General features: G+C 30.0%; 1 protein-coding gene across 1 annotated transcript; it reads right to left on the bottom strand.

Moving 5' to 3' along the window:
* Nucleotides 1–521: 521 nt before the first annotated feature.
* On the bottom strand, nucleotides 522–2,225 carry LOC121127906 (serine/threonine-protein kinase pim-1). Its single transcript, XM_040723482.2, has 4 exons — nucleotides 2,004–2,225; nucleotides 1,744–1,922; nucleotides 1,316–1,679; nucleotides 522–1,246 (listed from the first exon to the last, which is right to left on the bottom strand). Exons 1-4 carry the CDS (start codon nucleotides 2,050–2,052, stop codon nucleotides 771–773), a joined length of 1,068 nt encoding a protein of 355 aa, XP_040579416.1. The 5' UTR covers nucleotides 2,053–2,225; the 3' UTR covers nucleotides 522–770.
* Between the last annotated feature and the right edge of the window lie 141,954 nt (nucleotides 2,226–144,179).

The raw sequence follows: 144,179 nt of genomic DNA, 5'->3' as shown, positions 1-144,179 counted from the left end.
ACAGTATTTCTTTTTTCATTCCAAATAAATACATACAAATATTTGTTTAATTATATATATATAGAAAAATCTTTGTTTGAATTTAAAAAAATATTCTGACATAACAAAAATTTGACGAAACCAATTGCAATTATTTTAGAGACTTTAATATTTTTGTCATTACTATATATAGATATATATATTATTAATATTTTAATTCGTAAAAAGAAAAAAATGTTTCATTTGCTATGTCGTAAGTAATGGGGCTTGTTTAGAGTGTATCAGCAGTTCTATTCCTTATACACTACAATGGAGAGAGGGGGAAGGGAGAGAGTACATAAACTTGATATAATTTCTTAATATAAAAATAATCATTGTAAATTTATATATATATATATATATATATTATTCAAAAAAAAATTAGTATATATAAATATATACATCAAAAGAATAAAGAAAATAAAACAATCGTACACATAAAATGAAATAAAATAATATATATATATATATATCGTATATAATAAAGTTATATCTTTGGTCAATTTTTGAATAATTTAAATAGCCGGTTATTGACGCGAATAATGCGTGGGCAGATCATCGCATATGCAGGAGACAAACGAGAGAGACTATACAAGTACTTCTTGCTACTACATAAAATTGTTATACAATAATAGGAAGGTTTGTTCTGAAGGAATCTTTAAGACTGAAGTGAATTAAGAAGGTACATCCATATAGTAATTAGTATATAGGTATTAGTTCCTCTACAGTCAATGTTGTTATAATGGTTGAAGTTACACACTCCGCTGACAAAGATGTAGACTCATTGTCGAACTCCCTGATGATAAACTCAAAGAAGAGAGCGAAGAGGATCCAACATCAACAACACCACCACCTACAACATCAACACCACTGCCAACAAGTTGTTGTGGCCGTTCCACAACAACGGGCTCTGGGCGTGGTGGAGGAGGGTTGGGTAGAACGATGGAAGAGGATTCCTTGGCTTCCAACCAGGGATGACGTAGGATTTCAAGAAGTTGAATGCGATCATAGGGTCTTCGCCGAAGACAACGAAGTATCAAATCTTGGCAGGCTGAGGAGAGGGGTCGTCGGAACTTGATTTCAGCTGAACAGATCTGTTCATCGTTCTCAAAGGGAATGTCTCCACATACCATATCGTAAAGAAGGATCCCAAGGGACCAAACTGTAGCTGTGTTTCCGTGATAGCAAGAACTACGAATCCACTCGGGTGGAGCGTACATGCGGGTTCCTGAAAGAACATGGAGATAAATTGTTAGGAAAACTTCACACACGAGTACAACAAAAAAAAGTGGCTTACCATCAAAATCCGTATAGGCTCCAGATTTGATATGCGCTCCGGATCCGAAGTCGATCAATTTAAGTTCAAGCGTTTTTAAATCCACCAATAGATTCTCATCCTTGATGTCTCTGTGAATGACGCCCTTTCGATGACAGGCCACAATAGTGCGAACTACTTGGCGGAAAAAGTTTCGAGCAAGAGACTCTTCCAGAACTCCTTTATCCGTGATGAATTCAAACAAGTCCTTGCATGGAGTTGGTTTTTCCATGATATATACAAATGAATCGATACGCTCGTAAAAGTCTAAAAGGCGAATGACTCCACTGACAGATTGGACGGTCTTGAGAAGACGAAGTTCTAATGGAATGCGGCGCCCATTGATCTTTAAAAAAGAAAGTACATTAAAACCCTGTGATTAAGTGAATTTAAGAGATGCTTTCACTTACAATATCCCAGTCTGTCACTTTAGCTCTGGACACATGTTTTATAGCAACTTGTTTTCCGTCGCGTACTCGGATCCCTGCATAGACTACGCCAAATCCTCCTTTGCCAAGGACTTCACCCACTTTGTAGGCTTTCTCAAAGGGATCTCGAATGACACCACGACTCCTTCCACAAACCATATCTATAAAAGGACAATAGATATTAAAACCATAATAACAGTTTCTTAGAGTCAAAAATAGCCGCGTAGAGTCATGTCACTCACCTGAACAATTATCTGCACAATAACACAGTGAGGAAGAATTCGGAGACATTCTTTTCTTACGTCTTCCAAACACACACACACTTGCTTCCACTAGAAGACTTTAATCTTAATGTATAAAATTAATTTTTTTTCTCTACGTATTAGACACTTTTAAACACTTTAGTAGTACAGAGCTACACGCGTCCGACTCTAAAGAGGGATCAAACTAGACTAAAAAAAACTGTCTACATCCGATGGTGCGTTGAACTTAGGGGAAAAAAATAGGGAAGAAAAAGAAAAAAAAGGAGGCCGGCTCAGGCAGACCTCTCTTTTTTTTACGCATCCCGTCCCGTAGTATGTACGTGTACCTAGTAGTAAATAGTAATTCATGAAGGGAGCACACGGACTATGGCGGGAACCGGCGTGCCATGACGCGTTTCAACACACCGTAACGGTGAAACTGCAACGCTCTTGCATTCAATGAGAATGTCTCCCGCGTTTTTCTTACTACTACTCACTACTAAATAGTCAGAACATACATACATATTTTTATTGTTATTATATGAGGCTATAACGCGCCATTTTAAAACCGTTGCTCTAGTAAAAATGTTATTATTATAGGAAGAGAAGAAGAAGAATAAAAAGAAAACAAAAAAATATCTTCGTTCTTCTTTGAAGTAAAATGCACTCCATTGAAAATAAAATAAATCTTTTTTTCGCGAATCCGTAAAAACCGTTGTAAGACAATCCCTGGAAGAGAGAGAGAGTGCGTAGGATGATTGACTCAAAGAGTGTTCTAATGATATTTCGACTACAGCTTCTAAAAAAGTGCCCTTTTTCTTTCCCGCCAAGAATGCACTGACCATAAAACTACTGAACTTTATATTTTGTTACTTAGTCAAGAAATGGAAGGACAAAAATATAGGAAGAGATAACCGATAGAAAAATATATACATCAACTATCGATAATAATTTATATGTAAAGTACTATAATTTCATAATAAATTACTATTACATATTATGGTCATCTCAAAGAATTGTACTTAGAAATACATAGATATGGAAGAGAAAAGTGTTTGACTTTGGGCACATTTTTTTTTTGTTAGTTAAAAGAAATAAATCAAATTTTATCGTTTAAAATGATCAGAGTACATAGTTATTATTATTTAAGAGTTAAACTATGTATGTACGAGTATGTATTAATGTTCTTGCTCGTTTTAAAAAGACATACGATAGCCTACATAAATTATTTATTTTTTTTAAACGTGGTGGACATCAGAGAAATTGTAATATTGTTTATGTATTATACACACATTATTCCACAAATCGAAACCCATGCTTCTGTAAGAGCGCTGTTGCCTATTCCCCATGTACATTTATAGAAGTCGTGTTACTAGAATCTTTGACATGTTTGTTATGAAAAATACATAGATAGGTATATGAGCTCAAATGATACAAATCATAAATAAATTTTTCAAAAATTATTCATGATAATATAACCACGAAACCTGAGTAAATCCTTTATACTCACAAAAACTTGATAATAATTGGTTTAAATATTAATTAAGATTCGAGAGCCTTGATTTTTAGAGCCCTAAAACCTAAATTTTTTAATAATTTATATTGAAAAATTAAATATTTTTTTATCAGGGATCTCTATGGTACAGCTATTTGATGGAAACAATCAATGGTTTATTTGTTTGTGTTCTTTTTACGAAATATATTATGAAGCTGCTATAATGGTAGGTGAGGGATCCCATTGATGAAGAGAAAGATTTCTTTACTAAACCTCAAACAGAGTTGAATTCAGTCATAAAGATCAAGAAAGAATCTACAGTGCAATACATAGTCAGAATGAGCTAATATTTATAGGGGAATTATGAAGAAAAAAAATATGTAAAATAAAGTTGAGAGAAAGGCATTAAACCTCAATTTTTTAGGAGGATTTTAAAATGCATTTTTTGTAGGTTATACGCAAAACCTACGATAGGGAGTATGCATAGAATAAAGGAAAGAATAAGATTGGGGAACCAAGAGAGAAAAAGAAGGAAAGTCTTGAGGGATGAAGAGAAACTGGCTTTCAAAAAACTACATATTACTTTTAAGTCTTTCTTTCTCTCTTTCAAGGTCGAATAAATGTTTTATAAAATATATCTCTTACATAATGGATCAATATCTCACATGCAGATTCAAGTTGATGTTTTACTCATTCCTCATTGATGCAAACTCAATAAAATTAAATTAAAAATTATTTTAATCTATTCCAAAGATCAGAAATAAAATGTTCCATGATGATGTATCAAAAGATTTATTTAAATAAAGCTTACCATTGACCTTGAAGAGTCAAATTCCCTTTCACAGTAGTCCTTTTAAATAGGAAAGTGGACGGAGCTACACTTGAAATGATCAAACTGATCAAAGATATCTGATAAAAATCATCTCCTTCCCTGAATAACTCTTAAAGACAAACATGAATATCACCTCATGTAGATAATTTACCAATTTACCACTACTACAGATAATTAATAATTTTGGCACAAGAGTGATGACCCCCAGTGCCAAGAAAGACTCCCTCAGTGTATGTATGTGTACCTTATAGTGTTATTTTTGAAATAACTGTAAAGTTATACATATATAATATGTAACAAATCAATATGCAATAATAGAATGTTAATAATTATGAAAGAAATAGAAAATGAAATGAAAAAATATGGTACTATAACGTAGCAGTGTGTTCCAATGTTTTTTGTACCAAATCATACATAAAATAAGAACCACGTTTCCGCAGAAATTTAAATAATGAACGTCATATATCTACTGGTCACAAAAATATACAGGTCTGACAACATAATAAATTAAATAAACATTCACCAAGCTAATTTATTCAATTTGACGGACACTCTTCTTGCCCAAAATAATTTTATACTATAAATTAAGGAGAGTTATGTTTCATGAAAGTTGAAGACTGAGTATTGTAGACCACCTTACAGCCCTATATGGAAGGAGGGACATTCCAAATTCTAGGAGGAGTAAGGACTATACTATGATTTTTATTTGTCAATTGACTAGCTTAAGATGGCATTTAAAATGTAATTTATTATTGAATTTTTTATGCCTATTGTTAATATGAACCTACAAAATTTGAAATTAAAAGACACTTTATTTAATGTTTATATTGTTTTACTCTCTTCAGTTGTCTTGGGGTTACATTTAAAATAATTTGTGTTGAATTTAAGAAGTTATGGAAATTAACTCGACTTTACTATAACCGACCATTTTCTAAAAATTATTCGAACTTTTCCGAAATATTTGTTGGAAAAACTCATCTTTACTTAAACTCAAATAATAATAACATATCGAAACATTCGAGTAATGAATAGTCAAATTTTGAGTATTACTCAGAGGAGGGCAAAAAAAAAACTTATTAAAAGAAGGGTTGATATATCAAAAAGGAGAAACTAAATTACATATCATGTAGAAATTCTCAATAAATCGAACTCAAAAATGTTGACACATATCCAACACTAAAAATGAACGATTGCTAAGCTCATAAATTGAGAATGCAGCCACAAGTTTACACTTATACTGGAATAAAATTATATAAAAATATGTTTATATTTATATTTCAGTAGAAAGGTACACAAACATTTTTGGGGAGGGGCACAATCACCTAGTGCATTCGTACTTATGGCCCTGCCCAGGTCCAAGAATTTTAGAAATACCTATTGAGACAAGACAAAAATATACCTATCACGATAGCAACATTACTACTTCAGGTATGAATTCCTTCAATAAAATTGCGAAAGGGAAACAAAATAGTTATTAAGTTAAGGACATTGATATACTTTAAATAATAGTCACAACTCATGACTCAGAACGATGTCTTTTTTTAGTCACAAAAGTGGTAGGAGTTGGATTTTGCAGGCTATGAAACATTTATTTCATGAATCGAAATAAAATAAACTCTCAATGTAGCTGTTATCATTTATACATATATATTTATATACTTACAACTTTATTGGCAAAGAGTGGATCGTTTAGTATGAGTACTATGTATATAATAGAGCTACAGGGTTTCTTTTACCTTACGTGACGTCATAACTTATGTATCCTACAGTACACGTGCGAAAAAGAAAGAAAAACTGCAAATGAATACACGTCGTGTTTTTTTTTTTAAAACTTCTTTCATTCTTCTTCTCTCTTGGTCTAGACTTGAGGTTTCAGTCTTTGGTGTGCTTCTTGACACGCGGAGGAATTGCAATTTAAAAAAAAAAAAAAAAAAAAAAAAAAAAGGAAAGTCGCTCGCCTTGGTGTATATATTATAATAATAAGTATTATTTACATCGTAGGTCTATTCAGGGTTGCAAAATGTAATATTTTTGCCTCTGTATGTTCATGATATTTTATTTTTTTTGCAAATTATGAACGTATATTTCTTAGTGGCGCCCGTATACGTTCAATACAAATGATTTGATATTACATTGCTACATATAATAATGGTAAGTATCGGTGTTTGAAGAGCTGGAAATTAAAGGGCTACAAATACATAAATTGATCAAAGGTGAGACTCTATGTAGATAGTTTTTTGAGTGGATTTCCTCCTTCCCTATCAAACAATGAATGATTTTGAATCCCAAATCAATTTCACATTCATTCTGCTAATCAAATCTTTAATAAATAAGAATTCACGCTCTGCTGCTTGTATTAATCGATATTTTTTTTAATACATAATTAAGTTTCAAAGTATTTACCTTATAGTTACCATTCATTGTGTCTGTATTTATTATTATAGGTTTAAGTTATGTTATGCTTTTGTAAAATAAACATTGCTAGGGGTGTCCCCAGGATTGTATATGTATATGTTTTTTTTTTTTTTAAGGGGCTTGGTTTTTGGATTTTTTAAAAAAAAAATCCAAAGCTTAATATTTTTTTCCAAAAAAATTTGAAAAGTTAAACTTGGAATAATAAATTTTTTGGAAAAAATTTGAAAAATTAAATTTCAAATATTAAATTTCAGATATTATATTTGTTGGAAGAAATTTCAAAAATTAAATTTTTTTTTCAAAAATCTACAGCTGTTTACAAAAAATTTCAAAAATTAAATATATATTTCAAATATAAAATTTTGTAGTAGAAAGCTAAAATTCCATAATTTTTTTGGGGGTGGGGTCTATAACCACTCCAGCCCATCCCCTGCAGACGCCCTTGATTGCCACCAATGAATGTTACGTTTCATTTCGAATGAGAAACGTAGAGCCCTTCTTTTAAATCCGAGTCTTAATTGTTGTAAACTTGCATGTACTTATGTGGTATTTAAATAACATTTGAAGGGCCTTATGATTTTTAATACATGTGTATATACATTCAACATATGTATTTTCAGAAATTTGATTGGATGTGCTATATTGACAACTCCTTCTTATTGACACTTATGACTCAATTATTTATTTAAGCATATAATAAAAATTGTAGATACAATATATTTTCAACTAATGTTTTTACCCTTTCCACGATTCTTTAAAAAAAAAAGTCAAATTTTTAAAGCAGCAAGCCATCAAATGAGAAAAAGAATACGTAATTTGACCAGTGGGAGTTTTTATTTGTTAATACATAGTACTAAACAAGTAATACAAATTGTGTACTATGAGGGCTCAGTTTAGTATAACATACAACAAATTCAAATCTATTATTTACGAAGGGATTTTGTATCTGGGAGATAAGAGGAATCCACATAACCGTTGAAGAAAAGCAGAGAGTTTGATATACTTACAGATTATACCTTAGATTATAAGACAGCAGATGTCGTTTTTAATTTGAACAACAAATAGGATCTTGAATTTGTAAACAAGTTTTATTATTTTATTGCATTCAAAAAGGCCCACCACTATCACTAACACTGAGAACATTTGACTATTGGTAACTAAAAACATTGCTAATTAGAAGTGGTACGGGTTAGGGGGCAAAACTTTCGCTTAAAATCTAATTAAGTTATGTATCTCAATTTTTTCCAAACTTATAACCGATTAAGTATTTTTTAGGTTTTGTGGAACTGTGATCTTTGACCTTGACCACACAAAATTTAATATCCTCTTACTCGGATTAAATATACTCTTCGTACCAAGTTTTACCAAAATCCATTTGTAACTTTTCCCATAATCCTGGGGACTAACAAACAAATACGGACAGAAATACAACCTCCGTTTAACTTTGTTGCTGGAAGTAATAATTGTCGTCTAATTTGCTTTAAATTATTTATTTTTATTTTTTAATTATTGGTCATGAACCAATTTTTGATTTAGGAGCATTGTGTAGTACATTTGTCACAGGAATGGTGCTCTTAATCCTAGATATTTCTGTAAAAACCGAGGTTGTCTAACAAAAGAAGCGAAAATTGTATTGAAGGATAAATATCTTAAGCAGTTTGAAATAAAAGAAAAGCTGTTGACATAGGATTACAGTACAAATATAAAATATGGATTATTTTTGGAGGGTTTCAAGACGTATTTTTGAGTCTATACTTTTATTGAACCCATAGTATGGAAACAGAATAGCTGGAAGTTGTTAGTGCGACGAAATATACAAATAAATTCTTTCAATGTATTTGTTAATAAATACATTTTTACAGTTTATCCAAATAAAAAGAGAAATTCTTAAGAAATCAAAATATTAATTCCAGTCTCTAACTGATCCCTTAATGTTCACATTTTTCCTCTTAAATCCTACAAGTGTTCAATAAATCTACTAAATAATCAAAACTATAGTCTCATGACAACAACAAGTGTTGTTTCTAAACCTTTTCAGTTCGATTTTCCTTTTTCGATAGCAAATTACATTTTTGAAACATTCCAAGGAAATCTCATAATCCTCTTGTTATTTGAATATTTCCCATCATTTCAAGTTTCCATTCCTTATAAAAAGATTGAAATATAAAAGAATGGAAACTTAGAAACCGTTAAAGGATATTCCCGGGGTTTTCTCTCTTTCTCGTTCGAACGACTATTGAGTTATATCAAAAATTAAAGTCTTATCTTAAACTTTTGACATTAATAACAATGATGTGTATCACTATCAATAGGCATGAGAAACAATATGCAACTTCAAAGCAACTACATGTGTCGAATAAAAGGATACATCTATTTTTAATTACCTCCGCCAATGAAGTTGAACGTTTTAAGTTATTGCATGAGTTTGTTTGTTGGTTGGTCACCAGGATTACAAGAAAAGTTACAAAAGGATTTTGCTTAGTACGAAAAGAAAATATATGGTCACAGTATAAGGCTTTAAATTTTGAGATGTCTAGATCAACAGTCAATGGCAATGTAGAACAAAACGTTCAAAATACATAAACGGGTCATATTGGTATATGTAGGTTTAATAAAGATGCTTCATATAGCAAAGAATTCAGTTTAAAAAAAAAATAGTATATAGGTAGTTTTACGCTCAACAATGTCTCATTCGAGTTGAAAATTATAATACTTTAATTCCAAAATAAAACAGAGTATGAAGAAGAAAAATTGCTCATGATTGATGGTATATTTTTATAGCAGTAACAAGAAAATATAATTATGATAGTATAAAAATAGGGAATGAGAATGTGTTATTATTTTTTTTTTTTCAATGTCAAAATTTGCCTAAAAGTATTGAAATATTTATGTTTTTCCTTAAAACAAGTGATATAAAAATAAATTTTAAATTAATAATTATTAATTTTCGCAGTGGATACTTCTTGATTATTTATCCCTAGGACATTTCCCCCACTCCAAGGTTTGTTGATATCTAGAGTTTTTTTCGCACTTTAAGTGTGGGGGATGGATCAAAAAGTGAGGGGAAAATAAGGGCACTGGTATGCCAGTTATGTACGTAACAACATGTAACAACAACTGCAATAGATCATGGGAGGTCCCCTCTCTGTTTTTTGGGGGACAGGAGGGAACGAACACCTGTACAAAGTAGAATCTAATATTACTACTACTACTACTACTACTACTATTAGGTAGATACAATAACAATTAATAACAAAGAAAAATTCTGTAGATAGTCATCAGTGAGAAGAGGAGATACGGAGAGGAATTGTGTAAAAATAAGATGTGTCCTCAAGGAAACATTATATATATATATATATATGTCTGTAAATATAACTATACCTATATTAATACATTTCTCTCAAAGTTAGACTTCCATTAAAACAGATAAATGTGTTGTTGATTACGGCTGTTTCAAATAATGTTTATATGTTGAATTTATATCAGTGGCTTTCAAGCTATACCGAGTGGTCCAATAAAATTTGAATACTTTGAATTTTAAAATTCAACAACATATAATTTATTATTAACAATAGCATTTCAACAAAACTAATACAATAAATAGATGTGTTTCGGAGCTCTCTTAATCAGTAATGTTGACGTTCTTAGCATTAATAATAGCTTCCAGGCGACCCGAATTTGACTTTTTTTGACAGAGTCTTTCTTTTCCTTCTAACGTTTCGTACTTGCTGACGGCGTCAACGGGGGCTCTGGAGACACTCAACTGCTTTGAAACTTCCGTCGAGGTTTTTCCAACCTCAAAGAGTATTCGAATGGAATTTTTTTCGGTCACGTTCAAGTATCATTTCTCAACTTGTACGTAAACGAGAGAGCTTAGGTATGTTTTGTTTTGTATCTTAATGTTCATGCTTTATTGTATCCAAATTTGAATTAATTTAAATCATTCAACCTTCATTAATTATTGAATTAGTAAGTGTTTAGATTTCAAAGGACCATCCGTCATATCAATAGTAAATCTAAAGATTTTTTCGAAATACTTATGTTAGAGAAGAGTTTGAAAGTGCTGGGCGATGGATTTTATCGAATTTGTTGATATTTTTTAAGTCGCCAATAATTATTAAATATTCGATATCCTGAATGACTTTGCAAGGAATTTACTTCCTTATAATGTACATCTGAAAACTCCACTTTGATTATATTTATGTATTAGTCAGAAGCAGCTAAATATTTCGGTGTCTTTTAAGATGGGATGGTGAGTCATTTAAAAAAAATATAAGTTAAGAAAGAAAATTATCAATCAATTATTGGCATCACAAATATGAAAAATATAATCAAGCACTTTAATCCTAAAAGACCTACCAATCAAGTCCCTCCAGTTCCGTAACATTAATATACGTTTCAATTTTTAGCATCCCAAAAATTTTTACACCTATAACTCATTAAGAAATTAAATAAATTTAAAAAACACTTCAATGTGGGCTTATATATGACCAAAAAATTAATAGTAATAAAAGATGCATTTTTCCAAATAGTTGAACGACTTATAATAATAATCAGTGGTTCATTTCATCTTTAAATATAGTGGAAGAATAAGAAGAAAAGTGATTGTTTCGTGAGAAATGTTTAAACCACTTTTCACAAACTTTAATCTTCTTTAACCATCAAACATAAAAAAATTCTTAATTTTTTTTCAATCATCTCACTCTGATACAATAAAAGAGGGGAGAGCGACAACTTACTAGTGATTCATTGAATGAATCACATTTAAATGTTATAGGTTTTTTCTAACAATTTTATGTCGTACAATATATTCAAACGATATGTGGATCGAAGAGAAAGAGAGACATTGATTAGGCCTTTGATGTATTTGACGACGGGATCACCAAAAAAAGTATAAAACAAATCTTCAAAGGAAGTTATTAAGGAACGTTGTCTGAAGATATTTTTCGATTATTTCCGTTTCGAGTAGACGTAGATCATTACACAACTTTACTTCAATTCAATATATAGATATAATATTTTATGAGATTGTTGACAATGATTATTGATTTTGAAACATAACATGCGTATAGTTCACCAAAACTTAAAATATATACAAATGTATCCTCACACAAATATGAGGATTGCAAATATATTCTTTTGGCAATAAGGTCAAACATACTCCCAATTGGGTATTATAAGTTATACAAAGAAAATTAAACAAGTAAGCAAGTGAATTGATATAGGTAGATACTAGAAATATACATATAATCAAAAAAGGCCACCCGGAATCATCAAAGTATCTTTGGAGATGTGCCGCTACCTCTAGGGAAAAGTATATTGCTTTAATGATGAAAAATAGCCACTGAGAGAAGTTTGTTTCAAAAGAAAGATGGGAGTAGATAGAAAAGTGTATTTTGTGTATAGAAGAGAATTATAATTAACTGTAAATCATCATTTTGTATAAATGTTTTTGTCCCTAAATGATTTTGAAAAAAAAAAAATATATATCTTGCTACAATACTTGGCAAAATTAAATTATTTGATAAATGAAAGTCAATAATATTTTATTGAAAATGTATATAAAAAAATACAAAAAAAATTGTGTGAAAAAAATGAGTAAATGAATAATTAATGATAATGATAACAAACCATTTTATTATCTTCATACCTCCACCACATCCGTTCAATTTTCTCATTGAAAAAAATGTAAATATGAAAAAATAAAGTTAAAGAATAAAAGTAAGATAGAAAATGATTTGTACACAAAAAAGAAAAAAAACCCACAATACAAATCAATAAATAAAGTCTTTAATTTGGTCATTTAGTATTTGTTCATACGCCTCATACATACATCAGCCATAAATGACATAAATAGTTTTAATTGGCTACTGGCAAAGACTTCAAGACTTTTACGAAATCTTTTTTCCCCTGAGAGAGAATGTCTTTAAAAAAAGACCCCCAAAATATCGGAATAAGTGCACTCAAAAACCGTTGCACTCATTTTTTTTTTTTTTTTGCCTCCTTAATTGGGAACATTCATCACATCCTTGATGGTCAGAAACGCATAAGTCAAGTCTTCTCTTGTTTCGAATATTCAAGAAAAAAAATAAGTATTTTTGTGTGTAGGGGGAAGGAAAAAACAGATTTTATGACCTGTTATAAAGATCTCATATGGTCTATATACTTTGTAGTAACATAAATATAATGTATGTACATCTAATTTGGTTTTTTATCCAATAATATTTCATTTGAGGATATAAAACAGCAATAGATTGTTATATCTTTTATGTACAATAAAGTTTATGTGCGTATTTTTATTATATAAATAATTTATCCCTTAAGTCCAGTAGGAAATTGTCTTTGAAATACGTACGTACAAAATTTAAATAGATTTATTAGTTAAAATCTATGAAATGATGATAAAGGTTTATCAATGTTAAGCAGTAAGGGAGACTAGGTATAGTTGACACACTTTTCGATTTGGTCTAAATGGATGAGGTTGGTTTGAACCATGAGACAAAGTTGTTCAACTGCATTAGTCAGATCTGGCGGAAAGAGAATAAATAAGTGGAATGCTTTGAGTAATCAAAAGGCTATCCTTATCGGACACCCAACACACTCAAAAGGTGATATATAGTGTTCCTTCTCTTATATTTGTAAGATTTACAGAGTGTGGATCCAAAACTTGTAAGTACATGACTTAATGATGTAAAACGTGACTTTTATGGAATCAGGAACAGACAACTCACAATCAATTTATGATATGTTTAAATACTATATTTAGCTATATTTGTTATTCAATATGTCTAACTTCAAAAGCAATAACAGCCTAGACAAGCTGGCGAACAGATTGGGAGCACTTGAATATGAAAGTAGTGTCCATGGTGTATCACGCTGTATGATAACAGCTCAGAGCGAATCAAAATTTGGATGATAGGTGCACCAGACATTTATCTCCAAGTCGCCTCAAATTGCAAAGTCCAGGGGGGTTGGAGAAAGTTGCAGGTCTATATTGTTGCAACACGAGTTTTTGTTCTTCTTGGCTGTGCTTTTTGATGTTGTATGCAGTCAAGAAGGATATATCAAGGGCCTTACTAGTACTGAGACTGGTACATAGGAGATTGGACACATCTTTTTGATTTTACTCCGGTATTTTATCACTTAGAAGCATGGGATGAAAAAAAAAACTTGCTCATTTTTTTTTCAGCTGCCATTTGATTGCATAATGAAACCTCGCAAATAAAAATAACAGGTATAAAATTGTAATAAAATAGTATAACAAGTTTTAGGTCCCCACTTAATATACTTATTACGTAACAAATTTGGTGGTAACTTTTATTTTTTAAATAGTGCCTCCGATATACCTTGGCTTTAAGTATTTTGGTTTGACCTAAATACACCAAATAGCACAAAATACTAACAAGTGTTGGCTATTGGTCTAGAAATTCTAGATCGGGATGTTAAAAGTTATAATTTTAACTAATTGAGTCTGGTCCGTTCTCTTTATAAAATTCGGTCCTAATTCATTTTTTTATTATTCAGAAATTAAAAAAAAATAGTTTGCGTTCTATTTTTTTAGATAAGGAAACTTTCATTTGAACTTTGCTCTTACAAAAAAAAAAAAAAAACACCCCTAAGACTGAATCGTAACAAAATTCGGTCTCGTACCGAGTCTCAACATTTATATATACCTATGTCTGATATTTTTTTAATATATAGAAATATTATCATTAAATAGTGTTACCACATTTGAATGTTAAACATGAAATACTGCAACTGTCTCTGTAGTTGCCATAGATAGATACTAAAGTTAAAATATCGAGTTTTTTTTTTTTACAAATTAAATAAAGTAAACTGGATTGTATTTTTTGAAGAATAAATACCTAGACCACGTAATTATGAGCTTTCATTCTATTACATAAATATATAGGAATACTTATATTATTTATAGATAATTGATCAATATTATAAATAGATTTGAAATATTTACTTTAATTCATTGTGATGAAACTCTAACTCAAACACAACACTTTTTAGGTCATTATAATCTGTATTCTAATGAAATGTCAATAAAAAATAATAGAAAATTTATTGATAGTGTTAACCATTTATTACCACGACAATTAATAACTTTGTATTGAGCGTTTACAATACCTCAAACTTAGTTCAATGTGTGAGTTATGGGTTGTGATTAAATCATATAATCTGAGGGTATTATAATCAATAATTCAAATGATGTAAATTATTGCAAAATTAATTATCCTTCCAAAAAATACTTTTACTCCTAAAAATAAATTTTTATCTAATATCTCGATGAAAAGTTCGCAAAATAATTAATTTTTCCAACAGAATTATCGACATTATATTATTATGCATTTATAATGAACATTTTGTGGTCATAGCTTTTGATACTCGAAAGAATGTTTTGTTGCAACCGTCTCAAATTGTAGCTCTCCTTGGCGTGCTCTAATGTTTGCATTCCCATTTTAGTGTCATAAAAATTTCATGACCCAAGATACAAAAATCTGCACTTCTGCCCCTTAATCTTATCATTTGATCACAAATTATATGTCCTTTATTCTAGTCCCAGACCATTTTCTACAATTTATAGTACGTCTCTATGAGCTATCACTACAGGTTGGACGATTCTATGCAAGGATATCTAGTATTTTTTGTTCTTTTACAAACATATCCAATTAGGCCTTAAATATAACTCCAACCAATCATGAGATACCCTCTTTCACGATGATATAATTTCATTGGATGTGATGTGTCAGTAAGAGGGGGAAGGATGCACGCAATTTTCGCAGACCTATCTCCTCTTTTCGCAAAAAGCGGAAGAAGAAGAAGCTTTGTAACTAAAGGGTCGTTCCTGTAAGCTTTTGTGACGTCTCTATGGTAAAAAAAAACAATGTATTTGTAAGGTATTCAAGTAAAAGAAGTTGTGTGTTTATATTTAAAAAATTCAAGGGAATGTAGTTTAATGAATTCTTCTTTGACTTTAGTAATATCCACTAGCCATATTTAGTTCTATATTAAATATAATAGGATCGTATTTAAAGTAGTTTGAAGGGATATAACAAAACATGCTAGAATTAATACAATACTTCTGAAGCATCGATTGTGGTATACGAAATAAAAAAAATATAACCAAAAATTCCTCACTAAAAAAATGTAGAAATAAAAACATGGTGACAATATAATTCTTAGTTATTTGATACTTACTCTGATATATAAATTATATTACATGTCAACCTAATTACAAGAGAGCCCCCCAACCCCTTTTCAAAAATAAAAATGGATGTATTTTCCAGTAAAAAGTTGCTAGCTTTTAAAAAAAATATATATATGTAGGGACGATTCCGTATATGCACAATATGGCCAACCACCCAGGACCGTATGATTCCCTATAAAAATAGTATTTGTTAGTATTCCTCTCCTTGGGTTTTTGTATTGCTCATTTGCACGTCAATACAACGTCATTTTCAAACTGAAAAAGTGTAAGTAGTTTTAGTTTGCTTTATACTAAGAAGGAAAAAAATAAGAATACTCTTTCGAAATTAATTCAACAACCTACCACTTAAAATATAGAGACATAAATAACGAAGTTTAAATTTAAATCGTTTCAACAAGATGACATTTTCACAAATAAATGTTGCAACATTTTAATTACATTTTTTTATAGATTAATTTTAAGATAAAAAATTTAACTTTCTTGACATCTACATTCAAAATTCCCTGCATTTAATGCTATTTTTGTCAAAGATTCCTTTGAATTTATAAGTTAACAGTGAATGTATCCGGTATTTATGTGTCTGCTAAAATACAAATTTGCTTTAATAATACAGAATCCTTAGTGTTACTATCTTTTTTTTTCTATACACTCTCACCCGTAACTACTAAATACAATAATACTTATATCAATTCATATGACGAGTTCTTTCCTAAAGAATGAAAGAATAATCAATGTTGTAGAAAAAAAAACCCACTGGGATCAACAATAGAGTAATAGAGTTTAATAATAACAATCTAAGTTGATTTTAACATATGAGCGTTTATATTTAATTCAATTGCGAGCATACTAGGAATAAATACATAAAAAATGCACATGCATTATGATTTACATAAGAGACCAATAATAACAAAAACAAACAAAAAAGTCCTCTTGTTGTACAATGCACGCGCTTCCAATAATTCATAAATACAACTACATTATTATTGTTTATATCAAAAATATTTATTTGATTTACATCAAGGAGCACTATATACAGTACACCCTTAATACACGTTCGAAACGATATGCAGACGCTTTCATTAATACGACTATAATGTCATTTCTTAGATCAAAATATGTTTATGATATACAATGCACCCGGTAAATTCCTACAGTGAGAAAGACAAACTTTGCCTTATTAATAGAGATTTTGATTTTTTTCTGTCCGTTTTCATTGGCAGGGGGAGGGCACCAAAGCAAGGTTCACCAAGGGCGTCAAAACAGTTAGGACCGTCTCTGTAAGTAAGTACATTCAATGTACATATCATAAACCAAGAGAAATAATTTGTACGTATGATTTTTTGTTATTTCAAAATAATTTTGGAGCACCTGGAATGTACGTAATTGATTTTCGAGAAAGATGCGTATCATCATCCATGTATAGAAATAGGACTATATATACTTGTACATATATATGCATGTATGTCTGTGTATTGATTTCATAGTAGAAACAATGTTGCATAAAATGTGATATGTTGAACTTATTATTTTCGTATTGTATTCTTACTGTGAAAATATAGGGATAAGTGTGAGACGGTTTGGGGATGAAAGGGGGGGGGGTAGGAATGGGTATAGGAAATGGGTGGGAATTGCAGTCGGGAGTTCATTTACCTATGTATGTACAAAAAAAAAGATTAAGAATATATATATATATCTAGGTATCATATTGTGTGTATCCATGTACATACAAGTTGCAACCTAGTATTTAAACGAAAGAATTCACTATAAATACTTCCATACAAATATTCCAATACACAAAACTAGCATATAAAGAGTGGGATCCGATACTAGAAGTAACATTTAGTGAAAACTTTATCCCCGTTATTTTGAATTACAAGGTTTTATTATGGAACCAAACGACAACTGAAACATTGATATCCAAGTTTTGTTTGTATTTTATGTCTCTAAGTGTAAAAATATCGGAGCTACAACTAGAAAAGCAATGAGTATCCCATCTCCTCCACGCCAGTATCAATGTCAAATAAGGCTTCAGAGACCGTTGGTATCTCCATCCAAACAACCTAGAATATCAAAAAGTCCATGAAAGATGGGAATTGTGTTGAAAACTTATGCAGCAACAATATGGCTGACTTCTGGCCTAGCTCCAAGTGCCCTTTCTTTAGCCATGTCCACAAGTCTCTGGACTTTTCTATTTGGAATGTCTTGAAGAAGAATGTCTACTGTACCTCTCGTCCAAATTGGAATTTGCTCCAAGCTCCCACCATGACAGCTTGGTGGTACGCTTAGCAAAACTTTTTAAATTATACTAGCTTGCAAATGCTGAGAATTGAATGTCGAGCATTAAAATATGTTGACACAAAGTGAGCTTGCTTCCAGCTAAATTATGCTAGTATATAGCTGTAAAAACTGGGTAAACATGATAGGCTAACTTGTGCTGCTCTTTACTTCCATGCAGCTTGTTATTTGAAAAGAACTATTTATTTTCTTTTGATAAGTTTAATATAATAATTGAAATTCCATTAGATGGTTGATTTATAAATAGTTTAACTTTTGACAGCTTTCAAGAAATTTACTAATTTATACTTTTATTATTTGATGCATTAGATAACCAAAGAATACACAGTTTCCCCACACCTGAATACATAATAAATAAGTCATATTTATATATTAAAAAAAATGATAACATTAATCAATAGGATGTAGTTAAGTCAACTGCTGTTATCTGACATAGAAATTGCATCTTTACAAAACCAATAGCTAGCAATATTGTCAAAAAAGTAAATAACTGCCTTGTTTTTGTTTTGTTTAAAATTTTTAACTTATATCAAAGAAATATAAGATATATTAACTATTTATAGACAAGTATATATGTAGTTTTTTATGTAATGGAGTAATTTATCTAAATAGTAATGATGATCAAATGTTTCCTGCTCACACGGATCCGTTTTTAAGTCTCTCCCACTTTGTTACATACATGCTCGATACACATAAGATATTATTAAAAATCTATTTCCTCCAAGTCTATGATGTCTGTTGAATTATACGAACATAAATATGTAACAAGTCTAGAAGCCTTCCTCTTGCCATTTGTTGATGATTGTCTAACCATCAATAATTCCTTCTTCCTTATATTTTCATAATATGCATGGCTTGCATACCCATATGGTTCATTTGGCTGTACAATGTACACCCATTAATATAGTTATATGCATGTATCTTCATAATTGCACTTGGTAACAGTCTCTGTCCATATATTTCTCTCCATATATATATATAAGCGATTAAGCTCCCTCAAAAAAAGAAAAAAAAAAGAATTGGGTCCTTAGAACTAGAAGCTTCATGGCTTAAAATTTTGGAACACAATAGGCTATTGCTGTTGCTATTGTAGATGTAGGTAGAATCTGCAGTTTTTGTTGTAAAGAAAAATGAGTAATACTGTGTATTCAGTTAGGTTGAACCTTCATTTTGAAAGTGCCTATAAAAGTATAAGTCTTTTGGAAATGGGATTCCGTGTTCAACCACTTGCTAGTTATGTCAATATATACGTATTCCTTTTCTCCAAAAACTGCATTGACATGGCAGGCAATATTTATTATATAAATAATGGGTTAGAGAATAATGAGCATATATATATTGTCCAATGCACATATGTATTTTACACCTCAATGTTCTATGCATGTATGTCTCCTTTTTTCCAAAGACACAAATCAAAAATTATCCCTCCCCTACGTACAATTTGGATCTCTTCTGAATGAACTTTTGTGTTAGAAGTAGAAAAAAAACGTATACCCCAAATAGCTATACCGAACTAATCGAAAAGTACTAAATTCAGTAAATATTTCCCTGCATTAAGTCATGATTTTTAATGATGTATTACTCTTCACAACAAATATTTTATGTAAATATATAAGTAAACCAAATAAAGGAGACTAGTTTTCCGCATTTATTTACTAAAAACTAATACAAACCCACTACGTACACGGTTTCTTTGGATTTTTTTATTGTGAAGAGAGAGAGAAAGACGTTCCGAACCGTAAATTCCATGCTATAAATTCGATAATTATATGTATATAGAGAGAGAAAGAATTGTCCTTGTTTTCAATTCTGTTTTCCTGTATAAGTACAAGGATGGACTGAATGACCGTTGAACTCTGCGTAGTAACATGTCATTTTTGTTGTTGTTATTTTGCGTACAGGGGGGGGGATGTTGTTTACAAAAAAATAAAAAAATAGTGAAAGAATAATAATATAATATATATATATAGATATATTCAAATATAATAATTATTTATTTATAGAAAAATAATTCCCTCCAAAAATTCAACCCGCGTCCTTGAATTTCCCAGACATTTTTTTATCTATATATAAAGACACCATATATTTTTCTCTTTCACACTCAAAAGAAATCATCATTGATGATGAACTCTTCGTACCTACCAACTGATAGAATGACGCTCCAAAAACGTGTACCTATAAATATATACATATTCATAAAGAAAAATTAAAAATTAAAAAAAATATTCTTTTTGACGGAAAAGTTCGCTTTATAACCAAATGTAAATAAAATGATCCTAGGTAAAATTACATGTGTACAAGCTATACTCAGTATTATTTACATTTTTTTTACATAATAATTAATTTTTTTAAAACGTTTTTATAAAATTTTGTTATGTTATTTGATTTTTTTTACAATTTTTGTAGACATTTAGAAATCTTCGTTGAATATGAATGGATTATTATTTAGCTCAAGAAGAGATAATGAGTTACATATAATATGTATGTACTAATATATTATAGACCAATTATTAGTCATGACCTTTCAGTACAATAATAAATGAACTCTTACTTATTAGTATGTCAATCCATGAGTAGACTTAAAAATTAGTCCTTGTCACTTTATCTGTACGTTTGTAATTTTAAAATATATTATAATTTTATTAAACTACGTGGGAATTCGAGAGGAGTTTTCATCTCTTACCCACTTCGGTATAAGAGCTATAATTTTATTATCAGATGGTAACTCTGTTTTTTTCTCTCTCACTCATCAAAACTCATACAGTAACAAGATCTTGTTTGCTCCGATGATACTTGTGTACACATAAAATTTGAAGTACATCCTTAGAATGGGTTTACCTAAGCATATTAAAACATCCACTAACATAAGTCAACAAAGTTATAAGGCCTCTAATTAGGAATTTATAAGTTTTACAAGCCTAAGTAATAGTTCTTAACCTTTTCCGTCATAACGTTGCTCAGGAGCAACACTTTAGTAAATAGTATATTATTAAAAAAAATGGATAACGTACAAGAATTATCGGGTTAATATGTGTTTTGGGATAAATATTCATATATTTTAGCACCGAAGTTTACCTGTTTCACGATTGTTGCTTTTAGTTTCAATAACCGTTATATAATTCTGTATAGGAAATTGAAAGTAAATTATCTATTACTGGAATAATAATACAAATTGTGTTTTATGAAATAAAATTCTTATTAGCATTCTTAATTAGTAATAATGCATTTCCAATAAAAACTTTATATATCATTAGTAATTTTTATAAATGCTACTAATATTGTATTAATTTGTAACATTTTTTAATTTTATTAATTTCTATTTCTTGGGGTTTGTTTCTTATACTCAAAACATTGAAAAAAAAATAAATAGAATATTTTACATTTCCCTATTTTTAGTTCATTATAAAGAGGGTTAAGTTAAGGTTATATCTAAATACTGTATGTAATGTCTGATAAATCTTTCAAAACATTACAAAAAGTATTAATAAGAAGAATATGCATATGTTGTATCAAAAAAGTTATAATTTTTTGGGTGCACAATCTGTGAGTCCTTCCAAAAAAGGGGTTGAAATTTAAAGAATTAGAACGAGTTGAAAAATGCATGAACGTATTTGGTATTTTTTAATAGACTTAAGTTGACTTGCCATGTGGGGCGTGCTTATATTGACCCAATTAGCTGGTATTAATGTAAGGCTAATTTGTTTCATTTTGTAAAAGAGTAGGTATAAATGAATAATTAAACCTTTAACAGATTTTATATGATGTATCACGTTTATAATTTTCTACTTTTTTGGTGGCAGACGCAATATCTCGCCTTATGATTAAAAATAAGGTAATATAAAAAATGATCATTTCACAAAGCTGATACTGGAATTACAGTATGCAGAAACATAACAAGTAGGGTTTGAATTGAAAAGAATGAGTCCTTAACAAAACAAGTTAATAATTGAGATTAGGCCGGGACTACCAAACGGAAAGGAGCTCATAAATTTAGCGACTCTGTAATCGATGTTAATCAATGATAATTAAGATATCGAGGAGAATCAATGAAAGGGATTCATAGATTATTTTACATATTTAGCCTTTCAAAAGGATCAATTCATTCACAGTTCCCAAGATCCATGGGTCTTCAACTTCGTCGGATTTCTTCTCTTGCAGCGGATTGATGACTCCATCCCCTCTGCAAAGGCTCAAATATCGACTGTTAATATGGTATCTCTCAGCTAAGGAGTCAGGGCTACCATATATCTTTTATAATATCTCTGGTTTGTTTATTTAACAAAAAAAAATGTTATTTTTAGAACTTATTTCCCCAAAAATTGAGATGAATTGAAAAAATCCATTAATCTGTTGATGGGTTAAACCAGTGTTTGGAGGGAACAGCTCACTTTCTGAATCCAGTATTCAATGGGTGTGACAACGGGTTTGTAGGACATTTTTTTAATAGAAGAAAAAGGTTGAAAAACACCCCACTAGATGCAAATGAGTATATTTTTAATATTTCTCACATTTTATAAAATAAAATGTAATTATTCCAGAATGTAAAAATTATGACAAGGTACGACGGGGTCTTTCACAACCTGATCTTAGAGTTGTATCAGTCCTTCATATGGGACTTAAAATCGGTTCAATGTTCAGTTCATCCTTGTTATTGGTTCTGCAGAAGTGTCATAATTTTTCCAGCACACACCATCATCATCACAAATGTTATACTAGTAAAATACCTCAGTGTATAAATTAAATCAGTTTCGTAAAAATTTAAATATCTGTTATGGACGATAATAATTGATCATAACTCTTAATTTAGGCCTAATTAATGTATATCATTCTTATTAATATAGTCAAATATTGGTTGACAATAACGTAACTGTTTAATATTTATGATGACGTCATTATTAAAACTATGGAATAACTTTAACCTTCGATTCCGATACATCCTTAATGTTGGAGTGAACTGTAGTTAATTATATTATTTTACTTTAAAGCAACGAGGTTTCCCTATTTTTTGCCTTTTTAAAAATATAAATTTTTTTAAAACAATATCCTTTTAAAAAAAAATTCTTGTGTCTTTAGTAGATAGGAGAAGTACATGGTGTGGTGTCAATGAACCTTGTATTTCGATGTCAGTGATGCGTCATCATCCCTTTCTTATTTCTTTTCTGCAACCATTATTAAATTGCAAAAGAAGTAATTTAATATAAATTTATATATATAAAGGAAGACAAAATCTAAAAAAAATAAATAATAATCTACAACCTTTTAAAGGTAAAAGATAAAGAAAATATGTCCAATATAATCAGTGCAACTATTTACATTGTATGTATACATATCCATAGTTTTCCCTTCAAATCAATAAGAAAAGCACTTCATTTGACAAGTTTATTATTTTATTTTTCACTAAAAAACTTAAAATGTTTTTACTTATTTAAAAGCTCTCATTGTCAAATAAGCAACACAACGCTTGTTCGTTTAATGATGCTTCTTATTTTTTGTTTTGTCTTGGTTAAGAAGAGGAATGATGGTAAATTAGGAAGCCTGAGTGCATTATTCAGTCTTTTTCCCTTTATAAACATCTAATGATGTGGTCTAGTTTAAATTATAAAGATATTTAATGTTATTTTTCTTCTCATGGGTTAGACATGATACTTCCGTTATTTTACATTAAGCATAATGAAGGAATTTTTACAAGTCATGACAAAAAATAAGTATTTAATAAGTATTTTGTGTTAACAATGTACAAAGTTAATAATTAATCCAGTGCAATTATTATTTGTATGAAGTGAATGATGATAATTTGACTTTCATTCTAAGAATGCTACGTATTTCCGTTTCATTCATTGGTTATTACAATATTAAACCGCGATTTACTTACTGAGCAAAACGGTTATTTTTTATAATCCACATTCCATAAAAAATATACCAAATCCGACCACTTTTCATAAAAAAAGCTGTTTATTTCTTTTGGAGTAAGCTATTTGGCCTTTTAGATAATTACAATTTTAGAAGAAACAACAAATTTACTATATTTTAATGGTGGATTTATACGTCAAATATGCAGCCTGGATGTTTGACTCAGTTTTTTTTTTTTGGGGGGGGAGGGGGATAATGCCGTTGATTTAAAAATAACATTCTTGAGCAAAACTTTCTAATGAGCTAAATTCTAAATACTAGACACATTTTTTTACTGTCTGATACCTTTGTGATATGAAAAACAAGGTAAAAATTTGTTTTTAGGAGGTAGGACTTTATTAAAAATGAATTGCTTCAATTCATGGTACGTTTGGATAGAGAAATACACTAATTCATTGTAAAGTATTCTAGTAAATGACTATTTCTAATTTTGATAAGTGAGATATTCCAGTTTTTTGATGTTCGTCATTTATTTTTTAGCGTTCAACTGTTTATGACGTTTAGTTCAACGTTCAATTCATAAAGTAGGAAAAATATATTGGGGTAACAAGTTATATGTAGGCCTGAATTGTTAGGTTGAGGTATATATATATATATCATAAAAGCTTAGTGTAATAAAATTATACAGTATATATAAAGTTTTAGTTTAGGAATAGTCATAGTTTTGAGCACATTTAGATATATCAAAACAAATCCTAGTTTATAGAATTTTATCAAGTGAAAAAATATATTAGCTTTGTTTCTAATTGATTGTTATGAATTAGAAATCATGCTTTTAGTTGTAAAAGCATACTGATAATAAAAACTTTGATATCAAAAAATTCAAATGTTACAATTTATACTCATTTTGTCCTAGCCAGACACTAGCAAATAAAACTTTTAACCCCACTTCAACGCATTTCTTCCAATATTGCGCTCAATGCTTACTCCCTATCTCTTAAATTATATCAGATAATCAAGTATCTGTGTAGTAATTCGTCCAGACATATGCATAACGTATATTAGTGATGCAGAGGTTTGTATTTTTGACAATCAGCCTTACCCTGTTACAAAAGTTAAATTACGACCTAACTTGCTAAAATAAATATTTTTTTTTAGGTTTTGACAATTATTTCTTTGCCATACGTCAATCCAAATCCGGTGTTTTCTATAATTCTAGATTAAACATCTTGAAAAAGGGTATAATTGTTAAAAAATGAGTCTAGAATAGATGTTAGATATTTGCGACCGTTAATTTTATAGTAAATTTTTCCGCACAAGCCTGGATACACTGTTTAGGGATGTATTGGTACAAAATTGTTGATTTTCCGTCCTAAAAATTTAGGATGCATCCAAATTGGACATAAAATCTGTCCCATAAAATAATATTTGTTAAATGATTGCATCATAGATATAAGACAATGACTTCATTATCAATCAATCTTCACACCAATTTTATCATAAAAATAAATAATTTAATTAAATCTAAATTAAGAATAAAGTCAAACAATTTTCATTATTCAAAGATAGTCAAAGTTTGCAAAACTAATTCAATTGGTAAACTGAGGTAATTTTTTATATTATAAGTGAAAGTATTGCTGTCTAGAGGGCGTTCTAACATTTGTTACTTTTCAATGACCGATACTACCATATTACAAATAATTTAGACTATACAATAAAATTTTAGATTTAAAGCTTTTAGGATTAAACAATAAAGGGTAAATTTATATAGAAGTGTCGTATGATATATGGTGTTTTTTTTGTCTAGAATTTATAATAACCTTTGAGCAAAAATATAATTTTTTCATGGAGATCTTTTCTTTATTTGCAGAGACTCAAAGTGCACGAAATTAATAATTAATATTAATGACCGAACAGAGCGAAAGGGTACCAAATTATCATAAGTATTAATAATATATATTTTACAATCATCAGAAACAAGTTGAAATGCCATAAAAATTGTTAGAAGACAGTTGTTTGCATAATCATTACAAATAAGTTTTCTGTCTATATTCTGCTACGAAAAAGGGAATATTTTTTCCCTTTTAATATACTTTTGTAAAGTACTATCCATTTGCGAAAAAATAAAGAAAAATATATTGCTTCTGCAGCATTGGAGAAGAATAACGAGAATATGACTCCAGTTAGTATGTATGTATGGATTCACTCAAATAGGGCGTGGTCCAGTGAAACTCAAATGAACAATCACAATATGTATATATCTACATAGAAACAGAAGTGGGCACTTTATTACAAGAAATCCTATATATAATACATAGTGAAAGAGAAACTCATTCGATTCGAGTAGGATCAACCCTTTGAATTAAAGTCATGGTGATGCAATGTTTTTGTAAATGATGATGAAATTCTGTTACTAAGGAATTTAAAATGTAGTTTGACATATTTTTCACTGGAATAACTTTGTCTTTTTGCATAATATTTACAATCTACTACATTTTATGTATGATTGCAAAGTTCAGTCAACTTTACGCCCATATAATATGAATAACATACATATACAATATACATGCTACTTACAAAAAATATTATTCATAAACACAATAATTTGTATTATGACTCATTTCGTGATGCCAAATATATGAATATTAATTGCCAAAAAATGCATATATATAGAAAAATCATTTTAATTATTAAAATAAAGAGGAAACAAACAAATATACATTTGTAGAGTTCGACAGATATCTTGGAGAGGGAATTGAATGGGCCGATTAATGATAGTTTGATTACAATTGTAATCTTATTGAACCAATTTTGCCATTGGATTCAAATGGTGAGTTCATTATTGCTTTTAACTCCAGGAACATTTATGATCTTGAGGCCTACATAGAGCATCACTTCATACACTATCAATTAATCTTGGTAGCTTAATTTCCACTCCAGATTTTCAATCTTAAAAAAAGTTAAATTTCAGCCTTAAGGTTTTTTATTCGGAACATTTACTTCAAAAAGTCTAAAATATAGCAGATTTCTTGATTAATCAGTTACAGTGTTTATTACTAGCATTTTTCTCTTCAGTATAAGATAAGCATGGAAAAAGACAACAGATAGAAGATTTCAGTACTCCTGTATGGGGAAATGAATCAGGCAGAGACAAGAACAGAAAAAGGCGGCATGGCAGGATCGTTGCATTTACGAGGACATGAGGGGGATTCTTTTAACCACGAAGAAATCAGACAGTAGAATGTTGTTGGGATTTGTAACATTTTACAGCGCCATGGCTCCCCTCATTTTTCTTTCAATCGGGTACCACCTCACTATGGGAAGCTGTAATGTGTAAAACTAGAAAATTCACAGCCGGAAAGTATAAGAAAAATTATTATTCAAGCAACGAATCATAAATTATATTTTAATTATTAACTTTTTTAATGTGATCTTTATACTATCATGTATTTATAAACTTTTCCCATACAATAAGATTTTTGTAATTGTAATCGAAAAATGAAGAATTTATTGGACTCTCAATGAAATGTTCCCCTTTTCTTTTTTTGTGATACAAAGTATTTGTTCCAATTTTAAAAATAAAAATAAAATTAGTAACAGTATTTTTAGAATTTAAATTTGTTTAGCTACATTTTGGTTTAATTTAGCTCTTTCAATACAAAAAATCAGACAAATTTTGTAGATGTTATTAAAGTAATATGTTTAAAAAAACACTGCGTATCCCACAAAGCAGAAATTTTATGTTAAAAGTTTTTTATATTTATTGAGGTAAAAGAAATCAGGGACGAACCATTTCACGTCGAAATAAAAGTGTAAATTTCTTGACTTGCCTAATTGACCAAATTTATTAAATATTAGTGATACTTTAAACAAATGTTATTTAAAATTCAAAATCCTTTTTAAAATACAAAAACGAGATCAAAAGTATTTTATGAACTCAAGTCTTGGAAACCTAGAAGTGGGAAGAGAGATGAGCTATTTTTGGAAGCTCCATTTTCTCTCGAACCCTAAATTAATTTCTCCCGGATAACCCCTAACATTTTGAAATACTTTTTACTCTTCTAAGTGTAATAATTTTTAACATTTTTTAATCATTTTTTACGCAGAAATTGAAACCTAGACCCACTCATTAATAAAATACAACACCAATATTTATCTTCCATATTGCAAATATTCCACAGTTCCAAAATTATCTAAAGAAATAAAAAGTTTATGATAATCTTGGCAGATGAATATCTTTATTGTTGTAAAAATGAGGAAAAAAATAGAATGACCAAAGGAGCTATGCTCAAACTTTTGATTTACAATTATTATTAAACTGTTGAGAGTTAATTTTGGGGGAAATTGAATGAGTTACCAATTTTTTTCTCCGAAAAGATCAATTGCAGCATCGGCCCTAAAAAATTATAACGGCTAAGTTCCCTAATACAAAAAATAAATTCCATTATACACGAGTGGATTAGTTGATTTGACTAACCGTGTATGCTGTATTGTATACACCCAAGGTTGGTTCGTTCCTCCTACTTTCTCCCCTCCCTTAAGAATTGTAGAAATATATGGATGAAAGACTTAATGCATAGGTAGAATAATACACCTATCCATATGACCAAGCTTTTTGTCGTATATATGTAAATCGATCTTCTTTACTAGTGTTGTTATATATTTATATGTTGTGTAGGTAAAGGTCTATATATCGTTTTTTAAGTAATCCTTTCTTTGTGTTCATATCGTATCTACCTATATGTATATGTACATATGTGATTTTGCCTTTATCCTATTTTTATAAACAGTAGAGGAGGTAGCTTAACAAAAGATTAATTTCCTAGCTTCCCCTTTAATGTAGGAGCTACGTGCGTTCATCTTTATTTTTAAATAATGTGTATTTAATTCTTAGTTTTTATTCTTTAAATCTAAATCGTTGTGTATTTTATTATTATTATTATTAAATGAACAGCTTTAGAGGAGTTTATACATATTATGTAACTCGATTATGGATACATTAGCAAATACAATAAGTCTACATAGTTTTAAAACATATGTACATAAATATAGAACAATCTCTAGTTATACTTTTTGTTTCTGTCTCTTTCTCTGTCGACGTCGTTTATGTAAATTAGCATATGGTTATTTTCTTATTATAAACATGCGGTTGCGAAATAATTGAATTCTTTTATTATGATGGTTATGATATTTTAAAGTTAACATTGACAAAAGAATTCGTGTATGTGTATAAGCAAGGGAATTTTGAAGGAATTATATCTCTGAATAACTCGTGTTTATAAAAATATGAACATGCATATGCTCATATATCAACCATTAGAGCTCTAAAATCGAAAGAAGTTTTAAGATGTTTTGTGTAAATTTTTGATAGTTTTTTAGAACATTAAGTATAGATCATTGATAGAGCCTCCAAGTTTGAGTAATAAGCTCAATATATTACGTATGAGGTATCCAAAGAAAGTTGGCCCACATGTCTACCTATGTAAGAAATTAGCTTTGATGTCTTTTTATTGAACAATTTTACAATTGTATTGAATTGGATTTGGAAATTCAATCTAAAGGCAAATATATTTCAAAACTGACCTATAATATAAATTATAAGTTATGGGATTGTTTTTATCAGCTTTGAATAATTGTTTCGGAGTTGCTGCATGTGGAAATAACTCTAGAAACATTGGTTGTTTGGATTTCTAGAAAGCCTCAGCCTAAAGAAGAAATGAAAAATGTTGAGAGACAAGACTAAGAATATTTTAAATCCTTGAAGATATTTAAACATGTTCGTTAGATAACTATAGCTGTTATACAGAAAAGTTTCACTATTCCAAAAATATACTCACCTCTAAAAATATGAGCAAATTAGTTTTATTAACGAGTAAGGACCCAAAACTTGCAATAGTACTTAATTACAATTTAATCCTTTTAATTTTTAATTTTGAGGGTTCATTAAACAACCAAATGACATTTGAAACAAAAAAAAACAAGTTTTGTTTTTATATAAATATGTCGGAGCAACTATAGACCAGGCAACGTGTCTTTAATCTCCTCTGTGCCGGTGTCAGTGCCGAGAAGGCTTCAGAGAACGTTAGCATCCAGACTGCCTACAACATCAAGATGTCCATTTCGGATGGCATCCTCTCTCATAGACCCAAGAAGAACCAAAACCTTGGCAGCAACAATTTGGCTAACTTCTGGCCTGCCTATATGTGGTCCAACTCCAGTCCTGAGATCAAGCTTCAGGACTTTGTATTTTGGTGTGTTCTATTGAAATATGTATTGCCAGAAGTCTCAAATTTGGATTAGCTCCTAGCTGTCATTATGATATTGTTGTCCACCATGGACACGTCCTTCATCGTCAAGAGCTGCCAATCGGTTCACTTTGCTATTATTGCCTGTGGAAAAGGACATATTGAATAAAGAATAAAACTAAGAAAAGTATTTAAACAAACCACAAATTGTTTGGAGTCGTCTTTACTTGATTCCATACAAATCATATTGTTCGAAATTTAATCATGCTACTGCAAATTTTGGGTCCCACCTCTGTAAAAAAAATTAGGGATATTATCAAAAAATATAACCAAATATACAAATTTTCATGCTAAAATGAAACTATAAAATAAAACTTTCCTCCTTTTGTTTTAATGCAAAATGTACATGTTTACAAGAATATATACATTTTTTATAATAGAAAAAAGGGGGAGGTTTCGACAAGAATGTGTTACTACACATATTATAAAAATGATTATTCCTTTTCGTAATATGTAATTTTTCTTCCTTACTCATCGTAATTTGTATACATATTGCATTTGCAAAAAAAAATTGCAAGTAATGATTATATCATTTTCTAGTGAAAAATTCATTCATGAAAAAAATTAACTATTTTAGGGAGACACAAAAAATGATTTTTTTATTTTGCAAGGAATTTACACAAGTCACACATGGGTAAGCTTATTTTTGTTCGATTTTGATGGAGAAAATATTATCGAGATATTATTATTGCATTGTCATTTACTATCTAATATATATGATGAAAATCAATCATAGCCAAATTCTGATACAGTCTGCTATAATTTTACACTGAATTAGTCACGTTTGATTGAACTAGGTATTTATTCCAAGAGAACATAGATATTTAAAAACTAGAAATAAACCAAAAATATGCTACCATTAATACATACCTTTGTCTGGAATGGACTAGCACCCAAATGCATTAAAAATAAATTCTCGTATTCAACCATTTAAAAAAAAAAAAAATACGATAAACATCTGTTTAGCACTGAAAATAGGTAGTAAATACATTATTTGTAATTTTTGTTCTTTATATTGATTTATCAGAGTCAAAACATTAAATTGCTTATTTTTTAATAAAAAAAATAGACATAGAAATGTTTTAGACAGAAGGAGCAAAAAAACTTTAAATAGAAACAGGATACATTCAACTTATACAACCTTTTGATTTCCATATATTTATCTATGTCTACTACTCTATACCACATGCAGTATTCCAACCACGATTACACAGCAAAAAAAATCTTCATTCTGCACTCTTTTTCTAGTTTATACTAGGCGCGATGTTGAAATCTGAACAATCAACACTTCTAACTTTAACAAGATGTAATTCAGTAACTACTGAACACGATGGCCTAAAGACGCTTTCTGAAGGCTTGAAACGTTTATTCTTTTTTTTTTTATAAAAAATACAAAACCAAATTATAAAATTGGCTTGATGTTTTTGTACACCTAAGGGTATAGGACTTGGGGATGGCTGAATACAGACGGCATACTTCTTTTGGTCAGAAATGGATGTTCTTGTTCATCCATCTTTGAGCAACTTTAGTAGTGTGGGAAGGAGGGCCATCTTGTTGCAGGACCACAAATCAATTGAAACCTTAGCGTAACCAAGGGGAGGAAGTATGCCTCCAGATCTTATTTCCTACATGAAGAAAGGTGCATTTTTTTCAGCTAATGATTTTATTTATGACTTTAAAAAAATTAACAAATAAAATTCCTAAGCAGTGTTATGAAATGTTCGACGTCCCTGACTTTGTTTATTATCCCTGAAAAGCTCACTAGAATTTCTCAATTTGTCAATAAACTAGTGTTTATATTTCTGCTTTGCACCCGGCACCTATGCACGAGTATGTATGTATGTAAATGGAACAAAAGACAATTCAACCTTTGTTCTATCATTATTTTATGAGTACAGATAAAATTTTTGATTGAGCAGATGTTATACCGTTGTGGAATTGATCTGGAGTAAAGAAAAAGAAAATATTTGCGAATAGTAGCTTTGAAAATTTTTTTGATCACTACTTTTATTCATTTGGCTAGACTGATTTTAATGCAAAAAAAATATTTGCATCCCTGATGTATATGATCTTGTCAAGACCAGTGCTTTTGCTACGGTTGCATAACCAGGTCTGGTGCGAAGAAGAGGTAAAATAAATCTTTACTGAGATTGCAATAATTAAAATATTAATTATGGGAAAGAAATTGGCAAAAAAAATCAACAAAATATTTGCATTAAGCAAAGCTTAATACTTTGTAAATAGAACCGATAGCTCATCAATATTGCAATATTTGTAAATAACAAAGCCTGACATTTGAGAATAAGAAGAATAGAAAAAGGGAAAGAAAGATTGCAATAAATATTGCAATTCAACATGTAATCATTTTATCTTTGAATGTCAAATATATTTCTATTTCTTTAAAAAAAAAAAATATTAAAGTGTGTGAAATAACGGTTTTTTTCTGCGAAAATAGTGTTAATAGATTCGGGTTCTGATGAATATCTTTAACATAAAGTGCATTTGATCAGTTTGAAAAGTTGAAAAGGGAAATCATTGATCTATTGGGAGGGAATATATGTAGAAAATATAAATAAAGGACAGAGTTTGTAGAATTAAACAACAACAAAAGTAGCAATAAATAAATCAGAGTTCAACCCATTCTCATTAAAATAAACTCATTGGTGAAAACTATATTTCTAAAAATTATTTTTCTACTTATTTATATTAAGAAATAAAAATAATTTTTCCCAACATTTCGAAGACAATTTATCATATCAGCAATGAGAGTGCACTTATTAAACTTTTAAATATTTTTGCCATTTTCTAAATGCACTTAGATTGCACTTATCAAGGTTTTATTTAAATTAAAAAAATATAGCCGATGATTTATTATGTAACTCTCTAAAATAGTAGTATATACACAATTACTGTTTATCATTTCGATATGGACAAAAAATATGAAAAATGGAAGAAAATATATTAAAAGAAATATTCATTGGGTTATCATGAAAAATATTTCCATTTTGACTTTTTTTTAAATGTATGTATTTTGTAAATAAACATTGACAATATTTAAAAATTTATATTACTAATTTGCTGTAAAAAGTTAGTAATATAAGCAAACATTAAAATTTGCTTTCAATTGTTCTCCCACCAGGTCACTTGGTTTCCGAATACATAGAACTGAAACCAATACAAGTAAAATTTCTCACAAAAAAAAACTGTTCTAAAATGTGGTTCAAATTGATATTATGAAAAAAAAAATCATCCTAATTTTCTTGTCAAAAGAGTAAATGATTTGTTTTCGTTGATTTACCCTCCTTTATACAAAAAATAAAAAAACACTGGAAATTGATTCTTTGACGCACATAATATGATAAAATTAAATTGACGCAGGATGTTCCAAATCTTTTATTGAATAAATAATAGTTTTGTTTGTTTATAATGTTATTTTGTTTTGTTTCCTTCATTTCAACATGTGTTGATATAATAGCATATACGAAAGGGAATCATGGTTCAAGAGTTTGATTTAGTGATCACTTAGACCCAGGTTTTGAGAGAAAAGTGCGTTTTTTTAAAAATTTAATAGTGTATATTTGCCTTTTCTGAATTTTCTTATTGTATGAAATTTTCATTTGCTTCGTATAAGTATTACGCAATTATACTATATCTAATTGATTAACGACAGAATGAAACTTTCAATTTTAGGGGGAATACTCTATAAAAAATGTCAAAGTTCTATTGGTGGCCTTATTTAAATTTGACAGTGAGGCCACATTTAAATATTACCGCCTTTAGACTATTTACAAAATTTATTGACCTCATACAAGAAATAGACCAATACTTCCGTTCATTTTTGTTATTTTGGTACCTTTACATTTACAAATGTAGTTTTTAAGGTTTTACCTTTATTTATTCAAAATATCTAGCACATCTTTATTTGACTGGGCCCACATATTCTACAATCTGCATTGCTCCATGAACAAACCTCACGGCTTTTTCATCAAAAACAGATGTATGTATATTTATCTTTTTTGTGTAAAATATGAACTCAATATTATATTATGAAATATTATACTTGATTAAATATCACTATGTAATTATAAGTCCTATGACTCATTCATGTGAAGTTTTTTTTTTTTTTTTTTAAGCCAACCTATTTAATCTCTGTTAATTTTATGACTGACTTAACTAAGGTATATGTATATAGGTATGTATGTAAATGATGGTATGCATTTGTGAACCATTTGTTTGCAATAACTTAGGAAATTGCATGATAATTTTTATATTTTACATATCCGCATGCCTTAAATATTTGTGAAATGGTCATCAATGGAGATCTTTGAATTTTTGTGCAACATCGTCTCTTTTTTCTTCTTTAAGTAATGAATTTGATGGTTGAAGCAAAATGAGGCACATCGTTATCTTTATCACGCAACCTTTCCTCTGAAAAGAAACAGAAAAAGGCCCAAACTCATCTGGTAGTATGTCAAATAAGTCAATCATACCAACTGCTATATATTTTTTATTTACTTCAAACTATTGCCGTCTTATTATTTCATTGCCATTTTAAAAATGAATTACATATATATATTTGGTAATGTTAAAATCTACATACCTAGTATTTTATTTAATACTGTATTATAATATTGCTTAGTAATATTCAATTAAAGGTATAGTTTTAAATTTGTATTTCTATATGATTACTTTAAATAAACTCATAAGTAAATATGTAGATATCATCTATTAACCTAAGAAATATATTGTCGTGTTGTAAATTAACAGCTGCTTTTAAGTGACCTATTTTATATGTATTGCTATTATTAAATAGCTATCACTTGTATTGGAAAATGAGTAGAAAAGATGAAACCCCAATAATAATCATCACAGTCCTGTGTATGCCTAATTATGTAAATAAATGCATATATCCTATGTAAACATATGAGTCAAAATAAAGTTCATAGACTTAAATGTATGTAAAATTAACTTACACATTTACATAATTTGGAACATACTTCCTCTATAAAAAATGTCTGATCTGATGAGGATATATGCAAATAATTTTTATTTTTCAAAAGCAGTAGAAGTCAAGCTAAGAAGAAAAATGTTTGCTTCTGCAATATACCATTCTATTCTCTATAGTAGTGATTCCCAAACTGTATGCCTCAACCCCGAATGGGGTGACAACACCAATAACATGGGGCTGTTGATTGATTTTGAGCCCAATGTGTGGAATGATCAGGTTATTATGCAAGTGTATGAGTAGTACCTCCTTATAATATATAATATAGTAGTTTACAATATAAATTCTTACTATGAAACTAAATGTTAAAGTTACCTAAGTCACTCAAGACAACGCCTGAGCCAGTATTGAACATGTTTTGGATTCTGTTTTGGTTTAAGTGGGTCACGACTGTAAACTTTTCTACCAATTATACCAAATTAACTTATTTTTGACTAGATTATGCCAAATATGCTACATTTTTTTTTCTTGATGTGGTTATATTTTTTGTAAGAAAAGTAAAAATAGTATTGCTGGGTGGAAGTCAAAATAGGTTTAAAGAGAGGTCATTCTTGACTCAAAATCATCAACAGTTCCGTATAGAGCGTTGATGGAGTCCTCTGAATGATCACAAACCTCATTGCGACTGTGTGATTTTCTTCTTCGATGAGGAATTTACAAAATGTATTGTTACTTCACGAATGAATAATGTAATTTAAAACATAAGCGCAATATATGGCAGCTTCTAGTAGAAAAAATGATTCTAGGTACAGGGCTGACAGCAACACGTGTACTCTCAAGCCCTTGTGTACGAGTAAAGTCCCAAGTTGTCCTTCAAGTCCCTCTTGATGGTCCTAGAAGCCACGAGGAATTCTTTTTGTGAAGCGATTCATCGCTTTGGTGCAGTCCTCTTTGATTTTCTTCTCCAAGGTAGACACGAAATCCAGATCCCTCCTTAAATTATGCCCTTCACTTCCTACTTCCTTGGAGAGGTCTTCTCTGTCATTCTCTATCTTGACCACCTTGAACCCCAAGCTCTTGCAGCTCTTCACAATATCCATAATCCTCTCCACCTCAACTGCAGCGTATAGGAGATCTGAAATGTACTATTTTTTTTCTTCTTGCTCACATATTTTGATAAGATGACCAAATGTTCATTTCAGTTTGTTTTTTCAAAAAGGATGGCTTAGCTAGAAAGTCCAAAAATAATTACAAAAACTTTCAATATTAATGAGGATCTTAACATTAGTTAACAGTCAACTTTAATTCTGTCACACCTATAAAAGATATTATAAGAATTAGGTTAGCTTCCTGATTACTTGTTCTAAAATGGGTCGCTACATATATACTAAAGTTTGGGAACCACTTTTCTATACATATAATGTACATATCTTATGTTATTCTATTATTAAAACTGACAAAAACGAATTAGACTTGTTTTATATATTTTTAGAATCCACGAAACCGCAAATTCATGTTACACCCACTTGAACCATAATATGTATATATATATAATATTTAAAAATAAACCTTTGAATAATTATATTGTACCTAGTGGTATTGTCTTTATTGCATCCCTAAAAATAAAACTTGATGTGCCCACTCTGGGATAATATATAGCCAAAGTATATGCAAAGGGAAAAAATGACTCATAGGAATATAATGTACCATCATTGCAACCAATTCACTACCAATCAACTTTGTAGAATTCCCACCACATAGGGCCAGAGCAAGTATAATTACGTATTACTTGTCATTATCATAAAGTGGTTCAAATGAGGAAAGTTTTTGATAAGAAGGAGAAGGCATTATTAAATCAGTTTTTGACATAAAAATATATTCTTTTATGAAAATAAAATTTTAGATGAAATTTGGTCGTGATATTATTAATAGTTATTTATTTAAGACGTGGTTGTTTCCATGGAAATAAAGCTTGTATTTTCTCTTCTTTATATGTACCTAAGTATGAGGTGAAGAATCTCTTACTCATCACATGGTGCTGTCTTATCTGTGGCTCCTATTTTTTCTCAATACGTAGAGTATTCGCAATACAGTGGCATAAAATTTTATGTTTTTTTTGAGATTTTTATATGACGTAGATCAAACTTAATGCAACTAGTGTAATATTGGGAATACAAAACAACATTAAACTCGTTCATATTGGGTGTAGAAAAAGTACTGAGACCTTCCTCTAAGTATTTATTAAAATACTCATAATTGATCAGGCTGATCTTGTACATAGATAATTTTATTTTATAATATTTTTCACCATAACAATGCACATTAATTAGGAATCTGCCCAACATCAGCCTCAATGAAGGCCTCCATTCGCCTGAAGAACCCCTTACTCCCATTGGCAACGTAATTATTTTTCATAATCCTACACTGCTGGTTAACGGAGGTCTTCAGAGCAGCAATATTCAGGTGGCAGATGTTCCAGGCCTTTTTTTCAGTTTGCCACCAAATTCTATTAGGAGTATGGGCTGGAGCCCATTCCTGTTTAAATACGTACGTGGTCTTCTTAATAGCCTTGTTAATCTATGGAACCACATTTTCCTTTAAAACCATCAAGTAATCGGTTGGAGGTAACCGGTATCCAACAGGAAACCAAATTGGAACCATTGATGTCCTGACAGCAACAGAGAAGACCGTCAACTGAAAAGAATGTACTTAAATCAAAATTCCGCTTTTGCTAATAGCTAACAATAAGTTCTGGTTTTTCTTTAGACAGGCACATTATCTTTAAAAAGATAATTCAACTGTTCTTGAGTGAGGAGTTTAGACTCTAAAGCTCTACAAATGGTCCTAAACGAATGTTGCACGTTCAGATCATTCCAGTTCCTCTACCATAGAATCTACCCAGTAGTCAGGGCGGATTGGAATGGACAAAGAATCATCATGTTTTAATAGTGTATCTGCTGACTTTATGTTTGGAAATTCAATCAGATGCATGTTCTTGGCAGAAAGCCCCATTAAGTTCACACTACATAAATAAAAGCCATTGTAATGATTTTTTTTGTCCGGTCCATATTATGGGTACAACAAAATACATTGAATATTTATTTTTTGTAAGGCAATCCAGTTGTCTATTTGAACAATCCGAACATACATAATGTGGCGCCCATTGGTTACCATTTAGGCGAAAATATAAGCCAAGGAATAGCTTGTATATTTTATTTATATCGAATGTAATACTATATCGATGGGGTTTAGTTGTGAATTGCATACGTCGAGGCATGTTGACTAACCTGAGCACAATGATACAAATTTTTTGACTCGTAGATTCATGTTTTTTTTTCTAATATAAGAATCCTTTATCAAATTTATTGACTTATAAAAAGTTCTATGTGCTAAAAGAAATATATCCACAAATTTGGAAACAGCGTTAGAAGTGTTGTAAAATATACTCAATATTACTTCTGCTAATAATTCTATATTGATTGGTGCAATTTGTATTGGCCTTTTGGGTCATATGTGCGTGAATGAATAATGATAGTTTTACGTATGTATATATGTGTTATTGGTCATATACATACCCAAAGATCATGACACTACGTGACCCGTGATCAAATAAACATATGTGCCGTAACTAAAGTTATAGAAATGATTAATTATTGTTATTATTATTATTTTTTTGCAAAGACAAATGTTATCTTCAAAATAGATGAAGGAATAAATATGTCTTGTATTTTTATGAGCCTTTTTCGCAGTTAAAGTACATTAGCTGTAATAGTAATAAAATTATATTTTTTATCCCAATTAGTTTTTTTAGGGGGGGGAAGGGGGAGATTTATTGTTCAAGCCTGTTGAAGTCATGAAGTTTACCATGCACTTTTTAAAAGCCCTGCACCACATAATAATAATAATTATGAAATAGGTTATTCATGAAGAAATCTACAGCAAGGTTATCAGAACACCATTTGATTACCTATATTCCTTCATTTTCCATGTTTCTCTACATATATTTGATGTTAATTTATGTAAGTATAATTTTGAAAGTGTCTCTCACTTCTTTTTCACTTTTCTCAATGAGCTAAATTATGATAGCTATAATATTGTATGTATACATACAGTTGATATATCAAATTCTATCCCTATGTGTATGTTTATGTGAGGTACCTAAATACTTACATAGGTAAATATATGTTTAATGCAATTTCGAGGGAAGTCGTTAAAGTCATACCTTCGTGACGTAAACTTTTTTCTATAATTAAAACTGCATTTTTTATTTATGTGTTATTTTTGCAAAAGAACTCCGTTACTAAGTGAAGTAGTTTGTAAAAGGTTTGATGGGTTCATTTCCCTTTGTAAGAAGAAGAAGGAAAGGGGGGGGGAGAGGAGTGAGGAATACGATCATAGGGAGCATTGCTCTCTTAAACCCTTCTGTACTTACTCTAAGCCAAACTATTTTTACTCGTTCTGCATTGAAATAAAAGTTTGCAATGTGCAAAATTCGATTAATCAACATATATTCTTTAAAATAAAAAAATAGGATGAATCTGCTACATTATACCTATTAATTGACAATCCATATTTAGAGCTTAAATTTTATATCTCTCTTTTCCTAAAATAGAGATTATACATCACTCATATCTTGGCTCACAGATACAATGTGTCAATCAAAACACTTAATCTTTTACGGATCTATATATTATTTATCTATGACGTCAAAATATCTACATTGGAATGACTTTATTTACTATATATACATATATAATATTAAACAGTTAGAATTTCCAAGTCGGTACCATAATTGTGCAATAAAGTATTTTTCTCCCTAAGACTGTTGCACTTTCTTTTTGAATAACCCTTATAAAAAAGATATTCATTTAATGAAAAATCCAAACCTGCATTTCAATAAAAAAATAACTTTTTTTCTAAATTCAACAATTAGCAAGTAATCAAATTATTTTTATATGATAACAATTACTTCGATGAAGAAAAATGAACTTGCAAAAAACAAAATAAATTTAAAGCACATGAATGAAAATCTCTCCCATTTTCTTTTTTTATTATCTAGATCTTATTAAAGAACACACCAAATATTGATTGTAATATTAAAAGATATAATGTATAAAGCCCACTAGGACTTGTCAAGGAGGCAAAGTAGATCAGATTTTTTGCTCTATTTCATTATTTGGCAGTAAAATATTTCCTTTACGTGGTCATTGGATGATATAATATTGATGGAATTCTGACGTAATCTTTTATATGAGGCTTATTTTTCTTCTTCAAATTTGGTATGATTATCATTTTTGAAAAGTTAATACACTATCGAGAGATATTAATGCCTCACATCTGTGACAGCAAATTAGTTTTGAAACGGGTCTCCAATACAATTACTTGAGCAATGTTCATGTTATAATTTGTCACGTAACTACATTTAAATATTTTGAGCATTCAGGCAGTAGACTTCATAGACTGTATAATAAATCGAGAGAAGTATTAGTTGTTGACGTATTTTAGTTATTTATATCTCTATGATGAACGATGGTGACGTCACATGAAAACACTCTCTAGTCATATTTTGATTTCCAAAAAAAGGTCAACAAGGGTAAGTGTGTTTTTATGGAAAAAGTCTTCATATTTCGAAAATTGAAGAGTAAAAATAATGTTTGTTAATGTTTTTACAAAACATATTTTTTAGTTTGGTTTTTCTTTAATTTGAGTATTTAAAAAAAATGTTTCTTACATAAAATCTTATAAAAACTAGCTGATTATGTGAATCCTCTGTCCATGAATTCCAAGGCTTTCGGCAGGAGTGGGGGGGGGGGGGGTTATAATGATTTTTTTTAATAGAAAAATTCATAAATAAAAATAAAAATTAGTATTTCGAAAAAAAAAATTCAAGTTAAATTTCAAATGTTATGTTTTTAAAAAAAAATAATACAAAAAATCAACAGTTTTACAGATAAAACTAAATTTTTTTGAGTTAAAAAAAAGAGTCAATAGCTATTTGGAAAAATTTCAAAAATTAAATACGAAAATATCAATTTTATTTCTAAAAAGTTCCAAAAATACACACCGCTACACAAGAAATTTATTATTTTTTTGTGAATTACAAAAATCTACAGATATTTAAAAAAATTTAAATATGTTGGAAAAAAATTTCAAAAATTTAATTTTTATTTTCTGAGAAAATTTTTAAAAATCGTTAGATATACACAAAAAAAATTCAAAAATTCACAGATATTAACAAAAAATTCCTAAAATCCACAGATATTGACAAAAAATTCCTAAAATCCACAGTTATACACAATACATTAAATTTTTTCGAAAAAAATTTCAAAAATCGACATGTATTCTCAAAAATTTCAAAATTCTACATGTATTCTCAATAAATTTCAAAATTCTACATGTATTACTAAAAATTTACTAGTATTCAAAAAATTAAATGTTTTTGGATAAAAAATTACAAAAATTAAATATTTGAATATTATATTTTAAGAAAAAAAATTAGAAATTGACAGCTAATCCCAAAAAATTAAATTTTCGAAAAAAAATAATCAAATATTAAATTTTTAGTAAAAAGCAAAAATTGCTTTTAATTTTGAAAGGGCTCCAGCCCCTCCATCCCACCCCTGCGGAAGCCCCTACATAAATACCTATCAATAGATATGTATGTAAAACTACTGTTGCTTTAACATGCCTTCTTAAGTATGTTTTTGTATGCAGAAATAGAGGTAAATGAACATTTACAATCATTCTTTCATTATTAGCAGGGTTATGTATATGTGTGTGTGTGAGTATGTATGTTATGTAGGTAGGTAGTTCGACGCCCTCTACCTGATATTTTTCTTCTTCTTCGTCGTTCAAATTCTTACTGTTGCCAAGTTCATCATGCTCTCTTCTAGGCGTGAGAAGGAAGAAATACCCCGTTATACTAGTCAAAGATATTTCTGGCGGGAAATTTTTGCCTTATGCCCTGCTTCAAGTCCATGTAAATATATTTATATATGTAAGTATTGCATTGCACATAATAAGACAAGAAGGAGAGAAAAAACTTAATAATAAAACCTTACATTTATATTTTTTATTTTTGTACGGAAGAGGCCTTTGAAGGAGGGGGCTATGCGCCAGAGCAGCATCACTGTCCGAGATCAATGAACTTCTTGGAATGTAAAGAATTAATACTTTTTCTCTTAATACACACTGCTACATTGTGCACACTTATATTTATATATGTACATAAATACATGGTTTGGTGCCAAAGACGAGAAAGGAATAACGGAAAAAATATTTATTTTTTTTGCTAAGTGTAAAAAGAAAAAAGTCATAAAAAAGCGAAAAGAAAAGGAAAATGGTTTCCTATGCTACAAAGTGATGTTTTAATAAGTAACTAGCTATATTATACATACATCAAAGTGACTACACTTTTCATTCATTTGCAATATTAAAAAAAATAGCAACAAGAAAAATACTCACACACGTATTACAAAACAATTTATACCATATCTATGTATTGTACTTTATAGTGGTAATGTAAACTACTACTTTTAGAGAGAGAAAGAGAAGAAGGGGAAAATTGTAAATGCGTATCCACTGCTGTTGTACATAGAAAAATAGGTTAAGATTTCTCTTCGTTCTTCATCCTGTTTTCCCTTTCAATGGTAAATAATTTCCAAGTCGTCTTTTTCATTTGTAACATCAACATTAAAAAAAGTTAAAAAATAGATACACTCAATGGTCCACCATGTTAACGTAAGGCTCAATATTGCCCCCTTCATTTCTTGTAAGCTAAATAGGATTCTGAGAATAACGTATCAAATTTTGGAAAATAAAAATATGCAGTTATTAAATATTCATATTTAGGCTGGGGGGGGGGGAGGTGATGCTGCCCCTCAAGAAAACATCATCAGGTCTATGATCAACTGTCATAAAGTCGGCTATGTTATACGAATGCTTCTTTATCTAAATGCCGTGCATGGTTAGGCTTTATTAGGGATGTGTTTAAACGTCTACTCCAATTTCGTCCTAAAGCTTATGGGCACGTCTGAAAAGGGTGCTAAAACCCTCGAATACAACAACCTATGATTAATAATAACACCATATTGTCCAGTTTGTGATGTCATCGTTAAAAAATCTTCATGCTTTTATATATACTTTACTTAGGCCTTAATTAATAATAATATCAGTGTCCTTAGACACCTCAAAAAGAAGCTCACTTGTGAACATGCTGAGTGCTAATTTATTACTGACTCTTAGAGACAATTATCAAGAATACAAAAAATAGAAATGAAGAACAGATTAAAAACACCAGAAAATCCCCTTACTGATATTAATATAAGATACATATTTTGCAGTCACTACATAATGCCTGAGCATGAAAGATAATTAAAGTTTTATTTAACAAATTAAATTAGCATATTAGTGTATTTGAAAATAATATCAGTGAAAATTATCGTTTGTGGAGGCCGTTCTGAACGTTTTTTTAAGGACTGAAAACAAGGAACACATAAAACGTAGGGCGGGAACGATCCAGGACACTAGGTTTTATTATAAACATAAGTATTTATGTATGAATGTGCAGAGTAGGAATTTTAAATCCAGAACAAGTTTAAACCTCAATAATCACCAGATTCAATTCACAAAAATGTATGAAAAAAAATACCAAATCCTTTAGATGTCTTCTGAATACAAACCCTGTGCGGCCATTATTGTGTGCCTATGTGCCGGGTGCACGCCAAAGGATATTATTGTGTTTACAATTATGCCTAAATCAACTGTTTACGATGTTGCCAAGGCTTTCAAGGAGTATGATGGGTCGGAAATACCTACAAGGCACATGATGGTTTTGTAGCTAATATTTGAGAATAATTATTGGAATACACAAGTAAAATAAATGGGCATGTGGCCTCCTAGCTTGGTGTATCTAAACTACTATATATATGGAACGTCTTGGAGAGAGAGAGAGTCCTATAAATGTGCACACTACACTGTTGGCTCCATACATACCTTGCAGTGGCAAGGCAGTGGCCAAGATGGACAAGGAGTTCTTCATCAAGGCATGTTTCAGGTTAAGGTTCGGATTTGAGGCTCTTATTGAAGCTGGATGTGGTTGTTTTTAGTGATTGACTTCACTATGAACCTTGTCATGCAAGAGCAAAAGATTTGGAAATTTTTAAATTAATTTTTGGAAATAAACTATAATATTCATTAACCTTTAATTTTCTGGATTCAAAATCCCGACACTGTATATCTTCACAAAAAACTAATGTTACATCATGTTGTTAGGTATTTACATGAACATAACAGTAGGCAAAGGTAGTGTTCTTATAAAGCAGTATTGTGTATTTAGGATCTTCAGGATATTTAGTATTGTGGGTAAAGCCTACACCATATACCAAAACTAACAAATATCATAATAAGTATCGGTTATAGGTATACGAAAAAAAACAACTTTGCAAATATTTAAAAATATTTTATTAATAACAATAATCTGCCAAAAATATATTTTTTTTGTCCATGTTACTTAATAAGTAAGTAATATTGGTAAGTATATAATATATACTTAGTATTTTGACTTATATACTTTATTATCTTAGGCAGTCTTGCAAAGTATTTGTATATTTTGTTTCGTGAAGCTTTAATTATGTATTTTGGTGTGTGTGTGTTTTCTTGACTGACCGTAATGCATGTAATTATGTAATAAAATCTTTATATTTGACGAATTATATTTAGTTAAAGAGAGTTTATAGAAATGTATGCAAACACTTATATGTACAAGATTCTTTAAAAAGACTGTGTTATATTTTATCTCACTATTTTTTTAATGAGACGAAGAAATATGTGTTTGCAAAATTAAGAGTTGGTTAGAGTAGGTAATTTGAGCAATTTATTCATTTTGAAGTCTGCTTATTTTTGTACATGAAGTTTTACTGAATTTTATTTAACTATTACAAGGGTTATCACTTAGTTCCAAAAGTGTTCTAAATGTGAAAATACAGGAAGACTTATAAAAAATGTTAGTTTTCACAGAATATCCAAATGATTGGAATCAAATTCTCTACATACATACATCGACTGTCGAGTTTGATGACAGTTCACATAAATATGTAATAGGGAACAATAATTCAGCGATATATAATTTGATTAGTAACACATGACGTCACTCGAATTTACAGTACATATATTTATTATATAGGTATATGTGAGATGAATGAATAAATAGACTATATTTAAGACGATTATAATTCCATGAACGAAGACGACAACAACTAAATAATGTGTAAATATTTTATTTGCCAATCCAATAGTCAAATATAAAACAATCTATTTTTTGAAATACATTTTATGGTTTATTTAAACTTCTTTACTCCATTTTTTATTTTTGGCTTATTTTATACACTTCCAGATACTTATTTAATCATTCCACGTAAAGGATTACAACAAGCAGTTGTATATCCATTATTTATCTGTGCTCAAAGTAAAAAAAAAAAGATTCATTCAACGGTCAAATTCGTCTAGGCTTTAATGCAATGAAAACGATTTCATGAGTTGTTTGAAAAAAAAAAAAAATACAATGAAAGAATTTCCGGCCAAAACAAAATAATTATGTATTTTTTCTTCCTTCTGAAAGTGCCCAAAAGTACGCAATGTATAGTTGATCAACACATGAATACTAAATACTCTTTGTGAACTCATTTGTGAACTCTGATCAACTAATTTTTATTATTATTCATTCAACCATCGATAATATCCTTGTGAGATGTTTTTTTATTTTTTACATGAAGTAACCAAGAACCAGAGAAAAAGTTTTCTTTTTTCATTCGTTTGATGGTTATCACATGGCTTTTATCTTCTTAACCAAAATAAAAAAATAAAAAAAATGACATAAAACCTTTAGAATTCTCACGTTGTCAACAAACACCTTCCTTTTCCTGCATCCAGAAAATGATAAGAAAAAATAATTTAAAGAAAAACAAATTAGTCCAAAGTTTCTTTGTCTAAGAGCTTCTCTATGGAAAAGAAGAAAGAATATAAAAAAATATTTGGATATTTCTTGATGTAGATGATCAAAAATCATAGACAATATCTTTGATCCATATTCAGTTATTCCTTTCCAACAAACTGATCATGTTGAATATCCTTAATTATTTTGGAAAGTGTTTTTTTTTTGTTGGATTACTTTATGATTAGTTGGATTCTAATTCCTTTTGTAAATCACTACGTTTATGATTATTTTTCTATTATTATTATTGGTATGGCTCGTCGGTGGTCCTTTTCAAAATTTAAATTATATTAAAGGCACATATGTACAGATTAATTTTGTTATACATATATATGTAGTCTGGATAATAGTAATAAGAAAAAACTTTTTTATCTCTCTAACTCTTTTTGTGCTCTTCTTAGCTTTTTTGGAATTAAAAGGTATTATTTAGTAGATAATTAGAACCCATTGGAGCGTCTGCCAAACTCCCATCATGACTTTTAAAATAACAATTGTAATTGCTTTAATTTCACAGAGCTGGCACCTAAGACACCTCTACAGTTGAAAAGAAAGAAAAAGAATCCACTGAGATAAATGACAATAAATTAAACCTTTGATGAACTCTCTCTCGTATTCCCTTCCTACTACGTCTTGGCCTATATACTTTAAGAATATCAACTACATTGTTCAGTTAGTGCAGTCGTTTATTCAACATTATTTACTCCATCAAAATCCTAATTGGTTAAATTTAAGCTCACTGCCGTCGTTGATTGCATGAAGGAAGTTATCCATCATTGTAATGAAGAACCAAGAGAGAAAGAGAGTCAACCAAGCTTAAATCAATTTTGAAAAAGTTTAATTGGTTATTGCTACATAAATTTGTATGTAAAGTCTATTTATAATCTTGTATATTTACTTGAAATTTAAAGACTCTGATGGCTAAAAGTTATCTTTAAATAGATGTATATCCAATATTACAGACTCCGGAATGAGCAAAGCTTTCATAATAAACTGAAATAAGTTGTTATATTTTTTCTCATGATTTCAATTTTCACTAAACTACCTCCTTCTCTTTTACATGCACCTATGGATATAAATTCTAAATATGCACAAATTGCAATTGTGAAAATAAGAAAGTTATGCACTTCTTATAGCATAGTACATACAAAACTGCCCATTCATCATTGGAAAGAAAAAAAATCGAACATCATAAGATAAACATTATTATTTTCTTGTACGCATTATGTGTGATTCACAGGATATGCCAATTATTTTCTTCACTATAATGCACACTACAGCAAGAATGAAAAAAATCAATATAAGAATGGATTAAGATGTAGGTATTGTTGACTATATACTAATTCAGAACAGCAGTCTGGTCCACATACATGGAATCTCTATAAATAAGAAAAATAAGGTGGTAATTTATAATGTAATGAGTAGTATGGATGTTTTTTTTTCATTATAGAAATAAATAATTAATAGTTAGAACTTAATATTGGAGTAAATTAAACCGAATATAAATTTTTTGAATTAAACTATTCCAAGTTCAAAGAAATACTTTCAAACACTTACTAGAATTTCCCCAAAACATTTTACATATAGTTTTATCAGGAAATGTTTTGTATATGTTTTATTTAAATAGTTCAATACACAAAAAGTTGAAAAAATTAGGAAAATTCTTTTGATATAAAAGTTTTAACAATTTATGATGCCCAACAAACTATTGATAACGAATTTAGAAATGTTTATATAATTATAACTGCATATTATGCAGAATTATAAATTATATAAGAAATGTGGACTAATTTTGATTATTTTTACAAATGTATAAGTAAACAATTTTTAAAGTATTAAAAGAAGTATAAAATTTCTTCTTAACTATATAATCCTGAAATTTTTCTAGGATTCCAAGGCTTTTAAATTGATGAACTGGGAAATGAGAGGACTTAGCAATTTCTTTATTGTAAAAAAAGATGAAACTGATAAAGTTCTATAACTAATTTCCTCATTTGGAACTTAAATGGTTCTTTGAATATGTAAACAAAAAGGAAGAAAGTCTGAGATAGGATTTTTTTTTTTTGCTTTTAATATAAATAGTTGAAGAAAAATTGATGTTTGTTAGCAAGCACTCAATAAATCTTTTATTGAAGCGTTAGTTACGTCATAAAATGATTATTTTTCGTTTTTTGCAAATTCTGTATGTACCTAAAGTTCGTTGACTTTTTGAATAATTGAAACAAATATAAACAAAATCTATTAATAAATACAAATAGAATTGAATGTTGTAACTACATAAACAGTACTCTTTTTACAAAAGACCAATGGGGTTGTTCATTTTCGAAGGAAAATTATGGGTATTATTTCTTTAAAAAACAACTGCAGAAAAGAGCTTTGTTCTCAAAGCAAGGGCTGCTTTTCTCATGGACATATATTTGTGATTTTATCATAAAGTGTTTATAAGTTAAAGTAACTCTTTTTTTCTTTCTGTTTTTAGTCCTAAAAAGACACTTGTATAAACTTATAGTAACATACATAAGTACGCGTCTATATATATTTTTAATACATTACTCTATCGTTCTATTTTTATTTTTTTACTAAAGGATATGACTAACAGAACAATTGTTTTTTCAAGGATGTAAGTAATATCTGATTCATAACTCCTCAGAAAATAAAAAAGATGCTGTATGATCGTACCTGTTGTTGTTATAAAAAGTATATATATTTATAAATTAATTAATTACAAAATAATTTATTTATATTGCATATACAGGGTGGGTTTTTTAAATCCAGAAATTTTTTAGAATAATGTATATTACGATTTATTTACCAAAAGTATTCAAAAATATTTTACTGTTACAATTTGGGGTCCAAACTCAAACCAATCCCCTTTATGTAAAACAACATCCTCCAACCTGGCCGTGAACCTGAACAGGCTTTGATTAGGAACTCTTTGTCCATGTCAGCCTTTGCCTCCAGAATGGAAGCCCAGAAGGGGTCAACATTGTTATCTGCATATTTATGTACTCTTTCTCCAAGACATGCTACATTTTAGTCCAAGATGCTCGGATCTGACGAGCTAGGGGCCAATATTTACTTTACCCAAAACATATAGGTCTTCAAAATATTGATTATTATTGAAAAATTCTGCTTCCAATAACCCGACATGGACAACCTTAACCAATCTAAAATTTTAGTATACACAAGATCTATTAACATCAATTTCAGTTCTGTTGCATTATCCTTCATGGAGTTGTTTGTGTAGTCATGGGACGGAGGTACACAATAATGGGCGCACAGCGTTCGTATTCGAATGATATATCTAGGATTTTGTATTTTTTCCTATACAGTTTTTTTAGCTGAATCTCATGAGCAAATTTTTAGAATCATAGATATCAGGGTTGGCAAGATATTGAGGTCTAAACTAATTCCTGATTTTAAATCCACCCTGTATTGTATTTGTACTTTTTTTTACCTTATTATTATATTATTATGAAGATGTATTATAATACATACTATAGTAGTGTAATAATGCCCTAAATAAACCACATACCATAAACTTAGTATTCATCATTAAACTTTACGATAATGACTTGGTATTCCTTAGAACCCTACTGTTTGGAATATTAAGACATTAACACATTATAAACCATATTGTCTATTATTCTTATAAAATTTGCCGAAAAATATATTGTTATCTAATTAATCCTAAACCGACAATTTTAGTTAGATTGATTGAATGCAAAAAAAAAGTTTCAAAGCTCCCTCTATCACTTTTTTTTCTTGGGCATCAGGCAGAAGGTTGTTAAGTCTTCTTTCTTTGTGAAAAAAAATATTGACAGATTTTTTGCAATTTTGTTTACTAAACATATAAACTATGAGTCTTCAAGATGCCACCTCTATCAATGATGCCGCTATTTGTGACGTCTGTGAAAACTTTTTGTCCGTGCATTAACTGTTTATCTTGTTTCTATTAGTTGGTATTAAACTATATATGTTTACTGGGTCGCGCCAAAGTTTTGAGAAAATTTCTTAAAACTAATTACTCAATAAACTCAATACGCTACAACCATCTGATTTTTTTTCTTTTACAGAGAGTCCGGAGTCTCTTCTCATTGTTTGCAATAAATTGAAAATATTTGAGTATACTTTCATGTCACAAGAATAACAAATGCGAAAGATTACATCCTTGTTTGCCGTCGGATTGTCCCTCAAAGCAGAGTTATTGCAGCCAAATAAGACTCAAAGGCAACCGTTTAACGGGGAAAAATTAACTATTAAAGCTGTTGTCAAAGCCTTGAAAGATCAGACAGATTTGCCTTTGACGGAAAGGACCATGAACGCTAATGTCTTATAGTATGCCTTGTCAAGGTGCATCAAAGAGGCTGATAGCGTATCCCTCCGAGCCCAATAATTACCAATCATGACAAAAGAAATGTTGAAAACTTGAACTATGAGTTCAGTTTTTCTTGGTAAACTCTAGGCCTCCCAATCACCAGATATGAATCCCCTGGATCATATTATCTAGTGGCAAGTAAAGTCCCATACCTATAGAATCAGACAACCAAATGCTGAGACCTTAAAGGACTCTGTCAATGAGTAATGGGCTGATATGTCAGATCCCTATATCAAAAGTACCTGCACCAAATTCCTCCGCCTTCTGGAGGCTACTATTGTGCTCATATTGAAGATTAATTATCGTCGATATCATAGTTATAAATTGTATAAATTATGTTGTTTGAGATATTAAACGTATACAAAATTATACATAATTGTTTAATTCCTTCATTTTAGTCTCAAAATTTTGCACGCCCCGTTATATAAATTTTCTAAAAAAAATTTCCACCATACCATTTCTAAAAATTAGTTTTTCCTTAATTTCTCAAATAAATTTCATCCTTCATCAACAAATATTTAGACTTAAGTAAATACATAGTTTTTAGTAGTATAACAGTCATACTTATTTGTTGATTATTTTACCTTTCTTATTAGGAACACCAAATAACATATTTGTAATAAGTAAATTAATTTGATTAAACGTTACATTCGTCAATATGGTCTTGATATGCGGTTTTGCCCCTGATTGTTAGACATAGTTGTACTGTATGAACTTTCTCGCCATGTGGACGGGTTTTCATGAATCTTAATACTCTATACATACTGTAGAAGCTTCGAATTTCAGAGCTAAGCAACAACCACTTTGACAATCTCCACCTTCTTTTAAATAGAGTTCTATACGTATTCAAATATGTATATACATTTATGAATGAATTATTATTTTTTTTTTTAAACAAGATTTATTGCAGTTTTGTGCTGTTCTTTTCTAAGTACTTTTTTATTGTGCTTTTTTGTAACGTATTTTTTTATTACATATATATATTACGCTTATTCCTGTAAGATCATAACAATGATGTTTATGAATGTACAATATACATATATTTGACCTAAATAAAGAGACAGAAAAATATATATTTATATCCTGGAGTTTATTATGGTATGTTCCCAAATTTACTTGTATCTAGGTGAATATTTAACAAAATTTCATAGTGATTGACACAATCAATGTCATCCGGGTAATTTTCGATACGGTGTATATATATTTGAAATGTGGCTATTACTACCTTAGGCAATAAGGTTAACAAATACGATCAAGGGAAACCAGGGACACTTGCTATATCTTAATTTATACAAACATCAAAAAATCCTTAACGTCAAAGATTTCATTTGAATTATACCAACTGCCCCATTAGAATCTTAACACATATATGCATTTGATTATCTAATACTATAAAGCTTATCAAATATTATTTTATGGATTTCTATGAAATAAAAGGGAACACATTTCCTCACTAAATACTAAAATGTTCAACGACTTTAACTAATTTTTAGGTACAAATATGTTCATACAAATCTAGATTGTACTTATGTATGTTAATTGCCACTTAAAGAAAAGGCTTTGATTTCATATTAAACTTTTTATTTATTGAACTTATCAATTTCTATATAATTCAAATTAAATCATCGAAAGATGTATTTTAATTAATTAGTTATACACTACAATTTCAGCATGCAATTAAATAATCCTGATATCTGTGAGCCAGCAAAAGACAGATTGAGTATATGTTTGTTTTTTGACAAAAAATATTCTTAAGCCATTGTATAATGCATTATTACCTTCAAAGATAATCTTCGAAAACTAAAGGTTGGTGAACTCTACCTATGAACATAGTATAAAATATACAAGCCTATGCCAGGAAAAAAGTATAGCTTAGTTTCAATTATATTTGTATAATTCTTTCTTTTTTCAATTATCTATTCTTGACCTCCTTCTTATGTAGATTTGCATATTTATTGTGGAGTCCACCTAATGGATGCACATATTTTAAATGGAAATGGAAATGAAGTCAATGATTTTATAGCAATATATGTTTATTTCCATTTTATGCTCGTTTATACAAGATTGGATTGCGTCTTGATGTTTTTAAGCACAAAAGAAGAAAAGAAAAAGGTTGCTTTTTAAGTACAGAAGCTGCATTAATTAAAACAACCTTTTGGCTTGATTAGTTTTTTTTCTTTGTTTCATGGTTACAAAAATAATCTTCAACAAGGATACATGTTGATAAGTTTCGAATAATGAATACAAATATATTATTTTCAATTATATCTCTTGTGGGCATTTAACATTAAATTCCCAGTTGTGTTAGTCCTTATTTAGAACTGCAGTCCTGTCCAGATAAGTCTAGATTTGGTAGAGTTCAATCCTGCATATCAGTCCTACAAATTATAAAGTTCGGTCCTTATTGACGTCACTCAAATTTATTTCAAAGGACCGACAGTCTTAAGGACCTGTCCAAAGACTAGACTGGACCGAATAAATAATGACTGACAAAACATTATGTGAGAATCAATTTTTGTATGAGGCATCAAGCTTAATCAAGATTTATTAAGGTCTTCATCACTAGAAACTATTTAAAATATTCTTGCTGCATAAAGGAAATGTAACTTTACTATGACTAAGGTACTCCATCTTTTTTGTAGGATCAAATTACAAATGTGTAATTTTGATTTTTTTTCTTTTACTGCTTGATTAGTGACATAATATACATATACTTAGTAATTGCTATTACTAAGAGGGTTAAGCTCTTGGTAACACAATCATTCCGAATGCATTTCCCCTTCTTCAATAACAATAACTGATCATGTTATTTCATTTGTTAAAAGCATATACTTTAAATATGAGTAATTACTCTTTTAAAATGATTTTCCTCTCTTCTGAGTAAATGCAGTTAACAAAACAAAAAGAAAAAAAGAAGATTCGTTCCGGTGAAGTTAATAAGAAAACTTATTTCATTAATTTCTATTGTAAGCTCCAGGTTTTAACTTCACTCCGCTACTACTTTTGAAAGACGTTATTAATCCATGTTAATTAATCGAATTATGATTTGAATGTGAGCATTTCAAAAAAGAAAAAAATCATTTATGGGATGAAATAAGTAAAAGTTGAATGACCTCAAGGAGTTGGTTTCATACATATATATATATATATATAACGAATTCAAGTGTACAACAAGACATGAACTACTACTAAGGTCAACCCTGCATATATGTACATTGAGGTGTGTGTGGTCTTGATTGACCGTTCAACTTAGAAACTCACTCACTTCTTCAAATCTCTTCTCAAAACTACTCATTTTAATCATTAAGTAAGTGAACTGCAGTTGTTCATTGTTTCTTTCTTACATGTACTGTCCATGAAAGTCTTAATTTTCATTTAAAGAAGCCGACTATTTCTTGTAAAAAAAGAAAAATAAGAAGGACGCAGAAGGACATCTGTCTGCCAGCTGACAGTATGCATTATTTTAATACGTGTTACCAACTAACCCTTCCTTTTGAGAATAAGAAGAAGGTCAAAAGATATGCATTTTTCTAAGGATGGAGAATGAAAAATCCCTGTTATAATTTCCTTGTTGTATGAATCTGCATAATACCTACCTGGAAATACATACCATCATACACATATATATATTTAGTGAAATGGAATTTTTATGGACTTTTTCAGAAAATTACTCAGCATTGCATTTGTGAATTTTTTTTTCCTTCTAAGTATAGAGCTTTTATTTCATGGTGAAAAATATTAATTATACATTATATACGTTCTTAAAATGAAAAAATAAAGTCGTCATTTAAAGTTCTCAAAATCATTCAAATCCTCCTAAAATTGGTTGATATGTTTGAAGATATTGAAATCATAATAAATTGCACTTATACACAAAATTTTAAAATTTGCGTTGGTATTTGGATATTTTTCGGTAGTTTTTCGACAAAAAAAATAAATAGTTTGCTTAGGCCAAAAATTATCAATACTATTACATAATTACTTGTATAATTTGATGTATTGAATATATAGTAGCAGAGGTTTCCCGTATTCTAGGACTGAATAGAGGGGAAATATCAGTCTGTGCAAATAAATAGAGACTCAAATTTAATGACTTATAACTTGGAGTTGAGTGATTGTCGAGAAGAAATTCAATTGTTTCAGATACCTAACACTATCAACATTTATATTTGATAAAAACTTTTTTTTTAATCAAGTCAACGATCTTGGCTGAAGAGCGGAAGAGGATTAAGGTAGCTTCACTACGTCACGCCGGAATCCCCTTCGCTGATGTCATCAAGGCTGCTTTAGCTTCTCAGGCTTCCGTTTATTGAATCCAGAAGGGCTTACATGGTGATCATAATAATTCCACAACGCCTAAGAGTAGTAGGCAAAAAAAAATGACTCAAATGAGGCCAAGTAAACTTTTCAAGCCAATCCCAATATTTCCATGTCTGACTTTGCAAAGAACGAGGCTTTTCGCCACTCTACAGAGTTCAGGGCCATCAAGAATGATGGTAAGACCTCTCTATAACTCGTGAGCGACCTCTCCTTATAGAGAAAACTGAAAAATACCCATGAACGCTGCAGAAAGCTCCTCAATGACCTGAAGCATCACTATTTATGGCTAACATAGAGCCCAGATACCAGTCCTCTTGATTACTCTATATTGTCGCACATCGAGAGTCAGGTCTTTCAAGTGCACCAACCCAATATTGAGGACCTTAAGTCCTATGTAGACCAGATCTGGGTGGCAATATCCAAGGACTATCTCATCAGATTATGTCAGGGTCTCCGGATCCGTCTGAAGGACGTATTGGAAGCTGATGCTGGCCATATTCGATTATTATATAAAAATCAAATAGTAAACCACTTTTGTTTCAATACAATACATAAATAAGCATTTACTATGTGTGCGCCTATGAATTGACACTTTCGTCTATTGGACCCTAGGTGTCCCAGTTAGACATTATAAACTGGTCCAAAAATCTAAATGCTTAATTTTACATATTTAAACAATATTTAATTAATTGTTGTATAGTTTCATTCAAAAACGTACTTTTTTCGCTCATAAAAATGTTTAATTTTGTGCCTACAAACTACGATATGCAGACATCATTGATTTTCTGTTACCAATTGAAGAAAAACGCTTCTCAAGTCCATTAAATGCTTATAGAACTTTACAGTGGACATGCTTGGTGAAGATGATTTCAAACGCAAGAACCGCTCGCAGAACAATTGGGTGTTGACTAAAAATGACAAAAACCCCCAAAATATGGACCCAGGCAACACAAGGTAATTTTCCTTGATGACAATGCACAACCACATCACTCTATAGCGACCCACCGGCTTGTTGAATCGTACAACTGGGAACATATTCCGATTATCACTAGTTTGCATCATGATTTATGCTTCGATTCTCACACTAAAGCCAAAAAATGGATCGATGGCTGGTTTGCATCCAAAGACGAACAATTTTTTTTGGAAAGATATCCGTAAATTCCTGAAAGATGGGATAAATGTGTGGCTAGTGAAGGCGCATACTTTGAAAATTAATTTTGTAACCATTTTTGAAATAAGCGTTCAATTTTTTTTAAAAGTCTCATTTCATCAGCGCATACCTGGTAAATATATGATTTATTATTTGTGGCAAAGAGTCTCAATTCTTTTGTGTACACCGGTAGAAACAAAAAATGAAGGTAGAAGAAAAGAAATATATATAGAGAGAGGGAGAGAGAGGTAGAAAGATAAAAGAGACCAAGTAAAGGAGATATATAAAGAAAGAGAGAATGAAAATGAGGTTTTATTTAAGCCAAAAACAGGCTATTAATTATCATATTATAACATCAGTTTCACTGCGATATTTAATCTATTATATATATATATTGCTGACTGTATATTATTCTACTTTTTTTTCTTAATAATGTATCGGTATATCCATCAGGGAGCGTTATATACAGTGCACCCGGTGATGTCTTTTCATACAGACATATATTCAGACTTGCATAAATTATTTTTTACTCACTAGATGGCTCTTAAGTTAAATAAATGTTTCTTTTGAAGACTTTTTAACGACAATTAGCAAGACTTTTTGTCAAAAAAAACGATGTTTAATTGAATTAAGTCAAATTTTATCCCCACCCTGAATACTCTAATTGTATATCAAGGTCACATTATGAAATAGCAACATCATTGTTCAAATGCCTAAAATTTTCACATTATAATATGCCAAACAATGTGTATCTAAGATTATGCTATGAGCCGTCTCGTGCCATTATTAAGTAGCAAACCCAATGAATACACAAATTCAATTATAACTGACATTTTAAAAAATATATGTGTATATGACATGCATTGAAAAACAAGTATTTTCATCATTTAAAAAAACTCTATTCCTAGCTCACAAGAGCCTAATGACATGGCGTCTACATTTATTCGTGCAGACTAAATGTACCAACATACTTATTTAGTGCATTTCTTTTGTTACTAAGTGATGTAGATATACAAAATTCCGCTTGCACATTATCATATCCTTCTTTGTCTTTACTCTTATCATCTTGTTATTAACATGACCCTTTCAGTGGTGCAAAAAGAGATAGAAGAAAAATATATCATCCCCCTCTTCCAACCTTTTTTTTTTCCTTTTTTCAAATTAAGAGGGCTATGCTCGTATGCATTTCAACGCATTCCGACGCAAAAAATGCACTTTTCAGAGGGGAGAAGGGGTTGCAAAAATGCATTAGTTATTTGCAAAAAAAAAAAAAAAAAAAAAAAAAAAAAGGGAGAAATTTTCGAGTGGTGCTAGGAACACAAAAATAATGAAGATTGCATTTCTTTTATTGACTCCAACCCTCATATGCATTTCCCCTATTGCAATTATTTTCAGCTTTGCATGCATTTTGTGCAAAAAAATGAAACAGGAAAGAGAGGAAAATGCACAAAAGTTGAATGTATTTACAAAAAAATCCCCATCAATCCAAATCAGTTTCTGTATTATCCGAAATGAAGGTACAAAAAATGACATACTTTTACATTTAATGAAATTTTTGATATTAGTAAGAGATGTTAAAATAAATGTTCTTATTTTCGTTCGACTTAACTTCCTCTAATTGAAAATATAGATTTATATAGATATATAAATATTTGTCGTAGGTAGAGAAAAAAATAACATAATAGATTTAATAATTAAAAAATTGATAACATCTTTCGAAGCTTTTTGTATTGTTAAACGAACAAAATAGTTTACACCAACAAAAAACAGTATTAATTGGAAAAAGTATAACAAATTTACCTTTGACAGTATTTGTTATGCAATATTATGTTATGATATTTGAAATATATGTACATCACAAACTCCTCACCATTTCTTCCAAATTAACTTATTTGACTTTAAATCCTCCATTTATGTGTGTATGTAGGCTCTTTGTATAAACAACAATCGTTTATTTCAATAATGCTTTATTTATTATTATTTTAATTTTAAAAGTCATCAAGTTTCAAATTCTTATCATCAAATGTAATTTATAAAATTTTAAAAAAATACGAAATATGATACTTTATTGAACTCCTTTCATTATTAAGTATGTATTCGATATAGAGTAAAGACCCAAAATTTGCCGTAGCATTTAATTACAATTTTATCCCCCTTATTTTTAATTACGAGATTTCATTACGCAACAAAAAGACAGCTGAAACTCAAATAAATATGTTTTGTTTTTATCCCAGGTCTCGAATTGAAAAGACGATGGAGCAATAACAAAATAAACAACAGTGTGGTACACCATAGACACGTTTTTAATTTCAAAAGCTAGCCATTTTGTTCTCCGATGTGTCAAGGCTGTTATTACTAGTGAAGGTGGATATATTCATTAAAAAATAAAGCTTAACATAGTGTTGAAATATATCACAAATTGGTTTTGTGTTGTCTTTTCATGATTACATAAAAATCACGTTTTTATAATTTAGAGATGCTACTGCAAGTTTTAAAGTTTAAAAGAGAGATTACATGCTGTGTTATTGCTGTTTTGAGGTTTAATAATTAACATTTGCATTATTATAAGGACAAACAGAATAAAAAAAAACTTTATTACGATAAAAAAAATATCATGCTGAAAAAAATTTCAAAATAAAAATTTCAAAAAATTATTTATTTACAATGTATTGGATCAATAATTATGTATATTCAAGCCTGGTTCACACTTAATTTAATACATTAAACTCAAGACGATATGAATGAACATCCGGTTGATATTATTGTACGTATTATTATTAGTGGTTTTAAGGAATAAATGTGTTTCTCTACCAAAGACAAACAAATCTTAGATAAATTAACTTTTTATCGTCGATGAGTTATTTATTAGTACAAATAACGCTTATAATATTTTGTGCTTCGCCACTCAAGATTTATTTTTCTTCTTCTCCTTATCTGGGATTCTATCCCATTATTCGAGGAGTAGAGAAGAAAAACAATGGAAAAACGAGAGAAAAGCTGTCATCCATCAAAATGTCAATTCATTAGCGAGTAAAATATATTTTTCTTCGTTATAATTGATATCATTTGGCAGGAAACAATTTCGAGTACAAATCGAAGGCGTAACCACAATGTAATATGTAGAAGAAGATAAGATATCAAACATTAAATTATGTATGTATAAATTGAATTTCCTGCCATGAAATGATTTATTTTTCACATACAAAGACTAATGATTTTTTTCTAGTTACATATAGTTATTACTGCATAATTAATAATTATAATAATAATTTCTTATGAATGAGAAAATTCTGTGTTGCGTTTGATACAAAATCTACGCACCATAATTCATAGTACCCCTGAACAATATCATATGCTATAAAAATGGTTACTCTTAGTTTTGACTTTATGAGCAAGAGTAAGGCAGTTCAAGGATTAATTAAATGTAGAAAGTGGTCGCTCTCTATGTATGATGACATTACTTTGAATATAGAAAAGGGTGTAAGGCTAGAGTGTCAAATCGTTCTGGGTGTATATGATTGCAATTCGGCAAAATCTTTTCAAAAAGTTGATGACAAAAGCTTGAGGTGAGATATTTTACTTTCAATATTTAGGTGACTATATCTTAGCTTATATTAAAGCTAGGATATTTTAAACTTTGCCATTATCTTTATCATCATCTAGTCACAAAATTTAAGGTTTTTAATTATTTATGCCTGTTATAAGTAACATATTTATAAAATGCAATTACCAAATAGTACATTTTTGGAGGCAAACTATCTTAAACTAAAACGATGCTCTCTGTTTGGGATTGTGTGCATCATCAAATTTACATTTCAAGGAATACAACTATTTAATTGAAGTAAGAGTTTACTGAAAATGTTGTACACTGGTACATGTAGTAGCTATTGAAGTAAAATCATGTTTGTCGATCCTTATTTAGGACGTAAGACTCAAGACCAGTGTAGTCTTTGTCCGGTCCAGTTCAGTCCTACATATATGTATTCAGACTGATAAAATTTGATCCTTGATGATGCCAATCAACTATATTTCTTCTTTTTTTAATCAGTTCTAGTCATGACTGTCTAAAGGGCCGTTCCCCAGGACTGATAGAACTGTTTTAAAGACTGGACTGGACAAAAAAAAAAAAAAAAAAAAAGAAAGGAAAACACAACAAAAATAGTAATATTTATATTTTCTAAAACCTAATAATTTGTATAGCACACGACTGAAGCTAAACTTCATAGTTTTTTTGAAGAAATGCAACACTGCATTGCAGATGGCATTATTTAAGTCACATAGCAATGAACAAATTTATAAAACATACAATTAGAATATTGTCGCCCTGAAATATGAAAAAAAATTGAATTAAGAGTGGGTGGTGGAATTGTAGAATCAAAATATCCAACTACACATGTAAGCCCAAAAATTCTTAATGTTTTACTGATTGGTATGTTTCTGTACTAGGTCAACGATGAGTTAATTCAGAATAAGTAGTTATGCTATGAAAATGCAGACTTATTCCTTCCTTGTGTTTTTTATTTTAGTCAGATGGAGTTGCACTGATAATTATAGTATTACAATGATTCCATCTGATCTAGAAATCTTCTTTGAATTCCATATACATAAATTATATTCCCTTTCCTAGGAATGACATGGCGTGAACCTACGCATAATGAGTTCAAGATCATTTCTCCCGAGGGAGTTGTCCATTTAGATATGTTGCTCCATAATTATTTCAAAGGGTAGCAAAGCGAAAAATTTCTCTCCTTCATAAATTCTTTATCTAAAGCATCAGTAAAATATGTAAATCTGTTGTTTGGAAATAGTAATATTTACATTTGATCTTCTTCCCACTGTAAAAACTGAACCTGATGGTCACTGTGTTTAACATCGCTGATGTAAGGAAGTTTACATACATATCAACTGTTTATGGATGGCTATGCATAATGCTTTGAGAGCCCGTTGCAAAAACAAAAAAGGTTGCTTTTGTCGAAATAATTTTATTTAAAATTGGTCCATCATTGAAAAACGTGGCAAATCATTATTTCTTCCTAATATTATAGTGAAGCATCTAAGTTCACCAATGATGTTTGTTCAAAAAACCTCAAGTATCTTTCAAGGAGAAAAAATAATTTGCCATTATTCTTAACTTAAGCCTAATTAAAATATTTATTTTTCTTATAAAAATGGATGAAGAAAGACTTTCCTTTCTGATATTATTAGGCCACGTCATTTAGCATGGATTGTGCTATAAGACAGATTTGCTTTCGATTCAAACACGTTCCTAAAATTTAGGACAGGACAAATAAATTTTGGTAGTGATATATCCCTAGAAAAGAGGGATTTTGAGATATTATTTTTTAACACACATTTGATAAATTCCTCAGAACCGTACATTAGAGTTATTCTTTTTTTTTCTTTAAGAACCTCCTAATTAGATACCATGATATCGGTTTTTTTCTTGATGACTCCGTTTCAATTAAGAATCTATTAACGAAACAGCTGTACAATTATTTTTAGTGTGTGTGTGTTTTACAATTAGATAAGTCTTTTTATCTCTTCTAATAAGAGAGCTCTATTGAAAATCAAGAACATGTACATCTTGTATAAAGAGTATATGAAAAAGAAAAAAAATCATCATTTATTGAGTCTAAGGAGGTAGCAATCAGCAAATTCAGCATATTTTTTTGGTAACAGTAAATAAAAGGAGAGTTTTATATGAAAAAAAGATAAAACCCAATGAATGTATATATTTTCAGAATATATTTCATTCAGTGCTCTCCAACCTGAAGCATCCCTCCCTCGTGGACATAGCGTGAACAGCAAATGACACGTGCTGTAAGAAGAATTAAGAAATATATATATAGAGAGAGGGATTATATCAATTTGAGAATAAAAAATGTATGGTTAATATTGCTCGAAATATATATAAATAGATTTATCAAAACAAGCTATGTGTTTCAAAAAAAAAAAAAATTATTCTAACTATTAGGTTAACATACAGAAAGAAATAATAAGGCTTCTTTTGCATTTTCAAGGGATAAGTTCCCCATAACTTGTTGTAAAGTATAATACTTGTATTTTGGTTACAATAAATGTTAGAAAATATCTGGCTCATTTTATACTAAATACAAATATACAATTACAGTGATCTCGATCTTTATTCTGTATAATTATAATTACGCTATTGAAATATTACTAATAATCGATAATATATGTACCATTAATTAAGTAATTATCTGTAGCCATTCTTAATGAAAACATATTTGTTTACTAACTTATAAAAAAACTGTTAAATTTGCAACTTTTTTTGCTCATTGGGCAAAAAGACCCCCTATGTGGGATACATACCCTAATAATTATTACACAAAACAGCAAATACTCTGGTAATAGCCAAATATAATATAAATGAACATAGACAAATATAAACACAGAACTATAACGAATCTTATAATCGATAAATGCTATTAATATTAAAGATAATTTGCTTTGTATCTTTTTTTTTTTTTAATTTTTTGCATTTAAAACTGATATTATTCAATGCCTAAAATAATTACTTATAATTTTATTGTACCCTATGCATCTTATATAAGTTTTGATAATCATATTAAATTTTCTTTTATTAAGAAATATTGGCTGTATCTTTAACGTCCACAAAATAGAAACCAAAATAATTATTCTGCTAGAAACGCTCACGGCCAAGAAAACCCCCACTGAGATTACCAATAACCTTAAGATCAGTGGAAAGGCCATGTAGGCCATTAAAAAACAATTTGAAACCTAAGAAACCGTCGCCGGAGAGTCTGACAAGTTTGGGAACGAACTGTAAGAGCCAAAGCCATGATCATGTGTGTCAAACTGTTTACTAGAAATTCAGTAAGGACGATTCGGGGTATGGCCAAGAAGATGAATAGGAGTAAGATTGCGCTCTGATGAATCATTATAGATGCCTTGGGAGTGAAATTAAGAGTAAGGTGGAAGAAACATCCACACAAAAGAACAGGTTGTCTAAAGCCAAGCTTATTTTAAATGTGTCCAAGAACATGTGGCCTCACAGCTCCTCCGAACCTTTAGGTTTATTCAATCTAATCAAAGGTCGGTGGAGCTGCCTACAACCAGCTTCACGAATCTACGAGATCTTTGGAGTTTGCTATCAGGGCTGCATCGGCTGACTTGTCAGAAGATTAAATATTTAAGTTTTGTACGGCGTTCTGGAAGAGAGTGGAGGTCGTCATTGAGGCTGAAGTCGATGATATTAAATAAAAAATGTCAATTTTAATAATAAGTTACTGGAAATAAAATAATTTTTTTTTGAACAGTCGTCTTCATGAACAAGTTATTAATAAAATTTGAAAAAAATCTGTAGTGTAAACTTAAATTTGACATGTTTCACTTAATTTAAGAAGAATAAAATATTTTTTAAGAGACTTAAAAATTCTCATTTTCCCGCATAAAAAGTTTTTATTAAAACTAAAATAATAGAAAGGATGCAATCCATGCTTTAGATGCCATGATAAAAAAAAATCTAAAATAGCTTGGTTGTTTAAGATATTGACCAAATATGTATGTATATATCAAATACCTTTTTGAAAGCACTCTAGGCTATAGAAAAGGTTTTTTAAATTTCTTAATTGTATTTAGCTCATTTAAAAAAGCTTGCAATGTTCAAATTATCATTTTAGTTCACAGCACTTCTTTTGTACTTGCGTATGAAAAAAGTTTCAGTCAACTGTTATTTGATACAATGAACATTCCCAAGGCAATGTTGGTTAGATATTTGTAAATACATATGTTGTGTATACATAAAGAAACTTTAGAGTTTTTACCTCAAGGTCATGGTTGTTCCTTTACTTTCTTTTTGAGTTCAAGTTTGTATCTTTTAACACAAAGATTTCCCTTCTCCTTTTCTCTCACTTTCTTCCTTCTTAACACAAGGTTAAGATATATCAAAGAAAGATCTTTTTCATCCATATTAGACATAACTATTTATTGAGTCCAAGGTTACGACATATTATCAATTTTTCGATATAGTTCATAAGATGCTGATCTATCAAAAAAATGTCAATTCTTGACACCAATCCCTTCACCTCTTTTTTTTTTTTTAGGAACGTCCTTCAGTTCAAATAATCTTATTAGAGAAAGCAAGCCATAACTCAAGACTTTTTTTCTTATATTATTTTGTTGTTATATTTACTTTTATATGGTTAGAAATACATCTATTTTAAATATATATTTTATAAAAAACTTTTACATTCTCGATTCGTACTTTGATAGTTCCTTTCTTTTAAAGAAAGAAAGAATACCTACACTAAAAGCATGGAAAAATACGTAAAAAAAACAATGAAAATATATGCCTATGCATTTTACTACTGCGCAGAAAGAGGCCTTTTTCCCAAAAAAAAAAAAAAAAAAGAAAGGCCTAGAAAATGCACTTTTTTACTTGCTTCTCCTACTTATACAGAAAATGTTTCCATAAGACGAAGAAAATATTATGTTTTGTTCATATATTTAATGAGCAATTGTTTTACACTACCACAAATAGATTATATATCATTAGTTGAAACAATATACATTTGTTCTAAGTTGATGATGCAATGGAAAAGTCATATGTTCTATAATTATACACACCCAATCAGAAGCGTTGGTAATTCTCATCATTAAAGGGGGGGGGGGAGATTGCCTCAAAAAATTATCAACACTATTTTACAATTAATAATAATATATTGGTTTAATTAATTAATTTATAGTAGTAGTGGGCCCCTGTGTTGAAGGGCGGAATAGAGGAAATAGAAACAAAGAATGAATGTAGAAGAAAAGATACAGAGAGATTTATGTAGAAAGATACAAAAAGAGAGGAAGAGACAGATAGAAGGAGTGATATATAGTATGAGAGAATGAATAGGATGTTTTACTTTGGTAAAAATATGATTTTTATGACCACAGAAACTCAACAAAATATCATAAGAATATGTTTAGTTATTTTATACGTTTATTTGGTCAATTTCAGACTGATTTGTTCCACCATTTTGAACTCCATGTTTCATAAAATCAAAAACGGATTTTTAAATTAAAGATAAAAAATGGCGTCAGAAACAACTGCCTCCCCCAAAAAAAAAAAAAAAAAGAAAAAAAAGAAGAAGAGTTAGCGACGTCTCTGCACTCAATAATTATGAAATCATCTCTTTAAACATAACACTTTTGTCAACATAAAATTAAATAGTATAAAAATAATTGTTTTTACCAATTAAGGCTCTCTATAAATAAATAAAAGATAAAGTTTCCTGACAGTTTGTTTATATACTTAAAAGTTGCAATATGAAATATTTTTGTAACAGTAGAATAAATATTGACAAAAACCCAAATGAACGGTATTGGCAACTAGTTTTTTTCTTTCAGTCAATTCCTTCATTCATTTTGTAAAATGGTATTTATACACATAGGTATTATTTAATATATTTTTGTGCTTAATCAAAAATAGATTTTTCTACCAAAAAAAAACCAATTTTCATTAGTGCACAGAGTAATGACATATAGGGAGAACAAAATTAGGACTTTCTCTTTACTGCGTTCTATCCATGCATAGCATAACATGCAACCATCTGTATAAAATCGACTGCTTCTAAAAAGAAGAACTATTGCGTTTTTAAATATTTTAGGTATGAATATATATATGTTACTAAAATCTAAGGAGTTTTTAAATATTATTAACTATGTAAAAAAATGAATTGAAAAATAGAACCCATCAATTAAGGTGTTGTAGATATTACAACGTATTTTTTTAATTCTTTACTTACTATAGAAAGAGTGGGACTACAAATTCATTAAATTTTCAGTCTGAGTTAAAGCTCTATGATATAAAGAGTCAAGCCAAATTTGAAACCCTTGATCCCAAATCAATGTCAAGTAAATAAAGACAAGTTTTCATCAAGTCAGAGTCTAACTATATGCGTACTTTATTTCAAATGTGAAACAAGCCCCTTATTTCTAAAGTTTTTATTTATTTGCTAAGTACTTTAGACAGAGTAATAAGAATATTATTTCCTGATGATACTTTGAACATTAGATGCTTTGCTCAATCAAATGACAATTTGGCTATAAAATAAATAAGAAACAAAATCTGGATCGCTTGTTGAATATATTCTAATAAAGTAAGTCCAAGTAATAAAAATATATTAACCTATATTACAAAATCTTTTTCAATTCCTAATTACAGTGTGTAACAACGAAATCGCTTGAGATTTTCGAATTTTTTCAAATTTATTTTTGGCAAAATTGCAAAATGTTCTTTTTTGTAGTGAAAGTTAGGTATAAATGTTTCACTGATTAGACAAAATACTGCAATAATAGAAGACTTTAAGTCAAGTTACATATTCTAAGACAGAATGAAGGTGCATTGTTGTCACGATTTGTGTGATCAAGAATCTGGATATGTGCAATGTTGAGATCTTAAAGATAACAAGGATCGACCAGAAAAAGTATGCAGGGTTAAGAAAGACCCTGGTGGAGAGAAAGAGCCCAGGGTAGGTCTAGGAGCATTACTACCACTAAATATCCAATGTTATTTGGCGTTCTAGCTTGCCAGGCCTGAATCTTATGAATTATTTTGTCGGAAGCTAACTTGAGTCAAAGGTAAGCAGAGCTCTCATACCACGAAGAATTCTTTGATAGACTCCATCGTCTTGGAATACAAAAATCTAGATTGGGCTCCAGGTTCCAGGACATGGTTCAGAATCCAAATCGTAGCATTATTGAAACCTACAGATAATTCATTGAGTGAGTAAACTCAATGATTGTATCTATTTCTCATGATTTGTTTTTGAATAAATCTTTAAAAATTACAATTTTATGTTAATTTCAAATAGATTGATCAGAAGCGCTATATTTCGTTTTTATAACATTTATATTAGAAATAGGATAAAAGTTAATTTAGATTTGATACAAATTATAATTTTCTTATTTAAATATTCGAATGAAAAACATAGATTTTCTTTCATAAATTATTTTTCTCCAAAGTTATCTCAATACAAAGAGCTTACATTACCCATATTCAAGCCCAAGGCGAGCCATAAGTCAGCTAATAAACTAAAAATGTTCAAAGTTTTAGGAACTATATTTATACTTACAAGTTTTATCACACAGAAACTTTTGCAAATTAATCAACCACGTATCTATGAAACAGGCTACAATTTATAACTCTCACACTTTAATTAATAATTATATTTTTTGTATCATAACTTGACACAATTCAATTAAAATGTAAATATTTTATTAATATATTCGACTCCATAAATAATCAACTGTTTATTTCTGACTTCATCAATGAATCTTTTTTTACTACTCTTATCTATGTTATTTTTTTTTCTCCCTCGCTCTTTTGAAAATGAAAATTGTTTATGTTCATAAAAAAATTAAACATATTTTTTTAAATGTTTTTTTTTCTTTCAAAGATATTTTAGTTAATGGTTTACATTAACAGAGTTGAACAAAATATGAATTCAATGTTTAGAGAATAGATAACAAAAATGTATTTATAAATTCATTAAACATAACTAATATGTAAGTCTTAAAAAATAATTTAGATATAAGTATATTTTCCCATATTTAATTAATTTATTTATTTATTAACGTAGCTTATTTTAAAATAGAGATTTCTCAAAGCTTTCTAAGAATATATAATATACATTTTTATTTACAAAATACGTCGTTTTTAACTATTTTTGAAAGTTTTATGTTAAGTATGTACTACTTAGGATATTACAAGGCCGTATAGAAAAAAATCGATTATAACTTCATAATACTCGACTGAAATAAGGATTTTATATTATACACTCATTATTTATAGACCATTGTCTGAATTGGTGGGATATAAGGCAAATAAATATAGAAAACAATAAGGATTTAGTTGTAATGCAAAGTTCAATATAGATGTAAGAATAAATATAAAGACTTCAATAAATTCAGTGTTTGTTCTTATTTCTACTTTTTTCTTGACGATCCTGTGAAAATTTACTTTATATTTATATGGCCTTAGTCTGATCTTATAAATGTAAGACATAATAGTTGGGGTTTCTAAATTTTAGAGCGTAATTTCATGTAAATTTGAGTATTGTCACAGTACTAATATTTTTGTATTGGCTCAGGTTTTAAAATTGGTATTGGTATTTCGATATATTTCGATACTTTTTTAGATAAAAATAGGGAAAAAATGTAATTTAGGTAATTCACAAAAACTAACAAAGCCATCTGCAGGATTTTTGTTAGGGCTGGTTGGAAGAAGCTAGTTCAGAAATTTGAAGAAAACGAAGTTATGTTTTTCCTCTGCTGAACTAAGCTATTGATCGATTTTTAACTAACTTAGTAAGAAGATTATAAAAAATGTCACAGTAAGAGCTATTAAACTTTTAAAGGTCAAAGTCAAGATAGCACAAACTTTAAAAATACAATAGAACGACGAAGCTCAATAGACAACGTCCTTGTGAGAATTTATTCTCTTGAACTCAATATGCGTAGGTTCGCGCCCCAGTCGTTCCTAGAGAAGAAATTATACATAATGTTAATGTATTTGGACTTCAAAGAAGATTGTAAGGTCAGATGGAGTAAATGTAATACTTCAATGTTTACTTATACTTAATCAGCGTAACTCCATCTAACCAATTAAAGGAGCATTTAAAAAAAAACATAATTGATAATAACTTTAGAACATACTAAGGTACAAAGTTCAAATTGGTGTCATTATGTAGCCTTAATAAAAATGCTTGATATAGTAAAAACAAGGTCAAAGTCACACAAAAGTTCAAAAACGAATAATCGACCATAATTTTTGATCAAATAGAAATACAGAACTCAGATAATCTCATTATAACACACAATGCATATTAAACTTTGAATGTAATATACATATATTAAATTTCATTAAATTCAACATATTCCAAATTGCAGGTTTTTTACTCTAACATATAGAAGAACAGACATTTCATGTAGAAAAAATATCAATAAGTGGAGGTTTGCGCTCTAACGAGTGCCTATTCTAGTTCAACTATGTTTTGTAAAAGGAATGGATTGAACTGTTACCAATACCAATTTAGTATAGTACTTTAATAAATACACTGGGCCACCTCTACATATATGTAGTACCGGTATGCCAAACAACAAAAGTTAATATTTTTTATGTTCTTTAGAGGATTCAGGCCAAAAAGTAAAATAGAGGGTTTCATTACACAACAAAAGTTTCCCTGTCTGTATTTAATTTAGCATAGGTCTCCATGCCAAGCGCTAGCTTGTCTATGTGCCTAAGCTTTTTTTTCAAAAAAAAATATTAATGAAGCATAGAGATATAAAATAGTTTGCAGAATAATTAATCTACTGACGCCCAGGTATTGGGGGTATACAATGAAGTATGCCATGTTCAGTGCAGTGTCAAATAATCAGCTATTATTCTATATATCTAAGCACCATAGCTATATATATATATATACATATAAAAAATCTAATAAATCAAACATTATTTCAAACATTCAATGATATAGTAATTTAATCAATCAATGCTTCTCAAATCACAATAAATATCATTTGTAATTATAATATTTATGATCCACATACTTAGATATATGTATCAGACTTTACATGTTATACATCTTGTTTGAATATTTGTTTGCCTTTCTCTCTCTAACATTCTCTTTAACTATGTATATTGTTTACATTAATAGAAATATAAAAACATCCAAGAGGTTAAAAAAGTGATATTTAAAGAATATTAATCTGAGTGGGAGTGTTGACTCCTGTGAAATGTATGCCATCTACTCCTGTTTTGGCACTACTACGTGATAGTTTCTTAACTATCCATATGCGTAACGTGACACAAGCGTCATAACGCATCCTTCATTAAACAGCAAACGGTTATATGCAGTGTGTCACAACAAAGAAAGAAAATGTGTGTGTAACATGCGTCTCTCATTGTCAAATAATTTTACTTATTTGTATTATATTTTTAATATTAAAAATATCTAAATGGGTTTGTAAAATTGTTTTGAACAAATTATAAAAAATAACAACCAATTACTAAACTCCCAATTTCCCATAAAATAATCAACAAAGAACAGATAAAATCCTAAAAGGAGGTCTTTGTTTTTTCCTTTGAATTTTGTCATGTTTTTGCCCCAAACATAGTGAAATTATGTGGAAATATATATTTAATTCAACATTTTTTTCTGTTTGAATTAAGAAGTTGTATTGAAGGTATTTATATACTAAGTGGTAAAAAAATATCATAGGTGAAACATAAATTTTGGAGCGTTTTTCGTTTTATTTTGACAATAAAATTAAAATAAATTAATCAAATTAACGTGCTGGTCTAACTCGACGATTTGCATTATTTAATAGACATTTTCGAGGATTTGCTTACCAGATCATGTCTCATCTTCGTTCATATTACCAAAACGGAATCGTTGGAACCACTGCTTTGCTGTTGCATTCGATACTGTATTGGGTACAAAAACAGGGCAAATTTTTTGACAGTCTCCCAGGTCTTTTCCCCTTGGTTGTAAAGATATCAAAGAATGTATCGAATTTTATCTTTTTTTACTTCCATTTTGGAACGCTATAACACACAACTTGCAAGACCAAACACAAAACTGTAAAGTATACGCTTATCCTTTAATCATACTCTAAATTTGTTTTTTCATGCAATATATTACAAAGACACATTGGAAAAAAAAAACCGCTCGGAGCTTTTTATTTTGCCAAAGATATCGTGGCAACGATGAACATCTATGAATACGTTCATAAACTCTACATTAAAATGCGTACTAATTGTATTTACGCTACAAAAAGATTTAAGAAAAAAAAAATACACTGAAAAATGTGATAAAAATTATGAGGCAAATAAAGAAAAAAACAATCAGAATGTAATATTTAAATATTTTTTTATAAATACATTAAATAGGAAATGGTAGTTTAAGTAACTGGAAAAAAATACGCCACGGTGTTATAAAATGGTATTTAACTCACCAGGACCTGGATGAAATTTAATTTAATAGGTGAAGATTTTTGTCTAAAACACCTTGACTTGTTTTTTTTTCATATATATATATGGGATAAAAATCATCTGTTTTCATATTGAAAAATACTTTTAAATATTTGGAGATTAATATTTTCACATGTATTTGATAATAAGTAAAAAAGGCTCATAAAAAATATACAGGGTATGGCAGCAAAACGTGGACTCTAGAGATGGATTTAGAAATACATCAATTATTGTATTTTTTCAATAATAGGTAAAAAAAAATGTTAACATAACATATATACAAGGTTTTTTACTTAATATGGCTTCCTTCATTATCAACCACAGCCTTTACACGTCACCTGGAGGGCATGGAGGAGTTAATGACAAACTCCCCTGACAAGCTGTCCAATGTAGCCACTATGGAGAACTTCAATGAGTCCACATTTAGTTGTGAGGGTCTGTTGGTTTCCTTCTCTAAAGTGCCCCGTATAGATTAGTTCAGTGGGTTCTAATTTGGTGAGGAAGACGACCAAATCTCTTTGGACCAGAATCGAGCCATACTATTGGTGCAAAAATTTTGAACTTCGACGAACGTGTGAGAGGGGGCACCGTCCTAAGTCCACACGTAATTACCCTCCGGGTAGTTGGTCTACAATATGGTGTATCTAAGCCCCTCATAGTAGACCTTCAAGCCGATTTTCTATTTAGCCTTGAAAAAGAACGAAGACATCTTATTTCCATCAGAGGCCACAACGCCGAGGACCATTGGGACAGATATTTGATGTGGTAAACTACGTGGACCTCTTCTTTTGTTTCTGCAAGCCGGTGGTTGTTCTTGCAGTTATGGAATTGATCAAGTATGAAAATCTTCTTGTCCGAGAAATTTTTCAAAATTGACCCATTTGCTTTGATCCATGTGAAGATTTTCTTGCCCCTCACGAGTCTCCTGGCTTTCATGTCTCTATCAGAAGGTGGTGCCCTTGAGAAATAAATTTTTCCCAAGTTGTGCTTTATAGGCCTCCTGATGGTCCTAGGAGCCACAGATAAATTGTTGGCGGCACGATTCATTGACTGCGTGGGATCCTCTTTTATATTCTTCTCTAAATATAACAAGATCTTTATATGGCTCTTTAAATTATGCCTTCCACTTCCTAAAAACCTAGAGAGGTCTTCTCCATTTTTTTAATCTTAGTCAACCTAAAAAAAAGGCTTTTTGAACATTTAAAAATGTCCATAATCTTCATCACATCAACTTTAGCATCTAGGATATCTGAGATCCTTTTCCTTTTTGCTTGTTGCTCGGTCATGATATTTTTGAATAAAACTACTGAATTCGAAAGCAAACAATTTGTAAATTATTTGTTAAAAATTAATTTTGATATGCCACGTTTTTTTAGTATTTCTTCAGCACCCATCAATATTGAACCTTGTGAGTGAATTTGTGAAAAGTGAGACATTGGTACATCGCATATTATCTAAAATTTGTACATGAGAAATCTGTGTGCAAGATGGGTTCCTAATTTTTTCACAATCAAATGAAAACAGTGTCGTCGTAAAGAAGTTTCAATTGTGTGTTTAGCAAAGTATCACTGCAACATAGTAGAACTTTTGTGCCGTTTCTTTAAAATGGATAAAATTGGGCCCATCACTTCACACGTAAGACAAAATAAAAAAATAAAACAATGGACTCAAAAGGGAGAACTGGCTCCAAATAAGGCTAGACAGTTTCATCTGCAGACAAGGTCATGGCGTCAGTTTTTTTGGATTAACGAATTTGTCGGTTGGGGCATTGGCTTGAGGAACAGCTCGTGCATCCAAAAAAACGGACGCCATGCCGTTGTATGATACCCATTCTTATTCCTCACAATAGTAATTAAGTACCGACCTCACTTCTTCATTGTTGGAAAATATTTGAAAACAGAGCAATTTCTTTAGTTTTATGAACAGAAAATAATCAAAAGGGCTAGTGTTCAAAGATTTTCCAACAATGAAGAAGTGAGGTCGGTACTTAATTACTATTGTGAGGAATAAGAATGGGTATCATACTTTTTTTTAACATCGCTGGGAAAAGTGAATGAATATGAATTGAGATTACGTTGAGTAATGAATAATAAAATTCTCCAAATTTTTGTGTTTAGGGACTGCCCGTGTATATATATATAGGTGTCCGGTAAAGTGGTTTTGGTAAAAATTGCAGAAATTTTTTATTACAGCATAACAGAAGGGTTCTATCCTGGCATGTTTCTTCATCATTCAATAGCTCCCATTAGAAGAACAGTGATACCAATAAATTTTGCAACACAAAGTAATTGAACCCAAAATTTTATAACGATCCTCAATCTTCCTTAATGTTTTACATTCGGTTATTTCCTTAAATATAAATATTATTCCTATCATGAAAAAAATGAAACAGGTGTGTCACTTGTTTGGCTATACAATGGGTGTTTTTTTTGTTGACTTCAAATAATATTTTATGGTACATGGACTACATTACATACAAAATAATATGTAGTGTAGGGTGGATCATTATTCGGGGCTGAAGCCTACAGTCCCGTCCATATCAGTCTTGGTGCCGTCTATTTTAGTCCTGCATATCAATCCTAAAATTGATAAAGTTTCGTCATCAATCATGTCACTTAATTATATATCTTCTAATTAGTTCTAATGCTGAGAGTCTGAAGGGTCGAAGGACCGGTCCTAGGACTGGACTGGACCGAAAAAATAAGGACTGAGACAACACTAATAATATTTATAGCAAAAATACATTTATACGTATAACATATTTGAAATCTTTCAGACAATTTGGCCAATTAATAATGAGACAATTTTGATTGGTACTCCCCCTCCCAGCTCTCCCTAAATAACAGTCATGACTATAGATTTTTTTAATGTACAAAAATATCTATGAACAAAGTATGTAATTGTCTCAATCGCTTGATAAAAGGTCATCATCCTAGGATTATAGAAGAAGAAACATGCTTTGTTTATTAAGGGAATTTATGTTTGTAGGTATTTATGGATAGCAAAGAACATTTACGCTTCAAAAAATCAAAGTATATGTTATATATATATAAAATTCCTATGAAAACAGTCACTTTAATCATTTTATGATTACATAACTCAAAGTGATCAATGCTTACGTAAGATATTTTTAGTACACATGATTGTTAATAGAGTAACTACACACATAACAACATAAGACCGTCCAAGAGTACCTGCGCAGAAAGTAGGCTATTAATCATAATAAGTAAGTAAGAAGAGGAGAAAAAAGGACTTGTTCCCTAAATCAAAGGTGGGAATCCTTCGTCGTTTTTTTGGGGTAATCCCATTGCGTAATAACTTTGATAGATAATACATAGAATATGAACAAAAATAACAAAGTAGCTGATGGTGTTATGAGAGGAATTAATTCATGAATACCCTATTTATTCCCCTGTAGAAGCATTCATTCGATGTATATACACACATACATTACAACAAGTCAGTTGGGGTAAATAAATTTCTCACATATCAAAGTAAATGATATCAAATTTATGTTTATTTGAATGAAATTTGTACGAGTTATATAAATACCAATATTTTTAATGTATTTATTGCTCTTTTTATCAACTATGTCTTTTTTTTTTTTTTTTTAGAGGAGGAGAAAAAATACTTTAGCATCTTATATATAAGCAAATAATATATATATAGGTATATAAAAGTATTTCATGATTATGATAACAACAAATCATAAAAAAATCGAGCCAATTGGTAAATCAATGTGTATTTGTGCTTTATATATTGATGTTAATAGAGACTCACATTTTTTGTAAAACAAGTAAGAATACAAATATTGACGTATATTTTTAATAATTTGAATGGGGAAGTATTAAAACAATGGCAATGATTTCAACAGTTTAAATTATGAGGAACCATTCCGCAGCACTTTATAAAAAGATGAGCTTAATTTATTAAAAAAATATATAGATCATAAGAATTAAACTAAAGTTTTAATACTCTCATTGTAAAAAAAAATATCTTTATATCTTTCATGTCACAATTTCATACATTTATATGCTCGTAAAAATGAAAGGTGGAGTGCATTCAAATTGAATGCCAGACATTGCATACTTAAATATACATATTAATGAAGAAAAAAATACTTGCTGATTGCTTTAATCAATAAATCCAGCTCTAAATTAGAGGATCCCATTGACGATAATAAAACAATAAGCCCAATAGATAAACGGTGAAAAATTTAATTTGTTTAGTGAATTGCAAATTTCTATTAATTCGTATTTGCAAATAAATAGAAATTGCTTGCAAATACATGATGAAATCAGTCAGTCAAGGAGAAAATTCCTTCTCTTCTTAATCAACAAAGACTATCAAGAAAAATTGCAATCACATAAGAAAATTGGCAATTTGATTGTTGGTTATTTGTTTGCTTTTTTACATATTGCAGCATCATCCACAGTTTAATTGATTGCTTCTGTATGTTAATTTTTACTATTAAAAAAGGAGCATTTTGTTTTTTACAGTTTGCGAAAATATGTTTTCTTGCCATTTTATTCTGAAAAAAAGGAGATTATTAGTAACGCAGGTATTACACAGCCTCATACTATTTTGTATGAAATCGTGCTTTGTCGTACAATGATATCGTTTTTCGTTTTATTCGTTATAAAATTTTACTTATATTTTTTAAAACGGATAGTCATTTTATATACACACTCCATTCAGTATTTTCGTTAGGTCTTATTTTTGCGTAATATATGAACTTTTGTTTATTTTATCACTTTCATTAAATTTGTGCGATTTTTTTTTGAGTGAACGTATATATACTGGATGTGATTTTAAATCCAAAAAATGTAAAGATAATGTATATTACAATTCATTTCCAAAAACTAATTCAGCAATTCACAAATATTTTGCTCTTACTTGATAGGAATCCATTGATAAGTAAACCTTTTCAAACCAACCATCTCCAGCTTCAACTATGGCATTCGACCAATCACAGGCCTTGATGAAGAACTCATTATCCATGTTGCCCACTGCCTTAGAATTTAACCTTGCAAGGATTCAACAGTGTTGTGAATACGTTTACTGGACTCTCTCTCCAAGACATCTTATATATAGTTGTCCAAGGGGTACGATTCGGCAAGCTCAGATGCCACATTTCCTCTACTCAAAACATAAACGACTTCTAAATGTTAGTTTTTCCAAATATATCCGATTCCAATTACCATATTTGGACAAAACACCTCAATTTAAAACTATAACATGACATTTAAGCTCTCTAGCATAATTATGTATGGAGTTATTTGCGTCCTGGGAAACAGAGCGTTTGTATTTGGAGGATACCTTAAGGATTTTGTATTTTCCTATACAGTTGTTTCAGCTAATCTGATTATCAAACTTTCATAAATATAGATTTCAGAGTTGGCAAGATATTGAGGTCTAAACTTGTTCTGGATTTAAAACCCCCACCCTGTATATATGTGTATTGATTTAAATAGTTCATTTGTCCTTACTATTAAATTGAAAGATAGTTAAAAGTTGTTGGCCAAGAAATAAAAATGATAACTATCAATATCATACCAAAGGGACATCTAATACTAATGCTGAATAAACAACTGATCAATATGAAATCCTTCTTCTTTTTTATTTCCATATATTTCCAAGTGATTATACCTAGTACACCCATATTATGTAATTACCTACTCGATAGTCTATGTCAATCTTGCGCAGTTTGTATGATGAATATTCACATAGATACATATGAAAACGTTCTAAGTTTCAAGGTCCTTTACTCAGTATGAGGGAAAAAAAGTTTAATCATTCCCCTGAATGTAAGTTGATATCACATCAGCAAAATTCGAAAATTATTGAATGAATATAAAATCATATTCATAAATGTATATTTATATTCATCATAAAACAAACAAATAACTGAGTGTAAATATATATCTGTGTTTGAAGACTAAATGAGTCACTTAATATAACTCAATTCATTCTTATGTTATATATATATCAAAATATTAAGTTTCATTACTCAAACAATAATATATATATATATATGTTAGTGTGTGGATACATCTTAGCAAGTGTTGAAAATATATTTATGATTTATTTTGTAACTTTTACATACACTTATTTCAAATCGTTGAGATACTATGTACACATTCTATTTAATCAACAGGTGATTCATTTAAATTTTATTGCATTAAAGAGTATATTTTTATTCTAAAATTGTTTCTACCTAGAAAAGAAAAATACAACTTAATCAATTATCTCGTGGTTAAGATAATAACTCAAATGATTTATAGTTCAAAAACGATCCTTTTCCCTTCAAAATAAAATTGGCATCCTATTAGATAACCCTTTCATTCTTATACAGACATATATGTATAAATACGATCGTTTGAAGGATATAAAGGACATGTTGTTGATATGCAAAAAGCATAGGATGAGAAAAAAAATAAAAATATTTTTTTGATAAATAAATATATAAAATTATCTCAAGGTCTCTTTTCATCTTCCTATCAGTGTGTATTCTTTAAGACATTTGATTCTGTCAACCATTAAAATCTATGTATTAAAGAAAAATAGGGGGAGGTAATATTATAAAATGACTCTGTTACTAAGAGACTTAAAAAAATCGGTACTTTTTAAGTGTTTATTCATGCTTTTAAAGGCCAAGCAAGATTAAAAAAGATATATTTTTTTAAATTTTGGTTCTATCGTAAAAAAAGACTTGTATTGTTTATGCTTTAATATGCCGAAAAAGGAATAAATTTCAATAACTCAACCTTCAGTAATTATTAAATTAACAAGTGCTTAGATTTCAATGGAACGCCCGGTATCTATAGAATTTATTCTACTTTTAAAGTATCATCGTTGGACAATTTGAGACAAAACTTTGTATCTCTCTCTCTTTGTGACATCAGAATTAATAAAATTATTTTATAAATATGTCCTTATTTGAAAGAGATCACAAAATTGAAGAAAAATTATTATCAAGTGGTGTAACACTTCCAACCAGTAAAACCCCATGTCATATAGATAATAAAGTATATTCGGAATATCTCATAAGAAATGAGAACATTTAGTTTATTTTCTTTATTTAGAGTACCTATTATTTCAGTATGACAGCTATATATATTCATGAATTCCATCTGAGGTTTCATGTATTAATTTACACATCACCATCAGTCTCTGTTTTTGTATTCTTTTATTTTTTTGTGAAATAATATATCATAATGTCATATATATATTAACAACCTCGAGGACCCGTCAACCAGCACTTGGATGCCATGTCATAGGACAACATCTACAATAGGTACAAGGCCTTCCGTCGCCACCTGGAAGCCATAATTGCTGCTAAGGAGGGCTACATCGATCTTTAGGGTAGCCAAGATATCATATTAGTTATTTTTATTTTATTGACATACCTTGTTACAAGTGGTTGATTAAATACTTCTTGATAAAGTTCTAGATTGAAAGTACAAAGATTTTTTAGTCGCACCCAGTAGTTGATTTGTTTGTTTTGCGAGGAATATACTTAAAAACTTAGTGTTAAAACTACGTGTATGAATAAATTGTGTATATTTGATGTTTAGAGAAGGTTCATTTAATTGAATATTTTGAAAATCATGAAAAAAATAATTAAATCTAGTACTAAATTGAAAATAGATTGCGAAATTTAAAGTTTCCAAGACGTTTTGATAAACTTTAAAATATAATATTTTATCCTCTATATATAGGTACATGAACATATTTTTGTAAAAAATAAAATTTTTTTGCGAATAACTATTATGAAATGGTTTTATGTATTTTCATTCATTCATTTTTTTTTATGTCATACTCTAAGTGTCAAGCAATATTTTATCTATAGAAAAACGGAGTGGAAGTTCGCTCCCTGGAGGTCAATGACACATATACATAGTATATCCCCTAGTATTACAAACACACACACACTTAAAAACGGTTTCTGTAACTTTTTGCAAACAAAAACATATCAACAATCACGTAATGATTATAAAACCTAACTTAAATAGATAGCTCTGTAGTGTGGGAGGACATCAATTGGTTGGTTGGTTTTGCAAAAAAAAAAATGTAACTCATAGACGAAAACACCACGTTTCTTTTTACAACTCTAATATACAAACCTCAAGCTATTGATGTACTTTTAAGTATATAAAGAAATACACATAATTTTATAATGCCCCCATTTGGTAAATCAAACACTTGTCCCCCTAACCTCTCAGTTCAAATCAATAGGATATTTACAATATTTTGTACATAAAGTATACCCATTTATTTTGGTAAAAATTATTTTATTGCTTAAAAAGATGTCTGTACAGATATGTTCACTCGACTTATACCTCTAATCCTGAGAAGCCTTCCGGGTATACATATTTATTAGTTATGCAAGATCAAGTCAAATTTGCAAAATAAATAATGTTTGCAAAAAAAAGGATTTTTGAAATTCTTTTTAATATATATATATATATATGCTGTCTAAGATAGGATTAACTATTTGAAATATATAAATATTACTGATAATAAAGTATGAGAGATTTTTAGTTAGATAAGTGACAATATTTTATAATTATGAATACGAGGAGAAACTCTTTAAACGCCATTTTTGTAGAACAGTTTTTTAACGCAAATCTCTTGTTTTCTCCTTTTTGATTTGATGAATAAGCCATACACAAACATTTTCTTAGCCCATTACAAACCTACTTAAATTAGGCAAGGATAACCAGTTATCTACCTGATCTAAAAATAGGTTTTTCTTTATCAGTAAAATAACTAAAAAGAAATAAGAAATAAGGTCGCAACTTTTTGCACAGCTTCAATTAGTTTTTTCATCAATGTAGTACGCTACATAAATATTTTGCAAAAAAAAAAAACAACCTAAAACGTGCTTACAAAAATAGATGGACAATAGTTTTATAATTGCACCTTTTTGGAAGGTAAATTATGCATAAATATATTCCTTGAGAGGATGAATACAACAACACTTATTTCTCTTTCAACTGTAATATCATTAACTTTGATTGGGGGAGTATTTAAGTATTATGGGTGTAAGTTGATCTTTGGTAAATGAATTATTTAATTAATATAATTATCGCATAGTTTTTTTATGTTTTGCATGTATATTTTTTGTTTAGGACTTATAATTGCACCTCATTGTTAGATGCAAAAAATTTAAATTTTTTTGCCAAATAAATGGATTGATCATAATTTTACAATAGTTAATAAGTTCTGTATTTTAAAATACCATGTTCATTCAAGCATATGGTAAATGATTATGATGAGCTGTGTTATTTTTTTTGTTCAAAACCATCTGGGTGATGGTTTTAGTAGCCAATACATAAAGTAGAAATAATGGCATGTAGCTAAGGTTTTTCATTATAGTCGTAACTGTGTCAAAACTTTTTTTAACATGAACATGCATTATGTATGATCTTTTCCTACTCACAGTCATAAATTTCCAAAATAACCTTTCATATACTGATATATCATACGCCTGTCTTGTTCTTTTTTAAGGCCTCACAGGCATATTTGTATTCCTGTTGATGACAAGAACAAACACAGGTTATTCAATAACGAAACAAAATTCTAACCTAATAAAATGCAATCACTAAACATATCTGACATGGGTAAAGATCAAAGTAAAAAAAAAAAACTAGATAGAATGTTAATAAATTCTTTTTTTTTATTCTTTCTCCCGTTCCCCTCTTTTTATGATTTAAGGTTTAATCATACTTAATTGAAATTGTATAAAAAACTAAACAAGGTTGTTTTTTCTAAATCTCTCTATCCAGTAACACCTGCTAGGTAACTATAATTCAAATGTTTAAAAGTCCGATTTAATGACTGTTGTTTGAGAAATTTGCTAAAAGAGGGAGATTTTTATCGATTATACATTGCAAATTTATTGGAATGGGTTTCTTGGTGCATCTGCTTGAATAAATTATGTCCTGTATATTGATTATCACGTCCTTTACCTTAACAGCTCTAGGAAAGTTCGGATCTTAGACCACTACCCAATCTGTTTTTGAGGGCTGAACTTGTATATTTTTTTGTTCACACATTCGTATTAAAGGATAATCTAAACACAATAGTAGAAAATATTTACAGACGTTTCTAGTTGCTCACTATGGAATGTGCAATTTATAGTCTCATCTTGATGAAAGGCTTGGCTACCTAAAACCACCTATTAAAGACTCATTTCAACCTCATTTATTGTAAGAAGGAGAGAAAATTCCATAAAAATGATTTCTAAAAATACATATCTTGTTTACTCATATATCAACAAATACTATAGACATGATGAAAAATTTACCTCTTCAAACTATCAGATAACTTTATTTTTCTTTTTAACTCTTTATTCTAAAAAAAGAAAAAAAATAAAGAAAACAATATTCATTTATTTAAATAAATGTACAAAGAAAATGTTTTCCTTTTTTAAACTCTTCAAGAGTTGAAAAAGTACAAATAGACGCAGTGAGAAAAATTTCTATGAACAACAAGGAAAACAAAATTCTTTTGCGAAAAAAGAAAAAAAATCTACACACTTCAATTTTCTCATTTGAACAACAATGGATTGTTCTTCTATGTATTATTTTTCTTCGTAGTTATTGTATCTAGAGATAAGAACAGAAACCAAACACACAGATAAAGATCAAATAGTGAAGGGACATGAATATATATATATATATGTGTAGTTTATTTGGAACACAAGGAAAATACACAATCTTTTTATTTTTGACTTTGTAGATATATGAGGTTGATAACACCAAGTATAAAAGAAAATATCTGAAGAAATTTGAGAAAACTTCAGTAGCACTTTCATCCACAAATATTGTATATAAGTTTTGGTTTTCATAGTGCCCTTATTTTGTATTGGTTTCGCCATCAGTATTTTAATACTTAATCCACTATAATTAAAAACAAAATTTATCAATTCACATGAACTTACAGGGACGTCTGCAAGGTTTTCACTTAGAGTAGAAGGAGAGAATTAGCAAGAAATATTAACATTAAATAAAATAATAATTTATTTTCTTGCTTTTCTTTTAAAGTACAATTTTCTATCTTATAAATTTTAAAGAGTATGGTTTTTTGTTGTACAATTTCTATACGATGTAATGGGACACCAAAAATCAGTTTCAATATCAATTTAGTATAATACCGTTTTAAAACCCCGTAAGTACCCCGCTACATCAGAACAAAAACAAGCTAAAATAAGTTTTCTGAACATTGAATTTGGATTTCATATGTATTTTTTGACGAATTATTTTCAATTTATATCAACAAATTATTATCATTAACCCAATTGAGGCAACGTAAATTGCACTTTATGTAGTCAAAATAGATTGTCAACATAAAATAATGCTATATTTACAGATTTTATTTGAAAATACCATATCAGATCCAATATATATATTACAATAAGCTTTTTCAACCAAATGAGAGCTTTTTACTACAAAGTGAGGATCCAAAACTTCAAATAGCATTTAATTACGATTATATCTCCCTTATTTTTAGCTACAAGGTTTCATTATACAAGCGAAAGAGAGCAAAAACCAAAATAAACAAGTTTTTTTTTTTATCCAATGTCTCTAACTTTAAAAATATCAAAGTCATAAAATGCATCGTGTGTCAAATCTCCTCCACGACAGTATTAGTCACATGAACGTAATGGAGGTTGTTGGATTCTTCATCTAGAATGCCTACTACATCAAAAAGTCCATGATATCCCTTATAGTCAAGAAAAACCAAAACTTTTGCAGCAAAAATATGGCTTATTTCTGGTCTGCTTCCATACGGCCCTCAATCAGTCCTGTCCTAAATCCCCTGCACTTTAGTGTCTTGCTGAAAAATATCTACTTCACTTCACATCCAAATTATAATCTGCCCCGAGATGGCATCATAAAAGCATGGTGCGCCATGGCCACAAAAAGCTGCCAATCTGTTCGTCGGCATATTATTACTTGTAAGTGAATAGATATTGTATAGAAATATAGCTAAATATAGTATTTAAACATATGACTAATGTGTTTTGAGTTATTTTTTTCTTGAATTGATAGAAATCACGTTTTTCGTAATTTCTTCATGCACTGCAAGTTTTTGTCCCCACTCACTTTGTATATACAATATTCATACATGGATATCTATTTATTAGAACATAATTTTAATTGGACAGACGAAATAGCTGAGTCTTCAAATCCAGTAATTCCCTCCATTATTATTTCAAGTTTGTTTTGTTTTGGCCATGATTTCTATTTAGTATGCTATTATTATTATTTGAATGTGCGTTCGTTCGTTATCCTACGTCGACAGATGCGGTTGTTTGTTATTTACTTCATTGGAGAAAAAAAGACGCTATTATTTTTGTTATATTCGATTTCACGCTGTTTTTCTTCGTATTTGCTGCTGCTTCCTACTTAGCTAAAGGTTTGACAGACATTGAGGAAAAAGGGAGAAAGACGAATTTCTCTCTCTTTCTTTTTTGCGTAGGGATATGGAGAGAATTTCTGTATGTACATACATTCATATTTTTTCAATGCTGTTTTGTTCAAAATTCTTTACAAAATTATAAACTATCTATTATCAACTTTTCTTTTTTACCTTTAAATTATCTGTCAATCAATTTTATTGTTATCCCTATTATTCTTGTTGTTCCTAAAAAAAAACAAAAAAAAACAACGTATGTATATACAATATTCAACAACATTAATAAATAACAATTAACTTTACGCTACAAAAAAAAAATATTTTTTTCTTCTTTTATTCTAAAAAATAGATATAATCGTTATAAAACATAAAATTTAACCATAAATAAATTAAAAATCATGTGGGTTACTAAAGTCTTTGTTTACAAAAGTTGTCTCACTCCTACAAAAAGTGTAAAAATACTCTAAAAATTCAAATTTAAAATTCTTGAAAACGGGATTTGATCCAAAAATTTTAATAACAGATTTGTTAACAACACGTTAAGTTCTACTTCTAAAATTGTATCGACTCACGTAATATTATAAAGAACTCTTCTTTGATTGGAAGCCAAACAAAATATCCTCTTCCCCTGTGAACAATGAATCGATTATTGTGTTTTGAATTGTCAACGATAGGGCTAGATATCTGATTACAGCTTTAACTTCTTTATTTAGAATAATTTGATAATACACCAGATTACCTTCATTAAGAATTTTTTTTTGCTCAAAATGATTGTGCTATGTGAGAGCTACATTCCTATTATGAGAAAAATGAGAATTAGAGTTGAAAATTCCACTTACTTTAAGGGTGTTTTCCTCTGAGGATTTACAATGCCTAAGGCTTTCATCTATTCAAAAGTTGGAAAAATTTATTTGAAACATTATTAGTAATTTATCTTTTGATCTTGAAAGAGTAAATGGATCGAAAGAATTGACCTCAGCAGAGTTATATTGATCTAATAGCATTTATAATATATATATATATAAATAAATGCATAATATTTTTAGGATATATATGTTATACAAAATATATTTTGTCAAAATTGTACATTCATAAGCTAGAAAATATCTGTTATTGCTGAAGTACATATAATATAAATTAAATGAATTTATTTTTATTTTTAGAAATACTTAATCTAATTAGAATTTATTTTTCATTACTAGTTTTCTAGGTATTTAAATTACCTGGACATTTAATAAAATAAAAACTCTATACTCTATAACACAATAGTATTTGTATGTTCAACATTTTATTTAAGATATATTGCTTCAGATTTTTGATTGTAAAGCTTTAAATAGTAGTTGAATATCAATATATATATTGTTTATAAATATTTCAAAATTTTATTTCCATTATTGATGACTCGTTGTCCCCCTATTTACTGCGTTTTAATGTGTTTCTATTCTCAGGATATGGTTTTATATAAACTTACTTTATTTTGATCTAGAAAATCTTTATTTTTCAAAGTTTAAGGTTTTGTGAGAACAAAACACAGTTAATAATGCAAGAAAGATATTAATACAAGAAAATTAAGGAACTAATTTCTTCTGGTAATAATACTTTTCAGATTAAATTTTGATCCCCCAAAAACTTTCTTTTTTTTTGGGAAATCTCGGTAAGCACAAATTTTTATACATTTGGTTGTCAACTATTTGTTTTAACTTTTTTTTCTCTTTATCAGTGTTCTGAAAGTGGATTGGTTGAATTCAAAATTTACTCTCGTTAAGTTTTAAAGAATTCCAACAGTTACTATTTTATCATTCCATAGTTGTGAAGAATTGGCTAATTACCAACTGATTTTGTGTTAGTCTTGATATAACAACACAATTTGTGCCATATAGTGGTACAATAATATTACAAATATTTACACCACCTCATCCTCTTATTTGACTGGTTTTTTTATGATAGGTTGCGATATTAAATAAAAATAACGACATCAGATATCCTATGGGCCAGCATAAAAAAGGTTTTTTGACAAATTTTTCCTTATTTAGATTTTTGAACAAGTTTTTTGTCAAGATGAATATTTAACATGTGTCTACTTGAACAATAAATATTGATTTGACACAAATGGTTCAAACATTTGTAGTTCCAATTAAAAAAAAAGGACGATTCAACTTGATTCGTCTTGATTTTATTACTAAAGCTCCTCTAATATTTTGAGCTATGTTACGCTGTCCCTAAGTAATTTTCGAATCATTTTAATTTTTTATGATGTTTTTCTAATCTATGTAGAGATAAACTAGATGCATATCACCGTTTTGTAACAAATTGCACGGTCTCACAGTTTGTAAGAAGTATTTGCTCATTGGTACTTAGAAAACAAAAACGATTTTCCCGAAATAGTTTATGAAAATTAGTTAAGTAATATCTACATACTTTCTGTATGTCTAAAGATGAATGCAATTTAATATTAAAGTGAATTAAATTAGCTGGATTCAATTAACTAAAGGTTACAAAAAACTAAAATTAGTTAATAGGTAGTGGATATGCATTGCTACTTTATTTGTATTCTCCCCCCCCCCTTTTTTTTTTTTGAATTAATCGAAATGACTTATTTAGATTCGTTTCAACTCGACTCAAGCTGATACAACAGCACAAATATTGTTACAAACCATACTAAGTATAATTTGGTTAGATATATTGGACAGTTCCACACTATTTTTAGTTATATGAATATTTAATTACGGAAAACTAACAATTTATCTATGTCATAAGATTTCTGGATAATACGAACATTAAACCGTACAAAAAGCCCTAAGCCCTTATTTATATAAATATAGAACCCTGACTAAGTCTCCAATTAAATAAAATCTGTACAAATAAATCCATTGAAGAGATACCTACAGGATTTCCAAATGACAGGGATATTTTTATTAATACCAAGTGGTCCATTAAAATCTTAACACTTTGAACTTCAAACTTCAACAAGATATAATTTGTTAATATATTATTTTCTTATCAAAATCAGTAGCAAAATATGGACAAACCATACTGTAGGATATGGATCAATGAGTTCTGGTCAAGAAATTGCCCTATAATGTGTTGCATTGATGGATTGGAAAAATTGAATAGAATATTATTTGGCTGAAAAATTGAGATGAAATGATTTATTTTCTTGTTGTTGGACTCTTTGAATGAGTGTTTTTCTTCTTCTCTATTTTTGACTACTGTTTCAAACTCGTGACGTTGGCTAACAATCGTTGACATTAATTGATTTATTTTTCTGTTAACGAGAATAAGTTGAAAATAGAATGAATTAGTATGAAAGAGACGAATGCAAGGGGGATAGATGGGAAAATAATGAGTATTTTCAACAGCAGGGCATGTCAAAGGTTCCAAATATGACATGAAAAGGCTTATTTTCACACTCTATATAGTACAAATATGTACATATGTGGGAAATAAATAAATTATTAACATCTTATTTATCTACAACTGACCTATTTCTTCTAATCTTCTAATGAAATCCAATTCTGTTTGAAAAATTGATGACTTCAATGTAGATATAAAAGAAATACATATATAAGATAATATGCCTTTTATGAAGGCATCATTTACATTAGTTGTTTTTTTTTTTTTTTTTTACCTGAAGCATTTTTATGAAATGAACTCATTACAATTGTATATTTCTTTAAAGTAATTTTCCAATGGGATTGTAATGTACAATATATTCCTTATTAGAATTCCCATGTCTAATTATAAAAGGTTATTATGAATGTTTCAAATATTATTTGTGTGATCATTAAGATACATATTCCTATTGGCAAATAATCATTTAAATTAAGAAAAACCTTATTAGTAGCCATATTGTCGGCGTTTTATTTATCACTCTCAACGACAGATGAAAATAAACTACATACAATAAATAAATATATCTATACATTTATCGTGTTAAGACCTAATGGTCTTTTTACCCCCTTGATCGTAACAACAGTATGAAGGGATAATGCTATATACAATCACATAATGACTATTCAAATGAACTTTAGAACACAATGATAGAGCAATTAAGAACACTTTTGTATGTACAAGGGACAAAATACTCAATACATAGCCCCTTGGGAGATTGAATCCTCTATTTATCAAAACCATTTGAGGAGGATCTCTCTTTTCATCTCTAACAAAAATGTAGAATAATCCGTAACGGACAGGAAACGAGTAGCATACTCTGCACTTTTGCTGCCATTTCTTTAAAAGATTTACTCTTCACGTCCATTAGTTATCGAGTGTTAACTCCTATATATGTATGTATATTTGACAAATTAGTGATTTATTTAATTACTACTACAATATGGTGTATCTGGAAAGGACTTTTGTATTTTTTGTGTAGGTGCCATTAATGGGTGAGGGGGAGAAAGCCCATTATATCCCAAGGTAGAGAGAAAGTTAAAAGGAAGGATTTGGGGGAGGGGAAATGTCTCAAACTTATTTACAAATAATTTTCCCCCCTAGATTTTTGACCTTGAGGCTTTTCTCTCTCTCCATATTTATATGAACGTTTTTTTATTCCAAGGATCCTTTTTTTATTGTAGCAAATAATTATACTTAAAATTGTCGATAGGTTTATAAGTAAATCCGTAGGTAAAATATGAGGTTTTTATGAGAGCTCTCTTAATTAATTTGACAAGTTATACCTACACATTATTAATATCATATTTAAATATATACTTCCCAATAATGATTTCAAAAAATTGGAAAACATGAGCTTTAATATTCAAAATAATGAAGAATCACACTTCTCTCATCTTTTAATTCATTAAAATTTTATTTAATATATTATGAAAATACCTTGGTGCATACTTAAACTAAACTCATTCAACGTTTTATAAATTACTTATTCTATTTCCTTACATATACATAATGACCCGTATTAAAAATATCAACTTAGAACCAAACAAAATACAATGCAGAACTATCCATAGAAATAGAGTCTAATTAAAAGCTCCAGGATTTTAAAATTTTAACTTAATCGGGTTTGAAATGGAGATTAATTTCTACTAAGAGCTTTCTTTTTTTTATAGAAAATTTACTTTTTTTTGTAAATTCATGGCCTTTACTTCTCAAAAAATAAAAATTATAAATTAAACTTATTTTACATTCTTATAATGTTCTGTACATATTATACAGATATAAACATATGTCTATACATATAGAGTCTACGCTCTTCTCCTTTCTTTTACGCAATAAGTGTAGAAGAAGAAGCGTCCTCTGATGAGGACGTTGACCTCTCTCTCTCTTTCTCTCCCTGTGTGTATAAATTTTATACTGGAATGGGGCTATATTCCGGTATATATTTTTTAAGCACAAGTCAGCAAAAAATAAATGTAGTCCATTTTTAAAAATATTAAAAGAAATGAAGCATTTTGACTATACAATCAAACCAGGATCAGTATTCCAAGTATATAATTGGAATATTTAATAAACATTAAAATATATTGTTTTTTATTAACGGTGAAGCGTTTTGGGTATCATATTTATCGACTCTATAACTCCTTTATAATAAAGATAATTTTGATTTATTTTTTAAATCTTTATCAAATTTGTAGAATATAATATTTAGCAAAAATCTAAAAAATGCATTATCTTTCATGTAATTTTTGAATAATTCTACTTTTGTAAGACATTGATTATTTCTTTAAAGTACTCTTTGACTTTGAAAATCGTTTTTTTCTGTCATCTGAAGAAAATAAGGAACAATTTAAAAGATGTGACGCTATTTTAATATCCACTTTAGGATAATTGCCCCGAATTTAAAAGAAAGACATAAGAATCTAAATTTTATAAGTGAAGCCTACTAAATGATCGATTCCTTTAAAAGTAATACCTATTTCAATTATTTTTCATCTGTTACATATCTCTTAGAGACGAAGGTATTTTTTTAAATACAAGATCAGCAAAAATACTTTTCTATGCCTAATTATTCTGTCTGGAGATGGTTAAGGAAACTTGTAGTTCCTAGGAGATCAATAAATGAGAGAGAGAAGTAATTCGAAGATTATCTGTACCTATGTGCAAGGTTCATTTACCGACATTCATTTTCTTTGAAAAAAAAGGGGGATCCATTATTTGATTTGTTATACAATCATATGTGAGAGGTTTAAAAAGTTAGTTTGATGCTTGTGGTTGAATTGACGGAAGGTTTACTTCAATAAAGGGGCTTCATATACATACACAGAGAGTGAATAAATTAAATTAAATTATGGGAAATGTGTAGTGAAGAGAGTGAAGCTGGAGAGAGAAAAGGAGACTCTACGAACAACCCATGTGCTGTGTAATCCAATTAGAGGGTATGGATATACACACACTTTTTATTTTAAATGCTTATATCTCCGAAGAGACTTATCAACTAATGGGGATTAGTTTTTAAACATACATCATAAAAAAAACAATAAAAAACAGGGGTGCCTCATGCTATAAACATCATCATGCATTATTTTATGAAAGATACCCCCCCTTCCCCCTCTCTCTCCTCACTGAAACGTGATCCTCATTCAAAATATGCCTCATATTATGGCTGAGGAGGATCCATTAGTTAACTGCATTTCCAAGAATACAATCAAATAATAACTTACCACACACATATTTGAAAAAAGTACTAGTAGGAAGAAGTAAGCCTGAGTCATTAAAATGCATTTTTTGTTGCAGTTAAGTACAAATTTGCAACTTTATAGAGCTATAAAAGAAGCAGCTTCCTGGAAAGGGGGAGTAGGGTTGCTGTTAACTTTTTGTATAAAAGTAAATAATATATCTTGTTTCGTGTTCAAGGCTGCCTTATCGGAGAGCAAGACAAGGCCAAAATTTTGTGGGATCAATACCAAGAATTTTAAGAGGGGAGACCAGTTTCAAAAATTGATTGCATGGGTCTGTTTTTATCAATAAATTTCTTAATATACTTCTATGTTTTAATACACTTTGTGCATTAGCAAATTATAACGCGCTAATTAGAGCTCTTTAAAGCCACTATTACTTGCAATTGATATTCAATTATAAAAAAAACACATTGTTTCAAAATTTATTGGCTTTCATAGGTCTATTATTGATTGGAGAATGCCAATAAACAACAAAAATGAATGTAAAAGGCAAAGGATTGCCGATCTTCTCCGACCCCATCACTTTGTAAAGTAAACTGCTATGTTGAGTTTGTATGTAAGGCCAAGAGACTCGCAACAGGAATAAGAAGCTCATCAGCTGACAGGAAGTCGAAAACACAACAAGGTTTTTACTGAAAACTTCTTGATCGGTGGGGTCTTGGAAATGGAAGCCAAGAAGATTCAAGAGGTGATGAAAAAAGTTATGAAGCTTTGGTTAGATGCCAACTCCCTTGAAGGAGATTCTTATTGACAACAAGACTCAGAACATGGGCATACTGCCATAACAACTCAAGTTTGGTGCAAGTAAACCTTGTCAATTTCTGGCCTCCAAACTTGTGGCCACCCCCATCACCGGATTACTCGCTACTGGACGATGGAATATGGGACTTCATGTAGAGCAAAACATGCAATGCCCCCATCGCTATATTGATTCCCTGAAGGTATCCGTTGATATGGAGTTGATTAATATATCCAATGACTACGTCGTGAAGGTGGCAAGAACTTCAGGTCTTGACACAAAGTTATTGTGTATTCAAAAAGAAGACATTTTGAGAAATAATTGTTGATATTTTATGGTATAGTTATACTACAGAAAAAAAAAAACTCCTAATAATAAGGAGGTATTGTTTCTTGATGAATTTTGTTTAAATCTTACGATCAAAAACAGTGTATTTGCTTCATACACATAAGACTAAGCCTTGAAAAGACCATGACGAGATTAATATTGCGTAATGATTGATCTCAAAACAACATCACCACTTCCTTATGTAGAAAGCGCATTTATATGATTTCGCGTCAACTCCTCTTTAGTAATTCATCCCAACCCCCTTTTCCTCTAATTATCAAGTTAAAACAACACACATCCCAACTTTTAACATGTTGTTAGCCTCGTTAGTAAGACAAGATACTAATTTCTAACTAGTATATATAATTATTTTTTTCGTAAAAGAGACATGATATCAAATAATATCTTGATTAATTTTTTTTTTACTTTTTATTCTATTCACATGGAGTTTGAATGAACTCAGAAAAAAAACAAAGCATATATTGGTCTTAGAAAAATAAAAAGAAGCAGGGGGAAATGAGAAAATAACAATAATAAAAGGAATGAGGCAGACAACAGCTTCACCACCACTGCGATGGAAAAAAAAAGAGTACATTGAACTCTTCTGATTCATAGTACGAAAAGGGGTGAATTACACTCGCTAACACACACTTCCAAACATGACGAGAACGCAGTTTCTACATACTGGAAGAAGAAGGGATGAAATAATAACAAACAAAGTATAAAAAGAAGAAGTAATGATCATTCCTTTTTCTTCATCCTTTGAAACATACTCAAACTATAATCACTACGACATATGAAGGCATATAGCTAGGATGTATAGGCTTTTTTCAGTCGGAGTTGTCTTTAATTATAATTTCATCTTTTAAGAAGAGGAAAGCCATGCTTTTTATAAGCTATTATGGTTCTTTTAAATAATGATTGTAAGAAATTTTATGATGTTATTTCCATTTCCCATCTGCTACAGAACCAACAATACACATATATTAAATATGCCAATTTATAAAAAGTGATCTCAAACAAGGGTCAAACCATGCTGACAAATCGTACAACTAACTATGTCGCTACATATGAATATGTATGGTTAAAACGGAACGTGTTTTTGTCATGCTAAAAAATTGAAAAGGAGTATGTTTCGGTCAGAGAGAGAGAGAGGTATTTGTTTTTACATTCAGGTTACTTGAGTTGAATGGTTATTGAACTCGTTCATACATATGTGATATGGATGTATATAAAGAGTAAAAAACTTTAAGTAAAAAAATTACGTAATTTTTGCACACAAATCAAACGAGTTGGAGACTATAAGGGTAAGTAGTAAGAATCTTGATATTTGAATAGAAATATGCCAACTAAATATTATAACTTTTTATAAAGAGGTGGAAGTTAGTTAAATTAATTGACATAAAATTAGATTTATTGTATATTTATTACATTGATAATATGTATAACAATATACCATTGTCCCCTCAAAAAATAAGAATGACCTTGAGCCCAATTATGTCTAGGGAAAAAAAGGAAAAAGCAAGGTCATAAAAAAATAATAATTAACCTTAATTTTCCTTTAAGAAAAAAAGAAAAAATAGCCTAATCAGGAAAAGTAGGCCAAGGGCTTATATAAATCAAAAAAGTTTTTTTCGTTTTCTTACAACTAGAGTATGGGGTTTTTTGTTCCATAAATTGTAAATATAAGCCATATTTGTACAAAATTTAGCAACATTCTTTCTTTAAATATATAAAGAAAGGAGAAACTTATTTCTAGATCATTTTCTAACGAAAAAGTTATTAAGAAAGAAGCAATGAATTGATTTTGGTGTTAAAATATCAAATTAATTCATATAAGAAGTAGTACTTGACTCTCATATTATTCGAAATAGAATAATTTTATGTTAATTCTCCCGAAAATAACTCAAACAAGATTGAAATATAACAAGTAAAACTTTAATTCATTTAAAATTAAATATTAAAAACTCAAAGTACTGATTCGAGAACTAAGTTTCTAGTAGTTTACTATCATATTACCAAGAATAAACAATATCATTATATTATTTTTTTTAAAACTTTGGAACTTGTTCAAAACTGTCTTAAAATATCTAATAATTCCAGATGTTATCTTAAAAAAATGACAGTGATAAGCTTGTAACCTCCAAGTCAATCTCCATTGATAATATGGTATAGTACTTGCGCGGAAAACTGATCAGGAGAAAACTGCTTGTGATAGATTGACCTGAAAAAATTGCCATTGAGGAAAATTGCCTGGAAGAAAATTACCGGTATTATAAATTCGATTAATATTATTTATATATTTTTAAAAGATTTATCATATAATTCGCATCTATTTATGGCCTTTAAATTTTTTTAAGAGAAATTTATATTACAATTTTATGTAAGAATTTATAATTATTAAAATTATATTGTATATACAATTTACTGACAGGGATGGATAAATTATTTACAACAGAAATCAGTTAGGTACTCCAACCTTTACAAAAAGAAAACAAAAAATTAACTTAAAATTGAGTGTAACCATTACAAAATTAAAGAAAAATCAATAACTGATATGAATATGGAAAAACAAACAACGATATTTGCATATGACGTAGCATTCATAAGAAAAAAAGAGTTAAATGGCGTAAAACTCAAAAAAATCCAGTTTTCAATTTGCAAACTGAGTCTTTAAACTATTTGTTTTTGTATTAGAGGGGTTCCTGGGATGTATTGAATGAATTGGCGGGGGTTGTTACGGATCCAGGGGTACCCCCTAATGACTTAACGCAAGCCAAGGACTTGGAATTATTTTTTGGTTCTTGGGAGGAATTGGATGAATTGGCGGTGTTTTTAAAAAATCCCACACTACCCCCGACACTGGCCAATCTGAAGGTGGAGAGTATTCAGCAATATTTACAGAAGCTCTCAGCTATTTATTATCTCCCTCTCTTTACCAATCCTCTCGATTGATTTTAGATAAGATTGAATTCAATTTAAAAAAACTGCAATAGTATTATTCTCACTTGAAGGTACTCCCTTTGGGAATGGAACAAACAAATATGCTTAGATATTTGTCATAAATAATATTAAGATAATTTATAATCTGTTATTATTCATCATTAAGTATGAACAAAATACCGTTCTTTTCTCCCGGGAAATTTTCCTCCATGGCAATTTTCTCCAAGGCAAACTTCCACGAACATTTTCCCTTGGACAGTTTTCCTAGTACCTGTATAGTAATATTGTATTTGTCATACATATATTAAATTGTATCATAACTTATTCTCTCAACTTTTTTGTATCAAAAATATACTGGCCCCATTATTATATGTGAAGTAAAATCAATCTTACTTTTAAGCTAACTTAATTACCCTTGTATATATACTTGTAATTAATAAAAGAAGAGAAAAATTATTTGATCTTCAAAGAAAGTCATTTTGGAGAAGGGGGGCGGAGAGTGAGAATCCTTCCTTCAAGATGTTGTCAAATTAGTAAATAATAATATGTTTTTAAGTTTTCATCATGAAATACTTGTATCCATGTATGATTCAGTATTTTCTTTTTGACTTTTTTTTTCTTTATTCTTGGAATGAAGTCCCAAAAGTTTTGACCTTAATTTAATTGATATACGATGTACAAACCGGGTGTAGCGAGGACAACTAACGCTTCAGGTTTCGAGATTTTCCAAGTATATATGGGTACGAAATCACGAAATGATTTTTGCTTTTTTTTCGGGGAGGGGGGATGGAGGAATAAACATATATGCGTTTCACATAGTAACCACCAAAACAACGTCATGTAGTCAACAACAGAAGAATTAAAGCCTATTACATTTTTAAAAGTTGGATGCAGGTACGCTGTTGCGATTATTTTGGTGAACGATTATCTGGATATTAGTAATGGTGAAGTCTTGATATGGATCAAGAGGAGAAGGGTTGCATAATTGAGGAAGGCCCTGGCAGATACAAAACGACTCGGGATTGGCTCCAAGAGCACTGCTACGACTGGGTGTCCAAGGGTATGCTGATTCCTAGATCCCCTCACCTTAATCTGATGGATAATTTTGTCTGAAGGTCAACAGAGGTATTCACACTACCAAGAAGTCCTTGATCGATTCAATCATCCTGGAATTCATAATTTAGATCGGGATCTAGTTTTTAGGGCCTGCCACGCAGTTCAGTATCAGAATCGAGGCATTACTGAAACCTACGGAGGGTTCATTGAGTGAGTATTCACAATGATTGCGTCTGTTGTTCAGTTTTTGTTTTTGACAAACTCTTAAAAAATGACAATTTTCTGTTAATTTCAAGTTGATAGAACTTCGGATTTTGTTGTTATACTCCGAACCTATGTAAAGAGAAGTCTTACAAATGCAACGGATCCTATGTACATATAAAAACTGAGCAAGAACACTCCAAAATTGTATAATGTTTTGTTTTTTTACAATCCTATTTTGGAGAATTATAATGCTACAATAGCTAAATGTTTCATATGTAGATACATATATATTATAATTTATATAATGACAGAACTAACTCCACTTCCGTTTATACCAGAGAGTTGATCCCTTAGCAGGTGTGAATCTTGGAGCCCTTACCTTATCATCCCTTCTTTCATGTTACAACAAGCAAGCAGTAAAAAAATATACATTTAAGGAGTTAAAACAGTTCACTGACCCTAAAGAACCGCAAAATGCAAAGACAGAAGAAGTTCCTTTCAACCACATTATAGTAGGGGGTTTCCCTAGACAAAAAAAAATATATTTCTCTCATTCTCCTTGCAAAAAAAAATCTTTTTTGTTTGTTATTATTATTATTCACTTTTTACAGACACAAAAAAATCATAGAGCATTACATAAAGTGAAGAGGAGAAGAGGGGGGAGGACTAATACTTACTTACTTACATATATACATAATCGGCATGACTTATAAATGACTTCAAAAATGAAGGAAATACGCAAAAAATAAAAACTATTGCGACATATCGTGCATATACATACATACATAAATTTGGAAGTCTGTTGGTAACACGTTATCAAATATAAGAATGGACCTACGTATTTTATAGAAATGAAAAAAAATGATATATTTAGTCTGCATTATGTACTATATTTCACAAAAAGATTTGTGTATTTGTTCTTGCAAGTTGGAAAATGTGTGTCTAGGACTTGAATAAATGACTTACTTACCTCCTTATAAGTAGGTAAGTATGTAATACATATTTGCACATATATATTTATGACATGACATTATATCAAGGCTGAAACCTGTGGGCATCATCAACGTATGTATGTGTCAAACGAAGACTTATGAGTGTTCAAATAATTGTTTATATTTATAAAACGACTCATGATGTAATTATGGGTAAATAAGTTGACTTATGACCTACATATTTCCAGAGTGAGTTATTCACACATATTTGCTCTAGAGAGTCGCCTCAAGACACTCACATATTTTTTGCAAAGGACTTAACAGAATGTATCTAGGTTTTGGTTCGTATGAGTCAAGAGTTTTTGATTCTATCTTCAAAAATGAAAGAAAGGAGTGTCAAAATACTTAATCGTTTGAGAGGTCATTTAAAAAAAAAAAGAAGGAAATAACAAACTTTGTTTCTATTTATGACAAAGAATTCTCTAAAATATTTCATATGATTTGCTATTAAAATATTTACTATTTTCAGGGAGACAGGCTGAACTTGTAAAGTCTAATGAAGACAAAAAAATTCACTTTGCTCAATTCCAAAGTTCCTACATACATAGTGTGACGTTAGATACATTTGTACACTGGCAAAGAAAGTGAATACAGTTATGGGTCATATAAGTACTTGTATTACTCAATCTAGAGTTTAATGGACTACTTTGTACATGGTAGTCCATTAAGAAAAAGTTCAAAATCACATTTGAAAACCTTTGTTGTTGACATTCTCTTCTTTTCTTTATCTATACCATGGAAATAGATTCTAAATCAGGGTTTGTTTTTTTTGGGTTTTTTTGTGATAATAGCATTTGATTATCAATGAGGCATATTTGTTTTGTCTTAATGACAGTAAAGTACACTGACATGAAATTGGTACGTGACTCATGATGAAGACAAGATGGTGAAAGGCTCTTCTTTCTAAGAATACATGTATACATTTTTTGTGAGTTTTTTTTTTTTGAGTGAATGAATCAATTTATCTTGTTTTGAATTCCATTCTGTTCCATGTCTTTGGCATGGCTGACCTAATCAGTGGTATTCTGTCTATTATTGTCATTATTACTCAACAATATACATATGTAATATCATACCATATATGTGTTTATGTCATTGTTTGGTTACAAGGTTTTCTACAGGCATTCAATTAGTGTCAACTCAATCACGAAGACATGTGATCAGAATCATAATGTTCCAAAAGATATGTTACAAAACAAAAAAAAAGAAGAAGATATTAATTCAAAAGCATAGGTCAAAAAGAAATTGGAAAGCGTTCTATAAAGGCATTTCAATAAATATATAGGAGGTCCACGCATAACAAGGTTTCAAATGCCAGATATTTTGCATAACACGGTGTTTGTAGTTATTCTGACTCCCTGAATAGTGTGGTATATTCCCCTAATATCACGTTATTTTATTTTATGATGATAAATTATAAAAACCCTAAATTTACCTAAATAAGACTTTTTGTAGCTGTTGATGGGTTTGTTCAAACTATGCCAATATATGTATTCATATAATAAAGGTGTACAGTTTTGCATAGGAGGGATGTTCTGTAAGTATTTAATTTGATAGATATGCTCAAAACTTTTCGACATTATTTTTATACCAATTTGCAATTGAAAAGGTTGATGAATAAATATTATATTAAATAATCATATTCCAATTATTTAAACGTATTGAAATGAACGGATTACAAATGAACTAAATATATAATTAAGATTAAATTTTACAAGTATATTGTCTGGCATACATTACTTTAAATAATTTATTATGAAAAAATGGTTTTTATTGTCCAAATCGTACTAAAAACAAAGAAAAAATAGTAAAAAGTGGGATTTGAAAAATATTTTTTTGTATGTTAGGGGCTTTAGTACTAAGATTTTCCTCGTAAAACATGGATTTCTGATGTTTATAATTACTGCAATAAGTGGGGGATACCTTCATATAAAACAATATATTATTGTACCACATAATGAAAAAATACTTATGCAATAGCATTTTAAATAGTTCAAAAGAAATTATACTTTTGAATTCAAAAGAAATTTGTTTATTTCTTAGGTGGTAATATTAATAAAACATTTTCTATGAGATAGGAAAATATAATTAACTCTTTTAAATTGTCTAAATATAATTATATGGATTTGAGAACATCTGCAATGATATATTATTTTTTATTTTTTCAAATAAAAAATAAAAACCTTATTATCTATAACACTTTTCCAAGAGCTTTAGATTTATCTAACAATTTCTTTTAGTCTCTTAAAAGAAAGGAATTCCTGCCAAAGTAAATAATTAAAAACTCTAAACAAACATCATTTTTAACAAAAAAAGAAAAGAGATTAATCAAACTCCACTTTCCCTCAACAAAAACACAAAGAAAAAGTTTTTTGATTAAAATTTTCAGTTAATTTGATGGCTTATTGAAATCAATATGACAAAGTTATTTCTTTTTTAGTTGGTGCCTATATGGAAAAGAATAAAGATCCTCTTATTTACATATTATTTGGAAGAACATTTTTATTTATTTTAATAGTAAGATTGTGAGGGTTACATCCGTGTAGAATATATTTATACTACTTTACAACTTTTTATTCACATTTTACCTTTTTGTAACACTCTAGAGATGAACCTTGTATTTGATTTTATTAAATTTATAATGATGGCATGCGCTCATTTTAACTATAAAATTAGTTATTTATAACTATTTTAGTTTTTAAAAGTGTTTATCTTCTTAAATTTGTGAATAATCAAAACAATGATCTGAGAAAATGCCATAAAGTAAACAAATTCAACTTGAAAAGGACTGATTTTCTAAGCAATGTTCTAGTTCTACATAATATATATATATCTATATATAGTGTGTATAAGTTGCGTTGTTTCTACAAGTCATAACATGTACAAAGAAGTTGCAAATTCTTTGTCTTAAAATCCATTAGTTAATTACAATATTGGTCATTCCAATTACCATATATTAATTAATACTATCATATTTCTCTTTAATCTATATATATGACATGATTATTATGTATTTATGAGAAATATAACTGTGAACATTTGAATTTTATAAGGTGTCACATAATACTTTTATTTTAATCATTTGTATTAAAATAGCCAACAATGACACAATTAATATATCGATCATCCATGGAATATTCAATTACTGTCTGATCCTCATCATAAGTACTGTCAACCCTTCAATTAAAACTAGTCATCTCATTTTTTCTTTGCAACTTGTACCCAACATAAAATTTTTGCCTGGGATTTTAAAACCAAAACAAATTTTAGCCTCAATATCTTTATAACCCTAAAATCTATGTTAATGAAAGTGTGTTTCATCAGATTAAGCTGATGAAACAGTATAAAAAGGTACAAAATCTTTCAGATGTACTCCAAATAAGATAGCCGTAGCGGTCATTATTGAGTGGCGCCTTGCCTGGCGCACGCTTAAGGGCCCAAATAACTCCATACTTATGCTAGAGATCTTAACTTGAGTTTGACAGACACAGTGTCATGGTAGAATTTAAATTGGTACGATTTGTTGAAATGGAGTTATTGGAACTGGGGTTATTCCTGAAAACCCAAAATATTAAAGATCTTTATATTTTGAGTAAAATAAATGTGACCTCCAAGCTCCCCGCATCTGAACCTTTTGCACAATTATGTGTGAGAAGTCTTTGAGATAGAGTCTCATGAACGTACACATAATACTATTGAGACTTGAGAGCTTCCACTCTTGAGATAGTGGGCAACATAGACAAAGAGTTCCTCATCAAGGCATGTGATAGATTCAGGGCCCAGTTAGAGGCTGTGATTGAAGCTGGAGATGTTTGGTTTGAGTGATTGACTTCCCTATGGATCCCATCATGAAAGAGCAAAATATTTGTGAAGTATCTTTTGGGAAATAAATACTGATATACGTTATCCTTAAATTTTCTGGATTTAAAATCCCCATCTGGTATATACATACATATTCATACTCAACAGAGCAATATCTATCAATTTAGACCAACTTGTCTGAACCTACGGGGTTCCCTTTAACCTATGATTCTAGGTAACACATAAAAAAACTATCTTTAATTTGTTTATATAGTGTATAACCATGTATACCCATTGATATAAAAAGTGTTGAGTATGGAATGCCTTAATTAGTTTTAAATAATTCATTTTAAGCTTCTTAGTCTTTTCTAGAATGAATCCTAATAAAAAATCCCTCTTAAAAGATATAAACATTTTTTAAATAGCAGATTACTATGTGTAGATTTTCCAACATTAGAAAATATATGGCTTGACAGCCGTAGGACGGCATTGAATTACTCATGCCAAATAATTCTCCTTCGATACGGAAATAATTAGTCAATTAGAATTTATTGTCGTTATTTTTATAATAGAAAAGGTTTTTTTTCTTTAAAATATAAAAATAGGTGTGTGTGTATATGAATCTATGTAAGTCCTCCTCTGTCGTCAATCCACTACCTTCATGATGACGACTTATTCTTCCTTTTTTTCAGGGAGGCATTGTTTCCCTGAACAAACATAATTTGATTTTCTTTTTTTTTTTATTAATGGTGGAGAGAAAAATAAGCTCTTTGAGAAATGATTGTAACAATGCTAAATGAAGAAAAATACGCTGTTGTACTCTTCTACATAAAAAACATACATATTTACAATTAAATTATGGTTGTGTTTGAGAATGACAAAGGGAAAATAAGAAAAAAAAAAGTTGAAAATATTCAGGTTTCTCGAACTTGTTTTGTATTCTATTTTATTTTATTACCATATGAGACTGCTTTGACTCTCTGTAGTATTGTTGAGTTTGTGTTTGTTTTTTCTATTATGTTTTATTTAAATTATAAACAACAAAAATGAACCTTAGAAAGGTAATTGGAGCTTCTGAGAGTTGAAAATTAATACAAGAAATAAAGTTGTAGCTATACATATTTTACAACATACCGGCCCGTATGGAATTATTTAACGATTTTTGTTCAGAACATAACACGGACAATAATGACATTTCGAATGACTTGAGAAACAATTTATTCATACATTTTTAGAATAATAAAATAGTTTGTGATCAAATTTAAGCAATGTAGCCACCATTTGACTCAATGGCACTGGTCAGGCGACGTCTGAAGCTGTCACAGACTTGCTGGATGTAATCGGCGTCCATGGAGACCCAGGCCTTGTTGACAGCAGCCTTTAAGGCATTTATGTTCTTGTGTCGTTTTTTGCAGGCCTTGGTCTCCACGTGCGCCTAGATAGAGAAGTCTAGTGGGTTCAGATCTGGGCTCTGAGGGGGCCAGTAGTCCTTGGGCCAAAAGTTTATGTTGTCCTTGAGCCACTCCTGAGCTTTCTTGGAAGCGTGGGCGGGTGCTCTATCTTGTTGAAACCCCCAAGGAGAGTTGCCATCTTCACATAATCCTCCGCTGTTAATCTGTAGCCAGTGGGGAACCATACCGGCTTCATGGCCTTCCCGTTGGAGGCCACGAGACCCAACATCATCACCGAAGCAGGGTGCTTTGTTGTTGCCACATAGCGGTGCTTATCTTGCACATCTCCAAAGCTCACAACACGGTCATTTTGCCTGTTGAAAACAGGATCGACTGTAAAAGTTTTATCATCTGAAAAAATGATGATGCGTCCAGATGAGCTCTTGATATCATTCAAGATTTTCTTGGCAGGCTCAAGTCTGACTTCTCGCTGACGTTCAGTTAGCAGAGGGCGTTCAGTACGCCTCAGGGACTTTCCTCCAGCCCTTTTCAATGCCCTTGAAACAGTTGATCTCGACGTTCCCATCTTTCTGGCTATGTTGGCAATGGACCTGTTGGAAGTCCTCTTGAACACTGCCTTTACTTGCCTTGTTGAGACAGTGGGCTTCCTGCCAGCCCCAAGGGAATGCTTGAGATCACCCCCAGCCTCCAAGTGCTTGGAAACGTTGTAAATTATCTTCAACGAGGCCCCAGCCTGTTCCTTATTGTTGTCGGAGGAGGGCTGCAATTTCGATCCTCTTTGTTTCCTGATTGGACATGGTCTCACATGTGGAAGTTGTTACGCTCTCACAGGAAGGATTTTTGTTTATTTTAACAGTAAAAATTCGAAACAATCAGATTGGTTGCCAAAAAAACCTCTTAAAAAGTATATTTACATCATCGGTAAATAATTTTGCACGGCCCGGTACTCGTAACTGAATATAATGAGATTGCCAAAATACAAATTTGAGGGATACTTTATTTTTCAATTGTCTATTGATAGCATCAATGTAAATATATTGCTTGGTTATAGTAGGTATGAAAAACCATCAATTTTAGCACTGTGAATCAAAGATTTATTTTCTTTATATTTTCTTAGTTTCATGGAAATAAAAGTGTCATATCTGGCACATAAGGGCTATATTTAGGATTTTCCTTTCTCCATTGTGTAAAATTTTTGCAATTATAAGAATTCCACAGAGATGATTATTTCTTATATCAAGTATCTACGCAGTCCTAAGATATACTCAAGTACGACTGTACGTCATAGATTTACACATACAGAGATACATTTTGCTTTATTGACTAAGATTATGATATTTGAGATGGATACTTATGCTTTGCTATGTATTTTTTTCCTTTCTATACATAGTAATTAATGAGAAAAAAACCAAATGAAGACATAATTACGTTAGTTACAGTTATATATAGAGTTGTTATATATTCGTTCCAGTCCAGTCTTAAGAACGTTCCTATCGGTCCTTAAAACTGTCGATGATTGGGACTGGTCCTTACGACCGTTAGTCCTTGGGAACGGTCCTCAACTATCGGTCCTTTTAATTTTACAAAAAACATATAACTGATTTTATTTAGACAAATAAGATATATGAAATATGTATTAAGATTATTGATGATTTTTTTATTATACAACGAACATATTATATTGTTACTTAGTTATATAATTTATTTTATTATTTAACCGAATTATTAAAAGAAGAGGGGAAAACCCTCATTGACGTCACTAATGATTGTTCTTACCTTCTCCAAGGACCACCAAATAGGACTGAACTGGATGGGACCGGACTGGATTTAAGTCATCGGTCCTTAAAAAGGACTGACACAACAACACATCACTACTTATGAAGGCAAATGTTTTAACAAAGTATGAATTTAAAAAAGATGTATATAAATGATATTATAACGTGATAAGTGTAATTCATCAAAAATATAAATCTGGAACTTAGTAACCTTTCATACCCAAGAATGAAGTAATAAAACAATTGGCAGCATAATATAAGCCATTTAAATAATTATTTATTATTCTAATAAGCAGTAAAACAAAACAATATTTCGAGGAATCAATACTGATAATGACGTCATTAAGTATAACTGATCCATGGGAATACTTTTAATTTCAATTAAGTCTGATTTAGAACATACAAATACATTCATTGTAAATATCACAGACAAAGTAGAACGGTGTACCTCAGTGGACACAGTGCTGAAATGTGTGTGCAAGTGAGGGGTGCCAGGGGTGTTTACAAGATGATTATTTTTTTTTGGAGAGGACAGGGCCGTGATACATTTCTTTGGAAGAGAGGGTCTTGGGCTTTTTTGACAATCTTGAAAGAATCTGTTTTTATAAATGCCAAATTTGAAAAATTACTCTAAAAATCCTCAAAAAAGTGGTGGGATGCAATGATCCCTTGGCCCCTATGTTTCTGGTACCACTCCCAGGCACTTTATAACGATGAAATTGTTCTCCTAAAATTAATGTGCTTGAGTTCGATACCTAGTCACTTTAGAGAAGAAAATATTTATTTGAAATGTATAATAAGATTGATAGACCAGGTTTGGTTGAGTAATTGTAGTTTTAAAATTTCTATAAGCCTACCTACTTGGTATAACTACGTCTGATCTTGGCTGTTCATCTCATTAATAAAAAAATCCGAACAAATTGTACATATTAAACAAGATATTTTATCTAAAAATTTATTAAATTTGGGATTATTTTACATTTTGTTGCCATTATTCATAATTTATTTTTAGGAATCATATAAACCTAACGTGTTTTAAATGTAGAAGATAAGTCTTTAGCCGATCCTTTAACTCTGTGAATTGCAGTTTGAAATGTTTTATTAGATAAACTGTTGCGCTTACGAGATATTGTTGTCCATTTTAATAACTAGTCTCCGAAAATAAAAAATAGATACTATATTTGTATTTTTGGATCGTTAGAAATAGGTTTTCTACTGCTATCCCTTAATTTCATTTGAAAATGTTTCGATGTGACTTTGCAATTTTCCATTATTTCTACCATAATGATTTAGGATAATTACTTGATTAGTTAATTTATGTGTGTATTTGATGCACATGCTTATTTCCTTTTAAAAGATTGGTTTAATGCTGTCTAATTTTGCAGTAAAAGTAATTTTTTTTTTTTTGAAAAGATGGGAAGACGAAATTTTGACAGCATACAAAATTATTATAGAACTTTTTTTAAAATATGCACTGGTTCAAATATGAATATTTTTTTCCACCATAATTTTAAAAATAATTTTTACTATAAGGTCCCTTAATTGATAATTTATCGAAGTATAATTATATGAATATATTTATATCTCCTTCTATTCAATACTTTTGTATGGCAACTTGTCAAATATTAAAAAGAGAACGTATTCCTTCTTTAGAGTTCTCCCTGGCTTATACACCTACGTAAAACAAACATTTGTACATGTCCCTTAATTAGTAAGGGACTCAAGTTACATATTTCTTCTCATACAATAATCATATTGAATGTGAATTGACATTAATAAAAATGAATCAATATAAAAACTTGAATGATCTATTTATATTGATAAATGTATAAATTGTCATATTTATCCCTATCTATGATTTTTTTTATCAATCCTTCATATCATCCATCATTTGGTTGTTTAAATAACCTGATTCCCTTTATTTCATTAAAATAAACTATATGTATCTTGTATTTTTAATAATATACCTTTTTAAGGTAAGATTTCTTATACTATGATTAATTATCAAGCCTCATGCTCAAGTATTTTGACAAATAATGGACTCATGAAGAAACTTGTAAAATAATATCCTTACATAATTTGATCACGAATTTTTCTTTCTTTAATTTTATAGTCTTTAACTTCTTCGCTTTTGGATAGATGGAATTGAAACTGTTCCTTGACAATGGTATTTTTTTTTTAATAATTACAATTAAAAAAGTGACAAAATTATACATTTTGTTTGTGTCTGAGTTTCAATTGTCTGTTTACGATTGCTTAATAATTTTTCGATAATACAAAAGAAAGGAGAATAATTACTCAGTATGAGCATCAGACAAAAAGATGGATATCCTAGTAGAAAAACATCTTACAACTTCTATGTTCAGATCTGCCTTATAGGACACTGATACGATATATATACTATTTATGACTATACGCACTGATTAATGCCATTGAATGGTTCTGCAATTATTTTTTTTTACAGAGGCCAGTTATATATTTTTATTGATCAGTTTTCCCTTCGGAGCTTTTTGGATTACTTTCACTTCTCTCGTACAAATTATGCTCCTAATCTAAGATTTACTACATGGAAATTTTTTCTGCAAAAAGTCTTCATAATAGTAACATTTCTTCCTCTCAAGAATTTGAACTTTTCTACTTAAATTACATTTCTGAAAGTAATCAAAACCATTATCACTATTTGTATTTAAAAACATCACTGTAACAAAAAAATATATGAAAACAAGATATACAGAGCAAATGTGTAGATGATGTATTACATCTCATTTACTCCCTTGTTTGAATTGAAATAAAACACGAGCTCTCCAACAAGTATACATTATGGTAATATATACATATGTATCATTAAAATTATTTAAAGATATCAGATCAATACTCACAAAGGTTTTATCAAATAAATATTGAATTGGGGTTGTTACAAAATAGTCCATGAATATGAACATACTAAATTATATGTCAGATTTAGAAAAAAAACTCACATTGGTATACATATATTACATGTAAAAGTTTAACTTACATAATACCAAACATGTTTGTTTGAAATGTAAAATAAATATATTCATATACTCGTTAGTTTTTATAAATGAAACAAAAATCTGTTATCTGTAACATAATTAATGTTTAATGTTAAATATTATCAGATTAATAAGTGAACAAATAATCCCATATAGTACAATGATCCATAAATCTATTTGAAACTATATCATAAATGAATAGAAACTGTATTTTTTTCACAAATTCCTTTTTTGATATAAAATATCTATATAGACTTGAACTCATTCATATTCTTTCCGTGAATTTCTTCATTTTTAACGACGACTGGGTATTCAATTTTTTGTCAAAGTTTAACTGACTACGAAAAAATATTTTTTTGTGTGAGATGCCCCTTTGTAAAGTACAAAAAATAAACCTTTTTTCGTCTTGACGTAACTTGTTTTTCTTGTGCTTAATTAATCTAGTAAATTTATTAAGGTTGTGCAGTTTTGTGCAGGTGAGGGGGTGTATTTATGAGAATGGGCAAATTCAATTTTAGACCATAGTTTCTAATGACCATATATCTCGGTAGTATTTCGTTGAACAAAAAAAAGTCTTACCCCAAACTTAAGATATGATAAGAGTGATTTATTTATTTTAATTGATTAATATTCAACCTTCAATGATAGTTTCAACTTTGTATGACATCACCACCAAGGACCTTTAAAACTTGATTTTATAATGCTCTCTTTATTTTGAGGAATAAATCATTTGATACATTTCTGAACTTCTGTTGTTTGGATTCTGTACTTGGAATTTTTCTGTTTAGGGTCTCAAAAATGAACAAAAAGCATATTTTATCGTTCATTTTCCGCTGCATTTTCGGGCTTTAAATATACATAGAACAATATTTATTGTTTATTCAAATCTAATAGATGAATATCCAACTTAGTTCAGATGTTGTAATACAATTTCTACTATATATATCTATGAAATTTTATATGAGTTTCTGTATACTAAATAAACAATATTAACATATATACTGGGAAAAACCCTACATTTTGCAAAAATTCTACGGACAATCTAGTAAAAAAATATTTTTTTTTTTATGAACGATCGAAAAACCAAATTTTGGTTCATAAAACTTACAAATAACGTTTGTGTATACACATATTTCCTAGCACACTCCTTCCTTCTTTCAAAACATTTTATTATAGTTTTTGATGAGAACAAAATAATAATAATAATAAAGAAGTCTAGACTCTCTTTTTTTTGCAAATTTGTCTGCGAATAAAATTAAGGAATAAATAAATATTGTGTATGCTGGCAAAAAAAAGCTACAAGGGAGAAATCGTATGTATGAGTGTACGTACGTATTAAGCCTCGCAATGACTTCAAAGATAAAGAAAAAAAGAAGAGGATGAATTAGTTGTAACCCATTTTATGTGCATAGATACATTTATATATATAGTATGAAATGATTAAGTATATGGCTGTTTCATGGGGGATTGTCTACTATGAATGACTTACCCTCTCATTCTGTTCCCCCTACCTCATTCCATTGATTGCTTTCTATCTACTACTTCCACTTTCTTCATCTCTACCCTCCCTCTCTCGTAAGAATTAAAGTGAGATGTTAGATTAATTTGACCTACAATCGTACATTTATGTCTTTCCATTACATCTAATAAAATATGTATTCTAATTTTTCCCGTTTCGATAAATGAAGGTCAAGTAAAATGAGTGACATTGTTAGATAAACATAAACAGAGGGCTCAGGTCAGGAGCAAGCTCTATTATAAAGGTTTATTTAACCATTTCAAAAGGTGTAAATAGATTAGGGGTAACAACTTATGACGAATTACTTGATTTCGAGTGGTGAATTTGGGGCATAACACTTACATGTGTAATCCAATCTGATATATGTATGTAAATAACAATCGACTCTATTTTGAAGGTTTATATACCGGTTCGTGCGAAGAATTAAGACTCAAATTTAATTACTTATAACTCAGAGTTGTGTGATTATAGAAAAAAAATTATGACGGCTCCAAGTAGCTATTACTGTCAATATTTATTTGTGGTAAAAACATTTTTAATGAAGTTAATGGCCAAGACTAATAAGCGGGAGAGAATTAAGCTAGCTCACTACTGCGCTCCAAACTCCCCTTCCCTTTCAAATTGTTTATGTTTTTTGACTACCAGAAGAACAAAGTTCCCTGAAAACACTCCTATCTACTCCAAATAGACATATTTTTACAAAAACGACCTTATAAAGGTTACATGGCATATTTGAGTACAAGTATGTGATTACATTCGCATGTTGTATGCAAAAGATTGGCTACCCCTAAAATACATAATTGATCGATTTCATATTATGATTTGAACTATCTTTACCTGGCAAAATTTGATGGAGAGCCCGTGGATTTCTTTCATCAAAAGGAAAAAAATAATTAATGTATGGACTCTATCTAATTTAGAAGACTAATTTCCTCCTTAATAAAAATGCTTCAGTTTTGGAACAAAATATAGGAGTCTATCACATACGTATTCTTCGAATGGTAGCTTGCTATATACGTACGTAGATAAGATAGTTTTCTACCACGTAGTATTTTTGTAACATAAATTAAATTAACAGAATATGTCAAAACTATAAATAAACTTCATCGGACATTTTTTGCATCTAATGTATGAGTCTCTTACTTTTCAAATATAGGCTGTGATAAAAAAACACCAAATCAAAACAGTCACTTATATTAATTTAATTTGTAGCGACGTGAACCTATTTAAATTAAAGCGAATGAACATCCATATTTTAAATTGGAATTTATATCAATGGGAAGGTTTTTCAGACACTTTTTTTTAATAAATAAAGCTGAAAAAAATGCATTGTGGATATTTTATGTCTAGAGACACTCCCTAACCACCCCTTCTCTTCTGTTTAATCAGATATATGTTACTTCCTCAATCTAATAAAGAAGGGACGTACTAAGTTTATCTTTTAAATAAAAAATAATGCTTGAAATTTATTGCTAAATAAACTCGTCAAAAAATTTGAGAGAAAAAAAATCAATCAAAAGCTCACTTAACAGTAAAGTAATTAGATTGTTAATATGTATACTTATTTATTTAGTTAGGTATAGGTGTTATAATCGTTATATTTTCTCCACCTCGTCAGTTAGTAATTATTAAATGCATTGTAGTTAACACATTAATAAATTTTGTAAAACACATAAATTTTTGCGAAAAAAAAGTTCACGTAAAATATTTATCTTTTTATGTCTTTTTTAAATTAAATATATATAAATAGGTAAACTAATTTTTTAAGTGCTAAAACTATGTATTTAAATTTTCTTTTTTTAGAAAGGTGCTTCTTTTATAACATGTGTGTATAGTTGTATTTTCTCTCTTTATTACTTAATGCGTCCATTTATTATATAGCTTACATTAAACTCGCTCAAGAAGTTCAATGATAGATTAAGCTACCTTTTTATTTTACTTGCTGTGTCTGTGTTTGTGAATAAGAGCAATTTGTACCATGGAAATTGGAAAATAAAGAGGTTTAAATAGCAAAATAGAAGAGCATTGTATGTTTTGCTTGATGCAATATTAAAATCTAATCAAACTATCATTACCTTCACAAAACGATAAGTTCTGAGCTCGTTTATAACTTTTTCTTTATTACTTGTGTTAGATTGACTCTCTTTTTTTAAGTTTGAGTGAGTAAAGGATTATATAATTGAAGATCTTTATTTAACTCTTATAAATTTCTTTCAAATAGCAGCCATAAATGTTAACAATAACACTAGTCAACAATAACAAAAAGACAAATACTTAATCTATATTTGCTTTTTTTCGTTTATATCTTGTTTTTGAGATTTTTGGAGTATTTTTACACTTTCATTAGTTTGAGTCAAAATTGGAGGGAGAGCAAAATATGTAATTTACAATTAAGTTAAATTTTTCTCTGCAATATGCCATGTTTATTCTAAAAATGGGTTCATCTAAATCTAAAAAAAAATCAATTTAAATATAAAAAACACAATTTTTAAGGGTGTTGGTTGGAGAGAAATAATCCATTTTTTTCATTAACTTTAAAAAAATAAGTACATATTTAAATTTTCAATAGTTAGTTTTCCATTTGAAAATTTGGTATTTTCCTCATTTCTTTTTTATATGTTAAATTCAGATTAATATTGATTTTATTTCAATTATATAAAATATCAAGTATCTATGGAAAAATGTGCGCTCAATAGTGGAATTCTTACCATTCCTGATATTAATAATTTTGTACCATTTGTAGACGGAAGATTTAACCCCTCAAGATTTTTTTAATTTTACAGTGAATATCTTTCTTACCTCTTCTCTTTATCAGTTATACAAAAATATTTTTTTATAAATTTTTGTAACATTAAGAAGTAATCTTACCCTAAAGTTTTAACCTTAAAGCTTCAGTGGTTATTTATTAATTTATATATTTCGACATAACTGCATCAGTATTTAAGTGTAAAAACGAAAAAAAAAATAATAGTTTTTATAAGAAGCAGAAATTACTTGAAGTTAAATGTTGAAACTTTTAAATCTAACTTCCAAAACTGGTGTTAAGAAGATTGTTTTCGAAGATAAGGTATTAGACAAGACAAGGAATATTTTGGACCATATCTACTCCCAATTTGAGAGTTATAGAAAACAGTTTTCCTAGAAAACATAAATCATATGACACGATTCCTCTTTTCAAAACACAAAATATAGTGTGTAATGCCAAAAATAGTTTTAAAAGTAGCAAAGAATTTATTTTAGGTATTGAATGGCAAAGCCACTGTGAAACTTACACAAATTGGACAACACTGTGTAATTTGGTTATAAAAAAAGTACGACAATTGACAAGAGTCGAACTGTATGGTGCTGAAATATTTCCTCTGGTGTTATATAGTACAAGTTATCTTCCTTCTATAGCTGAGAATGCAATATATAAAGACTTAAGGCCCTTTTTTATTCTAAGTACCTCCCTTTTCTGAAAAGGACGAAAAATATAAGATACGGCTAACTCTGCTATCTTCTATTATCCCCATGATATACCAGAAGATTTTTATTCACATGACGAAAAATCCCCACTTGAAATGGAGAGTTACTGTGTCAGGTGTTCCCCTATAAAAGAATTTTTTTAAACGTATCAGTCAATAAAATCTCATTTTCATGTGGAGCTGTTCATCGTGTTTTATGGTATGGAACACCAACGTATGAGTCGAATACTACCATAGAAGTAATTCATCAAAACGTAGCTAGCCATGAAACAATTTTTCAGCGATATAGAGGGTCCGATCTACATAGACAGACTAACTATACATATTTATATTCTTACTTTTCAGGACCTTCTAAAATTTTAGAAAGTGTTAGCGGTAATTTCCTCCCTCCTCCCGCTTTTTAGGGCGGATAAGAACCCCATTCATCCTGCACCATGGCATTTGAAAATGTTATATTCGAGGGATTTGAATAATGATATTATTTAAATATCTGAAAATTTTAGATCTCCCGAAATATTGTAACAAAAAATTGAGAGTTCTGCACATTATATTTTGGACGGCAAAAAATTTACTGGACAGTCTCAAATCTCGGTTGGCCTTATTTTTTATAATGCTCCATATAAGGGCTGTGGAAAAACTTTTAACTCCTCTATAAACACTTTCGAGGAATGTCCCAGTGTTCGATTTTTAAAACCTTAAACGATAAGGGACTCAACAGAATCAAAATTCTCAAAAGCACCAGGTATTGTTTGGGCTTTCAAAACGAAAGGGATCCCCAGGAAAGACGAATGGAATGCGGTTAGCGTTTTTTATAACTCCAAAGCATCTATTACAAGCAAGATTACAAATTATGAACTCTTAGCTGCTGAAGAGATAAGAACGGTTATCATCTAAGCTATTTCTAGATATTTTAACTTCTCTTTGATATCTCTATCTAGATATCTTCCAGATACCTCTAGAAATCTGGATGGAAATATGGTAATGATGCAATTAGGTATTAGCCCTGTATGTCAGCAAAGTATTTGGACTTTTTCAAGTAGATTATAAAGTCTTACAAAGGTCTACAAGGGAATAGTTTTATTTTGAAGACTGTTGGTACTTTTAATAATGAATTACTTCTTATATTTTATTCTTATTTTATCTTGTTCGGTATTGGTTTAATCCGTGTATGTGTATTCCGAATTCTGCATGTTCACGAATTTTATTTAGTGGTTTCTGGTTTGTAATAAGTCTATAATGATTAATTAAGTTTTTTATGAGAGAGATAATTAGAAATCAATTTATTTATTTATATTATAATTTTTACTTTATCCTTCTTCCTTAATTTGTTTCTTATATCATTTCTGCAAACAAAATGAAAACGTTAATAAAAAAACTAAAAAAAGTGTAAAATTACTCCAAAAGTTCAAATCGAACATTTTGAAAGACCATATTTGATTAAAAAACTTGCAAATGGAGATTCATGAGTCTTGCATTAAATACTAGTAGAGTTATGTATGTAATTTGACATGAGCTACTTCAAATTGAGATTTCACTTGAAATTAATCCCTTTACAAATTGAAAACTTCAAAGAAAAGTAAATAAATTACTAAAAAAAGTGATACGATTTAGAAAATTGTCCGTCATTAGGAATGAGACATATCAAATTTTATTGGTGATTTTTTTGTTACCTGTTCCGAAACTTGGGCTTGAATGACATGGACATAAGTTTCAAAGACTTTAAACTTATTCAATAATTATAAAAAATTCCCAACTTCTGTTAGATAATAATGTAAAACACAGTACAAAGTTATTATCTATAGGTAATTTTTTTGTCTAACTTTTAATTATATCGAAGCATACGTTTGTTTAAAATTGTTGTCTTAAAGTATCCCAAAAAATAAAGGGTAATTTTTTAACTTATTTGTATTTATACTATGACTTAATAGTATAAAATACTGAAGTTGAAGAGTCTCGAGGCTCAAATGATCATGTTTCACCATGATCTATGTCTCTAAAATATATAATTAAATGTTTAACGATCGTTTCATAAATAAGGTTATAATACTTACTCCATTATATCAAGTATATACATATAATATTCTGTATACTCGTAGTGTATGACCATAATCCTAGCATACAAAGTATTTTACGAGAATTTGATTTCTCTTTTTCTCCCTCACTCTCATAAACCACCCAATGATAAATACAATAACAATTACCACTAGCAACAGAAGCAGCCCAAAAATTACTCATTTTACGACATAATAATCCTTCACCGTTCATTTAGGGGGAGAGGCTAACACTTTTACGGCACCCTTTTATGTATGTATTTTTACGACGTTGATGTACTGAAGACGAGGATTTTCTCACGTGGTTTATTAACCTCATTTTCGCATAAAACTTATTCTTTTTTCGTCTTTCAATGAACAACAATTATGAGGAAGTGATTTTATGACTTGTAGACAGAGGACACGCGTGGATCCAGGGCGTTTAGCTTTAACTAAATGAAATTACCTCATAAGAAGTAACAAAATATGATCCAAAACATTCCCTCCTCCTCATTCTCAACACACTATTAAAGTAAGGAAGAGAATCGCACCACATTACCACCATCCATCAACAATCCCTATATTTATACACGTGTGAATATATTTAAGGATTGGACTGTATGTTTGTCAATACACACTGAGGTCCACGTTTAATTTTTTTAAAAGTATTTTTCGAAATAAATCTTCTATTATGAATGGTTATACATATAAGAGAAAGTAGAAGTGATGCAAAGCTTTTTCCACGATGTAATTCTTAGATGTGTTTACAATCCACCTGCAAATTATCCCATTACATATATATGATTGATGCCTCTTTCGATTTGCATTAAAATTGAATATTTAAACCAATTATTATTCAATTAAACCTTTCAGAAAATTTTATAAGCTTTGTTTGAATCTGAAATTAGAAGGAGGTCAAAAAATTAAATTTTATAATGTTTCATATTTTAAGTATCTAAATATAGTAATATATTGGATGGTGAGACCCTTGAATTACAAAGGTTTAGAAGATTATGAGTGCTAAGTTCAAGACTTATGAACAAAAAATTGCAATTTTAGTAAGTTATATAACTTTTTACACTATACAAAAGCTTTCAACTCATCTTTCCTACATAAAATATCATGAACCATTGAAATTGCCAAAAACGCTGATATTTCTAAATAATGGTTCCAAATTTATTTTTATGAAGCAAGTTTTTATTCATTTACTTTGATTTACAAACATGTTCAATAATGTGTACCTTTCCGACACGGATATTGCTTGTAACCGGCGTAAATAAATTCCCCGGTTATGATTAAAATATGCTTGGAACTGTCATTAGTTCTATGTGTTTTTACTGCGGACTGACTGTCTAGATATAAACGTATATATCTCTTCCAAAATACATCTATTGTGTGTGTCATATAAATCGTATATCAAGATTCATAGCTAATACTACACCTTAAAATATAATTGCAATACATTTTAAGAGCCACCTAAGTATTAAATGTATTTTAACGCTCATTAATTCACATTTTTTACATGCAACAAACGGTCAAATGACCAATTTTTGTAGTCATTTGAGTCTTTTTATTTTTAATGCGTTCTGTGTGAACTTTTTAATCGTTTTTCCTTTCGAACACAAAAGTATATCATATAATAAAGTCATTAAAATACCTCTTAACATTGTACAGCTAAATATCCATATGAAAGCAATTTCTATTATATTATTTTTTTATTTTTCTTGGTTTCAAGATACAGAAACTTGATTTCAAATTTTAAACTAATTGTCTAATTAAGGGATTAAATCATTATGGGAAAAAAAATCAATAAAAGGGTTCTGTTTGAATATTATATTTTCACCCTTTAAAACTTGACATAATGCAATGATTTTGTTTCATCATATCATAATGATGTAAATGCATTAGATGTGATTACCATAATAAAAACAAAAATTAAATGTGTTTGGATTATTATTTTTCTATTTTGAAGTGCATATTATTTATTCATGAGGACAAGAGTTTATAAAAGTGTGCTTCATTACGTAACCATATTACAGCCGAAACAAAAATAAATAAGTTATTTTCATTTTATCTGATGTCTCTAATTGTAAAAATAGCAACAACAAAAAAGGTAACAGGTCTGTATTCTCCTCTGCCCCGGTGTCAGTGCTGAGGAGGCTACAAAGATCGTTGGCATCGACATCTGGACTGCTTACAACATCAAAAAGTTCATTTCAGCACTATAAAACTCAGAAGAAATAAAACTTCTCTGGCAACAATTTGTCCACAGGAGAATATATTTTTTTTTTTTTTTTGGGGGAAGAAAGGGTTTGGCTTTTGAATTCTTTTTTAAAATTTAAGAATGAAAAAATTTCGGATTTTTTTTTCAAATTTTCAATTGTATTGTTTAGAAAAAAGGGAACCCTCTGTGTGTCTTCGTCTTTCTTTCTGCGTTTATATTCTTACATAAAAAGCGTGTGCTTAATTCTCCCTTGTTCTTTCTTCCCTTTTTAAATATTTTTTATAAAATTTTTAAAACTTATCTAGAAAAACACAGTAGCTCAACTGTTGATTGAAAAATCTTGAAGGTAGCGAGCCTTCGGTTTGAGACTCGCCGTTCATTTTTTTTTTTCCTTATTTTCTCTCTCTTATTCATTTAACTTTTTGATAATAAACAACTGTTACAACTAACTATGGACCTTGACCCAAATGATCTTCCTCCTGATAATGCATCAATGTCAACAAAACCGAAAATGTCATATGCTAGAGCTCTGACTATAAGAGACAAAAATAATAGAGAAGCAGTAAAAAATATTAATATAGAGTCGACTTTTAGATCGGATACGGTTGTAATACATTTGAAACCGTATGAAGTATACAATGCTGCACTTCATTTTGGATTTACGGGAGATGAAATTGCCGGCGCACAGTCGTGTTATGGTTTTGATTATGCATCGTTCTATACCCAATTTTAAACTAATATTCGTCCTCGCATAGAAGATCTGGAAGGATGCTATGATACTCAAGCTGAAAGACCAAATGGCCAAATGAAAACTGTTCGTATGAAGTTAAAAGACATCGAAAATATAGAACTGGATGATAGAAAGAAATTTAAAATCACTGCTATTTATACTCTTAAGAGGGTTGAAGAAAATGTATTGACTAATTGCATTAAACAGATTTTGCGATGTGTCTCGTTGTTACCCAGAACTAAATCCTGAAGATTGCGATGCTGAAAAGAAATTCTCCATCTATAAAAATGTATGGCGCACATCGAACTATATCTTCGAGGTTAGCGGCGATGCATTGAGTCTACCACATATTTAACCGGTTGAGGGCCAACTTGTTAATCCAAGATTTAGTGGAGTTCGTCAGCAATGCCAAAAATATTTTTATTCACACATTCAAGAATTAATTGTACAGGAAAAATACTTCAAATTGTTGAATACAGATTAGCTCTTCTCAAGAGAATTGCAATAATACAGGAAAATAAATCTTTTGATAACATAAATATCAGTGAATCAACTAATACCAATCCTAAACAATAAACCATACCTACTAAATTGGTGAAAGACCAATGTGAAAAAGAATGCGAGCCCATATCTAATGAAAACGATGCTCACTCAGAAAGAATATCACGAGTAACTAAAGCTCCACAAGACATCCTATCATCCCAAACTGAAAGTAACTCTGAAGTATATTCAACAGCAAATGATAAAGAGGATACTGTAGCAACTGATGAGATAAACAGATCATACATAGATGACGAACCCCTAAACCTACACAACAAAAGCAGAACAAACAATGAATATATATTTACTGGAAGCAAAACTTCCACTCCCAGCTATGGGCATCATAACCTTACACTTGTTACTAAGGCTAGCACAGGACAATCTGAAAGACATCTGAGAAGACTCTCTGAGACAGAAACCCCAAGAAACTTTCTTTGTACCCTAAAAAAAAAGAATATATTGACGGCTAGATCTAGATCAGGATCTAATTCAAAGAGAGCCTTATTTAGTTCACGATCGTCTCTGTGTATATCTGTGTCAAAACAACATAATAAAAAAAGAATGATCATATCCATCCTTTCCTTGAATGTAAACTCTTTACAATGTTTGAAACGTAAATATGACGTAGCTAGATTTATAAAATATGTTAAATTTTCCACATTGTCAGACTTTGTGATACAAGATTTCATTTGGAGAATCATTACTCTATTCCGGCAGGTTACCTCTCTTTCTCGTCCTTCAATAGTATGAATCAGAACCCAAAACGTGTAAACTTATCAAGTCGACTCTAAACCCAAAAGTTCAATACCGCTACGCAGAGGGAGATCTCTTAAAAGTGCAGTGTTATTTTCTAAGTTTTAACTTTGAAGTGATTGGTCTATATGGGCCAGACACTGACGATTCATATATCTATCAGAGTAAGTTTCTTCACATTGTCTCACACAGACCAACAATTTTAGGAGGAGATTTTAACGTGAAACTAAAAAGACCCATAGACACGACAAGCAAGACACCAGACTCCCATCCTCGATCCACAAAAGTCCTGTTGTCAATTTTTTCGTCCCTCGGTTTTAGTGACGTAGGATGCCAAATAAACAATTTATATCATACTTTATTTTTTAGAGAACTTTAAGCCAGCGTCATCAAGAATCGACATATTCCTGATGAAGAGATTTGTATAAGATGCAATTGAATCTTTTGATGTAATAGATGCTAAACTTTCAGATCACAAGCCAATTAACTTAGTAATAAACCTCGAGTTAAAGGAACTAACACATAAAAACCAGTAGCCACTTAACTCGAGCATCATGGACGATCCCGACGTTAATGAAGGAGGTGTAAGCGTAATTCTGGACGTATCCCAAAAGCTGTATTATAAGGGGGATGTGTTTCTGCTTATGCAATTAATGTTACATTCAATAAAAGTTTTGTGGAGAAGAAGAGGATCTGTTCTTGCAAAAAGAAAGAAGGAATGCCTTAACAAAATCGAATCTATTTCCAAAAGCATTCTTACTGACGAAAATAAAAAAAAAACAAAGTAGACCAGTGGTAACGGAAAAACGATCTGAAATATAGAGTCCGAATGAAAATTAGTAATATTGATGACCTGTCACATTTCAGACTGCAATGTATACGGCAGGAGAATATTAGAAATAGAAAAAAAAACAACATTAGGGTCTTTAATAATAATGGCAAAAAATTGGATGACCCAAAATTCATCTGCAATGAGATCAATAAATTCTACTCAAAACTTTACTCATGTTGATGCAGTATCTGTTAATGTGGATGTTACTACGAAGTTGGAGTAATATCTCGGTTGGTAGTGCTCTATAGGAGGACGCTTTAATTTCCCAGAAGGACGAACCTTCTCCGTCGATATTGCTGCTGACGTTCGATTTTCAACCTCTCAAATTGATAAAATGGTTGCACAGTCCTTTCGATCAAAGTTAGGTCATTTTAAGGGCGTCGAAAGGCCTCTGGTGCCGTTTAACCGTTCGGAGATCAGAAGATGTTTCACCAAAAATTAACTATGGCTCCTTTTTATGACTATTTGGAAAGGAAAAACATCAATAAAGGAGCATATAATAGCATCAAAGTTATAAAAAATACATATTTGACATCTTCTGGGAAATGGTTCAGATATCAATTCCTCTCAGGAACATTGGAAGTTGGGGCAATTCTTGAACGACCAGAGGAGTATTTGCAAGTTTTGTAATCAAGCAAAAGAGACTACTGACCATCTTTTCTGGAGCTGCAGGCTTTTATATATAATATAAGATAATTTTGGAACAACAACTGGTAAAAATGATTTTTTAGGACACTATTGTGGGAAGGAGGAAGGCAAGGTCAACGCCATTATTACAAGAACACAACAATTAATATATGCATAAAGGAATGTGAAGGACCTTACGGACGTCATCCCCATTATTAATTTATATAACAAAGTAATTAAAGATATGGACTAGTTTTTCAAGTACATGAAGACTGTCACTAACGTTATCTTAATTTTTGATTACTTTTCTGTTTGTTTTTTAACTTTATTTTTAGTTTGATAATTTTCTTGTTTTTGCTGTTGTTTAATTTTTTTTAAGCTTAAAGTTTTATATTTTATGAGATATTCTAGACTTTAGTTTATTTTGTTTCTGAATTAAGTTACGCCATGTGGGGAATTTTTTTTTTTTTGGAAATTATCGATTGTTTAGAAAATCCTTTCAAAAATTCACAGCAGTTCTCATAAATTTTTTTTTTTTTTTTTTGAATTGTTTCGAAAAAAAAATACACAAATCCACAGTTGCTTGCTAAAAGATTATTATTTTGGAAAAACCCTTAAACATTAATTATATGAAGAAAAATTTCAAACCCAATTCTCCAAATTCATAGAAAAGTAATTTTTGTAGGAAAAAAAATTGATACAATTATAGTTATTCTCAAAAAAAAAAATTATTAAAGAAAAATTTTAAAAATCCATACTTGTTAACAAAAAGTTCATATATTATATTGTTAAATTTAAAATTTTTCTAGTAAAAAGCAACAACTCCTTTATTTTTAGGTGAGGCAACAGTCCCTCCAACCCACCCTTGGGCAAGCCCCTGCTTACTTTTAGTTTACCTCAAGCAGATCTCCTTCAGCCAGACCTCAACCCCCCTGGACTTTGCAGTTTGAGGCACATAGAAAAGAATTTATGGTGCACCTCTCATCCAAATTTGGATTCGTTCCGAGCTGCCATCATGATATCACGCCAAGTATACGGTCTTCATCTTCAAAAGCAGTCAATTTGTTTTCAGGCGTCTCGACGCTGTTATTGCCTGTGAAGGAGAACATATTTAATAAAATATAGCTAAAATATTATTTTAACTTATTAAAAGTAGGTTTTGGTTTTCTTTTCTTCCTGTAATAAAAATTTCATTTTTTTTTATATACCACTCTGTATATAAAAAATCGGTCAATAAGTCCCAGACCTATTTTTATTCATTAATATAATCTCTTTTTTAGAACGATACAATCATTCCAACATTTCTCTAGCTTTTCGATACCACGAGTGTAGATTGATGTATCGAGACCTTCAAAATATACTTCAGTTTCGAGAATCACTTCCTCATCTGAGTAAAATCTCTTTCCACGGAGCATATTTTTGAATTTGCGAACAGACAGTAGTCGCTTCGGGGTCAGATCTCGAGAATACGGTGGGTGTTCTAGCAATTCGAATCCCAATTCAATAAATTTTGAAGCTGTTTTATTGACTAGTGAGAGGGTCCATTGACTTGGTGAAAGAACGCCTTTTTCTTCTTCGAATGAGGTCCTTTCTGGTAATTTCGGTCTTCAAACGATCCAACAAACCAAAATAATTGTCGCTGTTGATTGTTTTTCCATGTTCCAATTAGCGAATTATTAAAATTTCATCTGAATCCAAAAATACAGAGGTTATGATCATCACAGCCGATGTTTGAATTTTTGGACGGCTTTCTCCGTCTGCACACCCCTCATCAGACTGTTGTTTTGATTCTGGAGTGAAGAGGTGAATCCATGTTTCATCCATTGTGATGTACTGAACAACAAATCCTTCTTATTTCGTGTGAACATCTCCAAACAGCTCTTTGAATCATCTGCTGGTTGTTACTTTTGCTTTGGTGTGAGAAAACGCGGCACCCATTTGGAAAACAGTTATTTCATACACAAATGCTCGTGTATGATGGTGACACCCTACCTTTTGATAAACTTTTGAGTGTCAACTATCTTTTGCAACTTTCCTTTGCGATTGCCCATAATGATTTTCGGGATTTTTTCAATGTTTTCCTGAATAACCCCTCATTTGGCCTACTAGGCCGTTCAGCACAATCGGTATCTGTACGACCACGTTTAAAATCTGCAAACTATCGTTTGATGCTTGTTTCCAATGGGGCAGAAACCGGAGAACATTTTTTGAGCCAAATTTAGGTATGTACGGTGTTCTTTTCCATCCAACGCAATGATAAATCAACACACAAAATTGCTTCGAATCCATCGTTTTTAAAATTACAGAAGTAGCGTCACTTAAACCACTGTAACTCGATAAATAATTAATCAAACGTCATGAAATTTTGACTGTAACCTTTTGAATGCTTATACTTCCGAAAAATATTTTGTTATTTCGTAAGTGGCACCATTTGCTATTAGACACGGGACTTATTGAACGCTGTGTAAGTTGATATTGTTTGAATATATTTAGACATTATACTACAGATGAATTTTTCCTGAAACTAAAGGCGAATAAACAATACGATAAGAATTATCAAAATAGGTAATGACTATGTCATACATTTACAAAAAGTGTGTACACATGACATGGAATACCTCTGTTGGAACTTTTATTGTAGGATTTATTCATCTATAGAACTGATTATATTTACGCTTCATAGCATGCATGTTTATTATGCCCCACCATTATCTTTTGATATTTTGGAAAAATGTTTTCATGCTATTTTTTGCTCAAATTCTAGCTCCTTCTTTTTTTTTTTTTAATTAAACACATGCATTTTAGATTGGTAGAATTTGAGCAGAGTCATGTTCCTCCAAAGTTAGAATATCCTTTGAAAAGAGCCAAACTTTACAGACTCCAAAATAGACCCTCTTGCTGGCATAAATTCAAAATTTTAGACATACTATTATTTGGTTGGGATAGAGACCCGGACCCATAAATATCAAAATCAGAGATGATGATTTCGTGATATTGTGCTCACTTCACATAGAATCTCCCAACACGTGATTCCACTGACTGCTCTCTACTGAGCATTACAATATCCCAAATTTCCTCTTGACTATTGAGTTTTGAACTTTAATGTATTTGTATCAACTTATTGAGAAATAACAAAGGGGAATTTTGGGATTTTGGATTCTGCAAAAGTTGACACTATTGATTTTTTTCCACAATATTCTGGATCATATCATACGACTATAATTTAAATTTTGTGGTTGTATCTTCCTAACTTAAAATAAATACGCTGTTGCATCTGTCCTAGATAAATAAAGGAAAACTGTAAAAATAATTAAACATTTTTTTTACAGCCAATCCTCTACATCACAAATACAGAAAAAGAGAGTATATGCAATTATCATACTAATCAAATCGAATTTTTGTTTTTTCAAGTAGTTAATCTATCATTTCAAAAAATAAAGAACGAATTTTAATGTTTATTCACAAAAAAACTTTGAATGCATACACATAGGTAAATATTTATGTATGGACAAGGATTCAACAGAGCCTGGGTATGACACTTTTAGCTTTTTCTTTTATTAACATAAAAAATATATGTTAGAGACATAATTAATTATGAATAACTTTGTTGAAGATGAACATATATGTATAAATATTATAATACAATAATTCAAGTCAGGCGTCTTTTGAAAAATACAATTTATTTAAACCTTTTTTCATTTTTTGTTTCATTTTATTTTATTTTTTTATTATTCTTTAGTTTTAAATATGTACCTATTTTAACTTTCTTCGTTTATTCAAGTATCATTAAATCTCATAATGTGTACAAGAGCATATATACTTTTTAAGAGAGAAAGGATGAAAAATCATAACAAATTGAAGAGGAAACTTATTTATTAAGTAAAAAAATACCTTTAGACTACTTATGCAATTATTGTCGGTGAAAAAAAAAAATCTCAAAAGATTCGTTGTAGATGTCTTATGTGCATAAATACAAACATGGGTACATACATTTGTGAGTGCACCTATCCTAAAACTTCAAACTATAAATCTTTCTCTAGTAACGTGAACATAAATAATTATATTACATATATTGTAAAACTACCTCTGACAATTGCAAGAAAGAAAGAAAAAGAAACTTATTTTCTATTGATTATGTTTCCATGACTTCAATAAGTCATTGTCAAGCGTAGGAGCATCTTAAAGTGGAAGATGAGGGGGGGATGAGTTCTATCAGAAGATCAAAGTCTAAGTAAGCTGATTATACTACTTTGAAAGGTTGTTTAAAAGCAAACTGTAATTAAGGAATTTTTTTTTTTTAACATAATATTTTTCGTCAATCTGCTAAATTATGCAGCAGAAAACAAAATATTCTATTTGAATTTTTCTTCCAAAAATTTAATTTCTTGTGAAAAGCTTAGGATTTTTGATATTTTTCTTCAAAAAATTAAATATTTAAATTTTTTTTTCCAAAAATTTAAGATTTTGATTTTTTGAAGAAAAATATATATTGTTTGTGCATAACTAGATTATTTTGAAATTTTTTTCTCAAAATATTAATTTTGATATTTTTCTTCCAAAAATTTAATATTCAATTTTTTTCCCAAAATATAATATTTGATTTTTTTTTCCAAAAATTTAATATTTGATTTTTTTTTTCATACAAAAATAATTTTTTGTGGATAGGAATGGATTTTTGAAAAAAAAAAAATTTTTTTTTTTTAAATCAAAAACCAAGCCGCACTAAAATAAAATCCTGCGTATGTCCTAAAAAAGTTGGACTTTATTTCTAAATCATGGCTGCAATGGACCTCCACACACAAGTTATAGAAGTATATCGAGGGTTGAGGGCTAATTGTCGTGAATCAAAAATTGCAAATATTAGTTTTATTGCCTACATATCATCCTTGAAGTCTAATATTTAATGTTGATACTTAAAAACAGAGAAAAATTCAGGGTGTTGTAACTAATTTCTTTGATCAATTTTATTTAAAAATTTGGGAAAACACCATTATTCATAATTAAAAATTGAAACTTACATGCTTAATTCTGTAAAATAAACATTATAGTTATGTCAATTTGGCTCTCAGCCCACGATAGATAATTACATTTTTAAAATTAAATACAAATAAATATTGAAATTAATACATACATGGAGCGGGGATCAAATTGTTGCCAAAGTATTTTTCTACAAAAAACAATCCAAAATATACATTTTTTAACTTTTTATTGAAAATCAATTCTATGACGAGCATATAGGTATAAAGTAGCCATTCACTCGATATAATCACCGTTGGTATCAATAACGGCCTCAATACGGCCTCTGAACCGGCCGCAGGCTCTTCTGACCATCTCATTGTCCATGTTGCCGAATACCTCCTTGATTGAGTCCATCAGGCTGGCTTTGGTGCTATGGGGATGCCTGTTGGTATGTCTCTCGACATAACACCAGACAAAATAGTCCAAAGGATTAAGGTCAGGAGAGTTAGGAGGCCACAAATCCTTGGTTACGACGTCATAACAGTTCTCGGTTAACCACTGCATGGAGATTTTGGACACATGGCAGGGTGCTGAGTCCTGTTGCCACACCCAAGGCCTGTCTCCAACCGCCCCTTGGATCCAGGGCAGAACTATTTTCTCCATAACATCCAGGTAGACCTCTGTATTAACCTTTAGACCCGTTTCAAACATGTGGGGAGGCATAACATGACATTCACTGCTGACCACCCCGAACACCATGACCATTGCAGGGAACTTGGTCTTCATTACCTTCATCACATGGCTGGTGCAGGTGGCTATCCACCTGTTGTTCTGCTTGTCGACCTTCTGATCTTGACAGAAATTCTTTTCATCAGAGAAAAACCAAAGCATCCCGGGCTGCTTTGGGTGCTTGAGCTTGTTGAGCAATTTTGTTGACTTCATCAGCCTGTTATCCTTTGCCTTCTGGTTCAAGATCTGGCCCACCTGCATCTTGTAGCTCCTGCACCTTAAATCCTCACATACACAGTCCCTTATTGTTTTCTCATGGCAGCCCAGATCCATCGCCATGGCCTTCATGGAGCTGGTAGGGTCATCCTCAACCATTTTCTTCACCTTGTCGACAAAGTCGGTGTCCCTGACCCTCCTGTCGGCGCCTTCCTCCTTGGGTGCCCTCTTTATGGTTGCATCAACATCCTAGGTGTCCTTTAGCTTCTTACAGATACGCTGAACAGTCCGTAAATTCACTCCTAAGGCTGAAGCAATCGTTGAATTGGAGATTTCACCTCCATTATTAGCCAATGCCATGACTACGGCGGACCTCAAAAGCTCCTTGTTCCACTTATAGCTGTTTATCTCCTCATATGATGACAGCATGATGCTAACTGAACTACATATCGTCAGCTGACGAGAATATCTTTCCTATTCGGTAACCAGTTTTTTATTTGATAATGTCGTCTTCAAGTTATCAAGGTTTAAAGCAGGCGACAATCTGATCCCCACTCCCTGTATATATTTCAACAATATGATCTATAAAAATGACAAGTATATTTCCGTAAAATCATTTACATTTAATCATGTATATTTATTAATAGCAAATAAAAATAACACCATAGCAATGATGCACTTCTATTCACATATACTTTAAAGGTAAAAAATATCATATAACTCTTTTTTATGGTGTGTTTGTGTGCAAAAGCTTGTCAACTTTACTTGAACTGCCAATAAATTATTAAAAAAATATCTTATATTTTTCGTCAATTAATAGATTTGTTTGCTGAGGGTCGTACATTCATAATATGTCTATAAATCCAAAGATAGGTAGCAGAGATAAATGAAATGTATGTACAAATATGCACACACAAACATGGATATATTTTGATTAGAAAAACATCAAGGCCTTAACAAAGAAGATTAGACCTATATCATTGATAGGCTTCACTTCTTTTCTTTGTCCATCACATTTGCAATCCCACATTTAAAATCAATAAGAGACGAAAACACACATTTATAAAGCCAAAAACAATTACCAATAAACGAAGTTTGAATCATGAAGTTTCCACCTGATTTCAAATTGTTTTTGTTTGTTATAAATGTACAAATAACAATGACCGGAAATGTAAGTATGTATGTACAGTGATAGGATCCACACAACATTTAATCAAATATCACTCTTTGGTCAGTTATAATAATATGTTTTTGAATCATCCTCAAACTAATACGAAACGCATTCTTTAATTACTGAAAAAGGTGAAAAAGTTCAAATGCAAATGACCGGAAGTCTTAATGGAATAACGAATATGCTCAAAGTTGTTTACATATAAATCATTACTAAATAAAAATCTTGTAACCAATGTACTCTGTGCATGACTGTTATGTAACGATGATCATACATCAAAACACAATCTAACAATGAATAGTTACAACTCATTATTTACAGAAAAAAGAGAAGAATATGTATAAAAAAAGTTCAGTCACCTTCTTTTTACATCATTGTCAGAGAGAGAGGAAAAAATGGGGAGGGGGGGGGGTAAATTGTATGGCATAAATGTTTGTTCAATTACTATTGCAGTTTTTTCCGTCTCTATTTGTGTACTGGTCCAAAAATTAAAAGTTTTTTGTATTGGCATATATTGGTCCAACTTGAGCAATGAATATAAACTATATGCAGCAATTATATTTACATATAAAAACCAATATAATTTTAATATTACTCTAAAATTAAGTTCGAAAAATAATTGTGTAAAAATCCATTTTAGAGACTTGCTAACGACGCTCACCTGCAAACGCTGAATATGCATTTTGTACCTCCCAAAAGAGGATTTTTACAAGCACTTGTAGCTATTGCCTGTCTCTCTTAAAACATATCAACCAATCAAAAAAATCCGTTAACTTAAGACATTCCATTGGGTAGTGGCCTTTTTTTTTAAGAAATTAGGGGTTGACGGAATTTAAAGTAAGAGTAAATTGAATTTTAAAGTTCATCCATATCAAAAATGTAACGTTATATAATATATGGATGATAAAATATTGGAATATAGATTGTAGACATGAATTAAATGTCCATTGTGGGGAAAGTTCGGATATAGAAGAATGAATAAATATCTACATATTAGAGCCTCGAAAGAGAAAAAAAAAAGAAATCAGATCAGTAGCAGAGAGGATAACTAGGTTCATGATGCACACCTTCCTAGCAATAAATGTTCCATAATATGGCAAACTAGGAAAAAATTAAGAAATGAATAAAAAAATATATATAAAGTTCAGTCAAGAAAAAATAAATAAAATAAAATTTGAAATTTCTTTTCGAAAAAAAAAGTTAAATTATATTCGAATTTTCAAAAGGAATGAAGAAAAGGGCCGAAGTTTTATATATTCTTTATTCCCCTTCTCACACTATCAAACCGATTATCACTTAGGAACGTCAAAAAGTACTCTGAAAAGGACGCTAAATCAAAAAAAAGACTCAGAATTTTCCTAATTACGAGTGTTTTTTTTTTTAATGATTTTTGTTAATCTTTAGAGTTGAGTCCCAAAAATTTAATCATGCTTTCTCTGTGTCAATTCTTCCATCCTTCCATAGTATAGACAATATGCTCCCTGAGACAATTACTTGGAATAATTTAGATACAAACATGTTTTTATAACACGGAAAGATAGAGATAAAGTTGTTGCTTATTCTGACAAAATTTTTGGTTAATGGTCAAATTGAGATGATTTGACTCATCTTTCTCTCCCCTTGTATCAATTTGAAAATCGTTATCACTATCTCACAAAAAATGTTAGTTCTTCTCCCTACTACATATTAGTTGTGTTAGTTGTGATAACTGTTACAATTTGAAGTAAGGATGATACTCAGATAATGTATAATGTACAATACATACATATGTATTTGGACTTACCACTAAACTACCTACCTGTCATCATTTTATCACACTTATTTAATCAGTTGACATGCCATATTATACCTTTATTGAAAAGAGATTGATTTTTAAAACGACACTATTAAGAACAGATCGCTACGTCTCTATAACATGTCGCATTAATTAATTCAGTAGCGCTTGAGAGATCTCTAAGGTTAACCCTACACCTCAAACGGAGAAGAAAATATTTTCTGTACAACAATATTCCCTACAGTCAGGGTAATTTGTTTCATAGAGGTGTATATATACCCTTCTTTATGACTCTGTCCGTTTGAGGCTACTCAGTGAATAAGAAATAACATTGGATTTTATGGCATGTAAAGAACAAATTTTGTTAAAAGACTCTTGAAATTAAAACTCTGAAGTTATCCAATCTAGAATAAATAAATTGTTGTTCTTGAATCATTAGAGTCAGAGTGGGGGGCCAAAACTTGTAGTAATATAAAATGATGCTTTTATTTCCGTTATTTTTTTAATTATGTTTTTATCACATGTCTCTAAATGTAGAAATGCTAGAGCAACAACAAAAAAGACAAACCATATGTGATCTCCTTTGCATTAGTTTCTGTGCTCATATGACTGCAAAGGCCGTTGGCATCTCCATCCAGACTTAATAAGTTCATTAAGAATGAGAATGTTTTTGAAAGTTAAAAAGAACCAAAGTCACAATTTGACTGACTTCTGGCCTGCCTCTAATAGAACCTTCTCAAGTCCTCACCAAACTTCCCTGACTTTACAGTTTCGTACTATTGGATAATAATTTCTACTGCAGTTATCATCCAAATTTGGATTGGGTCCGAGTTGCCATCATGTCAGCATGGTACACTATGGACACAGCCTTCATCGTCAAGATCAGCCAATCTGGTCACCAGATGGAGGTTGCTATTGCTTTTGAAGGATGACATATCCAATAATAAACATAGTTTAATTTAGAATTTAGACATATCAAAAATTGGTTTTGATTTGTCCTTTCTTGATTTCAAAAATATATCGTTTTTTGTAAATTTAAAAAAAGTTTTAGTCCCCACTTATTAAACAAATTCAAACAGATTTTTCCAATCTGAGAGATTAATAGCAACATGATATTATACATACATACGTTATATTTTTATTTACTTATATGTAGGGTCCATGGAAAGTCCATTAAATTAATTTTATGTAAAATTAATTAATATAAGGTTGGAAGATATTATGTTTAGACTCGATTTGGATCGAAACTAGATCCAAACAAACAGTTTTGAATAAAATAACAGTAAAAGCCAAGAGAGAGGATATAATCAAGGGTAACTGAAGGACAAATCGCAACCAGCCATTTTGAGGAACCTAAAGAGCCTGGAGGTGAACCCTATACTCATTGAGAGGTACGAGGAGACTCAATCTATCACAGACAGACCTAGATCAGACATCCAATGTCAAAAAAGACGCCTGCAGTCTTTAAGGCAGTCAAAGCAAGGATTGCATGAAATACCAGGAGGAACCTTACAAACATGTCCAAGTATTTCAGCATGGGTGCAACAACAATGCGATTCCTTATATGAGATAATCTTGGAATGTATCACTACAAATTGAATATCCAACAGTACCTGTCAAGCAATGTCATTCTTTCGAAAGCTGAGACCTAGTACGGCTCTCAACATTGTGTTCAGTGATGACAAGATTTTCATTGTAGAACAGGCTTTAAAATCCCAAAATGATCAGTTTCTGACCAAAAAAGGTTTGCTGGACGACCATGGAGTCAACAGAGTGCAGAAGCCAAAATCTGTGATGATTTGAGCAGCCATGAATGAGACAGGGAAATCCTCCATGATGTGTTTGCCGGCCAGGGTGTAGATCAATACCAAGGAGTAAATTAGCACCATCCTGGTGGAAGGGGTTTTTCCCTGGCCCAATAACACTTCCAGAGTGAACTACAGACCTTCCAACAGGATTACATGCAGAGAGACACAGCGGGGGGGTGTGAGGGCAATTTGAGGTGCTTTACAGACAAGAAGGTCTGGTACCCCTCTATCCCCGACCTAAACGTCATGTATTACTGCATGTGGTCAATTGTTGAGAGCAAAGCCTGTGTGGCCTCCAGCCAAATAGGTGGCTGCCTGGACTTCCATTCCTGTGGGCATGATGCGTGCAGCATGCAAGTTCTTTCCAGAGAGACTTCGGGATGTGGTCAAGGCTAAGGGTGACCATTTCAAATGATAGTTATGTAGTATGTTTTTCAACCTTGTATCACACTATATCTAAAATATTAAGCTAATTATGTAATTATTTATATCATTAGTACTTTAATTAACATTTAACAAAAGATTCTGCAGACTTGTATAACTCAGAAAGACCACATTTATACCAAGGTTTAGATTTAATTATGTAGAAATGACCTATTTTGGCGAGTTTTATGATTTTTTTTTATTTTAAGAATTTCGTCATTTAACTAACTTCGTTGTTCTTCATGTTTCAACTCGTATTATGCGCTGTTGCCATGTACGCAACGTTTTTGATATTTTGTTTTTTTGTATTATTTTCCTTGTCCACTCCATAAGGTTCGATACCCCTTTGGGCTTCTCCAAAAAAATAAATGAGGGACATTCAGGGAAAATAAGAATTTTTTATTGTTGGTTTTTCTTTCTTATGCACATGCGTTTTCGAAAGAAAGAAAAATGTACATCATATGTTGTTTTTCGAATGTTTTCACCATTACGCCTTTTCCCCTCCTTCTCAGTGTTATTGGGGTTAACTTTACAGACTTAAAAGATAGTTAGCTATGTACGTATGTGCAAATGAACCAGGAGAAGAAAAACAACCATTAACAGGGGCAAAAAATATTTCTCATATTATAGCAGAATTTAAAAAGATGTCGACTAGTTAAGAGATAAATTTTCATAAGATTATCATATATGATAATTTAACAATCAACGACATAGGAATAAAGAGACAAGCAATTAACATCGATTAATCATAATTACCGTGAATATAATAATAATAATATCTCCTTCGAGTGGGAAAAATGCTATGATATAAAAGTTAGATGAGTATCTACTCCTCTATCTGCAACCATTTCTGACTCAACAATATTTTGATGACGTAGAAGATTTGTGTTGTGGTTGTTGTTGTGATGTTAGTTCTTTGGCCCCATTTCTTCTTCTTTACAACCATAACTATGTACACACTACTATGTAATACTACACGTACGATTACTGTGAGAGACTCTGCGTGTACCTGACTTGCGTACGTTGAACTCGTCTTGTAGGAACAAATACGCATATTACGAAAAAACTTTTTTTTTCTTTACATAAAATCTTTTTCAACATAAGTAATGTTTCCCGCCAAAAGATATTCGTAATAGGAATTAGGAGAGAGTATAACCATGATTTAATTAGGAAATTTAACTTTATAACATAATTCTTATTTTTAGTTTTCTATGTCAAATGACACTTCCGTTTCCTTCTATCAACTTTTAACAGAAAATTGACTTCTAAAACTATGTATACTTACATATTTGCCTTATAAATATATATTATTATTCTAGATAAAGTATATTCAAAGCATTATGATATAGCAATCTTTTGCTACAATCATCTACTTCTGACTTCCCCTCCTAGAGGGCAACCTACGCTTTGCGTTGTATATTTTTTTTATGTGTTTACTACACTAATACTACAATAAAAATAAGGAAAAGAAAAGAGACTCGGGTAGGGAAGAAAGAGAAACCGACCACAATTTCACCTTTGTCGCGTTCTTACCCTCGTTGTCTATTGATGATGATAAACGAAAGTTGTTTTTTCCCTTCTTCATTTTCTTCATCAGCATGCTTTTATACAGATATAAGTGTTTTGTGTTTTTTTTGGTGTGTGTATGTGTTTAGGAAAATGTTTTTTCCCTAACCTTGGTTCTACTTCCCCATTCAATGCGTAAAATAACTTATGAAGTTACGTCATTTTTTTAGGGATATAACTCCTTATTTTTGTTCCAAGGTAAAAATCTATTAAACTAGACTTTCAACACGTTGCGAAAAAAACCTTTAACAACCTTCCCAATCTTTTTTTTTTAATGATTTTATTTACTTTAAATTTTTTTAAAGTATAAATTATGCATATCTACATAAATCTTGGGCATGGAAATATTTAAAAAATGTGGACTTTTTTTTTCTTCGTTGTTTAATGCTGCATATTCTCAAGCTATTATTGTTCTTATTATAAATGGGCTAGACAGAGTCACACCTCCTGCAGAAAATATTTAGGCATTCAATAAATGCTTCGGAAGAAGAGGATTTGCAGAAGCTGAGTTGAAAATCTTTTTTGATATGTCTGTAAAATGTAGGAATATGAATGTTAATAAAATAATAGGAGAGTCTTGATTGAATTTGGCCATGGTACTGTGTAAGTAGGTTGGGCTCAACAATAATGTCATCGATTTCTGTAGCTTATTTTAGTTATACAAATTTGTGTACATAACCGGTACAGATATATTTTTATAGTGACAACACTTTTATATAAGTATTTTTTCTACTAAGAATAAAAACGAAATGTCGTTCAAATATATTTACATGTACTCACAGAAGCGTCTGTTGTTTGTTGGGGTGTGAAATGGAGGAAGCATCGCTATAAAATTTATAATGGGCCTCGACATGGGCAATTTGGTTCAGTCATCCTTAGGGATTCTCACACGAGCACGCGTGCGTTTCTGAGCATTTTCAGCTTCAAGAACGAGAACCTTAAAACTGATAAAGTTCATGAGATACATGTTTTTTGAGATGCAAATTCAGAAAATCAAATAAAAATTATGAAATTTTAAATTCTTAGCATGTTTCAGGAAATACTATTGGAGTTATTTGAATGTTTGAGAATGAACACAATGTCTCTGCACTCTTTTTTTGTCTCATATCCAAATTTGAACTCTTAACTTACTCCTTGCAAAAAGTTGAAAGTCTAGACGTGTCTAGAATTGTTCTTTTTGCCGAATAAAAAAGGCAAAGTTTTTGGAGGGCGGGTATTTAAACTATACAAACTTTTTAAAAAAAAAATATTATAAAAAAAAAAAATTTTATCTAAAAAAACAAAGAAACACCAGTACGGAAATTATAAAATAGTTAATTTTCATTGCAGGTACCGTCTGTTGTAAAGTCGACGATCACAAAAATGAACACCACTAAAAGATTTTTTTACAAAATGTCAAAAAGGAATAAAGTAAATCTGTGGAACGACATTGACCGATCAGATATACTTGCTAAGCTTCGATCAGCGCGAGACTCGCTCTCAATTTGTCTTGAGAATTCATATAAAATAAGACAAAAGTTTGCAAATCAAGCAGAAAAAAACAAAATCGAGCGAAAGAGAGAGAGATAAAGCACTTATTTAAAGTTATCCAAAGAAAACTGTGTTTTGGCAAAAATATTTTTTAAAAAAGAAGAAGACAGATTTCAGGGTTTAGCACCATGCTCGGCGTAAAATACGCTAATTAATTTTAGTGCACATCGTATTCACCAGGATAAGCACCTTGAGACCACCCACTAGGGTAAGAACATAATTACTGACATTTTCATTTAAAAAAAAAAATCCCAAGTTTACTACAGCTTAAAAGTTGAGCTTTTCCTGGAAGTGAATGGAGCAAAACACCACCACACCCACCGAATTTCAATTTTTTAAATGCTGATTCTGAATCACTACAAAAAGAAAAATAAAGTAGAATCACCATTTTTCATAAAAATGCACCATGTTCGAAATTCTGGTGATAATCCCTTGTCATCGTTAACCAATCTTTTTAAACCAATGGATAGATAAATATGGCATAACCTAAGAGTGTCTGCAGGCTTATATCTTCTTTGTTTTTTTAAGGGGGGGGGAGGCTTGATTTCGGTATTAAAAAAATTTCAAATATTATTGTTTTGGAAAAAATTTCAAACTCCCCAGCTGTTTATAAAAAAAAAGTTTAATTTTTAGAAAAAAAAGTCAATCAACCATGGGTTTAAGAAAAAAAAATCGATAAACCACGGGTGTACAGAAAAAAAACAATTTTTTGGAAAAAAAAATTCAAATATTGAATTATTGTAAAAAAAATCCATTCTTATTCACAGAACATTGAATATATTAGAAAAAACATCAAAAATCGCTAGCTGTTCAAAAAAAACTGAAATCATTTGCTTTTGTCAAAGAATTAAATTTTTTTTTTTGACAAAACAGTTATTTTTTTTTTTTTTTTTTTAAATCAATTAAATTTTAATTATTAAATTTTTTCAAAAAAAAAGAATCAAATATTACATTTTGTATTAAAAAGCAAAAATTCCTTGATGTGTTAGGCTACAGCCCCTCAAGCCCACCACCTGTGGACACCCCTTTAATTAGGGGCGTAACCTGTTTTATGTATCAGATTGGGCAATGCCACTGTATTTTTATAAGGATATAAAAAAAAGTTGATCTGTCATTTTCAACAACAAGCGTGATTAGCTATAGCTCAGCGTATCATATGATAAAAGGACATATAGGGAAGTACACGAGGTTATACCATAACGCGTGTACAACTGATGATAGACTTCCACCACGCTTTTAATATTGTCGTCATAGTAAATGAGTAGTTGCATGTTTTGTCAAAATCTGTTTTTTTGCCCAGTAGTTGGTGCGATACATTAAATTGAAAATTGTAGCAATAGTGACGTCATAGATTATGAGTGGTTACGTGTTTTGTCAAAATCTGCCAGTCTTGCACAGCAGTTGGTACAATACATCAGATGAAAATGATATCAAGCACGATTAGATTGTCAAACCTTGTATTTTTATTAACCTTGGGAAGTAAATATATTTTGGGTTGTAAATCTTAGGCTAATTTTAGTGGACGAGTGTTTATGTTGTTTGCAACATAATTTTTTTTTTTTTTTGTCAATCATAATTTTTTCATTCTTCAGAAGAAAACAATCAAATATTGAAGTTCTACGTATGAGTTTGCTCATAAATAAAGGAGAGTAACACTAAGAATTGGTTGGGAGGAGTGTTGGATCGGTCAAAAAAAACTTAAAAATGACACTCTGGCAAGGCTACAAGTACAACTTTGTCCATTTTTTATTAGAGCATTAACTTACTCCTACCCTATAAGTATGCAAAAAATAAAAGTGGGATCTGAATGGAATCACCTTTATATAAATATATAATTTGAAAATGTCATATGATGTGTTATAATAGTAAATTCCTTATTTTTCTTGAATAAAAATGGAATGCAGCATATGGATTGGAGGAATGCTAAAATATCTCAGTTTTTTTTTTCAAGTTCCATGTATACACGTTGAAAAAAAAGTACAAAACTTAATTCTTTGTTTTAAAAGCATTGTATTCAGACATATATTTTGTATCTCTCTTTCAGTAAAATCATGAAGAAAGACAGTTCTGATTCATTCATTTATCTTATAATCTATCTGAAGATTATTTGCCTGACATAAAGTGTGTGGGAGATTGCTTTCTAAATGAGACATTATTCATTAATTAAGCTCAGAGAAGTTCTTGCTTTTATTTCAAATTTCCAACATGATACAACATGTGTTTATTTAATCACTAAAGTATACGTTATCTGGGATATTTCTTCATTCCTCAACTCAAAATCTAGGCGATTAAACATTATAATAACACTAGTTGCAAATTTAACTCTTGCACATTTTAGATTAATGAGACAGATTGTTGGGGTTTCATGCGCTGTACAGTTCACTGGGATACACATAATTCATTATAAATTTTGCATGCCTGAGATCTGATTTCGTTTGGCATCCTAAAATTACGTTGTGGTATTTGAAAAGATATTTCTTTGTAATCGCAGAACAATAACACCTAAATAGTTATTATTTACAGTATTTTTTTATTATAATTCATCATATTTCTAAAAAATAATTGTAAAGTTTGTCAAAATAAAATTTACATCTATTATTTGTATATATATAAAAGTATAAATGTGGCACATCAACACAAAAGCAAACTAAAATAATTTTTTTGGACTGCATTCTTCGACAAATTATTGGCAATTTATATTACCAAATAATTATTATTTACTCAATAGAGGCGTCTTACACTGCACTTTATGTATCCAAAGTGGGTTGTCACAATAAAAGAATGCTAAATTGACAAATTTTATTATAAAATACCATATCGGAGCTAATGTCTGTATATAGTACAATAAGCCTTTTGGATGAAATGAGAGTTTTTAACTACAAAGTGGGGATCGTAAGCTTGAAATAACATTTAATTATGATTTTAATCCCGTTATTTTTAATTAAAAGTTTAGTTACGAAACCAAATAAGAGTTTTAACAAAAATAAACAATTTTCTTAACGTATGTCTATAAGTGTAAAAATGTCGGAGTAACAACATAAAAGAAAATGCGTGTCTTCTACACCGGTCAAAGAGACGGTTTGCTTTTCTATCCAGTCTGCCTACAGCATTAAGAGGTTTATAACATCACAATAACGCCAAGAAAAACCAAAACTTCGGGGGAAACAATATGGCTTACTTCTAGCCTGCCTCCATGTGGACCTCCTCCAGCCTTGACCTCATTCGGGTACACAGTATAAGTTTGCCCGTACGTCATACCTTCTATTTCTATCTCAAAATTGAAGATAGTGAAAGCAGATAGTTGAAATTCAATTATCAAAACCTTTTAATAATAAAGAAATAACTGCAGAAAATGAAGCGAGACTAAAACTATTTGAGGCCGGAGGAGATTACATCTATAATGTAAAGTACTACAACTATTTCTACGATGTGACCTCCTCCGTCCTGTTTCCTCAGTCTATCGATCGAATCCGAGCCCCTCTTCTCTCCCATGTATACTCAATAAGAGAGAAACTCAAAAACTTCTCCACATAATGAGACTTTCCATCTACTTACATAATCATCCAAAGTCCTAAATGTACAAATATCTCGAAAAGTCGAGGTCCCTCTCATCCTAATCCAATGGCAATAATATATTCTTCACTTCGTAAAGTTTTTACCCCTAGTATTTAAATGTTTCGATGGTTGAATTTCAACTTTCCGCTGTTGCTGTCTCCAATCTCGAGTTACAAAAGTGAAAGTATACCTACCGTGTGGAGAAACTTTATTGTCTATCTCCTAAATCCTCTGGAATTTGCAGTTGTAGGTATATTAAAGAATAATTCTCCTTTTTCTTATCTATATTTTGATTCACTCCGAATATCAATCACGAAAGCCATTGCCATGGCGTTCATTGTCAAGAGCTGTCAATCCCTTCGCTAACTTGATGAGGCTATTATTGTTTGTAAAGGAGAATATAATGAATAACAAACGTAGCTAACTATAGTATCCAAATATATCAACAATTAGCTCTGATTTGTCTGTTCTTTTTCATAACCGTAACGTTTTTCATAATTTAGCCATGTCATTGAAAGTTTTGTGTCCTCATTCTGTAAATCTAAAACTCTCCAGTATCTTAAATCACCCCACAAATTTCAATAAGAAACCTATAATTGACTTAAATATGTCTATCATATAATTGTATTTATGTAGATGTATATTGTAAAATTATTATGTTATTTTTTTCCTTTTCTAGAGTTTTGTAGAAGATTACTTTTATGTTGATGCATCAGATATGAAATAAATTTGTGTGGAACAAAAAAATAGTAACCTTTTCCGCGATGAATTATAGCTTGTTGTTCCTAACCTTTCAACTACTTTATGGGCTTCATCTACTTCTTTATATATGTACATACCGAGTGGTCAATTAAAATCTGCACACTTTAAATTTTAAAATTCAATAAAATATAATTTATTAATTAACAAGTCAATTTCAACAAAATATAATTTATTAATTAACAACACAATTTCAACAAAATTAATACTTTAAAAAAATGTCTTACAGAGCTCTCTTAATTATTAAAATAGCTCCTCTTAGCAGCAATGATGGCTTCCAGGCCGAGGCAGAAGTCCTGGCACCCACTCCGGACGTAGTCCTCTGTCATGGCGTCCCATTGCTGAACGATAGTGATTTTGAGGGCCTTGGTGTTTGGATGACAGGCATTGCAAGCCTTCCCATTGACTCACAACCAAAAGATGTTGTTTAAGGCGTTGGCATCAGGGCTGTAGAGGGGCCAAATTGTCAAAAAAGAGTTCAAAAGAACTCATAAGACTAATTCAAAACTAAGTGTGTCTAAAGAGTCACGTAAAGGAAAAAGATGGGTTGTTTTCATTGCTGATATCAAAAGTCCCCTATCCACACTCAGAAGGATCTTTCTACCCTTGTTGTGAGCTCTCTTGACAGTCATGTGTGAAACCCCGGGATCTCTAACATGGGCCCTCATGGCATTGAGGGTATAGTCCTGAGCTATTTTCTTTATCTCCTCCGGATGCAATTAGTCCTTCTTGACAGAGTCTTTCCTCCTTTCCAACGTTTCGAACTTGCTGACGGCGTAGTCAGTGGTCCTGGATACGCTCTTTAAGTGCACGAATGAAAATTTGTCGATCACGTTAATGTGTCATTTTTTGGACTTGTACTTAGGATGGAGTGTTCATGTTTGTTTTGTTTTGTAACTAATTGCTTATACTATACTATATCAAAATTTTAATTAATATTAATAACTCAACTTTCATTAATTATTGAATAAGTACGTTTTGAGATTTTAAAGGACTACCCGGCATATAAAGAGGAATACGTTATCTTCATATTAAATAGGGTCCAAAAAATCAAATCAAATTTTTAACAATTATTATAATACTAGTGATAATCAGCGTATAATGAGAGTATAGAAAATAATAGTAAAAGCGTACATACAAAATACATACACTGACTACGAGTGTACATAATGACTCTTCCAAAGTAGTTGTTTTATGTAATACACACATATGTACATAAATATGTTTGGCGCCAAAATCCACATATAAGTAATATTTCTTTTTACTTTAGACATAATTACACTTCGCAAAGAAATCATAACAAAGTTCATTCAACTTAAGTGCCTCAGCATATTATAGTACCTAATAGATGTTTAGTTTTAAAAAAAGGGAAGAACATCCCTACCAACCAAAAAATAAAAAGACGTAAATCTCTTACGCAAAAAGAAAAAAAAAATTATATATTATTATTCTTTTATCATCATTTACATCTGAAAAAGATCACTATGGGATGATGAAAATGATACTCATGGGGTATTTTTGACTCTTGGGTAACTCACTGACTGACTTATATCCAAAAAGACGGAGAGAAGATGAGGCGTACTTGGCTTAGTTTATGGTCGTTTAATTGAATTAAATATTCTTCTTGACTACAAAGAAAAACCTATTTAAAACGGTTTCTTTTTTTAGTAATTTAGGAAAATAAAAAGTATTTACGAACGTACTTGATTGAGCAATGTTGCTCATGAAACGTCTTTGAGCAACAATATAACTGTGTTAATTTATTCATAAAGTAAAAAAAAAAGTTTTTTTTTAATGATCTTATAATAATTTGTTTTAAATGGAATTCAAATGCATAAACAAAGTACTCATATCGTTTTTATATCATTATGAATCAACTAAAGCCGTACAAGGACACTGAACGCATTTAAATGCCAATAACAGTTTGTAAAAAACTATATTAAATATGATACACATTTACACATTCTTTAGAAATGTACACTTTCTTTTCATCTGATTTAAGTCAAATAACCTGCTATAAGGAAAATCAAAAATGAAATTTCAGATCTTGAACTCAATTGGTCTCTAAGTTTTTTTAGCAAAATCAAAGGCTTGAAGATGAAATAATATAGTTCAGATTAATCATACTTTTTTATAATAAATTGTTCAAGTTTTTTTTTTTTATAACTTAGTGACTATCAGATGGGATTTACGAATTACAATCCAAAGCACAGGGGCACAGGATCCATTTTTCATTAAATTCATCAAGAAAAGGAGCTCAAAACTGAGAAGATAAAGGAGTGACCGGTTTGAAGTTTCTAATGATATATTTTCTGGCATAGAATTTCTTTCAAATCGAATAAAAATATAAATTTTCAATGGAATGGCCCATAAGTATAAAAATGAGTCAATGAAAAGTTTATAAAAATAATTACTCATTTACTAAATCCTAAGAAAAAAACATACATATTTTTTCTTTGCATACATACGTATATACATATATTCTTGGACTTTGATCTCGCTAATACTTTGAAACATAATATTAGTGTTTTTCTTTTGCAAATATATATATATATATATATCAAGGAGAATGACTTCATTTTTAAAGTTCATTAGAACATATATTCAAGTCCTATAAATACATTGTAGATATTTAGTTTGTAATTGCTGCGAATTTGTCAAAAGAATAATAACTTGTTTATAAGTGTATCCCTCATACATTTATGGACCAAAAAAACAGCACTTGACTCATTCTCAAGCCTTTTTTTTTTTTTTAAGTATACTTGCAATGAATGAGACTGAATTGGACATATGTTTAATGCTAATATAGAATTAAAATAATTTTTCAATGTGTAGGATGAATGTTGTTTCTACATTCTAAAATGGCCTTTTTGACTTTTTTCATCATATAAAATTATAATGTTATAGATTTTCATAGATAAGTTCTTAAATACTTACTCTTCTTGTAAAAGCCTCTTTTCTAGCGTAATATATCCTACATTAAACCATCCTCTGTACCTAAATTATTAACTAAAAAATTTATTCTCCAAGGAGTAGTCTAAAATACTCTTTTTTTTTTTCATTGCTCTGTATTTTGCATTCAATTCAATAATTAGTATTTATAACAAATTTTTCACACAGAAGATATGTCGACACAATGATGTACATATTTTCCATTGTTTTCATGGTATACAACTCGATAAATGTGGGCCCATCATCCCGGCTGATTTATTTTTAGATTTTAAAAGAAATCATGACATATTTCAGAATTCCAGCAAATTAGCAATTCATTTTGGTATTTTACCAATTTAATATCACTCATAAGGGGAGTGTCAACAGAAAAAGAATCTTGAGCAAAAAGTGAGACATTCCCAATTTAAATTATAGAACTTCATAAATATAGACGTCCCAATATTTCCTGGATTACCATGAAATTATGTTGTTCATTGCTCAAATTCGAAAATATTATAGACATTCTTGAATGTCAGACATAGATTAGAAACTTTATTTGATTTATGAGAAAATTTTGGCTCCAACATGGTCTTTCAAATGGGTTATTTATTATCAAATTTATTTTATTGTGACTGGGAGCAGTGGCATCTTTAAGTGACATTTTCAGCTACTATATGAACTTATAAATATAAATAATTAGTAGAAATGATAAGTAAGTGGATGAAGAATACAAATGTAATCCAAACTCATTTTGGAGAAAAATCAATCTAATCATATATTTTCTACCAAGAGAATTGTAATTATTTTAGCTGGATAAAGGATAGTAGATTGTATATATAAATACAGGGTGATCCTAAATATTTTTTTAATAAAGAATCAAATATAACTTTTATATTTCCATAATTAGTTATCTAAAATCTACATGAATACTCATGAATATCATACCAATAATTAGCAAAAAAAGGGCAAAGAGAATTCCTTTTGCAGAAACTACAGCCATGAGTCTGTTAGCCAAGGTATCACAGCAGGAACGGGTCATTTCTATTGGAATGTTGCCCTATTCCCTACTTTGGAACCTTTCAATACATCAAGATTAGGATGGATATTCTTACAGAGTCTGTCCTCCAAAATTAACCAGATTCTAAAATCCATCGGATTCAAATTTGGACCATATTGGTGCTTCAAGTTATTACTCCAAAAGCTTGGAATCTCAGTATAATCTACTTTTGCATTATTTTAGACATTTGAGAGTGAGTACTATCCTGTTGAAAGTTTCTACATACTCAAACCTGTTAATTTTGCCCCCGTAGTGTACATAGATAAGACACACCTTATCAGAACGGTTGATAAGGTGCTCCTAATCCAATCACTGACTTTTGTTTTTGCATCCAATGAACCATACAGGGAGAATCATAGTTTTTATTGACCAAAATCCGATTTTTTTGTGGGGTGGAATAAATCCTTAATAGAAATAGCGTCACTAAAAAAATATTAGGAGGCTTGCTATATTTCAACAAACTGATAAATAACATGCATTTTTTTACATTCTATTCTCTTGCACTTGAAAAATTACCAATAAATGTATAAGGAAACTTTGTTGAAAAATTAATCAATGATTTATCATAGTAGTTTTTACAAGATAATCTCTCAATTCCTATGACCTATATAAATTTAATTTGAAGTTAATTTTTGTAGAGTATTTCGGACCTACTCTGTATATATATATATGTATATGTGATAAAAAGTTCCTTATTATGGCGAGATATTATTTCGAACAGCATTACTGAATACTTTATTTTCAAAAGTATGAAACGATCAAATAACTTTTTTTATATACCGCTATATGTATACAACAAAATCATAGTTAATTTACAAATTAAAGACGTTTCACAACAGGTGTTACTAATAGTATAAAATAGCTATTATTATTATTGTAAAAATTTCATCTCATGATTTAATAGCATTAAAGCATAGAGTCACTTATGGAAGCCAAGGTACTTACGTTATGTCTGTGTACGTACAAGTACCTACATTGTTAAAATTTAGAAGAAAAATATTTTCTTCCATTTTTTTTTTATCCTCTCTCAAGGAAGCCTTGGTCAATATTTATTAAATGCTTATTTTTTAGAGAGTTGAATACCATAATTATATATAAATACATATATGATATCACAGTTATTTCAATCTTGATAGCATAATATCATAAACATTTATCAAAAAATAAAAATACTTAGAAGAAATATTTATATAGATTTATATAAATATTAAAAAATTATCTATTTGGTTATATATAAGTTGTATTATATACCACTATAATGGTTCTTTAACCATAAAAATATAGTATATTTATATTCCTTTAGAGAGCAAGAGGGGTAGCAGGTATTATTATTCCGTCTTTGCGTTCCGTGTGGTCTATATTTATCGTTTTCCTTCATCTAATGAAATAACGACACATTTATATGACTTTAATCTTTTTAAATCATACATACAAGATCTATTATATTATTCCTATGTTTGGTAAACAATAAACCCAAAACTTGGACTCTACTTTTTATGGCTTTTATACCTTACACCTTCAAATTAACATATTATAGATAAAGTCATAAGATGAATCCATCTATCCAATCATCTACATAGTATATATTCAAATTATATTTCGACTACTGATGATCAAGGAAATTACAACTAAATATAATTTTTCAAATAAATAAATGGGTGTACCTTTAATAGGTTATTGAAGTTTGTTCATGTTGTATTGCCTCAATATTCTATTTAGTATTCTTGTTATTCCAATTGTACAAATACTCAAAAGGAGAGAGGGAGAGGGGGTAGACTTGGTTGTGTAACACCTGTGGAGAAAAACAAACAGATGGTCTTTAAAATTTACCTTTAAATATATATATATATTAAAATGTTTTCCTTATATGTAACCACTTATATAAAAAAATATATTATACAGATCTTCTAAAACATATATGTAACTATATTTGAAACCTCTCATTCAAGAAGCACGTGTGTAGCATCTATCAATTAATAAAAATAATGGTAATGTTCTACATACATTAATCGGTACGTTTTGTTCGATAAATAACCATTGTTTAAATATCTTTCTTCGTGTTTTCTTTGCATTTGTGTATTAAAGTACTTATATATTTTACATTAAATAACAATATGATTCATACTAGCTATTGATGAGTTTTATTGGGCTTTTTACAGGAATAACTAACCACAAGCCATGAGTGAAAGACCCAGGGCTTTACAACGTCATTTAAAAAATAAAATATTTTTTGAGGAATTGAAGCGTAAAGAACCAGATGAAAACTACTTATTTATGCGCTCTGATTCTTTGCGATTGGTAATGTATGTACGTAAATATATACACATACATAATCCTATTATCTCAAATATTAAGTCATTCATAGCTATTGTGGTACCTATTTATATCTTTTTACGACACAAATAATATTTTGTTGCTATGACAAATATGTTTATATATTATTGTACCTCTGCTAAATCTCTTTC

This window comes from Lepeophtheirus salmonis, chromosome 13, assembly GCF_016086655.4.
Source record: "Lepeophtheirus salmonis chromosome 13, UVic_Lsal_1.4, whole genome shotgun sequence".
In the NCBI taxonomy this organism is placed as follows: Eukaryota; Metazoa; Arthropoda; class Copepoda; order Siphonostomatoida; family Caligidae; genus Lepeophtheirus; species Lepeophtheirus salmonis.
The sequence above is the reverse complement of the archived record's forward strand: the minus strand, read 5'-3'. Positions and strand labels throughout refer to the sequence as shown.

Coding starts and splice junctions, on each gene's coding strand:
- LOC121127906 (XM_040723482.2), bottom strand. CDS start 2,052: ATGTCTCCGAATTCTTCCTCACTGTGTTATTGTGCAGATAATTGTTCA. Junction 1,923..2,003: donor TTGTGCAGATAATTGTTCAG/GTGAGTGACATG, acceptor GTCCTTTTATAG/ATATGGTTTGTGGAAGGAGT. Junction 1,680..1,743: donor AAGTGACAGACTGGGATATT/GTAAGTGAAAGC, acceptor TCTTTTTTAAAG/ATCAATGGGCGCCGCATTCC.